At 33.3% G+C, this 144,179-nt stretch overlaps 1 protein-coding gene across 3 annotated transcripts; it reads right to left on the reverse strand.

The window, feature by feature from the left end:
* Positions 1–7,005: 7,005 nt before the first annotated feature.
* LOC128233943 (FMRFamide receptor-like) lies at positions 7,006–82,290 on the reverse strand. Of its 3 annotated transcripts, none has more exons than XM_052947843.1 (2): positions 82,086–82,290; positions 7,006–8,903 (listed from the first exon to the last, which is right to left on the reverse strand). In XM_052947843.1, the coding sequence occupies exon 2, from the start codon at positions 8,543–8,545 to the stop codon at positions 7,448–7,450; it is 1,098 nt and encodes a 365-aa protein (XP_052803803.1). In that variant the 5' UTR covers positions 8,546–8,903; positions 82,086–82,290; the 3' UTR covers positions 7,006–7,447. The 3 variants fall into 3 exon arrangements, with proteins under 3 accessions (XP_052803803.1, XP_052803802.1, XP_052803804.1); XM_052947842.1 differs by lacking the exon at positions 82,086–82,290 and adding an exon at positions 71,962–72,111; XM_052947844.1 differs by lacking the exon at positions 82,086–82,290 and adding an exon at positions 47,752–47,817.
* Between the last annotated feature and the right edge of the window lie 61,889 nt (positions 82,291–144,179).

The following is a 144,179-nucleotide window of genomic DNA, read 5'->3' on the forward strand; positions in this document are numbered from 1 at the left end:
AAGTGTCAAGCATCCAAATTATTTTAACTCATTTGTAGAGAACAATGGGGAAGTGTAGCGCTTGTTAAATGTGTATTCTTTCTTCAAAGGGCAATGTCAAACTCAGTTGTATTGCCGTCCGAACGGGAATTTTTAGTAATTACTAATGTCTAAGCTGTAATCATATCATTTTTTAATTGTCATTACACAATTCGGTTAATCGTTGTGCTGTGCGCTGTGCATAACATTTGAGCTCTAATGACAAAGTCCAATGTTTTTCACAGATTATTACTCAATTTATTACTGTGACCTAGGTTTATTATGGTATGCAACCATGGGCACAAGATGACTTACCATGGTACCAAGTTTAATAAGTCATAGTTCCTGAGTAATGGAGCGTTTTGCACATAAAAACTGTAAACAAGAAATTTGCTTCGAGGGTAATTAAATGGGCGTAGATTTGCATATGTTACTTGGTCAAGAATAGTATGAATGGTCTGCATCATAACTAGAGAACAAACTTGATAAATGACAATGAATTTCAGATATAGTGTTTGATATCGATAGGTCAAGGTCTATACTTTTGTACAAATTCGTCCTCAGAATAACTTGAAAACGGTTAGACCTTTGACTGCAATTCAAAAGTGTGCATTCTCTTTCTTAAACGCTTACTACAACCGTTAATAAACAATGCAGTTTAAAAAAAAACATCTTTATTTAACATTGCAAATGTTTCTGACAAAGCGGCGCTCGATGGCATACTTTTTGACATTACCTATATTGATATATGGAATTGAGTCTGAAATGTTACAAGGATATAAGGTTTAATATCTAGAAATTGGCACAGACAATAAAATTGTGTTACTTTTTTTCTATTTAATTCCACGTCAGCTTTGAAATTATGACTCTATGACCACGCAATCGGTAATTAAATACAAAAGTGTCATGAAATGAGGCTTAAACTAAATTCATTGTTTGCACTAGCATCTAAAAAAAGGTGGTAGGCAGTTTGTTTTTCTAATCGGATTGTTTTTAGAAAACGGGTTCTGTACTAACTCGACCTATTTCAGTTTAAATCACTATTGTAGAAAATGTAAAACATAAAATTGTCATACCTTACATGTTTCTCAAAAGTATATATTTTTTAGTAAATTAGCAACAAAAATCCACTCTGCGTTAAATTGAGTGTAGGGGCGGGAGAAAAAAAGATCTTTGAGTTAGTAAAACAAACATTTGTTTTACACCCTAGAGTTCAATGGAGTTTAATAACTGTGAAAACAACTAGATCACTGACCAAAATTCCATCAGCTTGTGATTAAAATGTGGCTTCAGATGTTGTGCGTAAAGTGATACCAGCCAGAAGGCAGATGTGTGATACCTTTTCCAAAATATGCAATACTCTTCAATTCCATTACTTCGGGTCGAACTTGAATTAATATTGTTCTTTGAAAAATGTCCTGGAATATATTAAAAAATAAAACGGTTCAGAAAATCTTGCTTCTGACGAGTTTCGCAACTTAAATAGCATTTCCTTATCTACAACTTAATAATGTTGTTTGTAAATTATATGAGTTTGCACTATGTCTCAATAAATTTAAACACCGCTTGTACATGTAATTTGAAAGATGTAAGTCAAAATTCATTTGGTCAAGGTATTAGTCTATATCCAATATACATCATCTTGAAACGTCACCGCACGTAGGAAGCATATTTTCTTCATGACATCTAGCTTAAATCTTAGTCTGCCTATGTAATTTAAAGTCCGCAAGGTACACTGAATTTTGAACATTCAGACAGATTTACAGAATTACATAATATCAGCATTGTCAACAAATAAGGTGTATGTGTTTTAAATATGCACCAGTATTCACTTCACCTTTATACCTTTCTGTCTAAATCGCAGTTTATGTAGCCCTGTATCATGTTGAGCGAATTTGAAGATGAATACAAACATTATCGTAGGGAGTATTTTTTCGGTCTGCATGATTTGGTAAGTTGATAAAAGTTTCCAAGATAGCTGTCCCCTCTGCATATGCGCGAAGTAACAATGACCGACAGCTGAAGTTGCCGTCTTGAACAAGAATTTAAAATAGATGTGTAATCAGCTATCAAATCGTATTGACAACTATTCAGTCCACATTCAAAATATTTATGTGACAATATTCAAATGGAGATAAGCATTTACGTAGGTTCGTCTACTTCTTTAAATAAATTTTTTTCTAATACACAACAAAGCAAAGACTATGCAGTGCCAAAATAAGCTTTTATGTTGATATTCTCATGCGGACAGAGATCAGCGTAATTCCGTGAATAGCGTGATTGAAAAGAACTTATTATTCTTTTAAAGTCATCACAATCACTGGTCTATGCAAACGAACTGAGGTACCTAAAGTAATCGAGAGATCTTCAAATTGTTTATTTTTAACGATACGTTTTTGAAACTTTATCTTTCGGTGCTTTTCCCTTTTTGTGAAACCAATGATTGGCATTACTTGCTTAAATGAAATATTATACCGTATACCGTGTATTAATGTGTCACATCTTATATATACTTCGATTGAGAGCTATAAGGTACTAATTTACACGGTTGCAACTTGTACCTGTACCATTTTGGTTGTATCGCTGACTGCCAACAATTACTGGCGCGTGTTGTTTGTCAGCACATTGTGTGTATTTAATTAACAGGTTGTGGATTGTTGACCATGAAATGGATAACTGGAGGCTTAATATGAAGCAAATACTTTTGCCGAATGTATTAAAGCTTTTACTTTGTTATATTTTATCGTGGTGTTGTAATAAACAAGATCATTCCTTAAACGTAAAATGTCAATGAAGGAAGATAAGTTGTCGAAGAGTAGGCGAGCGAACGGTTCCGTATTGGGGTTGGTTTGGTTTTCATTGCTTACCGTAGAAGTATTTTTGTTAGCAACTTTTGACCTGGATACTAGTATGTGAACGACTAGTGTTGAACACCAACAATCAATTATCAGGTATGTATTAATCCATTATAAAACTATCGAAACTACAATAAAAATTCCGATGACCCAACTATTTTAACTTTTATCAACTAGTGATTGACAGATGTTCAGCGTTATCATGTTGAGATTTAGCATCTTGAATAATATGACATTTCTTATGACAAGTTACATAACCATAATCTGCTTTGACATGATTCTACTATGTTTGTGCATGTTTAACATGGTTCCTAAATAACCATCGGGAGTTACGTTAATCGTCTAAACACGGTGAAAAAAAGACCAACAACGTAAAATTTAGTACCGGGTTCATACGAGTGATTAAATGGAAACTACAAGAAATAGCCCAGGAAGCAAACACTTTCTTATAAAATTATTTAAAGGCTTTAGGATAAACCTAAAAACAAAGCCCTGTAGGTGTGGATGTGGTCATTGTAAAACTGTGTATATGCCTAACTTAGGTATTCCGATAACCCACAATTCGACAATGTTTCAAGTTGCATACATACTTTCACACTGGTATCATATACACTGTGCAAAGGTCAAATTAATACGAGCATTGGTGAATAGCATTCATCTGTTAAGCCTGATCTGTGAAAGAATGTAGTTTTCATATATAGCACAATGCATATTTGCATATGATAAGTCTGCCTATTACCTTCTTGCAATGACTGCAAAGTCTTCCAATACATTTATTAAATTCACTTTGTTAATTTATTACTATATTATTTCGTTGATTTAATGATTTTCTTTAATTTTGAAACAGCACAATATATAAACATGTAGGGCAATTATTTTCACTGGGGCAATTTTCAACCAATCGCCATGGTCAACCATGTATTATCCTATATAATATATGTGTTTTGGCATTTGTCAATCATTTCAAATTGATTTAAAAACATGATTTTGTGGAATAATGAAGGAAATGTCATATAATGAGCATGTTGCCTGAAAGTCTTAAAAATGAGATATAACAAAATTGTCTTCAATGGCATTAGCTGCGAAAAAAAACGAGAGACTGGAAATCAAAATAGCAAAACTTTTCGTATGTGTTTTCAGAAAAAGCCTGCCTTTTTTTCCATTCTTCAAATATTTCATGTTTTACATTGGCTGATTGTGATGTTCATTTCAATAGGTGAGCACAGCTAGGGTCGATCAAGCCTAGGAGCAGTTTCATAAGAATCTCGGCTTGAATGACCCTAGCCATTTCGCTGGAATAATTAACATTTCTCAGCGAATAAAGTAAAACAAAACGTTTCAACAAAACTTTTCCTTGTCTCACTGCTTTATGACCTTTACCGAATGTAAACATCCTGTACGGTTTCGGTTAGTACTCGTTACTGAAACACGGAATGTGTCATTATTGGTAAAACTAATTTCACTATTATTGCACCGATAGTTCCATTTTAATCCCTTTAAAGGTTTTGATAATGTGTAAATGTTTGCCTACCAATACGGCGGCCGTTTCTATTTTCGTTATCGTTTTCGTCAGGCAAATATGCCATAATCGCCCTGACGTGCCGTGATAATATCACGGGTGGAGAAGATAATCATTATTGCGGGAACGAATTTCTATAGTAAAATGTTACTTTTTATAGTAACATGTGTATTATGGAACTATTTTTTTAATAATATACTTAGCAAAGCGTATTTGTTAATAAACCATGTCATAAGTTTTCTACAATGTAGCCTAACTAATGTATCATGTGAATGTGTGTTTGGTCAGCTATAAGCCTATTTTACTCGGCTTCCTTTAAAAATATGCTTAAATCAACTTGGGTTTGCTAAAAATGTGCACAAACTATAACAATACAAATGTTTACAGCTAAATTGACCAAAACGAAACTTTAAACAGATCATCCTACATATGAATATTTTCTTCACTTTTAATTGATTCTTCATTATCAAAGTCGTCCACACGTTCTTATGTATCCTATCTCGTTAGCTTAATCTGCAGCAATACAGTGCTGCCAATATAATAAATTGTCAGGTATTGTTAATGGTGTTTTCATTCTTACAGAAAATATGAAAGAAAATCTTTGAAAGTTTTACATTTTGAATTTTGATATTTTGCGATGGCAAATTGAAAGTTAGACAGATAGATCCGTATGCATCGTTTACTTGCAAAACAACAATAAACAATTTATACGCGCGATGTAACTTTTGACATCGAACATAAAGGGTGTGAAATTTGGAGTTTGAAAACGTTGCAATAGCCACATGAATCAATCGAAAATCAACAAATGGCACGAAAGCGCTCTTAAACAGACATACACTATATAAATATTAAAAGCAATCCTTTTTGTCTGACGTTTCTGCCTCATTTTTAAAAGACTGCTCGCTATTGTTCGATTCAATCGAATCGTTTTTACATCTGGAACAATATAATACAGCATGTTTGATAACTGTAAATTAATGTAATATTACTGATGAGGGCTTAACCTAAATGTTTGAATTCGGGGTTGTCCCTGTACTTTTCATTCTGTTATATGTCTTTGAAATATATGATAATGCGAGCCATGTCTTAAAGTTCTCTTTAAATGATTATCGTACCTCTTAAGAGCTAGCACTGTTTCCCTTGGCTTGATTCCTTCGTTTACAGATGCTGCTGGTATCCGGTTGCTGAGTTTATATTAATAATCAGTTCATTGTTATATTCTTTTAGTTTATTCTTTTTTGTTTCAATATAATAAATGCTCTGATGAGGCTTATATTTTTTACTCAATTATTTAGTGAAAACTAATGAGACAAGTGTAAGGAAATTTCCATGCTAACTAGTTGAAGCCCCAAGTAGACACTAGTCCCTGTGAAATCTTGTTTCACTGACTGTTCCTAGGCGGTATTCCCATCATTTTACGGTAAAGTGATTTTAATGAGTGGTTGGTTTGTTTTTGGTGTTTGCGGTTGGATTACCAAGTACGAGTCTTAAAATCTAAAAATCTTAAATAAAATCCTTTCTGTTTATGATACTTCGGACCAAATATTTCTAAGCGGTATCATTTTGGTTGCCAAATTTTAACAGGTAATAATGTTATATGAATGATTGATATTGTGAATGAAACTGAAAATTGTTAAATTAAAAAATAAGCATGCCTCCTCCTTTGTCAGTGCAATCGCTGTGGCTTTAACAGGTTGGATGATTACAAAACAAGACATCTGCATCGTAAATCAAATGTCATCTAATACTTTAGGTCACATAATAAAAAAGAGAATGTGTGATAACTCGTAAGAAAATAATCATTTTTGTTTTATTACATTTTTTCGGAAAAATTGCATTTTTCGATTTTTAATAAAGTTGACGTATCAAAAGTCGTTCGGACTAATAGTAAGACAACATATCGCTTTCTATACTATTATAATGTATCTTTGATACATGAAAATTATCTGAAAAAAAATCCTTTAAATGTGGCTTCATTATGACAATTATACGTGTCCGTGATTTTTTTACTGAAAGCTTATGAGAATATATCATCTTAGTTATTATTTTTGTTCAAGGCATCGTTATTTCTATTTCTCTGTTATTTAGTGCATGAAGTCTGCAAATTCACATCATTAAAAATAATAAGAAATAAAAAATAGGTTCGGTTTATTAAAACCGTCCAGCATATTATAGTTATTATTTTAGGTATATTCTTAGCAATAAAGTTCGTTTTATTAATGTATGGACTGGTTTGTTCGATGCAGGTATTTTACAGAACTAAACTAAAAACTAAACTAGTTTACACAACTTAAATTATAAAGGTTTTGAAACAAAATATTATCTTCATATTTTAAAATTATTCAACAGCCATATTTTATGCACTGATGCTTGCCTGTGTCAGAAAGAGATAGAGATGTGGTAAATCTTTTGTGATCATATTCAACTTTACACGGGCTACCCAGACTTCAATCTCTGCAGCTCGTTCCAAACATAAAACATTACTGCTGCTTCAACGTGTTTGTGTGCGTTTCTTTTCATATTTGTATTCAACCTCTTTAAATACATGGTACAAAAACACAGTTTATTTTAAAATTCAAATTTATTTCATGAATATAAAACATTTTAATGCAAGGAAATGATTTTCATAGGCCTCGAAAAGTTCGAAAAGTAAAACGTTAAATTTGCTAATAAATGAAGTGCAATTTACTACCATGGGTACGAAAAAGTGCAGTGTGTGCACAAAAGACTTAGTGCTTAAACTACATTCATGTATGTAACCAATAACACCGGGATATCATGCAGTATAAGTGCTTTTGATTTAGCTTTTTAACTATATTTAAATATGCCATCCACTTCGTAAAAAATTAAAGTGGATATGATGTAAGTAGTAATATTTCGTTAGACTTGACATTCCTGTTTACAACCATGAACTAAAATTGTCATCGTCGCATTATGTATATGCCCGCTTCATTGGTGGTCGCATTGGAATCAGCGTCTGTCGTAAGGTATTGACCTACTTATTTGTCACTCACTCTTAGTCTATATCACAAATATACATAATGCCTTTGTTCGCTTACACAAATGTTTCTTGTAGCTTCATATGCGCTTGTTCGAACAATGAAGACCTTAAACTCACTCTTCCATATGGGACAGTCACGTTCAATAACCTGTCTCGTTCTGGCTGATGCGCGGGCTTTGATTGAAATTTAATTCCAAATATTTTGCAGAAAGTGTGCCGAAACTGCATGCTCATTGTACAATATAAAACGAAATTGAAGGCAGAGTTCATCGCAAGAAGCGAGTCAGTTATTTCTCTAATACCTTTTACGAAACTGTCTTCTTCCACATAGCCAAATCCAAAGAACATAGACATCACCGCATCAGGAGTTATGCAGACCAGAAACACAATGATGATAATAATCATAATGAGAGTTATCCGGTTTCTTCCTGATAAACTCTTACCTTTGATTCTCTCACGTTTTAATTCATGAATGATTCTTGCGTTTAAAAATATAAGCACCACAAGAGGAACGATAGAACGAAACAAGTTTTGTATCCATGTATATGGTTTCATGAATGACTGATTATTTCCTAAGTCAGTCGGTTCTACAATAAAACATGTAGTATTTAATGTTGTGTCGACGACTTCGATGGCATGGTACCTAAGAGCAGAGGGGATGCTTAATATTAGCATTATGATGAACACAGAAATGCTTGTATTCCTTGCCCGAGAAAGTGTGCAAATCGACTTGGCTTTCGTCGGATGACACACGGAAATATATCTCTCAATCGCGATCGATACTGTAAGCCAAGCGGTCACACAAACAGCAAAATTAAAAATGTAGTGTGCGTATGGATACAACTGTGACATCACCTGCCCTGCATTTTCCGCCTTAATTTGCTTCATTAGAATGACGACGAAGTAGAGAACATCGTTAATCAACTTCACTGTGTCTGAGATTGCCAATGCGGATAAGTAGACGTTTGTTGATGTAGCCATATCTTTGTGGAAAAGCACAATTAGTGATAGAATATTGCCAAGAATTCCAGGGAAGCAGAGGACTGGGTAAATAATTAGTCCTGTTACAAACTGGGCAGTGTCGTAGAAGACTTCTCCTGGATCTGTGGTATTATGCACGAGACAAGGACTTCCACTCATATTTGTATACATTTTATGTCCGGGGATTTTCCACGACAACGTTACATTGACACCGAGGAAAATAAGTTTTCCGTTGAATGTTTCATATTTACATTATGGTATATGACCTATCCTGTTTCGAATAATCCATTCAGTTATATTAACATTATGTGCCACATAGTGTGACCTTATCGATGTTGACATATCCTTTTATTGTGACCACTTCGTTGACAGTCAAAAGCCAGCCCGGAATTCTGAATATCATACACAGTGCAAAATGCTGGTGATATGCTGGAGATATGTGTACGCAGGAGTAGTCTTGGTTAAGCCCAATATGATCATATGGTCATAACGTATTGTACGTTATTGCACTGTGTCAATAGGCTTCCATCTGAAATTAGAAGGATATGCATATGAATATAAAACTATTTGACAAATTAACAGTTGATTTGCAACATACAATGCATATTCCTTAAACCATTATCAAATTAGACCGAACCATTTGTACTGTTTATAATTTTTCTATTATACACATGATAAAAAAGTATTCATTTTAGCAATCATTTTTTATTTGCAACGATATAGCATTGTCGTCAAAAAATGGCATCGAATGTATTTCTTGTACTCTAAATTGTATTTTCTTCTAATATTCTATAAAGAGAGCATCGAATTGATATGTATCGATTTCTATTTTGTAAACGATTAACATTTGAAACGCAGCTATGAATTTCCGCTTATTACTCGACTCAAATTTCCTGATGTACTTCGCTCAAATGACGATGGTTAAGTATGAACATTATCGGAAATCCAAAATTAATTATACGTTTCCGTACTACAACATGTACGAGTTCATTACGTATGTGATTAAAATATTGAAATAGGTATTGAGGAAGCTTTTTTCTTTCGCGTTTTAACTATCATTGAGATATTCTGGAATAATAGCGGTTATTAGAATCAATTCATATTGAAAAAAAACAGCACAATGTAACTTGCTGACAGAAAAATCTGACACCACTGACTTATAAACTGTATGTTCTGAATTTCTAAACAAGTTGGATGAGAAGTTATGTACAACTGATAATCGTTGAAATTTTAAAGTTAACATACTTTTAAATGTGAAATAGGCGGCATGAACGTTAAACATTTTGTAGATACTGCACACATTTATTGATTCAAGTAATGCTCTTTCTGACCTATTCCGCCATTTGAGCAAAGAAGAGTATAAATTTTGATATGAAAAAGGTAGATAGGCTTCCAGTGCAAAGAATTCACGGGAGACTTTTTAAACATTTATTTTTCCAACAGTTATTTTCAAAGGCATAAACAGCTATTTATTAAGCATCCTAACCCAACCCAAATAAAAATGGCAGTATTTCCAACACTAATATATCGGATACAAATTGTGCCAAAGATGGTATTAAAAGTAGAACTGCTGTGGACATTTCACCAGTCACATAATACGTGATCATTTTGGGTTTAACTGTTTAAAAATATGTACTGATAATATGGAGAAGGGGAAGCATCATAGTTAGTTGTGTATGGATCGGAACAGTGTTTCCTTAGTGTCTAGAACGAGCGAATAACAGGACGATATGTTGATGAAAGCTGAAATGTATATAATTCCTACTTTTTTCGCACGGCTTAGGTGTATAGTGCGTAGTTTATATAACGTTAGTTCTCAAATTGTGTTTGTTGAATGTTGATATAGTCAGGACAGGATATGAGTGTTTTGTATAGTGCACCTAATCATGCCCGTATCTTGCATTTCTTATACATGACAACTGTTTGACATAATATTCACACCTCAAGAGCTTTATTGCTTTTTGTTCATATACCTACTAAAGATATGGTCAAGTACTCAACTGAAAGAAACTCACAGCAGAAGGAAAAATTAGCATTGGGAACTTGTTATCAACTAAAGTTAACCCTTTAGAGTATGTTATAACAAAGAAAAGACACAGGTGATACATATTTAAAGTTAGAAACAGAACTTCTTGAAGATCCTTTAATTTTGACAAATATTCACTATTTCTTATGTATTGTTTTCACCATTAACCATTTCAGAACATGTACGAGACAAACGAAACTATGGTTTCCTTTCTAGTAGATTATTATCTTCTGTGATAAGGTCAATTTGTTACCAAAATGAAAGTATAATGTTAAACTATATTAAAAATGAAGTAGCTTTCGAAAGACTTTGCGAAAAATGGATGGAAGTTGGATTTTGAAAAAGGAAACCAAAATTGACGTAAAGCGTTTTCTGCTTATCATATGAAGAAGCTTTTGAATAAAGCTCTCCTTCGATATGCAGTGTTTCTCAATTAATAATGTTTAAATGCAGAAAAAAACTTGACAACACTAATACGATAGGGACATCTGAAGGTTACTTTCTATGATATTCAAATAAATAGAAAAAAATCTAGTACTCGACCCTGATTTCGCCATGACTTGATGGTCTAATCTGTCATCATGGTAAATGGTATTTTATTTCCTCAAAGGCAGTATTAGATACACTGTCAGTAGCTTAAGGATGTATGAAATATATATCATACCAGATATCCTCAGTCATGAACAGCTAAACGATTAAATCTCACTGACTTACCTACATATATTTGAGCAAAGAAAAAATGCCTATGCCATCGAACAGTGTTAATGTTTAAACAAGAGGATACTGGGCTAGTTGCTATAGTTATTCATGTAAATATTAGTTTTACCGTACGTGTTTAATGTAACTTTAACTATTACTTCAAGTTCAAGAACGCAGCATGATTCATTCGATTCGTTGGTGAAATGTTTGTGAATGATTTGATTTTCATGAACCTACTGACATTGTTTCGTGTAGACCTGTCATGTTTGATAAAGCGGTTAATTTACTCTCACTAGATTCATGTCTAAATTATATTATATCTATGTAAATGCTAACATATATGCTTAAACTAGCTATTTTCTTTTTTAAATACGTATGATTCATGAAAGACCATGATATCCAACGTTCAAAGAAACAAAAAGCAGAAAGAAATATATTTTTGTATTATTTGACATTTTGGTACGTCCTTTAAGAGAAAGACATTCTTTATTTCCTCTATTATGAAGAGACATAAATAAATTATAATAATCATGCAAATATAATCAGACAAACATTCATGTTACACAACTCCAAAACGTCATAGGGAATAATAGTTTGTCTAATATAGTTATACAATAAATCCTATTAACTTTAATTAAACCACATGAATACATGATATAACATATATAACCACACTCAAATCATATCACTATGTTTAGAAAAACAGGATCATTTACATACATAAATAAATGAATACATTTGTAGATTTTTTTCTCTTTTTTCTTAGATTAAGTCATTTTAATAATTCTTAGTTAACCCTAAAGCTTAGCGAAAGCTTAGGATAAAGCCATTGCTGTTCTATTTACAAATAAGACTTTTATGTATTGTGGTGTCACCTTTAATCCCTTAACCCTGACGGCGTTCTCCTGGTGTAATGAAGGGACTCCTGGCAGTAGTTCTAACCATTGTTCATCTTGCTATAAACGTCATCAATATCAATACGTCGTTCATAACTAATCCTGGAACTATTACAGACGTACAAACTAACTCTCTATAGGGTTAAGAGAACGTAGCCTAACACTTAATTCAACATTTGTTTATTTCTGTCTTTAATGGAGTCAACATTAATGGGAGACAATTACGCACACATTAAAGCAGAGCTTTTTTAACAAAAATACACAAAGATAAGTTTCTACATCAGTGGCTTGTGATTCAATAGGTTGATCGTGCAGTAATTTGAGCTTCATCGTATATTGAAAGTCTAATTTGAATGATCGGAGAAGAGGGACAAATATAACTTCCGTTTTACTTCTCATTTAAACCGAATAACCCGGAGACATAGGGTTTAATCTATTATAGATGTCACCAATCACGATGCTAAGTGAAAGCTCCATTTTCTCATATTAAAGGATCTGTAACAAACTGTTTTTGGCATTACTTCAAATATATTTAAAAAAATTAAAACAGGTTGCTTTAAACGGAATTCATCTAAGTAAATGGTACAAGTGTTAACGTTCTGAAGAGAGTTGGTTGTTCACTTTTTCGTCGTTCTAATCAAGAGAAGCGCCTCCATTTACTCTTTATTTCAAACAAATAGGCAGTGGGCTATCTACATGTGAATATAACTGTTGTCATCGCTCAGTTTTTCTGCTACAGGAATCAGAACTCCAACGATATTGTTTACAGCAGTGTCACTTTGACAAGACAAATTGTTGATCATTTTTGATGAATTATTTCGATCATTAAATCTAAAAGTGGCCCGGGAATAGAAAAGTTAGAAAAAGAAGTTAGAGAAATAGTGTGAGATAGTTCCGATATCACAACACATTTATTTTTGTAATAAGGTTTGTTGACATCACTCATAATAGGTGACACTCACATAGAACGTATTGGATTAAAAAAACCCAGCATTTTTAGAATCGGATTCAAATTATTATTATGCCAACATAGATGAGATACGGTGAGATGAGAATGATAAGAACTTCATCGTAAAATAAATACAATTTTGAGCAGGTGCGAGTAAATGCTTAAATCCTGATGTATAAAACAACCATTAATCCATGAAACATTTGTGTATGCTAATCAGCTTATTAATATTCATAACCGGACTTCTTTTTTTTGACAACCATTGACGTCACGTCAGAGTAGGAAATTGTTTACATTAGTTACCGCATTTAATATGTGTATTTTCCTTTCTAGAACATATTTGGGTGTTCAAATAAAGCAACAACTGAACAATTAACCTTCCAAAAAAATATGGACATGTTTTATTATTTATGACAATAAATTCATTGCAAAGAACTGGGAAGGCTACATACTTCTTATAATTATGGAGTGATGACTTGCAGTTCTTGGATAATAGCAAAATAAAACGATCTTTTATTTTTTTGTAGTAATTTTAAGTATTGAATATTATTTTTCCGCGTTGCATTGATGTATGAAGTGTCGGAAAAATAAGCCTTAAATTATACATAAACAATTATATGACTCTCTTAACGCATTTCATGCCCATCGATCGCAAATTAATAGAAATAAATATAAGAAAAAATGCCACTGGGTGTGTACCTGCCACGTCTTTGTTCTGTACGCTCACGTTTTAACAGTGTTTTTAGACAGCCACCAATTGTCATATATAAAAATCAGTAAAACAGAAAAGTTTTTAAGAGATAAAGCCACAAAGTTTATAAGTGCGTATTTTGTTTCATAACAAAAACCAAGGAGACATCTGATTTTCAAAAGAAGTCAGCAATAACAAATGTTTCGAATTAGGACGTAAAGACATCGCAGCGGGTAAACATCTCCCCAAACATTTTGCCATTTGACATATTGTTTGTGTAATTTAGAAGTGAATAATAAACGTTAATTTATAAATATTGAGAAAACAAATTTCCAGCAGCTTTTAGGAGTAGGATGATAATCAATAGCACAAAAACATCTATGTAAAGGCTAAATTAAGGCAAGCGTGATGGCCTTGCCCCATCTGATTTGTGACAAAATAAAATTACCATAGGCTAAATGATAGAGAGTCACTTTAATGATGTGAAATGCATCGGTGAGCAAAACAGACGATTGTGTTATTTTATTGACATTTGTACTTTTATGCTTCATTAATACAGTGGAAACGTCAGTCCAAAAGCATAACATGTTTATTTGTAAACTTTTCTTTAAACCCAAGGAACAAATACAAGAACAGCTAATCATCGTGAGCCACACCACGTCACAAGTCGTTTGATATTATAGATGTCATAATAGTGTTATGAATTAAAATGCTTGATACAGCCGAAAAGAGTTTTTAAATTGTTAGCAGTATTATATATTGTGACTACTTATTTGTATTTAAAAAGCTCAAACATGTGCATGTATGCTTACATAAATAGGTTAGGAGTATTGTAGGAGTATTAGTACAATCATGCTTTTTATTATGAAACTCTATGATCACACAGTTTTAAACCTTTTATTTTATAAGGCAGACTGTGTGTGATGCTCATAGTTTCAAACAATGACTGCATCGTATCTTTGAAATGTTTTTGCATTAGTTGCTCTGAATTGTATTCCTCCGTCTACAGAAAGAGTTGGGATCACTAATCATAGAAGTACTTTAGGGGTTTACCTATAAGTTTAGTATTATTTATTTTATTATTAAAATTCCTCAACTTAATGCATACTTTGATAAGGTTTACCTTTTACGTTTTTTCTTTATTTAGGTTTGTTGGGATAAGAGTGAGGTCTGTGCACTAAAACCCCCAGTAAATTTACATTTTACTGACCGTTCTAAGGCGGTACCTAACAATCCTTGATAAACATATCTAGTTTTTTATATATAGTATGTGTGCACTGTGATGTTTGTGGAGTTTTGTGCTGTTGTTCCATGTTTCTTGTTTGTGATTTGTTTTTGTTTTTTGTGTTCTATGTCTTTGACGTTTACCCAGTGCCATTAACCTGGGTTTATGTTTAAACTTTTTGCTACTGAGCTTGTTTCTGTATTTTTGCATAATTATTTTAAAATGATTTTCCAGAAGAAGGTAGTTCGAACTAAACAGGGACAACAGTTGTATTTGCGAAATACATTTATATATTAAGTATTTATGAAACCTATATGTTTTTATTTAATTTATTTACTTGTACACAATACGGCGATGATTGGAATAAGGAAAGAATAACTTTCTAAGAATGAATGATGTTCCAAATTTATGTCGAAGCTGGTTGTTGGATAATCAACGGTAAACATGTTAGTCTTAATACAGGGAGATCATATATATTAATTCTTAGAAGATATAATTTATATGTAAACCTAACATTGTTTATGTATGATTTATTCAATTATTTATTCACTGTAACTATTTCTTTTCTTTATTCATGTATCTTGTGCATACTTGAACAGAATGTATGTATTTATCACTGTGGTTAAGATATTTATGTTCAGTGATAATACTACTGTGTGCCCTTTAGTTGAAACAATTAACGGATTCGTTGTTCTGTAGCATAAATAAAACTTAACATTTCAAAATGGTTTGGGTCAATAGTTTATATATGTTTTGATGTCCCCTTTGTACCATTTAATTTAACACAGTGATTCTAAGAATAAAGCTATTACATCAGCCCGTTGTAAGAACACATAGTTGACAAAAGTCTCAATCAAAACGTATATGAAAACTACAAAAATAAGCTCGGTAGCAAACTATTTTATCATTAACCCGGTTTAATGGCACTGGGTAAACGTCATAGACATAGAAAACAAAAACAAAAAAATCACAAATAAGAAACATGGAAGAACAGCACTAATCTACACAAACAGCACCGTGTATACGTTCTATATATAAAAAAATAGGTATGTTTATCAATGATTGTTAGGCACCGCCTTGGAACGGTCAAATAAAATATAAATTTACTGGGGGCTTAAACCAGTTTGTTTGCACAACCTCACTCCTATACCAACAATCCCGAATCAAGTAATAACGAAAATGCCTGATCGTAATCAAATTTTCAGGTGTATCTTAAACATTTTCTTTTCTAGTTCTGGTCATAATCTCGTTTTAAATTGGACATTTTTATTTTCAATCCATGTATAACAACTAGTTTTGTTTATTGAGGATAGTTAGGTACCGCCTTGGAACGGTCTGTAAAATGTTAAAAAAAGTCCTGATAACATGTATGATGAAACTTTCCATACGCTAAGCGCGTGATTGAAAATGAGCTGCATTTGTTGGTGCTATATTTTTGTCTTTGCTTGTATCCCTGATTTATCTTAAATTAATTCACAACGGATAGGTTCCACGGCTTAAATCTCAATCTAGGGTTTTGAAGTTATTATGCTTTTAAGGGATACTTCAATTTTAATAGATATTCGTAAAGTCGTAAGTATAATCATCTAATTCATATATTACTATATGATGGTTATCGCATAAGTATTTGACAAAGACGATCGTATGTAAAACACTGATGTCGTGTTAATGAAAATGAATTTGGCCGATGTAAAGGCAAAAAATAACACAAGCAACCCTTTTTGTAGGGCTTTTAAAAGGAATAATAGAACTGAGAAAAATAAAATTACTTTTATTGTAAGTGAAACTCTCCGGCTTGCACTAATAAGTGCTAATAGGAACTTATCGGAAGTTTACATCCGGTGAAAGTCACACGTGAAATCACCCAAGGATGTGAATTTGCTTTAGAACAGTCTATGAATTTCTTAATAAATTATGTTCAGAAAATAAACACGTAAATTATTCCAGCGAAATGGCTGGGGTCACACAATCATAGATACTAATGAAACTTATTCTAGGCTAAATCGACCTTAGCCGTGCTATACATATGGAAATGAATGTGGAAATCATTCGAAGTGAACAAGCAATATTTAAATTGTTCAAGAATGCAAATTTCGAGAACTAAATGCAAAAGATCGAAAAAGAAAGTTATGTCTAAACTGGATCTCAAGCAGGCTTTAAAACAACTATTGGCACAAGTTGAACGAGACATTAGCATGCTCGATATGGATACGTTAAGGTGATTGCTTGTGCCCTTCCATTTTAAATGTATGTAATTTATCTGGAGTAAGTATTCATACTTGTTGGATTAAAAGGAATGAATATTTGCTAATTTCAACTTTTTTGCATATGATACTGTTGCATTTTCAGATTCTTAACCCAGGGTTTGGAAACAGAAACTATTTCATAACTATTTCTAAAAGAAAAACAAGTAAACCATGTAATACCCCCGAAGAAGAATTTTGTTTACTCCTAGAATCATGAATTATTCTTATAATATAATTAGCAATGCTACTGGCACAATCCAAACATCCCAGTATAGTTCGAACTTATACCGAATGAACAGGCAAATATATTTCGAAAACTATATATTTCAGTTTACATGTTTATTTGAAAGGTATAAATGTGGGTCACTTCATCAATTAAAAAAGTTGCAATTTAAGAATTATTTAACTAAATGTCGAAATGGTATAGCCATGTCCGATAATCAATATATAAATATATATAATAAAACCATTCATTGTAGCATTGCATTTACAACTTGAATATGTTTTATGTGAATACGATTGGTCAAACACACGCTATAAAACCACTATTTAAAAATGTGATTTGTTTCAAAATGGTGTGTTTAAATTTTGCTTCACACGCAAACAAATATTATTATCATATAAATATTTGCTTTACTTTCAATAGCTTAAGTGTTTTATCACTATTAACATTTGTAGATGCGTATAAAGCTATAAATGCTAGCACCCGAAACTGTTCACTGTTACCGATCTGGTATGATAAGAAAGGAAAAACAGAGCGTTTTTGTTCCCCGTGACGTAGTAGAATAATTCCGTTCGGAATATTTCAAGAAACTACGTTTTCTTAATTAACAGTCCAATTTCGGGACGGTAACCTTTTACGTAAAATTAAGAACGGAGCCATTCACCAACGCGGCGCATTTGCCTAGATTAGACTAATTTGCTGCCTAGATCACATGATTTGGTATCGGATCAAAACCACCCTGTGACCAGGAAAACCCTGTTCACAAAAGGCCTGATCAAGATATTGTTTTGTACGCAAAAACCTTGCAGCTTCTTTAAATATCTTTACTGATTGCAATGGAATACTTAAATGCAGATAATTCCTAAAGAATGATCAGACAGTCTGGAAAATGAAGCTTCTTAAGCTCAAAATAACTGGTATCATATGCTCAATTAACAATGGCTATTAGATAACACATGTTTAGTAATGCTATGGTACATTGAAGAATACCAAGATCGATACACCGCAGCCTCCCTTGCCCGGCAAATTTCCTGCAAAAGAAGGGAGAAGTAATCCGGATTAGGAAAAAGCGACTGATTCCAGATGCATGTTAGTAGCTCTTTAACATATCTAAATGGTTGTACTGTGACACTCCGTTGTATATATAGCATTATAGTTCATAAAGCAAATGGAGAAAACCAACACAACCTTTATATCTATAACGGTCTGTAAGGCTTATTAATTTCGATGCATTTGTTTTCTCTTGGTGTTGTTTATTCGTTGTGTTTCTCTCATGCCTAAAAGCTGCACTCTCATCGATTGACCGCTGCAATAGTGTTTTTGTCTTGGAATCATCCATTCTATACGTAAATATCTGGAAATTGAGATAGCACGTTTTATATGAAGGTTCTTGGTTTAATGTTTTTATGGCGCTTTAAGAAAATTGAGTTGTTTGACATAAAAATTCAATTTTGGAGCGTATGTAGAAAACAATCCTGTGATATGATATTTTATCAGCTTCCTACTGGTTAAATATAGTTGATTACAAAGACCTAAACAAATTGTTGAAACGGTCGATTTGTGAGAGTGGAGCTGTTTTACTTTTCAGCTCAATGTTTCAATACGGGGCTGTTTTTGTAATTTGTATTGCATCATAATAATTTAAAGCTTATCTAGTAATAGTAAGCAATACGAATTTTGATACATTTTTTATTTATTTATATCCCTTTATATTGAAAAGGCTGTTGTGCGTGATGCCGTTGTTATTATCGAAAGTACTTGTTCAGTGTAGGCGCGTAATATATTGCACCCACGAGCACCAAAATGCATAGTTCACGATTGGCGTAGCCACTAGCGAAAATACAACCATAACGCAATACTACGTTAGTTTATTTGTGTCGTATTAAGAGATATCTTTCGTAACTTTGCATTCATTGGAATAATCCAAGGAAGGGAAAGACGTTCATCAAAGGACACACAATGGGAATGTACCTATTCCGGATGATATTTTCTGTTCTTATATGGCGTCAACTTTTATTTGTGCCACGTATCCTAATATAGTTCGATTTTTTTAAAAGAAACCCTTCGGAACAAGTATTACAATTGCAATATGGGTTCTATTAAAAGCATTAGCACTTGTTCATTTCCAAAGATCTAAGAAAAACAAACATTGCATTTATATGAGTTTTAAGTACCTTTTACTGTGTTTATTAATTTGATTATTTTATCACTTTCGGAAAATAATTTGGTGAACATACATATGCAAAGTGAGTTTATTTGGCAAGGGATTACCCCAAAAGAAAGTTGCTATAAATTCGATAGCAATATCCACTGCATGGTGAACCTTGTTTTAGTTTACATTGAATCCGAATCTTCATGTAAATAGATCGCCTCGCCTTGGACATTATAGTTTTATTTATGACATAGTTAGTGTGTCATTATAGATTTATTTCTCCCACCTCAGATAAGTAGATCCAATAATTTAACCATGCTAGATATTCTTATCGTGCCCACGGGCGAAAATAAAATGCCCGTATGGAACTCCTTTTTAACGGTCACCACATTATAATAACCTCCCTTGTTGAAGACTGTCGTCAGTAGAATCAAGGAAATCTTGTCGTATGGTAATTAATTAATTATTTCTCGCTTCAAATGTCACCATAAAACAGTTTTCAAGCACTTTTCAATAAATAATGCTTCATTTTCCTTAGAACTATTTAAAAAAAAAACTTTTGACTATTAACATTAACTGGATCACTGCGCGCGTATCCATGACAACCACGTGCTATCGCATATCCATACGCAATTATTTTCACTAAGTACAAAAGAGTTCCAGCAAAAAATACATTTTTAATTAATTTTGTTTAACTGAGGTGGGAGAAAAATCTACCATAGCCGCTCCTGTAAGATAGTTTCATCCCGACCCTAGAGCAGGGTGTTTTGCGGAAACTCGGTATTCCTCGTTTCCGCAAAACACCGTACGCTCGGGTCGGAATGAACCTATCTTACACTCTCGGCCATGGAAGATACTTATAATCTTTCAACACTAATTATTTACTTTTTGTTAGTTTAAAACTCGCATTGTTGATAGAAGTAAAAAAGCGTTTAATATTTTTCGTCGAATTTACAGTTGTTAGGAACCGGCCAGCAGGCCTTCGGCGTGTATGTTCGCGAGATAAAATCAGCAAGGCTTCGGGGTAATAGTCGTTATAAGAGGAGACTGCGTCAACAGGGATAATGAATACATTTAATTTATGTAGATTTTGTTTTGCTCGTAACTATCTCAACTTCCGTTCAAGTTTAGATTTGTGGCCAATAACCGTGATTATGCGTGTAAAAACAGCATATCACATGCATAAGCCTTACGGTTTAAATCAAACGATTCACTGTGATTTCAGTTTAGCTGGATCTTTATGTAACACATATCATTGTCAATAAAAACGATTTATATTCACGTTGTGGTAGTAATTCATTCCGTCAGAAAATACAGAAATATTCTGAAGAATAGTGTATTAATTTGTTGATGTGCCCAAAACACGAAAATATTTGATTAATTTAAATTTAACTGATTTAAAAAATGAATTTTCAAAGCTTAACTCACACAATTCAAAACAAGCAAACATAAGTGCTCAATAAGAAAATAATTGACTAAATTCAAATTTACCCGGTTTAAAATGAAAGTTTAAAAGCTTAATTCACACGGTATAAAACAAACATCAATGCTAAACACGTATGCCAACAAGAACTATGCCGGTGTGGTAACTAGGCCGAATCGACTAAGCACCACTGATTTAGATCGGTGATAACCAAGGTACAAATATAGATATTAAGTGTCCGTGGTAATGCACCACTCAATTGTAACCACGCCCCCCCCCCCCCTACCCCATTACAAATCGAATCACGAGCCGCCGAACAAAACATTATGTCCAGCTTACATCACACGGATTTAAAAACCAGGTAAGAAAACATAATTGAATGTCGAGTGTCTCGATTCGTGAAAAATTACCAAAAGAAAAGATAATGTACAAGTCATTTTACCTCGATGTCACTGTGCCCAATAGCATTTGTAATGTTTTGGTAAATTGGTATGTTTCATTTAAACTGTGATATTACTTTTCATTACACCAGTTGCTTTTAACAATAATATCCTGCTTTGGATATGCATGTAATTAAATGAATGTTTTCTTCCTGTATGTTGAGCATATGAGAAACATAAAATATAAAAACAGTGGTTGTTTTTCCCGCTTAAGTTTAAAGCATTCAAATTATTTTGACGCATTTGTAGAGAACAATGGGAAAGTGAAGCAAATCATTTTCAATTGGTTTTCTAACACACTTCGCTAAATGGTTTTGCTGTGTGTTGTGCATTACATGTGAGCTCTAATTGCATACTCCATACGTTTTACAGTTGATCATAACGATGACCAAGGTTTATTATGGTATATCAAGCATGAGCACTGCATAGCATGACTTTCAATGGTACCAAATTTAATAAGTTATAAGGCCTGAAAAATGGGGCTTTCTACACATACAAACTGTAAACAAGAACATTGCTTCAAGGGTATTAAAAAAGGGCATATATTTGCATATGTTAATTGGCCAAGTATACCAAGAATTGTCTGCATCATAACTAAAGAACAAACTTGATAAATGACACTGAAATTGCAGGGGTAGTGTTAAATATCGGTACCTTTGTTAAAATACGTACTCATAATAATTTGAAAACGTTTAGACATATTACCGCAATTCAAAAGTGGGCATTCTCTTTCCAATGCAGTTTTTGAAACCTATTTATTAAGCATTGCACATTTTTCTGACAAAGCGGCGCTCGATGGCATACTTTTTGACATTTTCTCTTGATATATGGTATGGAGTCTGAAGGATATATGGTTTTATATCTTGATATTGGCACAGACGCCAAAATTGAGTTACTTTCTATTCTATTCAGTTCCACGTCTGTTATGAAATAATGATTACACGACAATGGAATCTGTAATTAAATACAAGAGTGTCAAGGAATAAAGCCAAAAAGGTCTTGGTTTCTACTAGCTTCTCGAAACAGGTAGGTAGGTAGAAATAACTTTGTATTTCTTTTCGTATTAATTTGAGAAGTGGGATTTGGTATAAAAAGCGACCTATATCAGGGTTAACTTTTGTAGAAAACGGCAAACATAAGATTTTCATAGCTTACATGTTTCTCAAAAATACACTTTTTTTCGAAAATTACATTATTATATGATAATCCACTCTGCAGCTAAAGGAGTGTTGGGTCGGGAGAAAAAATAAGGTCGTCGAGTTAGTGAAAGCATCATTGGTTTTACGCCCTAGAGTTCAATGGAGTTTTATAACTGTAAAAACAACTAGATTTCTGACTAAATTTCCATTAGCCTGTGATCAAAATGTGGCTTCATATGATTTGCGTTATGGGATACCAGTCAGAAGCAAGATGTGCGATTTCTTTTCAAAATTAAGCAAATAACCTTCAACTTAATTACTTCGTGTCGAACTTGAATTATTATAGTCCTTTGAAAAATGTTCTGGAACATGTTAGGAAGTAAAACCGTTGAGAAAAATCTCGTTCAAGACGAGTTTCGCAATTTAAATTGAATTTCCTCATTTTCAATTGAATAATGGTGTATGTTAATTATGTGTGCACTGTGTCTTATAAAATTTACACAACCCTTGTACATGGTTTGTGAAAGAAATAAGTCATAATTCATTTGGTCAAGGTATTTTTCGATGTCCTATATAAAACTTGAAATCATCAACGCACGTAGAAGGCATACGTTTTTCATTACATCTAGCTTAAATCTTAGTCTTTCTATGTAATTTAAAGTCTACAAGGGACATTGCATATGAAATATTCAGCTTAATTTACAGAATATCAGCCTTGCAGTAAGATTTATGTGATTAACAATTTGCACCATTTTTCACTCCGTCTTCATACCTTTCTGCTTACACGATACAGGACTCACTGCATTCAGTTAATGCTCACTTACGTAAGCCCAATACGTTGTTTTATATACCTGTTATATCGAAGCACATTCCTTGAAAGGGACAACCGAATAGCTATCATTTGCGACAGGTAGCCTTCATTAGAACATATATACATTTATGTTGACCAATGACAATCGCGAATTCATCTCAGTTTCTGTAGCCCTATATCATGTAAAGCAAACTTGACGGTGATTACAAACAATTATTTTGTAAGGATTATGTTGTCGTTCTCAATGATTTGTCTAGTTATATTTCTAGTTTGCTGTTCCCTCTGCATATGCACGAAGTAACTATGATTGACAGCTAAGGGTGGCGTCTTGAAAAATAATTTAGAATAGATGTGTAATTAGCTATCGAATCGTATTGGCAACTATTCTGTCCACTTTAAAAATATTTATGTGACAATATTCAAATGAAATAAGAATTTACGTTAGATCGTCTACTTCTTTTAATATTTTCTTTCTAACATGCAACAAAGCAAACGCAATACATTACCAAAATGTGATTTAAATTTTATATTCATTCTCATACTTTTTTAGCGTAATTGCGTGCATAGCGTTATTGAATAGAGCTATACATCTTTATGAAAGTCATCCCAGTTACTGTATACATACATTTGTGCCTTCTTTGTATATATATATGTTTAAAGTCGTTCTCTCCGTATGTCGCTGTATTTTGATACCTATCAAGTTTAATGATATCAGTGGTCCATATCTTATGTTTGCCAGTTCGGACCTCGCCAAAAATGTAGTAAGGACCGTTTACGTCATTCAAATGGTGAGTGCAGTTTGCTACATTCAAAACGGCAAAAAATTGTCGCAAGTAAACATTATTAGCCTTATTCAATCAAACAAATCTTAAGCGCTTCAAAACATAGAATGGTAATATAAAATGTTCGGTATAGTAAGAAGGTAAGAAATCTGTACACACCACATCGAGCTATATGGCATTATGAGGACCGGGCAGGCAGCCCTGAACGTAAATGGCTTTCGGTGGCTGATTTGCCGGTCCGTATAATTCCATATGACCATAAGGAGTGTTTTATCGTTCTTAATTATTAACAAAGCCATTGAAAGCTCATTTAATTTATGCGATTTAACTTTCGCACCAAAATAACACGTGACAGCATAAAGGACGGAGCTAGTGTGTCAAATAAGAGCAAATACCAAATGATTAGAGAGTTCATTTTGGCGTTCTTAAGAAAATTGTACGAGCTTTCTCGGCCTGTGGCCTCGCTGCACTCGCTACTCTTTCTTCCTTTTGCCAAAATGAACTCTAACATATACTTAAACGCAAGGCTGGTCTATACTTAAAGGTTAATAGACATAAACCTATTACAGCCGTAAGAACTTCGCGGCTTGATGCAGACAAAACTAGTCTAAGTGTTAAACTAATTACGTAGCAGAAGAAACCTAATTATAGTTACTGATTGGATGCATACGACACATAGACTACAGCGGTGGATCGAAAACAACCATACACTATTGAAACATTCTTTTTTACAAGTACACAAATTCATATTAAACTGAAAACACAATGAAAAATCAATTTGTGTACATGATGGTCAATGCTATAATGCGGTTTAAATTTTCTAAAAAATACTTCGATCGCAGTTCAAAATATGTCGACTTTGTAAAAATTCATTGTTTTAGTAATAACTGCTTATAAAACGTTGAGCTATGATAAAAAGAAAGTGTATTCCACTACCGTTGCAGGTTATTTAATGAGATTTTATTGACAAATGAGTAACTGAAAACAAAACTGGCGAGATGAGCGAAGTGGAAATGGTTTTCTGTTCTTGTTATTGGTGTTTTCTGTTTGGTAACTTAAACAAGAAGGTAACTATATAGAGATCGTGTTTCCAACAAACCAATCAAGTATCTACATTCAGTTTTGGATTCAACAATTGACCTCGAAGTGTGTCATTTCATACATTGGCAATACATACTGAAGATGCTATAGATGATGCACTAAGAGTGAATCTTCCAGTTCAACCTGTTCCCCCAATCTACCGCCATTCAGAAGTCAAAAACATGCCCGGCGACAGTGACCATGGTACTCCCACCATATTATGGGTTCGATCTTTGCGATAACCTCGCAAACAAAGACACCAAAAAACAAGCTCGAACATGAATTGTATGTCTCACCAATCGCACTAAAAATATATAAGTAAACCACATAATAAGGGTAAAACCGCCGTTAGTTTAATGACAGTATGCATGTTTTGTAACAAACAGCTTTTAAGGTAACATAGCATTTATAAATGATATCATTTTATATCTGCTGTGTATATTCTTCACTTCCCCATATACGTTTTTCAACCAATAAATTGATTAATGTATGTGAAAAAATATGTCTTGTTCTAAAGTACAAATACGATATACGCCTTCAAGAGCCTTCATCGCCTTTAAAGCTCAGAACATCTCATACGTGTGTTGCCAATACATTTGATACAATACACCTACATTGAAACGAACTAACACATCCACAATAAAACAAACCAACACACCCATAGAATGTTGCCGTATTGGTAACAAAAGTTTTATAACGCAATTTATAACAAAAAAACTGAAAACGAGTCGTCTCCAATGCCGTACTATTTAAGTGCGAATTTAATAAATAGTACGCGAATATGACTGGCGATGTCAAGTAGCATCCATCTAATCTGCAAAATAAGTCTGGCGTCAAATTCTTATTAAAAAAACTGTTCTGCAGGCATGTCTTGTCGATCAAATCTGCATTGTAAAGAATACAAATCACTCAGAAGGTGCATTATGCTAACAATAAAGACTAATGCCTTGCACAGAAAGAGGTTGAAGAACAAATTAAAGGCCATTTCAAGATTTAATTTATGGAGAAAAAATAGTCGCTTGTTCGGTGAAAGGAACAGATCTACGAAAAAAGCCTTCTTTGCTGATACTATTGCATGAATTACACATTTGAAAAGCAATGACCAAAACAAAAGAATAAAACAAAATAAAAACTAGTTAAGCAATTTTGGTCAATACATCTGTAAGCTTCTTTTTATAACCATGTAATGCAATTATCCAAAGTCATTAATACTATAACGTTGAAAACATTTTTCAAAAGTGTTATCATGTTGCATTTATACAAAAGAAAGTACAGGGAAAGCTCATCTCATTTAACAGATAAAACCGCGTGTTGATTTTCAGAAGGTCGTACAAACCTGTAAAGGCTGTGGGTTGTAATCAATTTTGTTGGGTGAAGGATTTTAATGCTGCATTAAAACGTAATTCCATATGGAGGTTTAACCTGTCTTTAACCTTTGTCATTATGCTTAACAATATCATAACAATGATAGCGTGACTGCTAGGCTTGTCCCAATAGTTTAATTACATTATATAGTTAACGGCGTTTATGGTTACTTAAACTAAGTCACTCTTGTTTGCACGATGTTGCACAGAAGTATGGTCTTCTGTTGTGTAAGAAAGCGGAGTTCCAGAATAACACACTTGTTGGGCTTTGATACCACTTATCAAACTCACATTAGCCTATGCCAGGAACCAAACTCGAGTCGCTATGGTGAGAAGTTTACCACTGAGCTAACCAAGCAACCCAGAAGTTAGTTAATATTGTATTAAGATCGATTATGCGGAAGCGGGCGGTGCCTGATGCTTTCCACATCTAGATATATCGTAGATCAACGTCTTTAAGACATTTTTCATTCCAATTGATAAATAACAAGGTCGTCATCTGGTTTCACATGTGATATATATAATTATGTACGCGCTTAGTAGTAAAAATCTTTAAGAAATACCAAGTGTTACGGTATCCCTTTTAGAACACGTTTACAGCCATCATGATCATAACACTTATAAGTTCATTATTATCCGTTTAGACTTGGGAATGTATAACGTATATTGTCTTTCCTCCACCGAAAACGAAGTTCTGGGTTTGGTTTAACCCATATTTAACCCCAAAAGCTATGCTGAGTATCTTCTCTAGTTGGATGCCCATATTAACTAAAGTCATGGGTCAGGGTAATTTTTGTTTGCATTTATTATTATAAGAGTAGTTATTTTTTACCAAGAATGAGTAACTAATTGCTAAAAATGATCTGTATAAAAGGTATGGGAACTTTAACAAGTGTTTATCTTATTATAACAAAAGTACAATAAATCTGCAATTTTCAGTCCAAAGTCTCACACTCGAGACATTGGTGAAAACGTAGATATAAAATAAACTGCTGCTCAACGAAAAGCTCATCGCCAATAAAATACATAATCATATTATATTAGTGTAAACACTCTTATAACGTTGTATTTGTGTTGCCCAAACAACCTGATAAATGCTAGAAATATACAACTGAGGCTTCTTTAACTGATAATGAAAAAAACAATGATGTATACAAATATCAGAGAATATTCAAAAAATGTTGTTCAGTGGATTGTCTGTTGTTGTAATAAAAATTGATAATTGTGCATTCATAATCATAGTCATTGCACACAAGGGTCCGTAAACGTGGCACTTGTAATCAGAACAACGATGTTGTTCCTGTATTGATGTTAATTAAATTTGACCTCACTGGCCTTGTTAATAATAACTACAAGGAAATGCTCTCATCCCTTGTCAGTCTATAAGTGTTTTCTATGTCTGACAACTACGCGCCGAACCAATGCACATTATAGATCAGCAATAGCAGGCATAAGAAGATCCATGAAACATGTCTAATATATAACAAAAGTTTGATAATGCAATGAAAGAGACAAACTTCGCGTTCTCCGTGATCTCTCTCGCCCTTTCAATTTCCTGTACGTGATAATTTGATTTGCACGAATGTTACTGAGCTTTGGTATCTGGTGGGTTTTATGTTGATTTCAAATTTTATCTGCGTTACCAACGTACATTGCAGTAGTGTTAAATATACATATACGCGCTGTTTATTAACTATGACTTTACGTAATGTTTTTGGAAGTGTTTAGATAATTTTATGATATACTTTGTTATGTATACTGTTTTAATCCATAATTCGTTAGAACGTGACGAAATTACAAGCATTCGGACTTTTAGAGAACAAGGAACAAATTTTGAAATTTTAACATACATATGCCTTAAATGTGCATTGTTGTTTATGGACTTACTTTTTCTTTGCCATTTAATTTATGTTAATAATTTTAAACAATTTTAATGTGAATGTTGATGTTCTTTCTTCACCTGAAAAATATAAATAGTGAAATTGTGGTGGCTTTAACAGACGAGGGAATTACAATAGACCTTTAATCTAATCAAAAATAGAAAAAAGTAGATTATTCGCAGGAAATAAGTCAATAGAGTGTTCTCTGATATAGCTATTTTTGAAATACAACAATGCTCGCTGTTTCATAGAAACAGATATTTAACAACCCGTATGGCCTGAAATGGCAACTTAACGCTTGTTATAGTTTTAATAGAATAACTTCGACATCGAGTTATTTCTTAAATGGTGTATCCGACGTCATAACTTAGCGAACGCGTTTTCAAGTTGTTCACTGAAACGCTGGTGTTGTGTATCAATATTACTCTACAGGTATTAACTTTTATCCCAGGAAAATAAACTGCTAGTGCTCTCTTCATATTTACATGAGTTAGGCTAATTATATCTAGCAGTATCGCTACTAGACGAGGTCAAGTCTATTGAGATACACGTTTATAATTTCCAATAGACAAGAGTATATTGATATTTTTAGAGTGTACTTATAAGTAAAACATTTGTTTCATCTTTCAATAATCTATGTTGTATACGGACTGTTTACATGTTTGTGAAAAGTTAAACGAAACGTAACACGTGTTCTTAGCCAGTGTTAGCCAGACGACCACAACGATAGTTTACAAAATTTATTTATTCACTGCTTTCGATTCAACCTGGTCGCTTGTCAGGCGTTTTGGTTATCCCCCTTTGTCACGTGAAAGCTATGCGCTACAATTATCTGTATGTAAGAATCACAGCACAAGATTACAAGTATGTGGTTTATTACTGAAATAGCCGTTTTATTCAAGGCGATTACGCCCATTAAGCCATAATGCAGCCATTTTAGTGCGAGGAAACATGCCTCCTTAAACCTTCCCGCAGACATTTTATGCAAATTGACTTACTAGTATTACCTTCCATTCAAGAGGTAAAGGACACATGTTTTATTCAATCTTTAACATCATCCCTGCTTAGTTCAATCACTTAAAATAATATTACCACTTATGTTTACCCTCATTGGAAATACGATAAAACAAATATTTAAGGTTTGATCGCTTTTTTCTTGCATTTATGCTAAATGAACGAATAAGGGCACGCAAAGAAATTCCATGAAGCGCACTTAACGAAATGAAAAATTTAATACTTATATTTACATTTAAATAATTATTCGTTATGATTAAAAATTACCACTCTCTCTTCCATTGAGTATGTTTTAAAGAATTGTAACTGATACCTTTGTATAAAAGAATAGCTGAAACTTGTAACGTCGTTTATCATAGGTTAATTGACGTCGCGTTAATCAAATCGGAGCGCAACATTGAAATAAACAATAATGTTATAATCCATTAAGGACTATACAATATAAACGTCATAATTGTATTCATTGCATTAGACGAATGTAAATATTCACACTTCAGCCGCGCCTTTGACGTCTTGCATCAAAATTCGTCTTGTAACTTTTAGGAAGAACACATTATGGGTTATTCAAAACCAAAACACAAGCGCAACCAATCTAAGCATGGAAATGAAAATACTCGTTAAGAAAATAGAAATTTGAGTCCAACTTGCTAAGTTGAAGATTGCCGGCCACAGTGGTGTTTTATTAGGTAATTGTGTGTTTTGCTATTTGGGCAATATATAAAAAAATTGTACTTAAATTATAAACATGGTCTGTTTTAATATTTGTTTCATTGTATCGATGTAGCATTTTATATGATTCATATAATACAATTAACTATGGCTTGATATCCGTTTTAAAACGTACCTAACTGATTTACGAATCTCCTTTTGTGTATCAATCTGTCAATCCATGACATTTAGTCGATGGGAACCTTACAAATTCGTTCTTCGTTTGCATACATAGCACTAATATAATCAAAACATGCAGCCAAGACCCCATTGTGGTCTTGTGTAACGGCAAAAAGATCGTATTCTTATGCAAAAAAGACAGTAGTATTCAATATTTAAACTTATTGATTTGTCTTCTTAATTCTAGAACTACAGATAAACATTTTTCACTTGTCCAACCAAATTATGGATCTTTTAGCAAATAGTATGATAAATACCATTATATCGAGTAACGTTAATTGCTAAATTCATCGTATTCAATTAAGTATTGAAGAAAGGGAAACAGAACCCTATATAAGTATCTTTTTCGCCAATGACGCCAGTCTACGACATTGAATGAATGCAAATAAATTAAAGGGGAAAGCTATGGGCATTCATTCCCTCGTTCTCATACGTTAAGAGCACAGAAAGTGCAGACCGATTTAGGCACAACATTTTAGGGAGCGAAAAAAGTACAAATACATAAAACATAGTTTAAGACATTCCTGAAAAATTTAGATCAATACTTTGACTTAATGACATTTGCAACTGCCAGCCCTTTTGACAAATGATCGGGAGATTGCAGTATTATCATTTCATAAGTAGGCCATTCCTTCGGCTTGCTGGAAATCATCTTTGATTTGATCTTTAAAATTCATTTCTGAGCCATTATGGTTCAAATCAAATATATATAAACTGATATGGAGACCTATTCTTCTTCCATTGAGCTAATTTTAGTTGATTACTTTTTATGAATTTGACAAGCAAACCATTTTCGGAAAGATAGGTCTAATACAATTTCAAGTAAGGAATTGCAAAGATTTGCAAGCCAAGCACATACGGCGGTTTGGCTTAATTACACTAAAATCCTAAGTATGTCTGAACAAACAGAATGTGTGCATTCTGTTAAATGTTTAAATCTACCATTCAGTCGGTTACACCACATGTTTAATATTTAGGTTTTGACGGTTAATGTCGGGGAGTTGCAAACATCTGTGTAGTGTGTATGTATTACGACTTGATCTGTCTTGAACAATCATAACCATGTTTTGATACTTTTGCTTTATGAAGTGCTTATGAAAGATCATTCTTCATGAATGTATAAGCATGACTTGAAGATTTATGAATACGATATATGAATGTTAGTTTACGCTTTCTATTCGCTCAGTGATTACCAGGCCGCAATTTCTCGAAACGTTCCCAGTAACATCATTATGCTAAGGTCACTATTTATTTTTAATACTTGATGCAATATATTAACCTTTTTAAGGTTGTTATATTTAAAATAGGAATCATCGTTATGATAATTACTATAAACCATTTTGCATTTATCAAAAATCAATTTAAGTATATATTTTGGCTAATTAAACTAAGCTTATTAAGTCTGTTTGGCTTTATTGATTTTCAAGAAATTAGGGCCAGAGCCGTATATAAATATGTCAGAGTTGGAATATTTTGCTAATTGATTTATCTTAGTTTTTTTTACATGGAATTGAGATCTAACTTTTACCTGCCTGTTTTTATATTCTATTTCAGACAAACTGGTGAAACAGCTATGCATTTGCGATTTGTTTCATCAATACTCCGATTCTGTGCCTGGGAAAGACTCATCAATGTAACATAGCTGTAGAAAACTTCTACTAGATACGGGTATGATATTACAGTTACAAGCAATTAAATCCCATTAGTGCAAATGCACTCCAAGTTAATGTCAAACATAAAACATATCTACTATTATGTCTTACAATCATGAAAAACAGTGCTGTTTCCTATCGATCACAGATGCCCTGAAAGGTTCTAAAGAGGAACGTACCTTACCGTAAAGTCTAACTAGCGGAGCATGGTAAACACGACTAATATCCCACAGAACGTCTTGTGATATGAGCATTATCGTTTACCAGTTCATTACAAAACAGTTATGCTGATTAATAAAACTGTATGTAACACCTATATTTTGTTTTTTCGAAAAGTCACACCCAATTATCAATTTTGTAAATAAGATATCACAGTTAAATATAAACCGAAACGGTTTTAACGAAAACTCCTATAAAAGGTTAAGAATTTGACATTGACAAAAATTTAACTCTTAAAAAATAAAAGAATGTTTGCAAGTATTTAGAGCTTTTAAGATAACACACATATTTGCTCACATTCGACGCACCATCGATGATACGTTTAGCGCAAGACTGTCGTTGCACCCTCTATTTGATATAATGCATCAATGGTTTTGCGCGCAACCCTCGTAATACATCGTAGTCTTCTATAGCTTTTTATGTTTTCTCCTATCTCAAATGGAAAACTCGTCCTTAACGTCTGATGATATTATGCTCTCAACTTGGAAGCTTTCATGTAATTATTGGACTTCTCCCTAGACAATTTCTACATTCTTCGGAAGCAATACTGAATAAAATAATAACCCCAAAAGGAATAATTCAATTTCCAAGCCATTAAACTGATACTTATATTGTTTTTTCCATCTTTGCATTACTTAATTGAAAAGGCATATGACATTGATTTGTCTATAGAGGGCGAATAATAAGAATGCCTTTTTAAACTTCGTTAATAGGTTTACTTTGATTTATATAAAAAGATGAAATTCAAAACGTTCCATTTTGTTATAAAAAGAGAAAAAGTACATTGCGTTATAGACACGAGTCAGCTTCTGGATGAGTCGGTTAATATCGAGTGAGTTAGCCACTCATGTATTTAACATGTCATAACAGTTGCATAAATATTACAACGTGAGGAAACAAATACTGATATAGAACTACAATCAGATATCGAATATTTTTTGTCCCTGCTTTAAAGCCGCCACCATAGTGTGTTAGATCTGAAATACCAGTAAACTGCAAGTTACCCGTCCCACGATATGCCAGTTTCATGTTCCTTTAGTAGCTGATATGGTTTATTACTTTATTAATTAGTATTTGTTAGTAGTGGGTCGATAATGTTCTGAACGCAAAGAAATGGTACTTATAGTACAAATCTTGAATGTTTTTTTTTTATTTTAAGTTGTATACTTCGTGTTTATACATACTTCGCATTGCTGGTCTATTTCAGGTTTTTCTTAAATGACAGTAAATTTCAAATCAAGAACGCATTGTAGGTATACCAATAAGTATTGTATGATTGTGATCTGAAATGTTGACTATTCCTGTGTGCCTACCTCGTTTCCTCCACATAAGAATGCCTTTGGCATTGCTCTATCGTATTACTGGTGATTTCTAGCATATGGTGAATCTGTTACGCGGTCAAACGTGAGAGTCAAGGGTCATTGTGATCTCGAAATGCAATATCGAGTATATAATTAATCCTGAACGGAGCTTCAATCATGGCCGGATAGGAACTTAAATGTCAATTGCCATTCACCGTGTATGTTATGGTACAGTGTGTACTGATAACGGCCTAATACTGCATAGGAATTATAATTGAGTTGAATTCACATATTATTATTTATGTACGTCTATATAACTTATCGAATATTAGCAACAATTCCCTTTGTCGAATCAAGCGAATAAAGATAACAGGTTTGAGTAAATATAAATAGTTTATCTTATTTATTGATAGCCTTCACTTTATTACCATCACACTAATGTTAAGTGAATGTCATTTTTGTCAAGAAAGCCTTAAAAAGATAAACAGCATGATTTTCTTTATAATTGTGATGAAATGATATATTCTCCGTGTCTTCTTCATATGTCACACTCAACGCTTTGGTTGCATGCGTGATTGCCACCAATCATGGTCTTTACATAGTTTTGTCTGCATAAAAACTAGCGTTCGCATACAGATGTGAATGAAAATATCTGCGTGACGTGTTTTTTTTTATGAGCGGGAAGGTATGTGTTCATTACGTCTATATTCGGTAAGAATTTTTTTTGTCTAAAAACAGAATCTTTGATTGATGACGATGTTACTATTGCTAAGATAGTTTTGTTTTTCTGGCTGACTTAAGGTTGATAAATGTATTCTTAGGTCGCAATAGTTTAGTTATGACGTCAAACGGAAGCTATCTGGCAGTTAATATTAGGGTTTATTAATCAACTATTACGTATTTGACGAGATACAGACACAATTGATGTACCAATACCAGACAATTGACGACAATATATGCCAGAACTCGCTCAATATCGACCAAACTCGGCCAATATCAGCAAAACTCGCCTAATATGAGTTTCCTCCGATATGATTGGCTACAAAACTCGCCTAATATAGGATTTGAAAAATGGGCCATTTTCATTGGCTGTCGAAACTCGCCTAATATGAAAAATACATGTATGCTGTAAATTATTTTTAATGGTAGCCATTTTGTTTTCCGTTTTCCGACTGTTTTGAAAAGTGTGTGCCTCGTATAACTCTATTTGGAATACTTGGACCTAGTAAATACTTGAACCACGTTGTATGGCTAGATATTACAGTTGTATTTAACCCGTTGGTGGATTTTACGACTATTATGATTTTGTACACCGACAAAATGGACGCCGAAGGTGAAACATTTGACGTTTTAGCAAACGATTTACGAAATTAAGACGAAAAGACATGCTTCCTTACATTGTACAGTGCTTTATTCATAAGTATGTGCAATGTCACTGTAAGGATACATATCAAAATCAGCAAAGTCAAGTCTAGAATAGCAGACTGACACTATGAATGGATAAAGGGTATTAAAATACGTCTTCAATGTGAACTAAAGGTAAGTGATAAGAATGTTTTTAACCAAAATGGTAATAGTTAATTAATAAAATACTTATTAATTAGGTGATTTCATATTGGCCTAGTTATTTGTCCGAGGTTAGCTGTATTTGCCTGAGCCCGAAATTATATTAAGACATAGATTATGGCCATTTTAAGAAGAAGATGATGAATGTAGGAATACTTCTATATACTAGCCATTTTGTAGATTTAGACTAAGACTTCCTACCTTTCGTATGATATCATACAGAAATATGAAGTTGAACAATGAAATTTACAATGCATACTATAGATAAACAACTTGGTATCAATTAAAAAGAAGTTTAAATAAGACAAGATTTTAATACATATCATTGTTTAATCCCTTCAAGTTTGTAAGTTTGATGAAGTTGTACAGCTATAGTTGGCAATATGCCAACAATGTCGATGCTGACCCTGAGCAATTGTAATTGTACATATAGTAATGGAAATAACATAATTTACAATGGTCTTGCTAATTAGTTGAGATATATAACCGAAACTGCTGCTAATGCTACTGCAATTAATGTAGGTTATTCCAAGATTATCAGGAACTAAATAAGAGTAGTTCATTATCGGATACTTATGCCAGTCAATTATGTTACGGACTTGACCTATCGCTGGGTCATTCGAAAGAACAAACACAATGTTTATGTATAATATAAAATGAACTCTGCCGTAAAATGATGTACGATAGATGATGAATTTTTACAAAGCTTTTTTCATTGTATAACCTCATAAAACTGCTATTATAAGATTATAAATCTAAACATAATGCACAAAATTTACATTGATTTTAATCATTTCGATTCTTGAATTAAGTGCTTATTTTTCAAGCATATAAGCCAACATCATCTTAGAGCATTTACATCTGTCTTAATATTTAGAAATCATTAGCCAAACGTTTTGTTTCATTTTCAACTTCAATTTAAAAAAAAAAAAAAAAAAATCTTAAAACATCAAACTGTATAAGAAGAAGCTCGTATGTAATGATAGGACATACGTAATTATATTGGAGCAAAATCTAAATAAAATACAAAGTCCATGCAAAATATTTAAATTTACATCGCATTTAAACAATTTATACATAATTGTGCCATCTTTTCTTTATAATAAGGACAACTGGCATTTACTTTTCTGCTAAATTCCAGAAATGAGAAAGTATGAGGTTTGTTTAATTGTTTACCTAATTTTAAGAATAAAGCTACGTCATTGAAGACTGCAAGGAAGTCGAGCGGCTTTTATTCAGACAAATTATTAACTAACAGAGTTTTATATATTACATGCCAGTTACCGAATAGAGGGCTAGGCCGCCATTTACAAAATTGTCGTTTGTATCGGGAAATCTTGTACCATTAAGTTAAATGTCAAAGTGTAGCACCGTCTGAGTGTGTACTGTTTGATAAGCTTTCAATAATGACGTCATGAAAAAAATTAGCAGCGGATAATTCAGAAATATAGGTATGATATGACAGTTTTTGTAGAAGGCTATAAAATACGTAATATAAAGGGGGAACGATTAGTTTCATCGGTACGTAGTAAAACGCCTATATCTTTAATTAGTATGTGATAATTAGTATTTGATTATTTTCATTCAAGACTGATAATGGCAAGCGGCACTTGCAAATTATGAATTGTCTAAATTCAAGATGCAAGATGTAGAGCGATAAAAACAACTTGTGGTCATGTTTGTGTTTTTTCTCGTTAATTTACGACAACTACGTTTCTACATTGCATGCATTGACAGGTTTTGTCTGCATTAAAAGTAGTTTCGAAAATCGTTTTGAATTCTTTATATAACTGCTTTACTTATGTATGCTATGGTATCTACACTTTACGAAATTAAAATCTTAATCAAAACAATGGATCGAAATTATCCCGGGTAGCGTTTTTTTTCTAAAATGGTAACCATCTATTCATTTAGCACTAGAACTAAAGATTAAATCTAATTCTGAAGTAAAAATAACTATCAACATGTTCAACTTAAATAATTGTTTTAATAGACATTGGGCGTAGGTTGACGATTCGGTTACATATCGTTTAAATGAACACAATGTAATTCGGTTTTATTTCTGTGAGATAAGATATGAATGTTAATTTTGTGTTTTGTTAAGATAACGATGTTTTAAAATACAAATTGAATTTTAAGTTAATATCAAGTGAGGTCTTAATTAGTTCTTCACAACAGTAATACGATCATCACCAACCAATTACTAGTCAACATGCTATGTAGACCATTTCGTTCAAAAGTTTGAAACTACTTTAATTGCAGACAAATCCTGTCAATTAAACATTGGAACAACAAACACATGCCGAGGCTTTTAATCGTATTTAACAAAAACATAAAAACCACGTGTTGATATGCTGCTTACTAACAAATAGCTTTCAACCAAGTGTCGACCATGTTACTAACAAATAACTTTCATCCACGTGTCAATCATAATGCTTACTAAATAATAGCTTTTAACCACGTGTCGACCATGATGCTAACTAACAAATAACTTTCATCCACGTGTCAATCATAATGCTTACTAAATAATAGCTTTCAACCACGTGTCGACCATGATACTAACTAACAAATAGGTTTCAACCACGTGTCGACCATGATATTTACTAACAAATAGCCTTCAACCACTTGTCGATCATGAAACTGACTAACAAATAGCTTTCAACCACGTTTCGGCCATGATATTTACTAACAAATAGCCTTCAACCACTTGTCGATCATGAAACTGACTAATAAATAGCTTTCAACCACGTTTCGATCATGATGCTTACTAGCAAATAGCTTTCAACAACGTGTCGATCATGATACTAACGTAACAAAAAGCTCTAAACCACGTGTCGATTATGAAACTATCGTAACAAAAAGCTTTCAGCCAAGAGTCGATCATAATGTTCAACCCACTTTCAACCATATGTCGATAATGTTGCTAATTAACAAAATGCTTTCAACCACGTGTCGATCATTACACTTACTAGCAAATAGCTTTCAACAACGTGTCGATCATGATGCTTACTAGCAAATAGCTTTTAACAACGTGTCGATCATGATACTAACGTAACAAAAAGCTCTAAACCACGTGTCGATTATGAAACTATCGTAACAAAAAGCTTTCAGCCAAAAGTCGATCATAATGTTCAACCCACTTTCAACCATATGTCGATAATGTTGCTAATTAACAAAATGCTTTCAAACACGTGTCGATCATGATACTTACGTAACGGAAGGATTTCAACCACGTGTCGATCATAATGCTTACTTTACAAATCGCTTTTAACCACGAGTCGATAATGATGCTTACAACCACGTGCCGATCATTATTCACCTTGTATTGCAATCTTATATTTGGAACAACATCTGGCTGCCTTATATTCGATGCAATGATTTTATGACATTTTATGCTTAAGGAAATAAGTCCGAATGGATATGTCTACATAACATAGTGGTATAACAGGTCCACAATTGTATCATAAACTATACTTGATTTGTACTTGGCATTTCATCTAAAAAAAGGTCATTGTTGCAGCAGCAGTCCGTTTGTATCCTGCTGTCATCTTTTGCGACGACCGGATAAAGGCCTGCCAAATAAACTTGTTGGTATCTCCGGCAGTAGTGCACATTTGGCTGCATTTGAGTTACATTTGGTCTGATTGTTATGAAACGAAAAAGTGTTCATAACAATGGATGTGTTTCCGCACCATTTAATGATTCTTTTACCAGCCAGTATACACAACTCATCTATAAGATCATTTGATGATTTTAACAGAGCTCGATACATGAGCATAAGTTCTATAAAAGTGACGTCATTTCGAGACAAAAGAAAACAAGTTGAAACTTGGTTGCCGCAATGACCTTTCCGCAATCTGAAACATTTGCTTGTAATTTTCTTGTTTGTATGAGTTAAAGAGAGTAATTATTCTCATATAAGAGAGCTACACACAAAATAACTGAACATATAATGCAACGTTCGAAATATTTGCCTTTTAGCAACCGATGCTGGAAATAGAATGATACCGTCTTTGATGTCTCTAGTGATCAGTCTGCAGTATTTAATAATCGTATAGTTATTGAATGAGTTCGGTTGATGCCTCACAATGACTGCTGTCTGTTAACGATTACAGTTTAAAAAAACTTCAGTGAAATATAGAAATAAACATGAATATATAACAGGATAAATGGAACACAAGGTTTTGAATACATGCATAGTGGGTAACACTTTTTAATCGCATATGGCGAAAGCAACTGCTAAAAATAAGCATATATACGCTTTCTCGCTCGCCGGTTACACGACCACCATATCAGTTACAACGAGTAAAATTGAGCGAGTGCAGCGCAGCGAGGCCACAGGCCGACATTGTTAGCACAATGTTGTGTATATTTTTTCCATTATGTGGTCACATGGTATTTTGCTGCGAAAGTTAGATTCCTAGGGCGTTGTGGTTATTAGATGATATGAGGTAAAATCTGAATGATTAAATATGTGCAGAGTGACGAGCCCTTTCGAATACAACCTTATTGGCGGACACATTGTCAACACAAAATCTTACACAGAGAGTGTGTTTCGGAGACCTGACAGTAAGCGGACCTTAAAATGCCTGCTAAAGATGAAATTCTTAATAATTAAGCCTAATACTTAATGATTGCATGTTTGCAATTTCATTGGCTAAAAATGAAAGTTGTATACTGTAGCCCTGTTTAATCAATGAATGAGTGTCGTGTAATGGTAAATATTTGCAGCTTTATGAATATTTCATAACAGGAAATCAAATCGATTGTCAGTAAAACAAAAAGGGGAATCCGCCAAAATAACAACTGTTAGGGTACTCGTTAAAATCAACAAATTGTACATATTTGGACTTTCATAATTACCTCATTAAGTTTGCACGGTACAGATACTCGGATTACATTCATAACAATGGTACGCTCTTTTCAAATACGCTGTTCTAATATATTTTTGCATGAAAATTAATATCAACAAATAACTCACATTTTGGTACCAAATTAAGCTTGCATGGTTGTATATTAGAAAGAACATAATAAATAGTAGAATGCTTATATTGTGATTGTATATTGCAACAAAAATATTTTATATGTGATATGAAAAGTTGTCAGCATGATTCGATAGCAGATTACACATCATTTTTTAAAATCCGTATTCATGGCGTTATCTTCAACTGCATCCAGACGTCACTCTAAGCTGTCATTCCTTGTTACTTTGCACATTTGCAGAGAAAATAGATCACGTAGACCAGATATCAAATTCTGTTTTCTAATACCAGACTCTGAACTAAAGTGAATGAGATTCAATGCGTTTTCAATCATCTAATGATCAGTGTCTGCAATTGTTAAGGAAATCAGAGCTACATTGAAGACAAAGATAAATACCCGAGTCAGAAGCTTTTAAACAATTATTCTGTAATTGTCTTCGTCCATTTGCAATGGTTAATATCTCTTTGAAAAGTTTCAATTGCCATAAACGCCGCTCAAAAAAGTTCATGCATAATGGTTCTCAACAACACATGCCATTTTTTCCACGCAAAACAAGCGGTAATCCAGAACTATCATTCCAGCAGTCTAATCTACCACATTTATTACTATTGTTAGTTTTGAGTGACCTCAATACGGGGAAATAAGAACAAATTACCCTTTTAATTGGTTCAATGGTCAGACATGTCAGTCAACATTTATTAACTTAATGAGTACCCAAGATGCATACACTTTAAAGGAAGTAGCAAAATTATGTTTCAAAAATAATGATTGCTATTGAAAACCGATAGATAATCAAGATAGCAAGGGGGCACTGTTTAAATTATATACTATATACAATGTTATGTTGTATTCTGTGCCAGAGGCCTTTATTTACAATAAAGTATAGTTGAGTTGAGTTGAGTAGCGAAAGGTTGGTGGAGTACAAACATTGAACATTGCTACAAGTCTTAAACAAGAGGAGCATCGTAATTATACCTGTTGAGATTTATTATCTCGTCTGCTTTACGAACAGGTTTTCCCATATGCCTTAACGTTTTACATGGAACTTAAATTCAAACCAGTTCAAAAAATTTCAATTAAACTTGTTATCATGTTGCCAGACTCTGTGTCTAATAATACTGAGGTAAACGCCTGATGCAACTACAATGCGCTCTAGTCACTATCCGCACTTTGACCACTTATTTAAATTCAGTTGGCTCTGAAATGAATCGATGTCCAAAGACCTAATAGTATTGTTGTTTTATCTACTTGATGAAATTGCCAGAACGTAGGTCATGGGTTAAAAACAAGAAACCGTACATACTAGAACAAACACAATACTAATTGTTTTAATATTTACTAATTATATAATATTACATGTCTCGTCTATACATATATAGTATACTTTTAATTACATTGCTTGACACAAATATATTTCAAGATAGTGGTTAACATTTTTTTAAGAACATAAATGCAATCTATTTATTTCTTCCACATTTCTTTGTAGATGCCCACTATATTTTAAATATATCGATTTAAATTAAACCATACAGTATGTTGTTTTTGTATTTGATATTTATTTCCATATTCGATTTGATTTTAAAGGAAATGCACAATTGCAATTCGTGTCTTCAATCCTTCGACAGCTTCTACATTTCCAATATGTATGTTAAGTGGAAAATGTTATACAAGAGTTTGCAATGCACAATGTGTACGTGTAATTGCTAGTGTCTGGTCGTGTGCGCGTTTTCACAGACCGTTCCACGACGGCAACTCAACGTTTCATAATAAATCTATTTTAGCCTGTGTGTGTATTCGTTAAGTGCGTTTCGTTTTGTGTCTGTTTTACGGAATTCCGTTAGGGTCATCGCCTGTGAACTTGTTTATCTGAAACGCGATACTCCATATAACAATGATTAAAAAAAGAAACCACGAAAACGAAAACGCAACCGTACGATGGTGATAAAGCGTCAGTACAATAACGAAAACGCGATAGGACCACGATGAAAATGCGATAAACTATCGTGTTTTCAACTTCGTACTGTCGTATTTTAACCGTCATTTTATCCTGATATCGCGATTTGTTATCGTAGTATCATACTGTCGCGATTTCACAACGTACTGTCGCGCTATAACCGTCGTTATATCGTGATATCGCGTTTCGTTATCGTAGTATCATACTGTCGTGTTTTCACCATCGTAGTGTCGCATTTTCACCGTCGTAATATCGTTATATCTCGTTTCGTTATCGTAGTATCATACTGTCGCATTATCATCATCGTACTGAGCGTTTTCATCAAACATTCAGAAGCGATTACCTTTAAGGAATTTCGTACTTTTGTGCACTTTCCTTGTGCCCCTCTTAAATTAATAACTACTGTGGCCAACAGTGTAGTTTCCATTGTATTCTATGGCATTCAATACTACGGTATCCGTTGACTCTAAACAGACAGGAGTTATTATTGCATGAGCCTTTTGCGGAGAAGATAAAGCTATATATGTTTATTAGTTTAAATCAAATTGATTTTTATTTTTTAAGAATTTGCTTACAACAAAATGAAGATTCAAGCTACGTGCGTACACGTTTTATCTAAAACATCATATACGCTCTCTACAACGCAATATTATGCACTAAATTAAGACAGAAGTCACCCATCAAGGGTTAGCTGAATCAAATTATATTTATGCGTCAATCACAGATTGTGCATCGCAATTTTAAATTACGGTATAACCTGAATCCATCTGCAACAGATGAATTTGATTATCATGATGGCACGTTATTGAATCTCAATTTGGCTTCGAGCGTTGATCTGGTTACTTGTAAATCCTGGCTGGTAGTTCCAATGCAGCCTCCGTCGTTTAAGTGGTATATCTGCTAGAGGCTTAACAAAGGCTTAGTCAATTGACAGACCACTACTTTCTCGCGCCGTTCTAAGATTCAAAGCAGGAACAACGACATCCTCGCTAAAAGCATAGAACACTACAGTTTTGGCTAGGAGACGTTTTTGATATTAAAATAATACATCATGTATCAACTTCATATCACGAATATTACTGAAGACTTTTCACAGAAATTGTTATATTTAGTATGAAAATTGCCACACATCCTTACCACGAAATAACCCTGGCCGTTAATTCCTTTCTAGCGAAGCTGAATAAATATATTTAATAATAGATCAAGGAAGCCGTTCACGCGACGATGATAAAGCCTCGTAAGAGATTTTTAATCAATGAAATATATGTGTTTTGTTAGTAGAACATAAGGAAATGGTGTCTACATTAGTTTCCATCACTTGAACTGAAACTGCTGAGGTAATACACTCGATGCATTGTTTGCTTCAACAGTATGTCATCATAAATACATTTACATTTCATTTTAACTAATGTTAAGTGTAGCGAGAATGTTTCCAAGTTATCGCCATTCAAATGATTGTCCTTTTAGATTACAATGTACCACTTTAATCAAAGATAGGGGACGGTGCTAAGGTTGATGAGGATGCAAAATCAAAGACTGCTTTTTATATTAATTGAAATGTTTTGTTCGGTTAAAACGTATTTTATTTCATAAAAAGGTTCAAATGACCTATATTTAATGTCAAATAAATAGGAATTTGATCGGAAGCTAAAATATCATTTCTAAGGGTGTATTGTTTGCTTGTGTTACAGAATGTGTTTAGCATTAATTGCACCTGGCGGTAAGTGTTGTTTGGTTTTGTCCATATGGTAATTATTTGTTGGCTTCTCAATAATTGACTTGTGATTGTTGAAAACAGAATATCATTCAATTGGGCACAAGAGGTGCCCATAGGTTGTTCTTATCCTTTCAGTGTGTTATTCCGAATAAACCTTGCCGGATTTATTAAACACGTTCAGGACGAGATTTTGAAAATTGAAGAAATTCTTCTGGTATAAATTATAGAACGAACTCTGACCTTTGGTATGTCCGGGTTAGTTTCTTTTTCCACCTGGACCGGAAATGATTGATCTTTTTGCACACATTGAATTGTCCATTTGTGCAAATATGACATATTACCATATGTTTGTATTTTTCAACAAGAGCCTGAGATAGTGTTTTCGAGCGTCATGGCGCTTATCAATTTTATATTCATGTTGACATTCAAGAGATCCTCTAAAGATCCCATTTCATACAATTATTGAATGACATATTGATTTAGAAATTGTGTACAATTATATATTCAATTTCACTTTTATTGGATATCAAAATGTCACTGTCATAAACATACAGAAAAATAATAAGAAGTTGTGAGATGTTGGATGAAGCATAAGGTGTGTCAGACGGAATTTTCATGCACGGCTAAACTCACCGGAAATGCATTTCCCTTGTGCATGAATATTGTTTCCTAATTACCTGGTTCAGACATAAAACGCATCGTTTCTACATGGTTAAGACTAGGCAGAGTGAGCGTAGATTTTACTTAAGATCATCAAACTGTTTTGAATGAAATTTCAATTGCTTCGCCGTTGTCAACGCAAATTCTGACACAGGGTGTGTGTATCGGATGAATGGCAGTATGCGGACCTTTAATCACCCGCGAAAATTGAAATCCTGAATGATAAAGTCAAGATCTTAATGACTGCTTATCAGCAATTTTATTGATTAAAAATGTAGGTTGTATTCTAGATACCTCAAATCAGATATTAAAGATGCTAAATCCAAACCGGCAAGTCGTGCATCAAATAGTGAATAGCAAATTCTAGTTAAAGATGCACTATTACTCCCAAGTAAGATCTACCACAATTAATGCATTTGTTTAAATATACCAAAAAAGGATGAATAAATGTCGAAAACGATGGTTCTTATGAAGGATTTCGTGTTTAGTTTAATAGAATATTGCTGAAAACACGGTATTTTAACTTAACAGACTATAGTAGATCACTGTAAATTAGAATTCACCTATCATTTAATATTTGTTGGTTTTCATCTATCTAAAAACACTGTTACAATCTTGTTATCAGTTATTAATTTTTTCCATAAATGCAGTATTTAGTAAGTTGTTCGAGATTTGTCACTCAAAATTTATGTTTTTGTATACATGCATATGTATTGATTTTGAATAAAAATTGTCACTAAAAAGATGTAATTGATGCGACCTATTGGTAATATCAGTCTATATTGTGCAATAAAACACATCTTTGAGGCACGTGGCCTTTAAATAATAACCTGCAATGGTTGAGGTGTCGTTCAGTATGTAATACATTCTTAATTATACATGCGGAGATCACAATGACCCTTGATTGTATCTTTGACCGAATAATAGATTTTACATAGTGCGTATGTAGGCACTAAGACATTTAGTTAACCGTGTCTCACCGTAAACTGGGAAATAGTGGTGTTGCCAATTTCGAAAAGTGTGCTTTTTAACGCGGCAACGTTAGGTTGTTTTTATAAACTTGTTCTTTTAACGAGGGTGTGTTCAGATACAATTTCTATAATATCCTTTCTAGTGATTTATCAAGATTTTTCAATGAAATGAAAAAATATATTTTTCTGTTTAAACAGTAAAATAGCATTATGATTATCACTGGTTTAAAAGTATAGGCAGCTTTTAATTTTTGGTCAAACGGCAGTGCGCACGGGGCTGGTGCACAATTTTAATGATGTCTTTTTTCCGAAATGACAATACGTGCGCATACATTTTGGCGCGTTTTTCAATTTTTTAATTACTTCAATTTAGACATGTAATTTAATAAGATTCGTTTGCACCCGTGAAAGATTGCAATATAGTTTACCTCGTGAATACCATACACATCTTTTACGCCACTCGTAAAAATATCTTTGGTGCTAACTCCGTGAAATGTATAACAATCTTTCACTGAAACAAATAATTATCATCTGTGTTTTCATAGTTTAATTTGCAATGAATGTCTCGGCGAACATTCGTATCAATATCAACCAAAATAGTGCCTGCATAACGTCATATAGTTTATAAAAAAATGTAAGATAGCGTGATAATAGTTTTGATATGATTTTCTCCGAAAAACAAGACGGTCACGTTCGTGACGGAAAAAAGTTACGCAAGTCTTGCCCTTATATAACAGCTTAAATAGAATGAATTCATCACCGATTGCATGTCAATGAAAAGGAATATTAGATTCATCCATTGGATATCGTTAAATACATCTTTTTCAGCTGTAAAACAGTAATTTATCGCCAACGACAATATAAAAGAAATAAGTCAAATAAAGGACAATTAATGCATCCATTATTCATAGTAGATTGTATTAAGGAAACAAAAAATGTATAAAATTAAAATGATGATAAAAATTTAACTGTATGCAAAACGACGTGTCGAACTACTCCTTTTAAACTAGAAGATAACATCAAGCTCTAATATCACGAAAGATCTAACGTAAAACATAAATCCCAATCTGAACTCTTTTCCCCACATTTCATTGAAAATCATTAAAAGACGAATATGCGTTTTAACTTTTTGAAAGCCATTATATCATCGGATTCGTTGATTAAAACTGTTAGGGATTCAAAGGAACATATCTCAGCATAAAATGTAATTGATTACAGCTCATTGTTTTAAACGCTTACTTAAGTAATTTTTCACAGTTATTATTTTCTTAAAAATATTTATAAAAGGTTTTTATCGAAACGTTTTGTTGGAAAAAAATGGAAAAAGGAGTTAAAACATTCAAGAGCTCGATTTGTTACTTTATATAAATACAAGTGTAAAATGATACCAGAGTAAAGTGCTTTTAGATTCAATAATATCTTCAAATTAAAATATATTTCACAATTATGCTTGCTATATAAGTAGCTATTATCACCTTGACACAAATTTAATAATTTGGTTTGATTCATATAGTGTTTTTCATGGTTTTATTTTAGGTTGTTCGGTTTTCTATGGCCTTTTGAAGACTTTCTTTTTTTTGAAAATCTTGATAAGTGCATCAAGCATTTGCACAGTGTACCAGGGTGAGATTGGATATTCGTATTTTAAAATTAAAATCCAGTGAACATCTTTTTCGCTGAACTTTTCGGGGCAGTTACCAACCGTTAATTGCGAATATTTCAAGTAAATGATAGTTTTTGTTTTATTGTGGCGTTGTTTTTCTATCGTTCAGCCTATGTAAGGCCTAAAACAACTTGCCTCTAAACTTGATTTTAAAAGGACTTGACCCTTTATATTTCAGTATATAATTAAACTAACAAATATTGCACGTTTGCTTTGTTTTAAGTTTTGTTTTTCTGTTGTTTAAAAAAAGATTCTTCGTTTTAACAAAATGGAGCAGTGTTTCGAATATTCAACAGAAATCCCCAAAAGACCACCTCTTTAATACTAACGTTGATATCACATATAAAGTTTTTTAATGTGCAATATCTTTGTCATTTTACAAATTATACCACAGTAATGTACTTTGTAAAAATATTGTTATAAATATTTGCATTGCCGTTTTGCAAGTAAGCGAAGAAGGGTAATTCCAAAATAAAAATAAAATAAAAATAAGCATATATCTTTTGATATAAAGATTGGCATGCTTTTAAAAGAATTAAATTTAGGTAATCTATTTTTTTGTAAAGGAAACAAATGAACATACCATTTTTGTACCAACCTGTTTTATTCAGTGAATTACATATGTCCGTAGACGAAACAGCTATAAATAATCCTGTGAATGTATACTTAAGTAAATAAGCAAGTGTTTTTTATTAAGAATTACAAAGCAAAATTAAATTGAACATCCATTCAGTCCCAGCTTTATCATTCAAATATTCCATACCTAATACTTCGTGCGTTCATAGTGGATACGGTTGCTTGTTAAACTCAGTTGTGGTACCTTCCAACGCAAGCTCCAACGTTTAAATGATATATCTGCCAGAGGCTTTACAACGGTCTAGCCGACAAAGTTATTGGGAAAAATTGACAGATCACTACTATTTTACGCCTTTTCGAGCTGAAAACCGATATTTTTTTATCACTGAACAAACGAATTTCTATGTCTAGTGTCGTTTTTTGATGACAACTGCCACACCTGAGTTTGATTCCTGTAGACATTTTTAGATCCTAAAAGTCGTTAAATTGGTACTCGTATTGCCATACGCCGATAAAAAAACACACCTCTACTGGTGCTGTCCGCCTGCACCATATACAAACAAGGACTTCTCTCAGAAAAAGGAGCGGGTGTGAATTTAATTTCTGGTTAAGCAGAAGTATGTAAAAATAAATAAAATATTCTTGGAAACCTTGGAAGGCGACGATTACAAAAACACTCTCGAAATGATCCAAGGCGCGCTTATGTTAATGATGCAAGGGAAACTACTGGTATAAGTCCAGCAGCGAAATCATGTGCCTGCATTGTTCAGCAGAACAAATAGGGACTTATGTACTCAACATCACACTGACCCTAACATTCATCATTATTGCAACATTCTTGCAATTATATTTAACTCATAGGGAGCAATTATAACACTTTTCTTGAGTAATTATTGAACAAAACTATTATTATAAAAGAAACGACTCTATTCCCAAGCCATTTCAATGATTTAAATGCAATTATTATTTTCCGTTTTGAAGCTAACAAGTATTGCAATATATATTCAACAGACTTTTATTCATATATAACACTATTGCAGACACAAATATATACCGCCCAGGATAAGATGCAAAAAAGAGTCTGTACCCGAAATACACACTATGATATATAAACTCGTCAAAGAAAAACAAAACTCATTAGAATATAGTATAAAAACGGTACTGGTTTTAAAAGCATTTTGACAGAACTTATGTACTTAAAATACAAATAGGTTAATCAGTTGACAAAAATCTTAGATGGATGTTCATCTGTACTTTGAAATGAAATTAAGATTTTAAAAATAGGTTTAAACCCTAGAAGGTTACACGTACTCGTTCCAATAGAACCATAAAAACTACAGGGACAAACACAGTAGCCAATCATTCAGGACCTTGTTTAGTGGCACAACACACATTTAAATAGATACACGTAACGTTATTGAAACAAAACAGACAGGCTTCACAAACGTCAGTCAAACTTTAACAAAACAGACCGAAAGTACGCGGAACGTGAGCATTCGCTTACTAGGACCGTTTACTCACATTGATGTGAAAATATATTTGCTAATACCTTTTTGCCATGTTCATTTCTTTTAAACATAGGGTAAAGCTATTGATATAAAGGACACTAATAATCAACATCAATTGTGACAGGGTTGAGTCAAGGGTATTTAATTTGACAATTTGGACGTTCATGGCCTTGGAAGTGTACTTGTTTGTTCTACGGTCGCCAAAACCTTTTCACTAATTATTAGGTCTGTGTCTCGAGACTGGACAATAGGTCTTTTCTCCAAATTGTCCAGTTTCTACCACAACACAAGAGCCTATTCTCACACAACATAGCACCAACGAAAAGTACTTAACATGTGAAAATATAAATTTCTTTAACATAGTTGTAAAATAAATTAAGCCTTCACTTATATATAATAATAAATATTATAGTTAGGCCATTTAAATGGCACCAATCTCAGTTTGTTGCCGCTCATTTCAAATTTTAATTTAATTCTTGCTTATTCTTGTAAATTTATAAAATAAGATACACATTTCCGACTAAAATAATGATTCCAAATATGTTTCTCCAAACTATTGTTTATTTGTCAAGTAAGTTAATTGTGTATGATGACTCTGTTTTTGATAATGCCTGTTTGTTTTACTGTGTCCAACGTCTTTAAGAAATGTATGATTGCCCGCTCAAAAACGGATGTTACATTCGAAGCTGTGTTTTGTTAAGATTACGATTGTTTTACTAAACACATTTGGGTCAAAGCTTTAATCCCAGGAGTAAACCACACTGATTAAAAGCTTTTGCATGAAATGTTAACTTGACTCCCAATCAATCATCGCTTGAACTAAACTACATCTAATGTCATATTAAACATACGGCAATTTAAGATGGAATGGCTCATTTTTGTATTTCATAGGACTACAAAATAGTTTGGCTTGTGATAGGGTCATCAATCACAGACACAATAATTCTCACTGGATCGCAAGAAAATTAAAATCCGAAAAAGACGTATTTATCTAGGTTGAAAGCAAGTGGGCCTGGAACAACAATTGTCATTTAGACATAAAACAAACCACATGGCATAAACTATTAAGTTCTTGTTGTTACTAAATTTAACTTTAAAGTGAAAAGGAAATGTTATAAAGAAAATATTAGTTTCTTTTTATTTAAAATAAACATGCATTCGAATAATTTGCGAAACATATACTTTTTATTTCAACAGTATAATTGGAATAAGTTCTGGTTTGCTAACATTTCATGTAGTATATGACCTTAATGACATTTTATGGCGTAGGAAATACGACCCAATGGAAATGTCTGGGTAACATAATGGTTTAACGAGTCCGCCTTGTATAATAAAGAAATACTACACTGAGTGTCATATGACATTATAAGGACCGGTCAGTCAGCCACCAAAGGTGTATATGGACCGAGACGTTAGCCGAGGTCCACTCACCAATGGGACTGACTGACCGGTCCTTATAATGCCATATGGCCCGAAGTGGTGTGCTATATAATTTCTTATATTATACCGAACACTTTTCATCACAAGACAATATTTTAAAGCGATTTAATTGTGTTTTATTTAACAAACCGTATTATGTTTACTTGGAACAAGTTTTCGCCGTTGTGAAAATAGCAGAGCCGCACTAACCAATTGTATGAAGTCAGCGGTCCATATTACATTTTTGGCGAGGTCCGGACCGGCCAATAATATAATATGGACCGCTGACGTCATAAAACTGGATTTTCATCAAAATACAGTGATATACGGACAGATCGAGATAATATATATATAAAGAAGGGACTTTATGTCAGGTATAATGTTTAACTATATGTTGATTGTCCCAAGGTATTTTGTCACAAATCCGACCGCTGAAGCAGCATGCTGTTTTAATCCTGCTATTATCTTTTGTGAGGACCAGACATGGGCCTGCCGGTACACTGTTTTGGTATCCAAGGCAGTAAAGCATGTGCAACGTATGATAAGAAGTGAAATTCGCTATGGCTATTATAAAACAACAACTTTTACAGAAATTTTAAGAATTTGCCTTTCCTTTTATGCATGACTTTTCACATCAATTATTGATTTGTTTACCAGCCAGTACACAACATTTTTCGATGAGATCATTTGATTGTTATAGCAGTGCTAAGCACCTAAGGAAGAGTGCTACAATTGTGACGTCATTCCGTGACAAAGGAAAACAAGTTAAAATATATTGGCTGCTAACACAAAAGTAAACATAGCTTTTGTTGCTAATTATGTGCAATTTATTGCCATTTTAATCTGAAACGAACGATTAGTTTCTCTATTACAATATCAAAGGTCATTCTTATACACATGATCTGTGACTGAAAGGTCGACCAGTGTATTTGGATAGCCAATCACTGAAGTTAAAACATTAAAATAAAACAACCAAATCCATATTAACGTATATGAACGCACTTGACTATCCACCATTTGAGATTTGAACAATGTTACACCTAGTTGTTTGCAGTATGAATTCACGTTTAAAATTGAGCTTTAATTATGCCGCTTTTTTCTATAACTATGTCTGTTAGCCAGTTCCGGGCGTTTAATGAGCTAAGGCGTTGTGATGAATATTTTTAAAGCATCTGGTGATCATTGTTTGCAATTATAAGGACACAGAGCAAAATCTTAGATCAAGATAATGATCAGAGTCAGAAGTTTTTAATCACTTACTTTCCAATTGCCTTAGTCCATTTTCAATGATTAATATTTCTTTGAAAGGTTGCGTCTAACATAAACGCCATTCAAACTAGTCTAATGATTCTCAACAACACATGTCATTTTTCCATGCCTAATAGTGATTATCCAGAACTGTTCTTTTAGCGGTATAATCAGCCGGATATTTTACTAGTGTTAGAAACGAAAGGTTTGTTGAGTAAATAATGCAGCCGAAATTGAACAGGGCTTTGGGGGATCAACAAAAGGATCGTAATTCTAAGGGTCGCGACACGATATATCTTCTGCTTTATGAACAAGTTTGAACATTTTATCCTTGACCATACTTCAAGAACATATTCCAATCAAACTGTGTAACCATGTTGCCACAAACAAAATGCATATGTACACCTAGACCAAGACTCTGTCTTTATAGCTATTGAAGTAAACGCGTGGTGTACCTACACGGCGCTGTATCCACTATCCGCGCTCTGATCACTAAATTAAGTACAGGTTTCTGTGGAATTAAGCTATGCCCGAAGACCTAAGAAGTGTTTGTACATTTATATGATCGGTTCGAAAACTGACAGAAATAAGGTTATAGGTGACCTACCAAACATGCTAGGTTAAACCCAAAACTAAGCATTGTAAAACTTATGTGAAAAACTACAGAAAAAAGCTCGGTAGCTAATTGTACTAATTGTACTAAAAGTATGTTTATATTATATACATGTACGATATAAGTTTGTTTCCATTTGTTGACACATATATAATCAATATATTGATACACAATTTAAGAACACACACAACAAAAGCGCATCTATAGGAAACATCCATGCGATCTTGATAAATGCTCCTCATTTCGTTGCAATGCAAGCTGGGTTTATTTTTCATAGAGATTGTTTAACATATTTTATCAAACTACAAATAAATGTGACCATAAAATAAATAGTAAAAGCCTTTTCGAATTGATTTTTATTTCCGTCAAAATGTTTTTAAATGGATTGCAAAAATGGACATACGCAGCATTTCGTGTTTAAGTAGTTTAAACATATTTTATTCATGGACAGATACATGCATGACGAATAAAAACATTCATACGTACACTTGAGAGAAATTAATCAGAACGGAAGGTAAATGATTGTTTAAAGGTTCTTCTCCCAATTGTGGAGACAGTGCATGGTATGGTATGTTAGAACACACAATACAGACGACATAATAGAGCGGGTTTTGTCAAAGTACAAATATTCAAGTCGACTGTTCTTAAGTATTATGAAATATTTTAGAAAAGAAAATTTACAAAAGACCATTCTTTGATTGTTTCTACATTTATGTATATAATGCGGAAAATGTTATTAGAGAGGTTGCCATGCAATGTGTACGTGAAGCGGTTACGGTTTCTTGTAATTTGTATTTAATTATATTATGTCCTCGAAAAGTTATGTTAGTGTGTGTTTGAATTTTCTTTATGCATCTTTATTTATCAAGATTCTTGACCAAAAATCAACATATTTCTTAAAATGTTTAACCAAATGCAAACATGATACCAGTAACCAGCCCTCTTTGCCTGACGTACGTCATTTAGATGGTAGTATTGGTATTCATATTTGGGCAAGTCAGGTTGTTCGCGCATCAACTAGGTATACACCCAATATAACGCAGCTTTCATAGACCTTCCAGGGCGGTAGCACCCCCCCCCCCCCCCCAAATATTTATTGATATCACGTTTTTGATCTGTCTGTGTTGTGAAAACGTTTTGTGTTTCTTGTTTAATCTCTGTAAGGCCCTATCCCTGTGGCTTCTATAACAGTTTATAAAGCATCAATTACATATTTGGTGCGACCTTTATAACAGAGCTGAACCTACATGCTTCTGAAACAGATTAATTTGATAACCACGATGGCACGTTATTGAATCTCAATTTGACATCAAATGTAGATCTGGCTACTTGAGTGCTAAATGTCTTTGAGATTGAATGCATGTATATGAATTTTTCAAACAAACTCAACAGTTTCATTTGGAGCTCTTAGACAGGAACGCTAATCGGAGAATGAAGATTTCCAATTTTTGGTAAGAAACATATCAAAAGCTTGTTGAAAATCAATTAGGTGTTTGTGATATATTTCATGGCAACATTTTAAGAATCTACCCGATAACTCATATTGTGAAACTAGAATAAGACAAAATTGTTCCGTTTGTGTATACTGATTTTGAAGGCATTTAAACAACATGTATAATAATATTTAAGATGACAGAGAAAAGCTAATAAGCAAGCACATCAGATATCTCAGCAAATGAGAAATGCATCTTTAAGCGTCAGCAAAATGTGTCCGATATCTACCCTCCTACTGGTTCAGAAGTGCATTTTTGTTTGCTAAATATCGATGTAATAAAACATTTATAATTCTTTGCCTTAGCCAATATCACTTGTACTTAGGTCAGCACAAATGCACATTGACATAAATAAAAGTCTATGCTCTTTTATGTAGTTATTTATGCGAAGGTCAATCTACATATTGGGAAGAATCAATTTTGACTTAAGAAATCACAGATGTTATGATTTTTTTGCAATTAAGATATTTATATGATCTACACAATTCAAAACATGCATTATTTTCTTGCATTCAGCTAGCTGGAAGACGAACTTTAAAAGAATGATATACATACCATAACATAATTGCTTACTTATAATCTATAATAGATTATGCAACTTCCGGTATAAATATCTTAAGAAAATTTTGGCCATAATAAAATTTTGTTTAAATATTAACTCGCCAATTATACAGTCTGCGGTTTCTGTAATATAAAAATCGAGTATATTAACCATCTTTAATGGATTGGTTCCCCAGTACAACATTTCTGGACAAAATTAATATCTTTCCTTGAAAGGAACAATATTCGAACTGAAATGAAATACAAAGAAACAAACTCCGACAGTGATGCTTATCAATTTTATTTTATTTTCAAAGTTTGATATACAAAAATGTAAACTGACACACGATGTTCCAGTTTTTCACATACGTATTTACAAGCATTGTTAAGTATCTAAAAAAAACAACAACAAATATTGAGATGTTTGGCAGAGACAAAGGGCAATATACAGCTACTTGACCTAAAATGGAACCACATCGGTAAAAAGTATGCATGCATGCTACTAAAATAAAACAATATCACACAAAAGAGCGTGAGAAAGTCTGTGTGAGATTTTTCTCTGCGGTGACATTCTTTATAATAACAAGAACATGAAAGGATAACACGAAGCAAAAACGGGTAAAAGTCATGCAAGCAATTACAACTACAATATATATATGGCAGAACAATCAAATGAAATATTCGATGCAACCATTGGATATCATTGAAATCATCTTCCGCGCTATACACAGTAATTTATCAGATTTATCGTAATTTAAGTAAATAGACAAATTAGGGACAATATATACAATCATAAATAATGGTACTTTACACGTTATTGTAGACGTAGAAGAAAGAAAAACACTGGCAGTTTTCAGCCTTTTAAGGTGAAGAACAAAATAAAAATGTTGCAAACGACGTGACAAACTATTGCTATTGAACATCAAGATAACACGTGGGCCAAATATTACGAAAATACATTAGTCAAACCTCAATCTCAACTACATAGCATTAAAAGTTCTAAATGAAATTGTATATGTGTTTTCACTTGTTAAAAAATATTTTAGTGAAGTATATGTTGATTAAAATCGTCAAGATTTTAAAGAAGATATATACAGCCGAAAATATTAGTTAGTAAAGCTCTTTGTTGTAACATTTACGGAAGCATATGCTTAAATAATATTTTGATCTAGAACTGGTCTTCTTACATATTTGATCACAGCTTTTTACAGCATATTCAGAGGAATTCGGTTCTAAAAAAACATGTAAGGGATTGAGATTTGAATTAAGTCATAGTTGGGACTCATAATATACATGCAAGTGCAAACGGTTGCCATAATACAGAGCTTTTGGATTGAAACAAATTTGAATCTTATTCAAAATATTTCGCAAATATGCTGGCCCTATAGGTAGCTCCTACCATCTTGAAACACGTTTATATTTTGCTTTCATCTTCTTCAGTTTTATGCAAAAAGCTACAGAAACATGCTCAGTATCAAAAAGTTTAAACATAAACCCGGTTTAGTGACAATGGGCAAACGCCAAAGACATATATATATATATATATATATATATATATATATATATATATATATATATATATATATATATATATATATATATATAGTTTTAAAACCTCTAAAATATTGGGGCCCTGTTTATATTTACACCCGAATTATTGGGTCCACGGTGTATTTATTGGGGCATACCTCAATATTGGGTCAAAGACCCAACATATAAGGACCCAACATAATTGTTTGTTTTAAATGTATCTGCAGGGTCAAATACGTGATTGCAACCTGTATTCCTAAACACATTTATTGGGTCGCAATTTCACTGTTGGGTCGCCAAATATACACGCACCGTGTTTCGTGTATATTTGTATATTATATTATATATTTTGACCCAATATTGCAATATATTGGGACATCACAATAAAGTGGAAAAGCTATCGTTATTGGTATATGTTATACTTATTTTTTTCCATACACAGTAACAACAAACCTTAACGTAGCAATATAACACCTTAACCGTTTAGTTGATGTACTATTATATAGATGATGACATCATTTTCTATAAATAATTCAATTTTTTTTTTTGCTTGTGAATAGCTTTGAAAATATGATGTAAAATGGAGAATTTGCTCCTTAGGAGCAAAGTTTCCATGTTTCATCGTGTTTTTAAATATCACATTCTACATTCTCTAGATGCGTTAGAATGTGTCTCTATCAGTTATTGGGTAGATGTGAACATTAACATGTAACTCAAAATAATTTAATTCATAGAATAACTCCTATGTCAGCCAGTATAGATCCCAGGAAAAAAAATCAGGCATTCTAGTGCAAGAAAACTTTCTAAATATTACTTTCTATGAAGTTTAATGCTCCTTCCCTAAAAATCTGTTTCTTAAATGCTAAATAATGGTTTATTTTTTTATTTCTTTCCTGTACATCATCGTATCACTTCATAAGCATACAACTTGAATCCAAATGAGACGCCGAGTAATTGGACGTCCCATTCGGATCCAAGCTGGTTGACATTCTGATATGAGTTAACAATCAACATACAATAGGGGAGTGGGTACACTGACGAGCAATGAAAATGCAACAAGTATTTTTGAGTGTAACTACAAAACGTGCATTTTCGTAGACAACAGACCAAGACATATTTCATATTAGTTACCTATGCTACTCCCTGAAATGGGTTTTGTTTTCTGAAATCAACCATGACTGACTACGGCCGGACTTCTGGCGTATTCAACGTCCGCGACGCGCACGCTTTCTTAGCGACGTTTTTAAAATTCGTTTTTACTTTTATTGCACGTGTGCGTTGATTTACTTTATGAAAATCACCTGAAATAGCAAATCTCTAAGAAATAGGCAATGACACGATAAAACAATCGAAAAGTCAGTCTTCAAATTGAACGGTATAACGTCACGGGCTCCGTTTCAGACTGTCCATGACAAGGTACACAGCGTGCAACGCCGTCAAGACAGAATGTCTACCAACGTTAACGTAATCGATTCCTTGCAGCCCAATCGACGACAGAAGACTTGGTCAGGACACGGTGGTAAACCAAAACATTGGAAACTGTGTCAAGAAGACTTAGGGACTACGGTGGAAGTTGTCATCGGCTTTGCAAATTGTCGTGTTGCGCCGTAGCCATCGTATTGAAGTTACAGTCAGCTTGACACAGGCGTGGTAACTGTGTTGCTCTGGGTACCACATCTTGCACACCCGTCTCTCAGGCAATGCCTTGTTTAAATTTTCTTTTTCTGCAGGCATTAAATCTTAACACTTTGCTAGATGAAATGACGACCTTAAGAGATGTGTATATGTTTGCATTCAAAAGATATTGAAGCATATATTCTTTGTTGCGTTTTCATTGCTCGTCAGTGTATAATCCGAAAGCAGACGAAGACAACCAAAAATAACACATAGGCAAAGCAAGTTTGTCGTCACTAAGTATTATCTAACAACTGTCAACAAGTGTGTATGTGTTTAAATTTTCCAAACACTGCTGTCTGGTTGTGAAAGATGTTTGTAAAGCACTGACAAATCCTGACGAGTCCTGACTAGCAATTGTGTATAATTAATCAGAGCTTAAGATAAGGTGTGTATTGCATGTTCTAAAATATCCATTTCTCAATCTATTCCTATGTTTGACCACTTATTAGAATCGCAACCGGATGTTTGGATTCCTAGAACAGGGGGAATGTCTAATATATGGGCATCGCAGATACGGCCACAGTACCACTTCCGGGTTTAATCAGCGTGTTTCCTGGTAGTATCGTGTCAGTGTTACGAAAGCTTTCCATTTTATTAAATCATATTTTAAAGTATTTCAAAACTGGATAAAAATATCTCGAGAACATTTCAAGGATACACCCACTCTTATCCAGAAGCAGTTTTAGCCACTTGTGCCTATTTTATAACAACATGCTGTCGCATTTATAAATCCACAAAGATGTAACGCCCTCGCATTTTTGAAGGAGTAACATTTTTGTGGACTTAAGGTGACGATGTGACATCATGTGAAAATTTCATTAGCACCTTTCTCAACCATTTACCTGTTTATCACGTGTTTTCACGCCCTTGCAAACAGAGTAGACCCAGATCAGGCAGCTCCTAAAGATCTGGGTCTGCTCTGCTTGTTTCACTCAGGGGTGACAAAATTCCAGAATTCCGGATTTTGGGCAAGTGTCCAAAAAAAATAAAAAAAATGTTTTGGACACTTGCCCACTCATTCTCAATATGTTTCTAAAACACATTAAGAATTAGTGGGCAAGTGTCAAAAACAAATTATGTTTTTTTCTCAGCTCAAATACAGTTTTCACATAAGCTTGAGTCGGATATTGTTTATGAAATTTGGACCAGGTCTCTTATTCTTGCATGCTCAGACTTCACCCTTCCTCCACACAAGCACAGTGCACCTATTGAAACCTTTGAAACTAAAGTGGTTGAAAATTTAAATGAAATTAGAGTATGTGCTCCTATAGAGCAAAATGCTCCATTTCCCATGATATTTTTAAAGGTATTCAGACCATCATTTTTTTCAAGTTCATTTTGTGCTCTTTTTTTTTAACTTCATTTTCTATAAATTTGTAAACAATACAAATTTATAGAAAATGAAGTGATGATCTAAAATTAATGTATGAAGTAAATAGGACTGCAACGGTTCACCGAAGTTCGGTTATTTTCGATTCTTTTTTCTCGGTTCGATTTTCGGTTTGGCGCCGCAAAATTTCGGTTCGGTGCGTCAATTTACGGCCATGACGGCCCATTAGACTATACCGCTTATTTGGACCAATCAGCTTGCCGATAATATTCTGCCTACCGTTGTTAGGTAAAAATGTCTGAATTGTGCGATCCACTGGCTGCTTTAAAATCGGCACTTTGGAAGCATTTCGGCTTCTTCAAGAAGGCTTGCAGCATAACTTGATAGTTGATACAGTTGACAGATGTATATATTAGTCTTATTAGATGAATATTGGCAAGTAAATGAGTTGTTTTAAAGTGTTTCTATAATTATCTTGTGTTCCCTATTTCCGAACCGAATAATCGATAACCGAGAGGGTAATAATCGAAACTGAACCGAACCGAGAAGTACCTGTATTGTTGCAGGCCTAGGAGTAAAGTGTTAAGACTTTGGAATAGTCTTGTGTGAATGGAGAAAACGTTCGAACAGAAGCTGATAATCATTATCAGCTTCTACCAAAATGGTTATTTCATTCATTTGATTGAAAAGTCCCAACTGTGAACTGAATACATAACACTTGACAGTTCAAAAGGTAGCAGGAGATTGCATTTTGAGTCTTGATTTCCATTTAAACCCAGGAGCTTTCGGGGGCTTTGCCCCCTGGCACCCCTGTTCACTAAACAATGTAGTTTGAACTTCAGACCAAGGCTTGTAAGACAATTAACTCTCAAACCAGGACTGGTGGGACATTTTAATCTTAGACCTGGACTAATGAGGCAGCAGGCAGTGCAGTGCTGACCAGATGGAAACAGTTGACCCAACAATGTTATATATATTACTTGCAAAACCCTTAGAATTGTTGGGTCATAAATTTTCTCGCAAAACCTGGTGAAAGTGATGATATATAGTAGACAAAATTGGCTAGGGGCCCAAAAAGAGTCCCTTTAAGCCAAAACAAAAGTGACAGTTAATATGGTTCCGAATTAACCAACAATGTTGCCTAGATGCCCCTTAAGGTTACCTTTAGAGCTAAGAAAGCTACAAGCTGTAATGGAGATCAGTGATCCAACAACATATTATACATGAATACCTGTTGGGTCATAAATTGTTTTCATACAAGTCCTGTTCCCATAGAGACCATGACCATTGAGACAGTTTACTCACAGGCCAAGACTAGTGAGACAGTTTAATCTCAGACCAAGACTAGTGAAGTATCAGGCAGTGCTAACCAAATGGAATTGACACAACAATGTAATATATACTACTTACAAAACCCTAAGAACTGTTGGGTCATTATTTTTTTTGCAAAACCTGATGAAAATGATCATATATAGTAGACAAAATTGGATAGGAACTCTTTTGAATCCCTTTAAGCCAAAACAAAAGTGACAGTTTTGGTCAGACCTCGGGCCAAAAACTTGCTCAGGATGTTTTTCTTGATGATGTCTTGATCGAGTTCAGTCATGGATGGGGCAAGGTCAAAAAATAGGTCAGTAGGTCAAATCTTCGAAAAATCCTGTTTACCCTGTAGGAGCCCCATTTTTTGCCCAATCTTCCTGAAATTCAGTCAGAATATTTGTTTGATGATATCTCAATCGAGTTTGACCATGGGTTGGGCCAGGTCAAAAAGTAGGTCAGTAGGTCAAATCTTTGAAAAATCCTATTTAGGCTTTAAGGGCCACATTTTTTACCCAATCTTCCTGAAACTAGCTCAGGATTATTTCTTGATAATATCTTGATCAAGTTCAATCAAGGGTGGGGCCAGGTCATAAAGTAGGTCAGTAAGTTAAATCTTAAAAAATCACAAACCTTCACCTTTGACATTAGTGCGTAAATGGGCACTCCCAACCCCTATTGCATGCACAATTGTGAAAAAGTGCCTTCATGCTAGACCCAGTCCTTTTGGGGCATGTGTCATGTGACTGTGACAGCTCTTGTTAATCATTTCTTTTTATATGCCCAAAGAAACTTTGGTTGTATTTTGTTATGGCGCATCTTCCGCTTGTCCATCCCTCTGTCTGTTTGTCTGTCAGCCATTCTTGTCCGCTCAATAACTTTAATACTATTCAGCTTAGGGCAACCATGGATTAAAAATTTATGACCCAACAATTCTTAGGGTTTTGCAAGTTATATATATATTACATTGTTGGGTTAATTTTTTTATGACCCAACAATTATTCAGAGTTCTCATGGAATATATAAAAAAATGTATAATACATTGTCTTTTTGTCTGTTAGCCATTCTTGTCCGCTCAATAACTTTAATACTATTCAGCTTAGGGCAACCATGGATTAAAAAATTATGACCCAACAATTCTTGGAGTTTTGCAAGTTATATATATATTACATTGTTGGGTCAATTGTTTTATGACCCAACAATTATTCAGAGTTCTCATGGAATATATAAAAAAAATGTATAATACATTGTTGGGTCACCAATCTCAAATACTACCAGTAGCTATCTTTAATTTGAAGGTTATGTTATCGGGCACCAAGGCAACACTTAATTAGGGACCAAATCAATGTCAATGTCACAGTTATCTGATATATAGAATGCCTGTGCACTCAAACATTTCTGCTCAATACCGTAACTTGAATAACTCGATCAATAGGTCATCGCCACCGTGATCTTTAATCTAGTCAGTACCATTAATTGAAACGCATTCAGCTAAGGACTACCTTATGTGGTGTTATAGATGATCATGGTCTGTAGTTGATGCTTATTTTTATACCCCCAGAAACCAAGTTCGAGAAGGGGTATATAGGAGTTGGCATTGTCGTTGTTGTCGTCATTGTCATGGTTGGTGTAGGCATGAAAAACTTTAACCTTGGCTATAACTTCTTTGTTCTTGAAGCTACTGCAATGAAACTTCACACAGCTGTTTACAATCACAAGGGCTTTAATCTGACCAAGAGCCATAACTCTGTGATGCTTTGTTGTCAGAATTATGTTTATGGTCTTGGGAAATAATAGACGAGAGTTGACCTCCATGCACGGGACTTATAGTTTTGAATTGTCTCTTCAAGACGATTATTGAGTAATAGCCCATAATAACAAAACCTTGTTGTGTCAGGAGCTGGGGCAGAAGTACTGATGGTTCTAGGGTTTTTGTGTCACCTGCTGTAGGCAGAAGGTGACACTAAACGATCACTTCTCTGGCGTCTGTCTTAGTCCGTCTGTCCAGCCGTCTGTCCGTCCATCTGTCTGTCCGTCACACTTTTCATGTCACGCGTTTTAGCTCACCTGAGCAAAGCTCAGGATGAGCTACTGTGATCGCTCGAGGCATCCAATAAATCGACTATTATTCTTTTGATATAATTAGAAATAATATAAATGATAATATAAATATAAGAAATGAACGCCTACTCGCTACATTTCAACGGGTATATGAATACAACAGGTCGCATGCATAGTTAATGTAAACCCCTTCGGGGTTTACGAACTCTGCACGCGACCTCTTGTATTCATATACCCGAGAACAGACGCGAGAAGGCGTTCATTTCTTAATTGAAATTAAGTTTTAAATTTTATTCATAATTACACCTGTAATAGCCTATAGGACTTATTCTTTTTGGCTGAAATCTGTTAAGGTTTTGGGGTTAGTGTTGTAATGCACTGTTGCTCCATGAAATAATATTTGCCCTAGGAAGCTTATATGTGACGTCGTTTGAAAAAATGGGACCAATTGCGGGACAAAAAATGCAAACTTAGATCAGACGCCGCTCATTCTGCGCGACGTCTGATCAAAGTCTGCACTTTTTGTCACCCATAGACGTGTAGAGAAAACATTTTCTCTCTCTGTGTGTGAAGATTAAACTAAAAAATAACGACACATGTGTGAAAACAGCTGATATATAATGTCACCATGTTTTCCGCAATTGGTCCCATTTTCTCAAACGACGTCACATATTTGAAATGGAAGTGCCCTGTATGCTGAACATAGATTCTGTATAGATACTGTTTCAAACAATTGATAATTTTAGTCAAATTTCACAGGATTTGAACTGAGTCATTTTTAGTTTAAATCTGATTGATAGTTGAAATATTTGCTGTAGGGAGCTTATATTTGAAATGGAGATGCAATGGAAGGCTGAATATAGATACTTCATAATTAAAGATGATGAAAATATGTTTTATCCAAATTTTAACCCTTTACCTGTTTAATGTTCATGTAAAAAAACTCTGCCTACTATGCATATATTATTAGATCATTTTCATAGTTTGTGAATTATACTTGTAATTTGTAGAACAATATCCAGACTACAATATTTTATGTTGCAAACAGAGCAGTGTAGTGGACATGATATTTATTATCATATGTTAATATAATAAACACCATGTCCACTACAGACCATAGTTATCTCCCCTTGATGTGTTAAAGTAGGCAAAATAAGCCCTGTCCGGGATTCTTCTTTGTTATTATTCAACAAATCTTTATCAAACTTTCAGAAATTAATGGCCATGTTGTAAACTTTCGCCTCTGTGAATTTGGTACGGGTCACATGACCCTGACCAGAGTTATCTCCCCTTGATGTGTTAAAGTAGGCAAAATTAGCTTTGTCCGGCCTAACTCCAGGGCAAAAAACCTAGACATGGAGGGGATGTACTTATTTCAAACAGTTAGCTCTAGGCGAGCTTTGCTCTTTGTTACTTTTTGTTGTATAAATGGTACAACATGTATTTTTATGCCCCCTCTCTTAAAAAAGGGGGGGGGGCATATAGATTTGCCTTTGTCCGTCCGTCTGTCTGTCTGTCTGTCTGTCATTCCGTCTGTCTGTACGTTCCGAAAAGTTTGTGTCGCGTGTATCTCAAAAACCGTTAGTAGTTCAGACTTGAAACTTCATGGATGTAATACTCTGGGTGGGAACTTGCGCACCTGGGTATTTTCATCCGGCCAAAATTGATATTTACGGAGTTATGGGCCTTGATTTTGTAAAAAAAATGGCATTTTTAGTTTGTGTCATCTGTAACTCTAAAAGCCTTTGTAGTGCAGACTTGAACTTCATGGATGTATTACTCAGGGTGTTAACTTGTGCACCTGGGTATTTTCATCCGGCCAAAATTTATATTTACGGAGTTTTGGGCCTTGATTTAGTGAAAAAACGGCATTTTTAGTTTGTGTCATCCGTAACTCTAAAAGTATTTGTAGTACAGACTTGAAATTTCATGGATGTATTATTCAGGGTATGAACTTGTGCACCTGGGTATTTATCCGGCCAAAATTTATATTTACGGAGTTATGGGCCTTGATTTAGTGAAAAAGCGGCATTTTTAGTTTGTGTCGTCCATAACTCTAAAAGCGTTTGTAGTAGTGACTTAAAATTGCATGGATGTATTATTTAGGGTGTCAATTTGTGCACCTGAGTATTTTTAGCCAGCTAAAATGTATTTTTACGGAGTTATGGGCCTTGATTAAGTGAAAAATCTGCATTTTTGACAAAGCACTAGTGGGGGCATCTGTGTCCTATGGACACGTTTTCTAGTTCATAAAAGAGTTCTTTAAGAATAAAAGTTAAAATGAAATTTTAGCTTTGTCTGATTTATTCCCAAATCATTTGAATTTTATGTATTATTAACTTGGAGGTGTGTTTCTTGAGGCTAGGAAATCCAGTCCCTACCTAGGTTTACAGACCGCTTAAAACTAGCACCTAGGTTTGGAAAGGTTGGGGAATAATCTTTCGTAGGCAAGCAAGGTCATTTTGCTAAAAGCTAGATCGTTTCTTTTTAAGCAAGATTAAAATCTACCTCTGACTTCCTCTTACTTTGAGAGTCTAGCTGAAGGAAACGCACATCTGATGACTTTAAAAAGTAGGACCCATGCAAACATTTTTGGACTGATTTTTCAACGAAAAAAATCGTCTATTAAAATAGTGATGTCCGGGCGGGCGGGCGTCCGCACAGGACCACCTTTTGGTAAAAGTGCTATAATTATTTTATCCTTCAATGGATTGCTTCCATATTTGGACAGTTGCTTCATTGGATAGTCCCTTTCATGTGACATTGACCTTGACCTACTTTTTGCCCCGGAAAATCCGTCCATAATGCGTTTCTCGATTTTATTTTTTTAGCTCACCTGAGCACAGCTCGGGGTGAGCTTTTGTGAACGAGCGTGGTCAACAATTTGCTAATAACCTAATAACCACTTTATAGGCCAGAATTTAGAACCTTGTGTCGCCAAACTTGCTCATAATGTTTTCTATTGATAATATCTCGACCGGAAGCTTTTTTTTCTTCACTATTAGATCTATTTAGACAAATAATTGATATTTTGTTCCATGTTTAGGTCAATTATTTCAGGGTGACATGGCTTACGAGCATGTGCAAATAAACAAACTAGCTATAGCTTAGGTGGCCGAACTTACGTACTTCAAGGGGCTAGCTCACGTAAGAAGACTTTAAAAATTCCAATCATAGTCACACGGCCTGTAAACGTGGGCGCCACCTCTTTTTATGCCCCCAGAATCTGTGATTCGGGGGCATATAGGTTTTGCCCTGTCTGTCTGTTTGTCTGTCTGTGTCACGAAAACTTAACCTTGGCTATAACTTTTCAACCATTGGTCATAGAGCTTTCATACGTGGCATGTGTCTTCCTTGTGACAAGAGCTTTCCAGCTGTGCAAGATTTGTAACTCTGTCTGCAATATTTAAGGAGTTATGCCCCTTTAACCGAAAACTTAACCTTGGCTATAACTTTTCAACCATTGATCATAGAGCTTTAATACTTGGCATGTGTCTTCCTTGTGACGAGCTTTCCAGCTGTGCAAGGTTTGTAACTCTGTTTGCAATTTTGATGGAGTTATGCTCCTTTGAAATTTTGAGTTTTTTTACAAAAGTGCCGCCTGGGGGGCATTCGTGTTTCACAAACACATTTTTCTTGTTTTTAGATGCATTGAAAATGCCCCTATGCAACTTCACAGATACCAAGACATATTTCCACAATTTCCTAGATTGAAGCAGTTTGGATTAAGCAGACGATAATTTTATCGGCGGGTTCAGGGTTTAAACTATCGTAAGCAAAATTATGTGTGGCCGCAGCCTCTTAATATAGCGACAAAAACATTTGACGTCATCTGCGAAAAGGACCTTATTGCGGAACAAACCATGACGTACGTCATAAAGCAGCTGCTTTCACACGTTTATGTTGATATTTATAGTTTATACTGCACACAGAGTGATAAAATGTTTTTCTACTAGACTATACAGTCCTATGTGACAAAAAGTGCAGGCTTTGATCAGCCGCCGGGCAGAACGAGGCGTCTGGTCAAATCTTGCACATTGTGTCCCTCCATAAGGTCCTTTTCCCACACAACGTCATTTTTCAGCCGTTTTAGATCTGCAGTCCTGTGCTTTTCAGCTTATTGTAGAGCTAAGCCATTAAAATGTTTAGTGTCCTGAAAAAAAATGAAACTGCGTAGACGGTCAGTGTGACACGTGCTCGCTTAGCCCATTCAGCCCTAGCGACGAGTTTCAGCGTCCTTTGCAAAAACGTGTAAACCAGATCAGAGGGCTCCTGATGGAGCCCTCTGATCATGGTTTCACTTTTTGTAAAAAAATTAGATTTATTCATATTTTTTTCTCAAAAAAATCCCCCAAAATCTCAGACTGAATTTGTCTTTATAGATCGCATGGAAAAGTCCATTTTAAGGCTAATGCTCAAGGAACTATCTGCACTTTTGTTTTAACGCACTTATGCCTAAAGTCGACAAAAGTAGACATAGGCAAATGGTGTAGACCCAGATAAGCGGACTATGTTTGCTCAACCTGAAATTTCCAAAAAAATCAAAATCTTAACACTTTGGAAAGTTTGTCCTTATTGTATCAAAATAGACTGTTCCGTGGAATAAATTGGAAAATCCCACTATTAATTCAGGCATGAATAGTAGTGATGTACTGATTAATCAGAAAGTCAACGAATCGTTGACGAGTAGCCCTCTGACTTGACGATGACGGCCGCAAATATTCGTTGACGAAATTTGCCCAAACCCGAAAATGCTTCATTAGTACTGTAGAAGGCATGCGTCTTTGCCTTCGAAAAAATACTGCACTTTTATCACTAGTTTTTAATTGAAAGAAAGTATTTTTCTATAAGTTCTCTATATCCTCCTATATACCCCCAACTTTTGTGTCGGGGGATAACAATACTGTATCAAGCATCAAAGAGTATTATAGTAGTCATTTAACCTTTACAACATTAGTTCTAATGAAGTTTTGCAACTTTTCTCACAAACATTAATACTGTCCCTTTTAGTTGACTTTAGTCGATTAATCGTCAACTTTGACCACTGATTAATCGACGAACTTTTTGGGGGCTGATTACAATCACTAATGAATAGGTTAAGTGATTACCGAATTATTTTTTTAAAATGGTTCTTTCATATTTTACCTCATTCTAACTGCAAGTTCACGATTATACTAGCAAATGTTACTACCGCTGTTATGATATACCACTATACCGGTATATCGAGGGGTTGCTGCCAGAAGCACATAGCTCCTTCTGGCAGTAATCCCTCGATATCATTCGATGTAATTTACACAGGTTCTTAAGACCTCCAAACTGTGTGCAAGAATAGCGGTCCATTCAAGACCTAGGGACTGTTACAGAGGGACTTCGAAATTTCCTTAACATTGAGTTAATGTTTCGTTAATGTTTGCTGGTAAATAATGGTTACAGTAGTGAACTTGATTAAATTGACAACTCTTCCGGTTCCGGTTTGGTATTACTGATTGAATTATGGGATGTGTCAATTCTTATGCAAAATAGTTTGGATGCTGGGACTCTCACAGCTGGCGGTGTCTCACAAAGTTTCCATCTGTAGGTATTTGCAACGCTCAAATACATGTATAATGGCCACAAAATGTTTGAAAACGCTGGATTTTCTTAGTTTGTTAAAGCTTTTAATGGCATCATTGATTAAAAGGTTAAATACTGTGGTGCACGTATTAAGGTTAGGTGTTGATAATAATGACAAAAAGTTATGTTTATTGTTTAGCGATTTATTAACACAACGAGCTTCATTAATACTAACCCTATCCAATACAGTAACAATTATTAACGTATAAAACATGATAAAAAGTATACATAATTCGAATTATCTGCACTGATTAACCCAATCATCCAAATTGGTAGAGCTGTTACGAGTATCCGAGTACTCGGATATCCGTGAATCAGGCCTAAAAATCGTGTACGGATATTCGTCATTGCCGAGATCGGTGGATCGCAATCTTTTGCACATTATATAAGTTATACAAAGTATAACGTTTTTGTTCATTATCTTGCCATTTTAAACTGTTCATTTCTGAACAGAAAGTAAAGAATCAATCTATAGGTAGCAACGAACCTTTGTCATTATATAAGATTCGATGATATTCTTGTATGAATTTTCAAAACACAAAAACATGTTTTGAAATTAAATCTTAAATCAGAATGACAATGAACAAGAAATTAATTATAATTTTATGGATATAAAATAATAAATAAATAAATCGGGCTTATTGGTTGACAGGACTGATACACACACGCTTTGTAAAATAAATAATTTGCCAGCATTAACGTTTGACTTAAATGATTCGTATGTGAGCTATTCACTAGGAGAAAGAAACTACTGAGTAAGAACAGTCATAAGGGTATTGCTAGTATTTGCTATCTTTCCATTGCTGTGTTGTTATTATTATGTCTCCCCTTCTCTGAAAGGGGGAGACATATTGTATTTGTAGTTATTCTTATTCTTATTCTTATTATTCTTAGTCTTCTGGGAATTTTTTTGTCCGAGGCAGAACTCGGAAACTACTTGAAGGAATTGATTGAAACTTGGAACATAGCTAGATGGCGATGTGAAGTTGTGCCCCTTGCAAGAGTTATAACTCTAGACCATTTTTTTGCAGAGTTATCTCCCCTTTTTCAATTTTTTAATGGTGTACTTTGTCCAGAGCAGAACTCAGAAGCTACTTGAAGGAATTGATGGAAACTTGGAATATAAATAGATGGCGATCTGCAGTTGTGCATCCTGCAAGAGTTATAACTCTAGGCCACTTTGTTGCAAAGTTATCTCCCCTTGTTCAATAGTTAAATAGTGTAAACTTTGTCCAGAGCATACTATGACAACTACTGGATGGAATTTTATAAAACTTCATACAATTGTAAAGCTCAATGAGAGGAAATGCATTATTCAGGGGCCATAACTCTTAATTACATAATCACAGAGTTATGTCCCTTTGTTACTTTTTCTTATCTAGTTCTTCTTCTTATTCTTCTGGGAATTTTTTGTCCGGAGCAGAACTCGGAAACTACTTGAAGGAATTGATTGAAACTTGGAACATAGATAGATGGCGATGTGAAGTTGTGCACCTTGCAAGAGTTATAACTCTAGGCCATTTTGTTGCAGAGTTATCTCCCCTTTTTCAATATTTTTATAGTGTACTTTGTCCAGAGCATAACTGAGAAACTACTTTAAGGAATTGATTGAAACTTGCAACATAGATGACGATGTAAAGTTGTGCATCCTGCAAGAGTTATAACTCTAAGCCAATTTGTTGCAGAGTTATCTCCCCTTGTTCAATAGTTAAATAGTGTAAACTTTGTCCAGAGCATACTATGACAATTACTGGATGGAATTTTATAAAACTTCATAGAATGGTAAAGCTCAATGAGAGGAAATGCATTATGCAGGGGCCATAACTCTACTTTACCTAATTACACAGTTATTTCCCTTTGCTACTTTTTCTTATTTGGAGCATACCATGAAAAGTATTGGATGTAATTTGATAAAACTTCATAGAATGATAAAGTTCAATGAGAGGGATTGCTTTGTACAGGAACCATTACTCTAATTTACTTCATGACAAAGTTGTCTCCCATTCTTTAGGTCAAACATATGCTAGGGGAGACATCTGTTTTCGACGCTATGCTCGAAAACAACACCCATCTAGTTTTCAAACTGAATTTAGATGAACAGATGATGAAAGCTATAACACAAATATCAAAATAGATATTATTTTACAACACAAATTTAAAGAAAATGATTTTCGTAAGGTGTTTATGTGGTCGTTAATTAATGCTGATGATTCGTGGTTCGATCTGTGAATCGTCATCTCTGACTCGTGGATCGAATCGGATCGCCACTTGACCGGCGATCCACAGCCCTACAAATTGGACAATCATTATGTAATAATTAAAATTGATAATAGAACTATCACTAAAATATTTTGATGCTCTTTTCTGACAATATTGTCAATATTGTCAAACATTCTATTTTATCTAGAAGTCGGAGGCAAAATTACCTATTTATATTTCAAAGTGATATAAACCTTCAAAGCAAATAAATAGGATCCTGATGAAACAACTACAGATGCTGTCTCGACGGGGTCCAAACTATTTACATATCAAATTGGTTACAGGGTTGATTGTTCATACTTCTTTATATCCAGAAGTTCTTTTTACAATATTCAGTTAAAAAAAACTAATGTCTTGCTGTCAGTTTTTGATTGCCTCCAACTGTCCCCACTTTCAGGAAACGACTTAAGCCTCTTGGTGGGCCAATTTGGAAATTGGTTCCTGATCCAATTTTGTTAACAGATCTGATCATCATGTCTACTAGAAGTAAGACATGTTATATCTAAATCCATACATTTTGAAATTTTAAATTCATTCAGCCCTAGTGTCAAAGATAAGCGTGGAATCATACCGATTCGACCCAATAGCTTAATGCATTTTATATATTATATATAACATATTGGGTCTAAAGCCCCAGTAAAATGATGGGTCTGACCCAAGAAGTTGGTGACACTAAAAAGGTACCTATGTCTCAAGATTTTCTGATGTATATTGATATACATAGCATTCCAACAGTCAATCTATACTGTATATAGGACAGTGACGCCTGTATCACTATTATATCTAGTAGGTCCCAATAAATATGGATAGGATTAGTCCCAATAAGTTGGCGAGTTTAAGTATATATATATATATATATATATATATATATATATATATATATATATATATATAAATAATTGGTATGTTTATCAAGAATTGTTAGGTACCGCCTTGGAACGGTCAGTAAAATACAAATTTACTGGGGGTTTAAACCAGTTTATGTGCACAAACCTCACTCTTATCCAAATAACCCTTAATAAAGATAAAAAGCATAAGGTAAATCTTATCAATGTATGCTTTAATCTTATTTTTAAGGGATCTGTATTGCCCTTGTATCTAGCTTGAATTTGTTTAAAAAAACAATAGGTGCATGTCATTTTTGTTGATAACTCGTGTGAGTGTAAATGTGTAAATGAGTGAATACTCGTGTACTAAAGTCTAAAACCCATTTAAACTTTTCCCGCTGATGCTACTGACGCGGTAATCCAAGGATTGATTTTTACATATATTTTAAGAATATTTCATGTATCTTTGCTACATTTGTAATACTTTATGTGAAAAACTACAGAAACAAGCTCAGTAGCAAAAAGTTAAAACATAAACTGCTGTCTGTATTTCGTTTGACAAATGCTAGGAATTAAGCTTGCATCTTAACAGGGTTATTGTTTAAAAGGTATAAAACAACTGGCGCCTGTATTTTAAGTGAATAGTTAAATTAACAAATAGTGATGCTCTTCTGTCATTTAGAGCGAAATAGCCATGTAACAGAGTATCGAAAGTTCAACGGAATTCCAAAAGAAAAACCACTTATCTGAAATTAACGTCGATGATAATACAGCTTAATTCCCTAAATGTTTAATGTCTTTGTCCCATCACAAATGCATTTTAATGTTTAATTTTTTATGGTGTTTTTGTACGTTTCGCCAATTAACGGCAAATGCTTTAACCCAGATTGAAATAAATTTCATTTTAAATATATATATTTTAAAGCAAACAAATGGAATGACGATTCAAATAATGTACCTACCTGTTTGATCCTCTGTATAACATACGTACGTAGAGGAAATAGCTTTTGAAAATCCTTTGAATGTAAACAATAGTACAAAAATCAACCGATCTAAGATTTACATAGTACCATTCGAGTTAAGATTCACATATTTTCTCCATAACATCAAAAGATTTTCACGTCACTTTATTTAAATTTTTGTGCGGTCAGCGTTGATCCAGTTACTTGTAAAACCCAGCTTTAGCGCCTTTCATTGTCAGCTCCACTGTTAAAATGATATATCTGCCAGAGGCCTTACAAGAGCCGAGCCGACAAAGTTATTGGGAAAGATTGACAGACCAATACTATTTTGCGCCTTTTGGAGCGTCAAAACCTGGCTGAAAACCAATATCCTTTGATCACTGTACAAACTACGGCTTTCCATGTCTAGTGACGTTTCTTTGATGGCAATTGCCGCATCTGAGTTTGATTCCTGCAGTTATTTGAAATCATGAACAGTCTTTACACATTTAACTGTATTGCGATTTTTCCGATAAAAATACTACACGTCCATTAGCGCTGTCTGCTTGTGTCATAATTAAATCATGGATATTTTGTGAAATGGGAATTGGCGTTACATTAATTTCTGGCTAAGCAGAAGTAAGTAAATTTAATAAAATATTCTTGGAAGCCTTTCAGGGGAAGATTCGAAAACCTCTTTAGATGCTTCAATACTGATGGGAAAAAAAACAACAGAAATAAGCTCAGTTGCCAACCATAGTTTAAACATAAAACCCGTTTAATTGGTAAACGCCAAAGACATAGAAAACGAAAACAAAAAAAATCACAAACAAATAACTTGGAACAACTCCATAAACAGCGAAGTGCATAAAATTATACAATATAAAAAATAGGTATGTTTATCAAGGATTGTTGGAACAAGTCGTGTTTAAGTTATTAATGCAAGGGAAGCAACTTGGAAAAGCATAGCAGCGAAGAAATATGTTCTCAACATCACACTTACCCAAGCATTCACCGAAGTGTAGGCTTACATGCAATTATTGTAAATTCTCCGAGAGCAGTAGTTATATTTTTATTGTGAAATAACTGAACAAGAAAACAATTATAAATGTAACCTTTTTATTCCGATGCCATTAAAATGATTTAAATACAACTACTGGATTCCGTTTTGAAATTAACAAGTATATAACTCGTGTAGACTCGTATTTCAGTGAACTATTGTTTCACTGACCATTTAAAGGCGGTAATCCCATTATTTATTTTTATTATTAGTATTTTAAACTATTATAAGCTACACTGTTTTATTCTTATCTTACATAGATATATGCACAAATATATGCCGACCAGTGTAATATCCAAAACGGCAAATAACAAACACGCGCGTTTTAAATATAAACGTGTCACAAACAACAAACCTCATGATGAATTATTAGCATTATGGTAATAATTTCAAAAGCTTTCTTGACAGAAATCATGCAGTTTTAGTACAAATTGTAAATTAGCTGACAATACCATCGTTTGTTCATTAATTGTACTTTGTGATTAATTGGAATGTTTTAAATAGGTTTACGCAAAAGGTTACACGTACCTGTCCTAAAAATAGCATGGCAATTACAGGGACAATCACTGAAACCAATCATTTACGAAAAACACTGTTTAGAATATAGCAGAAAAAAACGAGAAACACACAACGTTATGAACACAACACAGATAGGCTACGCAAACACCGAACAAACTTAATTTACGAGACAGACCGATGATTCGCGAAAAGTAAGCATTTATTATCCTGGATCGCTTACTCACATTGATTTGCAAATACATTTGCAAATATTCGTTTGATATGTTAAAGTTTTTGTGATTATGGGCATACTGCATGTTTGGGTACTTGTTACGTATCTTGCTGCTCGTATTTGATTTTAATAAACAACTACTGTTTTTGATCTTTCTTAATGTATATTGCACAATCAATTGATTCATAACTTCCTACGAGGCTAAGTCAAAGTTTTTATGAGACAATGTGGACTTTCAATATGTATATGAAAGCATACACAAACAAGCTCAGTAGCCCAAGGTTTAATCATACGTCAAAGACATAGAGCACAAAACAAACAAAAAACTAGGTCTGTTTATCAAGGATTGTTAGGTACTGCATTTGAACGGTCAGTAAAATGTAAATTAATTGGGGGTTTAAACCAGTTTGTGTGCACATCCTAACTCTTATCCCAACAATCCTAAATAAAGTAAAAATCCCTTTATTTCTTATTTCATTCCGTTTAACTCGCAAATATTCCATGTTAAAGGCATAGTACGAGTAGTTGTTTCGTCTACCGTCGCCTTAACCTTTTTCTGTAATATTTGCTCAGTGCCTCCATTTACAGGTAGTGCAAATGCAAAACATTAAATTTGTAATATGTCCGGTACTTCACTTCTTACTACTTGATAATGATAATAATAGAACAGAATCTGTAGATTCACCTGGCTCTTTTGGAGGTTACATGAACTCACGACTTCAATGCTAGAAGATATCTTGAGACACAGACAAAGTGGATATTTGCTCATTTAAATCACTGACTTCAGGGCTTAATAGTGCTTATTTAAGTGCATTTGCAAATTGAGAAATCTCAGAAGTTTACAGATTGTGCAATTCGATGGACGTCTAAGTCAGACAGTACAGACATTTGTTGTTGGACCGTGAGCGACATTTTTTGTAAATTTTGTTTGCATAAAAAACAGATTGATAATAATTCTAACCTGTCAAGTCACAGTGTTCCATTTTTAAAGTTTATTCATTAACTATTGATAGTTACCCGTGGTCCTCGCGCTTATATTGTTACGGTTTACTTTTTACCAAATATTGTGGCCAAACATTTACAGATATTTGTTTTGCTGTATGAAGTTTTTTTATATTGGTTTTCTTTCATGAATAAATCATCTTCTTTGTCGATTATATAATCTGATTTGTGCGCTACTGTTCCAAAGTATAACAATAAATTCTCACTCTATAATAATTACGCAACTACTCCTGACAATAACGCAAATCATGGAAGCAGAAGAATCTGATTTATTTTCTTCAATTCGTATCCACATAGATATGTAAACCATTCGGTATTATATCGACTATATGAATAAAATATACTGCAACCGTTGAAAAATATATCTGTTTAATTTTAACCGAACGGTATATCTGAAGCGCAATGTTTAGGTCAACCCAATCAGTACCTATCGTATGAAGACGCTGTAAATCAATAAAGCCCGATGTTTTTCGACTGTCATAAAGGATTAAAAGTAACTGCTCGTTAAAAAAGGATGTATTTTACATTCGGAGCTATGCTTTGTTAACAGAACGATTTTTTAACATAACAAATAGAGTTAACGCAAATTTCAACTGATAACTTAATATTGTATAAAATTTTAACCTTTATATCGAATAAGATAGTGTTGCTTTAACTATACTGCATTTTATGTCATAATTAAAACATTGAGAAGGCATTCCTCATATTTGTGTTAGTAAGGACAACAATAGTATTTTCTTTAAATTGTAAAACGGTCATCAACCACAGACACAATAATTCCGTATGTATCGTCAGACAATACAATGATGATAAAGACATATTTAACAAACAGCTTGTCAAAAGGCAATGCAGACCCTCCGTTCATAACGATTTATGAAACTTCGTTTTTTTAATATAGTCTAAATTACATTAATACCGAGATTGAGATATTGATAATCTGCCTAAAAAAAACGGATTTAAAACATGGGAACAGAAAATATGCCATGTGACCCGATGTTGAGATAATAGTTTTTACTAAATTGAACGCTTTAATAATAAGAAATGTTATCAAGAAAACAATAAGCATGTGTCCGAAATAAGATATTACCTTTTACCAAATTCGTTTTACATTTACCTTTTATTAAAACCGTACATTTAGAACATGTGCTAGTACCTGCTATTACTTTATTTAATATATGGTCTATAAATTGTAAAGTGTTTCAGATGTCTCAAACTTATGCATACTATGAAACCTTTAACGAGTAACAAAATGTGCAATTTGACGTCATTTTATATCCTCGTTAGTGCTATATTGATAGTGTAAACATTGCGGTTTTAATATGTAGCAAACAACGATAGTCTACATCACAATGCGAAGAGCCATTGAATGTAAGACTGAGAGTGCGAGTTTGACCAGCGGATTAAGAGTGGATAAAGAGTGGAGGTCCTTATACAGACATTATACTAAAAGAGCGAATTCAATTTAAACATATGCTAAACATACAAGATTATGCATAAGTATGCGGTTCTAACATCGCTTTTCAGGGTAGACTTCATAATCCATTTCTGCATGCTAGTACTAGACTTGTAATAATCGAAAGTGTTTGTGATTTTTAAGCATCGCATGCTGAGGGTTAGCACGTATTCAATAAATCAGAACTACTTCTAAGATAATGATCTGAGTCAGAAGCTTTTAAACAAAAATATTGAAATTAAGTCCATTTGCAATGATAAATGTCTCTCTGAAATGTTCCATTTGCCATAAATGCCACTCAACATAGTTCATTAACAACAGCTCTCAATGGCGTATGCCATTTTTACAATGTAAAACACGAGGTCATCCAGATCTTCGTTTCAAACTGTCTAATCCGCCGCATTTCTTACTTTTGTAAGTAACGACAGATTGGTGAAGTAAAGACTGCGCCTGTCATTGAACAAGGCTACACGAGTTCAACAACAGGGGTATCGTCAATTCAAGTGTCGCAAATCATGTATACATGTATAATATTGCTACCATTGGTTGACACATATTTAGCTCAACTATATTGGTAAAAAAAATATGAGCATAAAACACAACAACACATGTTCACACAGTTTCATGCAATCTATATATTTTTCATCATTTCTTAGCAATGCACACGATATATTCTTATAGATTGATTTAAATATTATCACAATATATGACAATAACGCAAGCAGTTTTATTACATAAATAGCATATTATTTGGACTCAATTTTCATCTCAGTGTTCAATCTATTTTTAAAAGGAACTTCAAAAAGGTCAAAAAAATTGTGTTTTCAAGTCTTAACCAGTTACTTCATGTATGTATGTTTCGCCGAAATTGTTATTAGACATGTTGGCACCACGCACTATGTGTGCGTATACTAGCACGTGACGCGGTTAAGATTTTTGGTATATGTGTGTCTTACTAGGTGATGTCCTCAAAGATTTATTGTTAGTGTTTGTTTCATGGTTTGTTTACACCTTTTTTATAAGGATTATTAACTAAAAACAAACAAAACATATTTGATATGGTAAATAGGCTTCACAAAATACGTTAAAATACGAAACAAGAAGTTCCCTGGCGTTTGGCATTAAGAGGGTAGTTTTGGGATAAATGTTGGGGCAAAAGCGGCATAACGCATGTACCTTTTCAAGGCAGTGGCCCAATTATTTACTGATACAACAAACTTGCTCTCTCTGTTGTGTATACGTTTTGTGTTTCTCGTTTAGTGACTTTCTTGGCCTTATCCGTGTGCGATTTATACCAGATCTTTCTTTTTAAGCGTCGATCACAGATTTCGTACCAGATTCATTACATTATTACCTATATTCCTCTGAGACAGATTAATTTGATAACCAAGATGGTTCGTTATTGAATCTACTTTTGGCGTCGGGCGTTGAACTAGTTACATTTGGAAGTGCCAGTTCAAGCGCCGCCGTTTAAGTGGTATATCTGCTAAATGATTTATAGAGGCTTAATTGAGAAGGTAATTTGGAAGAATTGGCAGACCACTACCGTTCAAAGATTCAAAACTTGCAATCCGATATCCTCCCTTAAACCACGGAATTAATTTCAGTGTCGGCTGTTAGACTGTTCTCTACAATTTTACAGATTACTATAATACTTTCTGTAGCAACTTGAAATCACGGAAATCATTTTAAGATTTTGCACGGACATTGCGACAATTACTTTGAGAATCACTACACGTCCATTAGTGTCGCCTGCCTTATTCAATTGGTATGGTTTTTGAGGAAATAAGCTTGACCGTTAAGACTTTTCTTGTAATGTAGAGTAATTATATTTCATAACAATTCAAGAAAGTTGGTCACGCGACGGTGCTTCGATTTCTAACCAATAACATTTATCTGTATTTTGTTAGTAGAATACAAAATAGTGTCTACATCAGTTTATATTAATCACACCGACATTGCCCACTTTAAACCTTGGAAGTATTGCTTGATTCAACATTATCACAACTGGCGTTAAGTATTGTTTGGCTCGTACATAGTATCATCATTCTCTTGTCTTTCGGAATTGTTTGAAACAGTATACCAGTTATGCCGGTGAAAGAGGGTGGTGTCTTAGTTGATAATGCTGCATAATCTAAATTCAATTTAATGTTTGTTTAAACATATTTTATTTCATGTGAAGGTCCAAATTACAACATATATTTCGATACCAATATTTGATCGTAAGCTAAATGTATATAGTGATCATTTTCCTAATGTGTACGGTTTGCTTTTGTTGCAAAATGTATTAAGCATTTGTTACATCAGGTGGTATTGTTTGATATCGTTCAAATATGATTATTTGATGATAAGGTTATTTTAACTGTAAACATAGTACGTCTTTTTCAAGGACCTTTTATCAGGATCTGAGGTATAACGCATTCCGTACATTTTGGTAGTTCCTACAGTCTTGTAACCCACAAATTTTACCTTCATACACGCGCCACTTCTGGACTAGTAATATTTATCATGTGTGTTCAGTCAGATAAAAACTCCGACCCGAAGGCACGTACGACGAGTACGGTAACGAGCCTGCATATATACTATCAACGCAGGGTTCCTAAGGCTCGGATTTTTTTTATTCCGTCGGAACCACTTGATTGATTTGTTGTCTTGCATTCATTCAGTTGCAAATTCTTATGGAAATTGCTTTATAAAACACATATTTTTAATATATCACATGAAAGCGCTTTCGGCCTTGTTTAATGGCGTCATGACGGATGCGAATTTTTAAATCTATGTTCATTTCCTAAATATCGTCTAAGAATCGCGATTATTACGGTTATTTGTGTCGTGTATAATTAATTCATCGGGATTTCATTATATCATTTTCATAATACAGTAAAATCAAATTTATTTTCATCTTCCTTGAAAGAAACGCCGTTTGGCAATTGCGAATATTTGCCAATGAATGCAATAGTTTCAGATATGTTTGGATCGCGAAACATCGCAAAACAATATGCATGATTGAAATGTGTTTATCTTGTAATTGTTTTTTTCGTGTCAGTAGGCCCTAAACATCATGAACCTACATGTAAGAATGAGCTAACTTCGAATATGTTAAATTTATTGTTGTCGCTAGTGTTTAATGTTACGTTTGAAAGTGGTTTGAAGTGATTTATTTTTTCCCACTTTAATTTGATAAATCGCTTCCGGTTATGGACTCCTACACACTTTATCCAGTCCAACTGCGTGTATACATCTATAATGACATAAACCCGCAATTCTTTCTTGAAATGAAGTGGGGCAATGTTGCGGGTGACGCAAATTTTTTTAAGCACGGCTGAATAAGCTGCAAATAATGTATGCTGTGCAAAAATATTTATCTGATACAGACATGAGATTCATCGTTGCTAAATGCTACATACACAGACGTACCAGAACGACACACATACATATTGAAGTTGTTAACAGGTCTGTATTTAATGTTAGAATCGCTAAATCCAGACCCCGCAAGTCATGCATGAAATATGGATTGATTGGTTGATTGATTAATTAATTTGAAGAATAGGTTTGCTTGTCTGTTATCTTATTTGCTGTTATAATGGACATGACCCATATTTCTCGAACACACTATTTTCGCTTTGGTATATTGTGTGTAATATTCATATCTGATAATAATGATAATAATGAAATGTTATTAGGTTAACTTAAAGAATGAAACATTAGCTTGTTTCACTAAAGATGTTGTGAGGAGTTGGTGCTATGCTCTCACTTTAACTATTTAAGAGAACCAACAATCATGATGAATAAATGGAAAAAGCTCCATCAAATAATATGAATGCTTAATATAACTTTTTTTTAATTTGTAAAATAACGTGAACTTTTTCTGTTGTGAGTCACTTTTAAATTATGTTTAAAATGTCTTTAAGATTGAATCAAATGTAATTAAACAATCAAACACATGTTGATGTTGGTTTGGCATTTAAATTAATTAACAGCCATTATTGAGTGGCGTTCATTATGTAGTTCACATTCTTTATTATACATGCCGAGATCAGAATCACTTTTGCTGAATAATATATATATAAAATACTTCGTAACTATGTAGATGCAAGGGAATTCATCGTTTTACCGAATATCGGATGAAGAGGTGTGATTAATTTTGAAAAGGGTTTTAAAGGCGGGGACGTTCTCTAGTCAACGAAACGGTGTTGTTTGTTTTATGGTAATTGATGTTAAGACAGACATATATTCTAATCTAGCAATGCCAAATATCTTTAATGTTACGATAAATTTGCAGATAAGGAATAAGGCGTTCCCTTGGGGCTTTGAAAACTGATAATTGATATCAACATGTTTTAACAAACGAGAAATTGCACTAGTTAAAATAAAAAATACAATTTAAATTCACAGCAAGTTTCAGAACAGAATTTATAAATTGTTGATTCTTTTATTTCAAATGATATTATTTTATCAACTGCAAAAGTTCTCCGACATTAATATGAAATGATGGACTGGCATTAATGTGTAATGTTTAGTTTATTATATGGTGATTATATATAGCAACTTGTATAAGCGAGAGCAGAGTTTCGTTTTAATTGATGATGCTGTTTCAGTTAGAAGATTGTAGATACGTTCTATAAATATGGCTTTAATAGCTTCAATTGCAATAAAAATCTTGCCTTTAATACTAATACAAATAGTTCATGTAAGGTATGCATCAACGTCATATGATAATCTTTTTTTAAAAATACAAAGCCAATCAAAACACATATATGATAACAAATACCAGGATAGCGTGATCATAGTCTTTAATATGATTTTCTCTGAGGTGACATTCTTTATAACAAAAACAACATGAAAGGGAAACACGAAGTGAAAACGGGAAAAAGATATGCAAGCAATTACAACTGCAGTAGATTGAAGTTAATATCAGTGACAGGACAATCAAAAGGAAAAATCATTTTTTTCTATTTGATATCTTTAAAATACGTATGTCAAAGCTCAAACTAAACACATTTTACCACACAGCATCACAAGTTATAAATATAACCATGTATGTATTTTTCTCTTTTTAAAAGTGTACTTTCTTATAGTAAATACTGATTACAACTAAACAGATTTTAACGAAAAACATATGCTGCAAAAATGAAATTTTGTACAAGTCATTGGTTTAACGAATATTCAAGCATATTCTTTGATAATCTTTTGTTCAACAATAGTTTTCTTAAAGATTTAACCGAACATTTTCAACAATACTTTTCTGGGAAATAATGTTCAAAAGTTAATTATTCAAAAGATTGAGATTTAAGTTAAGCAATTCCGTGATAGCTGAGTGAATGACTTGTGATTGAAAAATATCTTGAAATTCAAATATATTTCGCAAATATGCTAGCTATATAATCAGCTCCAATCAATTTGACACCTGTTTATAATCTTTATATTCTTCTAATTTTATATTTCAAAGTTTAAATGGGTCTTCATTGGCATTGTATCTTCTTTGAAATTGTTTAAAATATAAGTAAGTGCAGACAAACATTTTACATATAAATGTTGTTAAGTAGTCGTTCATTAAAGTTAAAAGCCATGTGAACCCCATCTGCGCTGAAAATCATGAAGCGGGAACCAAAGCATTTGATATTGAATATATTTTAAGAGTATTTGATTCATCTTTGCAGTATTGTGACGTTTATTGTCTTCCCTTAAGCATCTGTTATGCCCTGTAAATCCTAACAAAGTTATATACATTGTAAAACGTGAATGGTTTATATGTACGTTTCGCCAATTAACGGGAAAGGCTATAACCCAGATTTAAATATAAATATTATAAATAAAGTCGTTTTGATAAATTCATATTCTTGAAATTATATATTTTGGAAAGCAAACAAATGAATTTAAGATTCAAATAATGTACCAACCTTTTTTTCCCTGTGAATTACATACGACCTTAGACCAAAAAGCTGTTGATAATCCTGTCGATGTAAACAGTAGTAAAACATCAAGGTTTTTTTAAAATGTACAAAAGAAAATCCGAGTAAAGATTCATTCACAGATTTTATATCACATTTACATTATCCAATTACTTAAATATTAAGACGGATTGATCGTGTTATCATGACGGTACGTTATTTAATATTTCGTGTGTTCAGCGTTGTTCTGTTACTTGAAAAACCAAGCTGCTGCTGTACCTCTAGTAAGCTCCAACGTTTGAATGATATATCTTCCAGAAGCTTTGCAACGGTCTAGCCGAAAGAGTTATCTGGAGCGATTGACAGACCAATACTATTTCGCGCCTTTTCGAGCGTCAAAACCTGGCTGAAATCCGATATCCTTTTATCACTGAACAAACTACGGCTTGCTATTTCTAGTGATGTTTCTTCGATGCGAATTGTTGCATCTGAAATATATTCCTACAGTCATTTGAAATCAGGAACAGTCTTTATATTGGGTCTTGTACTGCAGTATTTCCGATAAAAAATACCACACGTCTATTAGTGCTGTCTGCCTGTGTCATAATCAAATTATTGATTTTTGGCAAATATGAATGAGCGTAAATTCAATTTATGGTTAAGAAGAAGTAAGTAAATTTAATAAAATATTCTCGGGAGCCTTTCAGGCGACGATTCTTGAATTGATGCAACTGGCACTTAAGTTAATAGTGCAAGGGAAACTACTCGGTCAAGTCCAGCAGCGAAATCATGTGTCCGCATTTAAACGTTCAGTAAAATAAGAAGTTTACTGTGGGACTAAAGTACTCAACATCAAAATTGCGAGAGCAAATATACAATTCGTTTCGAGCAATTACTGAGCAAAACCCATTTATAAAAGTAATAAATCTATCCCGAAGCCGTACAATTGATAACTATTGCAGTCGAAAATGGCATGTATGTTAAAAGAAAACATACACTTTAGTTAAACCCTTTAAGAAGTCTTTTAGGTTGTTTTTAGATTAAAAGGTATAATAAAATCAGTTTTATCCATTACATTGGAACGTTGTTTTCTTTTAATAGACACCACTAACTTTTTTCCATCCTACCATTGCATAACAGTTGTTTATTTTGTTCTAAGCATGTCATTTTATCAATTGCATCATGTGGTGTAGTACTATTAATAATAGGAACCTATTCTGTCAAAATAAAACGTATTGGTTCATGCACATTCCACCTTGATTATTGCGTGTGTATCCATTCGGTGTTAACATACCGCATACGGGGTGTTTGAAGGCAGGATGTTACTTTGATTACATATAACGTCAATAAATATTAAACAATAAGAGTCTATCTTAGTAATCTTAAGTGCATAAGACATAGTATATATTCAATGAAGCCAATCTAGTGCCAAAACAATTAATAACTATCCTTCTACAGCTTAATAAGTGAAATAGTAAACATTGTTACTGTAATTAAGCTCATTTTATGTTATACAAGCACTTATCAATGACAATGCACACTTCAAAGTTTTCGCTTGTGGCGCACAACATGCGTTTTGAGACATGAAGCAAATATAACGACAATTTGTGCCTACTGTATAAGGAAATTCATTCCGTTTTAATTCAACTATATTGTTGAAATGAATATTGTTCATCATTACAAGCACAGACTTTCTTAAATGTCAATGCCTCCATTAATATGAAATATTCAAAGGCAAACCGCATAATCACGCATTTGATATACGAAAGGTATTACTTGTGTTATATATATTTGCTGAGAGCATGCAATTACGACGCACGGTGAAAGGGAAGGGTTGAATCAGTCCTTTGCGTTTGTCCTTACAAGGCTTAATTTAGTTGTAATGCTATCAACACTTAAAAACTATAAAATGCCTCTTTCGACAGTGGCGAGGAGTTGATCATAACGCGCCTACAATTGGTGTTAAATTTACAGTTTTAATGGAACCGAGACTACTCATTAATAAAAATATACTCACACTGATTTGTGTTTTCAACCTAATTATATGCTTTGCAATGTTCCCTATAACCTTTGTACATTTCTCATGTATGTGCATTTTAATAAAGGTCTGTTTTGTAGTTAATTTGGGTATGCAAACTTTTGCTAAAATTTCCAAAAAAAAACACTCTTCCATGACTTGCTTTACTATATTCTATATTGTCTTTAACTCCGATAAGGCTAATACTTGTAATTGAAACAATTGGGACAAGTGTGAGGTTTATATTCCTTAACCTGTTTAATCCCCGGAGAATTTTTTTTTGCTCGCCATTTGAAGACGATGACCCCACACACTAACGGTCAAGAAAGGTCGATGCATGTGTGGTATCTCTGTCTCATTCAGTGTCTGTTAGGCCTTACCTTTCAGCCGTTTAATAGTGTCGTTAGTAAATATGTGACTATGAGATTCGATTTAATTGTTTATGGTGTTCCAATAAATAAATGTTTCACATAAGTGTACGCTTAGAGACAATTTGTCTCAGATGTGAATTCCTACTCGAATGAAAATTACATGAACACTTAAATTCCACATTTAACATGAACAATTCCTATATTGGCTTATCTTTGTATATGGTGCAACGCATTTTTCCAAACAGTAACAGCGAACCTCAACGAACCTGTAATCAGTGCTGGTTTGGCAAGTGCACACTTGATGATATCAGGTACAATTTATTGATAAAGCATAAACAAATGCATGACATAACAATCCTCTACAGGATGAAGAAATAAAAATATGGAAATAATTTATTCAATTGAAAAAAATGTATCAACCAACAACCGTTTATGATAAAACCACTTGTAATTCAGGACATTTCGAATATATAATATATAGTGCTTTACAAAATTTCCTTTATAAACATCGTTTAAATTATGTACATATTGAGTTTAAATGGAATTCCAAATGTTTAATCAGACTTGCCATGAATTTGATTTAGAATGTAAAAATATCACATTTAAATTAAACAAAAGACAATATCATATACTGAGTAGCGTAAATATATTATTTACAAATCATTACATAAAACATGTGCCTGGTCATGTAAGATTCAATTCTAGAGCCCAACACATTTCTGAGTATGATTGAGTCGTTTTAAATTTGTATGTGCTGGTGTCTGAGCAGTTGAACGATTACTTTCATTTTAATTTGAACATGGGTGAAATTTCCTAACATAAACACCATATGCAGCATAAATAATTAAGTTCTATTTCCGCTTTTTGGCATTATAATGTTATAACTTGGATGTCATATAGTTCGTATGACGTCCTACTGTGAAATTTTTGACTTTGTGGGTAGAAATCACATTGTGCGCCAAAGTTTGAAGTAGTACATTTTTGTGTTTTATGTAACGCCTCACCACGCAGAATAAACATGAAGTATCAACTAATCACCACAACTATAGATACCTAATGGATTTAAGTGTTATTTGTTTCTTTAAATTCGAGCTTATAGCAAAGCTAGTGTCACCAAACCCTAAGGCTTTGAAATACGGCATGCAGGAGTTTTAAGGTTAGGCTTGGCGTTGATTATTTACGATTTCTCGCAGAGCGATCCTTGAATACATAGCTATTATTGCCGCGCAGTTAAAGTGTGATATCTGTAATTTCTGCCTAATGAAGTGAGGAGACATTTATGTTATGCCTTTTGCTGGAATTGTCCTTTTATGCCCGTATAGCATATTCTGAGAATTGCCTTAACGGTAAACGTCTGTAGACTGCATAAAACCAGATAGACTGCATAAAACCAGATATCGAAATACGTTTTACAAGATGTTTCATCATTCAATATGTTTTATCGCGCAAGTGCGTGTTTTCAAATCCTGTCTATTTAGAAAGCGAATGGTGGTTAGTATAGCAATCACATATGTAGCATATTAATGATATAAATACTGATTTAAATACAAATAGATTTAAAACTCTGATCGTAACGAGTGCATGTGAATTACTTAATAAGAAGGAACATTACCTGATTTGTTATACAATTACGATATTATTTATTTCTTGCTGATTTACATGAAAGCTATCTATTTTGTCGCGGATTGAATTATGAGCCGGTCAACAGTATGAAACTGTTTTCGACAGATCCAATAGATGTATCATATATCATACATATATGAATAGAATACAATGCTAGAATTCAAGGTCTTATATGGCACAATATGATATGAGGTGCCGATTAAAGTGAATGGTGTGCAAACACGATCTAAAGAGTGACTTGTGTCAATAGAGATGTTTAAAAATAACGTGCTATATTGTAATTCAATCATTCTAACTTTGTTAGAATGGTTATGACGCAAAAACTTCTAAAACAGGGTTCCAGATATTATAAATTAAGGAAAACTTTCTCAAAATTGTTAATGGTCATTATTATCTCATATCAAAGTACAATAGTAGTGTTAAATTGCTAATTGCTAATAGTATTGCTCATCCCGATTTTTATGGTGATGTTTTAAAGAAAATTCGTAAAATTAAAATGTTTCCAGCAGATAGTTGGGCAGAAAGACTTAATGAATTACTTGGATTTTATTTAAACCGTATATATAAAGGCAATATTTTGAAGAGCACTTGCCTACTAGTTTTTGAAGATGAATACCTTAAACAAAATAAAGGGTTAAAAATAGCATCCTTTCATAACAAAGCTTTCAGTCCTTTGATTTTTATGAAGATTTTGCTAATTCATGTTATCTTTAAAACCGTATTTGGCGAACAGGTTTTGGCTGACTCGGAGTGTTTTGGCATGTGACTCCATTTTCTTCCAAAATTTTACATTTTCAAATCATTTGGAGGGAAAGATTGGCTTATACATGTCGCTTTTATTTTTAATAATGTTCTTCTTATTTGTTCCCAGTTTTAGTACAATGATGCTTTTTATTATGAAACTCTATTATCACACAGTTTTAAACCTTTTATTTTGTAAGGCAGACTGTGTGGGATGTTTAAAGTTTCAAACAATGACTACATCGTACCTTTGGAAGGTGCGGTTCTTTATGTTTCTTGTTTGTGATTTTATGTTCTATGTCTTTGGCGTTTACCCAGTGCCACTAAACCGGGTTTATGTTTAGACGTTTTGCTACTGAGATTGTTTCTGTAGCTTTTTGCATAAGTATTGGGACCACAACCTCTATTATGTGCGGCTACCATTTGTTATTTTATAGCCAGCTAAATGAGGGAAAAGATTATTTTGACACCGATAATTCCGTGCAATTCTTCTGCCTTAATGTACGGCAGTTTCACGTACGCTACTTCATACTGGTTAAATCTCGAACTCATTCATTCATGCGATCATGTTAGTATTGTCAATGATAACATATTTACAATGGTACTATGTCTTAGAGTGTCCTGAGGCAAGATCGTTGTATAAGAATACCTCATATGTATCAACCTTACCAAAAATGATGATAATAGATTATCTATGTTCGAGTACAAATTAGCCATCAAGCTTATGGCTACGCGTTTACGTAGAATATATGAAAAACATTCGAAGCCTCAAATTTGAACGTTTACCAAAACAGTTAGTCCCATGCTATGACAATGCCATGACTGTTTGAGAAAAAACATCAGCCACAGATAAGTGAAACACAGTGCAGCGTCGATCGTGAACTGATTCGGGGCATAGCAGCAAAATAATATTCCATACACAAACATATTAATGATAGTGAGCATTAGCAGTATATGAATTGTTTGTCAATAAAATGTGTATCTTGCATTAATCATACGTTAAAAGCGTATTTTAGCAAATAATTTTTCTGTTTTTTTTATAATGAGTAAAACATCATATAAAATAATCAACGATCTTACACTGAAAGCAACAAATACCTTTAATATACGAACAGGCTAGACACGGACCAAATCACTGACATTTTATAACAAAACATTAAGGGTGCAGTTTCCTTTAAATAAGTATCTAGTGCAAGCATACTAAGAAACAACCTTTATATCTGGGCCAAGAAATAAAAGCAATATACTGCATAAGATTTAAATTTGCACAAACTGCTGATCTTTCGAAGTATCTGCATATGTTACGTTTGAAAACGTTAAATGTTAATCAGAGCATTTCTAGCCAACTGTTAATTGAAAGTAACGCCGATTTTATTATCCCATACCCTTTATTCACACCATAGTGCTGCGCATTCTTCTCATTATGTACCCATCCTGTAATGAGTTGGAAAGCATCTCACGTTTTAATGCTTTTTTATTTATAATTATTGAATGTGGTATTGTAACCATATATATAATATAATTGTACTCAACGTGCTACCGAATCATTTTTAAAGAGTTCTTAGTGTTTAATGTTGAAATCATACAAACCTTTACTTTAATTAAAGGGATTCCTTGACAATTACATGTCATTTTGATTTCACCGTACCAAACATCACGAATCTTCTTTGATACTGCTGTGTGTGAGGAACATTTTTTAATGTAACATGTTATTTCTTTTTGAACTTTAATCAAATTACAGACGTTTACATTCTGAACTGAAAACAAAGATGATAAAAATGACCTGACCAATATCGTACATTTTTTTTATCATTTAAGCGTGTACCCTTTCGCTCATGTTTACGAACAGTCTCAAATCTTAGTCAAAACCTCAAATATTTAAATCATTGCAACTTCCCTCATAGTGATATATGATGCGTTATATTAGAGCAGAATTTAAGACATTAAGTAAGCATAACCCTTCATTACAAATGAGGTCCACATAATCGAGTGCTTACAGGACACTTAATACTCCCTTTATAAAGTGTCGGATACTCAGACATAGGGATTAAAGAAGCCATTTGTTTCTATCTGAGTCATTGGAAGTGCAGAAACAGTTGAAACGAAAATTATATCTAAAATTAAAAATAGACAAGCGTCTTTGCTCTAAAATATTGCAAAATAGGTCAATTCACGTCAAATTTCAGTTAAGATAAAGGATAAATATAGATACTTTAATAACTGTGTGTACAATTAAGTTTTGGTTACTTCATTTTCGTATGTGAAAGGCTTACCAAAAATGTTTGTTTCGGTTAACAAGATCCGACCTACTTAATGTCGCCGTCCTTAGTGAGTCAATTTGATTTCTTGGGTAATACTTTAAATTGTAAGCGAGTTAAGAGATTGGAATCGGAATTAACACGAAAAGTATCCAATCAACGCACAGCAAGCAGAACGAGCATTTGTATTGCTGTGGAAATACTTGTCGCGTTTTTAGAATCGATCGAACGACCAGTTACATTACAAAGTATGGCTGAAATAAAAAGAAAGAAAATACATCTCACTATGTTGTCGGTGAACAGTTATGTCCGGGAACATACTACTTATGGCAGGTGGACCTTTTTAGCAGGTGATTTTAATTTTATCGAGCGCAATATATCAAATATCAAATAATCTATTTCCTTGAAAAACGCTAAAAACTGTTGTTAAAAAAACAACGTTCGACACCTACGGGATCCAAAACATTAAGTAGGGAATTCTACATGCTAAACTTCTGGTGATAAAAATGCGTATAATAAAAATTAAAATATGAACTTTTCGAAGGACGTTTTAAGTCATCGAACGCATAAACATTGGTATGTGGTGAAGCACACTAAATAACTAGCAAACTATTTACATGTTTCGGATTTCATTATGGCAGTAACGATACATCAGTTAATATTGTGCTATTGCATAATACAATTACGTGAGATCTATGTGTACGAATTAGGAACTGGAAGAAGCACTTGAGTATTATCTTTAAATCGTTGAAAAAATCAATGAAGCTCTACTTTCTTTCAGGAATCTGTTCAGTGCTCCTCTAAAATGCAATGGAAATAATTAATGGTGTCTGAACAATCTGTATCAATCTACATTCGCGTGGTGTTATTGCATTGTCTTCTTGTTTGATATTAATTGATTGGATTTTCTTTGCAATAAGTCTTCTTTTGCAGAAGAAAAAACACCTCAGGAATGGAATGTGTTAATCTATAGCTGCACAGATGGTTAAGGTTTGCTGCTTTACACAAAGAGCGGATACGAGGGATCAGGGCTTGTTTCTGGAGTTGCCACTGTATCGTTGTTGTATTTGGGCCTGCTAAGCCGGTACTCTATTTTGATGAAATATACCGAACACATTATTCCAAATACGCCGTACATTTTCGTTAAAGATCAACGACGTTTTAAAAAAATATTATATATTTTTCATTGCCATCTGAAACTTAGCTACAGCAACAAGGATATTATAAGAGAGCTGCTTTTTAATATCAATTATGTTGACTGCAAACGAATTAATATGAAACACTACAGAAACAAGCTCAATAGCCAAAAGCTTTTACGTAAACCCCGTTTAATGTCACAGGGTAAACGCCAAAGACAAATAACACAAAAAAAAAAAAAATCACAAACAAGAAACATTAAACAAAAGGACAAAGACACGAAAAGGTTAATTACAAGAAATAAAACTTTTCATAGATGTAATGCCTTCATTAGAGTATACACTTTGAAAGTCATAATAATTTAAAAACGAAGGTAAGATTTGCATTAAAGACACATGCAATTATATAGTTTCGACTTACGTTAAAGCGATGTTGAATTATGACGTTCGTTATTACGGGATACCTAAACAAAATTGGGACTAAGTTGGTCTTAACCCGGCAAATAAAGTTTAGAAATTAAATAATTTGTCGCGTAGTCGATGCATGTTTATCCACTGTGATGTAAAATCAATATGTTTTTACTTTATTGCAAACTTCCTCATAAACGGTATTTAATACGCAAAATCTAACCCAATCGTTGATTCTTCACATAGAAGTTATTTGAGGTAAGATGGAAAGCGAATATATTTCATGCAATGTATTTAATAATTATTTAGAATTTAGGTGATAGTTCATTTAATATAAAAAAAAACATTCGTTCAAAGGAGCAGCAACGGCTGTTGGAAAAGTAATGTTCGCACGATTTTAATGCTCAACTTAAACTCGATTCCCATCCGGTTTATAATCTTAAGCCATGAAAGTTATTGGCAGAGTTTAGCAACAGCACCTATACCTTGAATAATTGACATCTTGAATCAATCTGTATGCTTGCAAATGTAAATAATTTAGCAACTTAAAGCAAATGAAAGAAAAAAGCAAATATAATTATGCACAGTGCTGTTTGTGGAGTTTTGTGCTGTTCTTCCATGTTTCTTGTTTGTATTTTTTTGTTTTTGTGTTAAATGCCTTTGGCGTTTACCTAGTGCCATTAAACATGGTTTATGTTTAAACTTTGCTACAAAGCTTGTTTCTGTAGTTTTTTTATATACGTATTATTTATTAAGAATTTCAACTTTCGCGGGTGTTTAAATGTCTACCTACTCCCAATCATCCGGTTCACACTTCCTTTGTCGAAATTTACATTGACAATGTGTTAGCCTTTAACATTGAATTCTAAATCAGTTGGATGTCTTGAAGTAAAATCAAAATGACTAAGAAGAACTCGTTGGCAACACTCACTCTGCTATATTACTCCATGAACTTCATGTTGCGTGCGAAATAGCACTGATCTAGGTATTCGGCTCATCGAAAGCGCTGGTGAAACAGTCTAATTTTGTGTTATTTTCACCGTGAAAAGCATAATTATGATCAGAAGAAACTGACACTCGTCTGCATACAATACACAATTATATTCTAGTCGTGCAGGAAGTAATGTAAGTAATTTCGACAAAGGCTAGCTTTTTATGCCCCCGAAGGAGGTCATATTAAAATCGCACCGTCCGTCCGACCGTTTGTCCGGCTCAATAACTCGTGTCCGGGCTGTAACTTTCCCTTGTATGGACAGATTTTAAAATAACTCGCCACATGTGTTCCACATACCAAGACGACGTTTCGTGTGCAAGACCCGTGCCCCTACCTCAAAGGTCAAGGTCACACTTAGTCTGTATTCACAATGGAGTGCTGCATATAGAACATAGAGTATAGGTTGTCGTGTCCGGGCTGTAATTTTCCCTTGTATAGACAGATTTAAAAAAACAAACTTGCCACATGTGTTCCACATACCAATACAACGTGTCGCGTGCAAGACCCGTGTCCCTACCTCTAAGGTCAAGGTCACACTTAGGTGTTTATTCACAACAGAGTGCTGCATATAAGGACATAGAGTATAAGTTGTCGTGTCCGGGCTGTAACTTCCCCTTGTATGGACAGATTTTAAAATTACTTGCCACATGTGTTCCACATACCAAGACGACGTGTCGCATGACAGACCCGTGTCCCTATCTCAAAGGTCAAGGTCACACTTGGGTGTTTATTCACAATGGAATGCTGCATATATAAGGACATAACAGTGTCAGTTGTCAACTATGGGTGGTATTTTTTATGTTTAGAGGCAATTTAAAATAACTTGCCATATGTATTTGACATGTAAAGGCAAGATCAACTTTTCATGTACTGACCTTGTTCATAGGTCAATGTCACAATCGGGGGCATTCGTCACATACTGTGACAGCTCTTGTTCAAACATATTTCTTGAACTCGGTGAATAAAAAATGGCTATTTTATTACGACTCATATTGTATTATATCCGTGCTACATAAGGTATGTATACCTAAAGTCATACCAGTTTGGAAACAAAGGACTAGTGGAGACGTTCATTTGATAGATTGATCTAATAGACAGCACAGGGCAATAAAGATTAAGATCAGTACGTACAACTTGTGTACTATACACGGATATGGGTTGGAGGTCAATTAAAGGAAGTCTAAAAATAAGCCTTAAACATACCATACCGTATCAGACCAGACATTGCAACTATTTTTTTGCAAAATTGCACCTGATTTTTTTTTTAATTTTTTCTCCAATAAGGCATATGTTATTTAAAAGTTTTCACGAAAGTGGCCGGTTTCCACAGCCTCAAATACAATTGTAAAACATCGTAATATTTATTTGCATATAAATGACCTTCTGGCTGATACTATTTATAAAAAAAGTATATTTCATCGGACAGACCAAACAATGCAACTGTTTTTCTGAAAATTACGACTGTTTTGTTCCACAAAATTGCTTCTCCATTAAGCAATTTGTAATTAAGAAATTTTCACGGAAGCGGCAGGTTTTGCACAGCCCTGAATACTATTGTTAAACACCGTCATATTCTTTTTTGCATATAGATGACCTTCTGGCTGATAATATTTTCAAATATTTGCATTTTGATCGGACGGACGCGAATCTCGTTCGTTCTGTTGTATATCGTTTCCCTCAGGCATAACTCTTATCCTGCAGAACATCTGTGTTGGTCTACTAGAACCGGTCATAATATCCTTCAAATGGAAGAAATTCGATTAACAAATGATAAGCCAGTATCCATATAGATTCATAAACAAATATGTAACATATTTTAGCCTTGTTCTGCAATATTTTATTTATCAAATTAACCTCTTGTGCAATAGATCAAGGCCAACCAAGCTTGTTTGTATTCTTATATCGAGTTTTGTTGTATATGTTTTCTACACTTAAAACCCGTACAAAGACTTTCAAATGATACCAAAACAATATGGAGTCAGCAGGCATCATCGATTAACGTATTTGATTACCGAATACCTTAAACAATATAAAATGCATTTAGTAATTGAATAGTCAGACAGACAGACACACAGACGGACACACAGACAGACACACAGACAGAAAGATACATGCCTCGAGTCCTCTCATAACCTTGCAATATATCTTTTAATGGCATTGTAACTGGTAACGCGTTCTGATATTATATCTGTTACTTTTTTGTAAACTCCATATACCTCGCAGCCAAGCCTTTATGTTAAACTTACAAGGAACCGTGAATCGTCATATGCGCAATCCATCGGAGCAATTGCATTTGCTTTATTAGTCAATGAGAACACGTTTCTATTTCAAGTAAATTGAATTTTGACAAAATATTAGTTTTCATTCCATTTTTTCCCAAATACATATTGTGTAATTCATAGGTCTGAAAAGGAATTTAACGCTACTCCAGTAACATATTGATACGGCTTTTATAACTATTTTAGGAACATTATTTTTGGAAAATTCATCTCAATAAATCCAGGCGAAATAAGATTTACATTCCCAAACATAATATCACTAACAATAGTTAGCATCAAACCTAGAAACTGAAAGAATGAATATGTTCCGTTTGATAACCTATCAGAAAAATAAAATGTAAATTGTCAGGAATCATCAGCCCTTGAATGGTCTATTCGTCACTCTAACACATTCTTCAGTAAATTGAACCAGACATATGTCCGCCGTATACAATGCAATTTAGATAAATGATAATTAATACATATGCCCGAGACAGTTTGATACGATTACAAATTTGTCATTATAATGAAAAAGAAAAACAGTGTCTTGATGCATTCGTGTGTGTGTGTGTGTGTGTGGGGGGGGGGGATTTTAGTCTAACACACTGCTCATAAGCATGTATATAACTACTTTGTCGCGTTAACCTTGTAATTAAATAAATGCTATGTGGGTTTTTATACTGTTTTCTACAATTAAACTCAGTACTTGCTGTTAAGCCTATTACAGTAAAACATTAATAGTACAATTTATACATGCAGAACTAAAAGTTTTACTAATATTGTTCATCACTTTGAGGCTATTTATGATTAGTTTAATGAATACATATGTTTTTACATAAAATGTATGTATATGTGTTTTGATGAATACTGATAATACTATATTCATGATGCATGAAGTACATCAACGATTATAAAACAAGCAGCAGTTCATTATAATTAATTAAAATAAAAGGTAGTTCGTTGATGCAGGAAATTACAAAAAAGGCAAGGTCGTTGCATGACCAGTGAATCTTAACAATCATATAAATATATACATATATAACCTTTATTGGTTTAAAATAAACCTTAAATCATTGGCATCTGTCTATGAGGACACCATATATACTCTCTGTGGACGATCGCATCATTTTCAGAAGGTCGCCTTTCTGACCATTTAATCAGCAGCTATCATTAAAAGAGATACAAACATATCAATGGGAATTTTTATCATTATCTTTGTTTTTAACATTGTACTTCACTAATGCAGCAAAAGACTTTCCCATGGCACTAGCTAATTTTTAATATCCAAATGGATTAATGTTACGCAAAACTATTGCATTTCAATCCTTTTTATCGTTTCACGTAAATGCAATCACACATTACCTTAAACTTAAGGTCAACACCAGTTCATTTAAACAACAGAAAAGTTTTGTCGCGTTTATCTTAAAAAAGTTCACTCATTTTGAAAATAATTACGCTCATTTTTTTCACGGAATCCATGGAAGAACAGGTAGGAAGTAAGCAAAGCTTTGTTGATCAGAACATGAAATGAAAGGCAATGCAAATGTTGCTTATGCAACACAAATGATTTAACCTCGAAAGGTTTAAACGTCTAATCATCGGTTTTCACTCATTTCATTCAAATTCAAATATACATTGACAAATAGATTTCAGGGCGCTTGTAGCTGATATTATATTATATTTTTTTCTCTGTCAGGAATGTAGGACTCAGCATTTCAATCCATTTCGTAACGTATAATTGCTTAGCAGCATGAATCCGTATACGTGTAATCCACAAGAACATTAATAATGTAATGTTAGTCTACGAGAATACATAACAGAATATTATTATTAAAATATTTGTCTCGTCTCATTTTCATGTTTGGCTTATGCTGAATGACCTAAATGCACCATCTGTTTTTCATTTATTTGACCTAAACGTTTTAATTGAAAAGTACAATGACAAATCACTCAAACACATATTAAATCAGACACACTTGTACAACTGCTTGCCACGGGTATAATGTTAATAGCTCTAGCTTTTTATGCCCTTATGATGCAAAATATTCAATGTCAGATTCGATTGACGTGATGGGAGCTTTTCTGATGTTTTTTTGTCAGGAGTGTAGGACCCAATAATATTTATATATATTAATATTTGTCCATTTCATTATTTATAGTTGTCCAACAGCATAATTCCTTTTCCGTAAAATCCAGACTTTTCGATATACGACTACGAAAACAAGTTTTATTCCCGTGGAAAGGTTTGTGTTTTGACAAAACGTTTGCATGTGTTCGTTATTTAAGTGCGTCCCTTGAAAATAAGTTGCACTAAACAATTATACGCACTGTGTTACCGATTTATTTATACGCTGTTTGTGGTATGTATCGTCATTTTTAACGTTTTATCGCAACAGAAAGCAGCAAATGGTAGTCATCCGTCTTTTTAATACACAGGCACGAATTTGTTCTTTTCTAAACTTATTTTTTCTTTAATATCTCGCACACTTTACACCGGGGTATGTTTACACGGCAAAGAAAGAAAATCCGCGTCAGAATTGGAACAAGAACAAAAACATATTTGCTTACAACAGTATTACAAAGAGTAATTCTGGAATAATTGATAATGTCAAAGGAATGTTCTAAATGAAAAAGACGACTTTTAAAATGTTGTTTCATTCACAAGCCAATGCATGCTCAGAATAAGACTAAACCGGAGGCGACTTTTCTGGTGTTATTGCGACTACACCGTCTGTGTAGGGAAAAAACAGCAATGAAAGAGTTAAATATCAGTTCCTGATATGCCTTAACCTTTTTCTGATTCACTGAAGGTGTACTTCTGATCCTTGCTCAATTTCTGAAAGTTTTATGAATAGTTGTTTTTCAAAAGTGTTAAACGAGGCTTATACTTCACACATTTCTGAAAACAAATGTTCCTAAATATCAGTCTTCAAAAGCTAAATGCTACTGTTTACTTGTTTTAATTGATCCTTGATTATCATAATTCTATTGCAAATGTGAGGATGAAATATATGTTATTGCACCAACCCTAATTGATTTTAGATTAAATAATTTCTTTGGCTTTTTCTTGTGAAATAATCAATACTGTATTAAATGGTGTTGTAAATATTTATGTGTTTTTAACCAATACCTAAGAGATAGTGGAAAATAGACGTATTGTTTTTATTGCCTGCGTGATATAATGGGTTATTTGCGATAGATAGGCTTCGCTGCCTGCAAAACACCATAAGAATGTTTTCAGATGTGGAGTTTTCATTCGCGTATTTCAAAGAAACTGCATCATTGCCCATAAATTACATGAATTTGTTACTGTTCACGATCGCGGAACCGAAGCTGGTGACAAGCTGGTTAATTGGTTTATTCGATTGTGTGTGTGTTTAAACTGTAATAATGTTGCAGCCAGTATGACTGTTATAAAGAGTATTGTAACCACACGGAAGTTATAGAATCATTAAAGCGTTTAATTATATTGGACTGCCTTTGTGTTAAGTCTATCCAAAAGAAGGAACTGACCGGTTGACACATACACTAATGCATTTTCCATTGTTGTCTATCATTGATAGAACAGAATATGTGGTACGAAAACACACAGTATTTAGTATATCTTGACCATGTTAGCGCTAAGTTAAGCTTTACAATTACTGCCACACAAAAAAACTACTCCGGTGCTGACTTAATAGGGTGGTGCAGTATGCAACTCTTTAAAAATCAGCAATTCTGCGTGAAGATCCATAACTTGTTTTATTTTTTTTAAAGTTATAAGAACACTATAAGGGTAACAAAACAAATGCGTTTTCCTTTTTCGTGTGACTAATTTTAGGTTACTTTTCGCATTATTCTCGATTTATTTCATCTTAGATTTGGATGTAACTGTTTCCTGATAGTTTCCCGTTTAAGAGTTGACGTCATTTCCCGACCATTCTCTAAGAACCATGAAACCTTTCTTAGAGTTATTAACCAGATTAATTGTTCTACAAAAAAGATATTTCCCCCAAGGGATATGTATTTCTATATCTATTTAGAGACGTCGTTTTCCAAATATGCATTTTCACAGTTTTATAGCAAACACTTTTAAGATACATATGTAGCCTGGTATAATAAAAACGTATTTTAATTTAAGATCAATTCATTTATTTTGAAAATAACGGATGCCCGCTTTTACAAAGAAGACCATTTCAATTTCTGATTAACGTTTTAATAATTTATTTTTTCTCAACTCGAAATGCAATTTATTACTAAATCTATCCCTTTCGTAAGCTCAAGTTTGGTCCTATGAGGCTCCAAAAGTAATCATATCCCAAAATGTGTCAATAAATCGAAGGGACATTGTTGATTATGGGCACATGATACCATGCATATTGTTTGCGTAAATGTGCTGTGTTCTTGACTAGTTTTATATCTTGGGAATCATTTTAAAATAATGAATTATAACTTTAGTAGTTAATTTGTAATCGAAATTATAACCAAGAGTGTAAAAATGAATAACAAGAGCTCGTAACCCTCGGGTCCGGGATAATAAGCTAAGCCCATCAATACGTCATGGTGATAATTTGTACCATATAGATTATGATTATAGATTTTGTTCAAAACCGTGTAGCTTTTAAGAACTGTAATTAATTCTGCTTTTAGGCAAGTCAGGTATGGAACAGGCTCCCAAAGGAAATAAGGTGCTTTCAACACTACCTTGAATGTTGATGGCTGATCCGCACATGGACAGGTCTGTCTTGTAAATGCTAAATGTGCATGTTATCTGTTATAACTTAAATAATTGAGGAAATTGAGAATTATGTTTCACTGAATATCTTTTATTCTTTGTCCAAATGAAATGTTTTATTTTCAGTGGGATAGCCTACACCCAACGGACACGATGTGGCTTTCAAATACTTGAAAAAGATTTCAACGGGTATTGTGATTATGAATATAAATGATTAAACTAAATAACAAGGACTTATATATATTCACGATAGTTTTAAATTTATATATCATTTAACTCTGTCAAACTCATACAACTAAGTGTGTGTTTTACGGCAAGTGTTGTTAAAGGTGTTACGATTTGGCATTTTCAACTAAAATGTTTACACGGTGGTAGGTGCTGATAGTGTTAAGACGGTGACCGGGCAGAGGTTTGGTTTGTTGCCTTTAGTTAGAAAAAAACAACAAATTATAACAGCAGTTATGCATTTTTATGCTACTGTATTTGATATTATTAGCAAAATCTAGTAATATTTCGATTTTATGATGAATTGAAAACCTCGTTTTAGCCAAACATTCTGCAGATTATTGCCATCAAGCTGAATTAACTAAAACATTTTACCCACCACGCTTCACTGAACAATGCCTAACTTCATGTACATCTACTACCTACTTCAATTGTGCTGCTTAAATGTTTACGATCATCCATAATTCATATTCTTGCAAGAAATTTTATGCATGCATAAATAATGAAACTACTTTGTAAGTATTTATTCCAATATTGTATCTATATTAAATTATATGTTTTTATTTCCAGGTCATAAACTCATTGTTATGTTTTGATGTTTCGGGAAATAGCTTATCGAGCTAATGTTTCTTGTTAGCATATATACCCGACTTTAAATACAGACTCTTGTATCTTCTATCTTGATATCGGCGGTCAGACTAGGAAGGCAAACTGTTTTATTACTGCGTCAATGTTCACTCTGATTAGTTATTATCGTTCAATAATATAGTCTAAGGCATTTATTAGAAATATGTCAAAATATCATCAATATACATTCAACTACTAATAGAAGGTAATACAGATGCAATATTCTCAACTGCACGAAATAAAATGTTGCAAATGCAACAGGTACACTTCGTGTTGTTTATCTATTGCATTATTTAGAACTCGTTTAACACGTGCAATCACGGTGTTTCTATCTTATTAAATTACAGTAGACCACAGTAAATATTTTAGTATTCACCAATCATTTAATATGTTTGCGCTTTGCTTAAATATACGGCTAAAATCTTGTTATCAGTAATTAATGTTTTCCATAAATGCAGTATTTAGTAAATAGTTAAAGGTTTATCAGTTAAAATGTACATTTGTTTTACATGTGTATATATTGATTTCGAATTAAAAGCTTTTTAAGACATCTCTTTTTAAAAAGTCACCTGTTCTGAATAAGTGGTTCAGTGAAAAGTAGTGAGTTAAGAAAAAACAAACATATTTGCGACTAAGATGTGTGTTTTAATTAAACAATTAAGTTGTATTGAAGAATAAAAGTTGAAGAATATTTTATATGGGTATGACGCGGTGTAATTGTCCATAGTGATGGTATAAATGTAAACAAAGTCTCCTTTAAGCGCCTAATAGAGGCTAGTGATATGCGGTGCTTCACACAAATATTCAGAAAACGTATTAAGCAATCATTGTTTTCCTTACATCTATCAGCACATCATAAAAGTTAACAACGACGCCGTTAACAACATTGGTAAACAATCGATTCAGTATCTATTAAATTGTATTAAAGCTGGTTGCTAGGCTGGGTTGGTGGGCGCTTTTGAAAATATTGGAAGTAGAATACCACTTAAGCCCCCGCAGTCAATGAGTTGTATCAATCAAACCTAATCTGCCTTTTTAAAAACGTTGTGATCGTTTTATGCATTCAGATAATCAACCTCCCAGGGGTAACTTAATACTTTAAAAGGAATCTGCGTTTTTCGACAGCATTACTGTTTTGTGGCATAAAACGAAATATTATATTGTGTTTATATTATGACAGTTACTGTCAACGGACAGCACAAATTAAACAGAAACTGCTATTTAAATGTATTGGCTTGAGACGCGGCTTTTGAAAAATCCCTATCCAACAATTCCTTTAATCTTCCACAGTATGATACACATTTACAAATTCAAGAAATTTTTACATTTGAAGAATTTATCATTCAGGCGATAATTATTTATGTCGAATCACTAAGATGTTTGTAGAACACAGGGTTTATTTATCAGTTTTTCTTCTTTTACTGAAAATAAATTTAGTATGATAAAAATGTAGCTGATCAATCAATTGTAACATTTGTTCAGTTTAATATTATAAGTAGTAGATGAAATAGGGTAATTTGCAATCAATAGTGACAATACAAAACACACGATTAGAAATGGCTGACCTCATTTCAAATGTGTTGTTTAGTGATTTTGACAACTTTATTATAATATAACCGTTTGGGAATAATCATACTTTAATTGAACAATTTTTCAAATGCATCTAATAGCCTGAAAAAAATAAAGAATTAGTCACCCAGATAGCTCTGATCAGCTGTTACCGACAAGGATGGTCTTGTGTTTAATTGACAGTTTGATGGAACACTGTACTACGCGTTAACCGCAGAGCATTTCCTGTAAACGTGTGTATTGTTTCCCGATTACTATCACAACTACGGACCAAACAGACTTATGTAAGATTTTGGAGTAACAATGTCTCAAACAGTTTAAGTAACTTTAGATTTAACCAAATTTATACCCTTTTTGATAGATTTACATGATGTTTATATTTCACAGGGATACAGACTGTATATATTGTATGATTAAGAATTTTCAAGTTCGTTAAATGAATACGTAGATTGATAGATAAACGCTCTTGCGTTGGTTTCTCGATACTTCGTTCAAAAAGCTTTAAAATTCCATAGCTGTTGTAAGACATAGTGATGAAAAACATTATATAACGAAATAATTAAGAATGACGGTAATAATCAATAAAGAAAGAACAAAATGTATTAAAAAGGATAATAACCACATTCATTTCGACAGTTACATACACACGCAATTAAAAAGAACCGTTAAATAAATTGTTTTCCAGAAAATTACCATTTGTCGTATACAGGCTGTTCAATTAATGTTCGTCCAATCTTAACTTTATTTTTATTTCTGTAATAGTTCATTGTCCACCCTGTCCACACATATCCTATTTATATGAACAGGCTAGACACGGACTAAATCAATGACCTTTTGATAACAAAACATTAACGGTGCTAATTTCTTATGAGTTAATAACTTAAGTACAGTTTTCTTAAGTATCTATTGTAAGCATACTAAAAAACAACCTTTATAGCTGGGCCAAGAAATATAAAAAAAATATACTGCATAAGATTTAATTTATATGTTGGGTTTGAAAACGTTAAATGTTAATCAGAGCATTTCTAGCCAACTGTTAATTGAAAGTAACGCCGATGTTATTATCCCATACCCTTTATTCACACCATAGTGCTGCACATTCTTTTAATTATGTACGCATCCTGTAATAAGATGGAAAGTATCTCACATTTTAATACTTTTTTATCTTTAAAGAATTGAATGTGGTATTGTAACCAAGCAATATAATTGTACTCAACGTGCTACCGATATTTTTTTAAAGAGTTCTTAGAGTTTAATGTTGAAATCATACCAACCTTTACTCTAATTGAAGGGCTTTTTTGACAATTAAATTTCATTTCGATTTCACAGCACCAAACATCACGGACCTTCTTTGAAAGTGCTGGGTGTGAGGAACATACTTATGTAACATGTAATTTCTTTTTGAACTTTGATCAAATTACAGACGTTTATATTTTGAACTGAAAACAAAGATGATAAAAATGACCTGACCAATATCGTACATTCTTTTTAACGTTAAAGCGTGCACTCCTTCGCTCATGTTTACAAACAGTCTCAAGTCTTAGTCGATATTTATGCGAAAACTACAGACACAATCTCAGTAGCAAAAGTTTAAACATAAAACCGGTTTAATGGCACTGGGTAAACGCCAAAGACATAGAACATAAAAACAAACAATATTCAACAAGAAACATGGAAGAACAGCACAAAACTCCACAAACAGCACAGTGCATAACTACTTTATATAATAAAACTAGGTATGTTTATCAAGCATTGTTAGGTAGCCTCTTCGAACGGTCAGTAAAATGTAAATTTACTGGGGGTTTAAACAAGATAAAGTGCACAAACCTCACTCTTATCCTAACAATCCTAAGTGAAGAAAAAACGCAAAACCTCAAAATATTTAAATCATTGCAACTTCTCTCATAGAAAGATTAGTGATATGTGTTGAGTTATATTTCTAACCGAATATTTCTTTCAAGATCTTTTTACAAGATGTTATTCAAAGGAATGGATTACATATGATTATTCTTATTCAATAAAAAAAATGCTTATTCTGAGATTTGACCTGAATTTGAGACATTTAGTAACCATAACCCTTTATTACAAATGAGGGACACAAAATCAAGTGGTTCAAGGACACTTTATTCGCACTTTATAAAGAGATACTATTTGCAGAAACAGAAAAGATGAAAATTATACCTAAAATTAAAAAATGGACAAGCGGTTTTGGTCTGGAAATAATGCAAAATTGGTCAATTCATGTCAAATATCAGTTAGAATAATGACTAAATATGGATACTAATAACTGTGTGTACACTTACGTTTTGGTTACTTCATTTTCGTATGTGTAAGACTTACCAAAATATGCTTGTTGCGGTTAACAAGATCCGACCTACTAAATATCGCCGACCTTAGTGAGTCAATTTGATTTCTGAGGTAATGCATTTAATTGTCAGTGTATTAAAAGCCTCAAATCGGAATTAACACGAGAAGAACCCAATCGACACACAACGAGCAGAATGATCGTTTGTACTGCTGTGGAAATACTTGTCACGTTTTTATGATCGAACACACGGCATGTTCAATTAAAATTAAGGTTGAAATAAAAAGAAAGAAAATACATCTAGCAAACGTTGTCGGTGTACATTTATGCCCAGGAGCATACTAGTTATGATCGTTTTGCGATCTATTTTAAGGGGAAATGAAAGGCAGGTATCAAGTCTGATCTTTTTCGCAGGTGATTTTAAGTTTATCGAGCGCAATAAATCAAATATCAAACAATCTATTTCGCAATTAAAAAACGCTATGAAACTGTTGTTTGTTTACAGCGTTCGACACGTACGGGAACCCAAACTTCAAGGAGAGAATTCGACATTCTAACTTTTTAGTAATGTAAATGCGTGTAATAAAAATTTAAACATGAACTTATGGAAGACCTATTTCAAAACGACTTAATGAACCAAAGTGACTGTTTCTTCAATTTAGACTTGTGGTTGATTAATAAGAAAATTATTTAGCCATTTAAAAAAGCTCTGCAGAACTGTGTGATAAATATGGTCTGTATAGACCTGCAAACGACATCGAACGCAGAAACATGGGTATGTGGTAAAGCACATTAATTAACCAGCAGCTATTTACATGTTTCTGATTTTATAATGGCAGTAACGATACCTCATTAATTATAGTACTATTGCGTAATACATTTACGTGAAAACACTGCGTACGAATAACAAACAGGAAGAAGCACTTGAAGAATTATCTTTAAATCGTTGAAATAATCAATGAAGCTCTACTTTCTTTCAGATCTATTAGGAATCTGTTCAATGCTCATCTAAAATGCAATGGAAATGATTGATGGTGTCTGAACAATCTGTATCAATCTACATTCGCGTGTTGTTATTGCATTGTCTTCTTGTTTGATATTAATTGATTGGATTTTCTTTGCAATAAGTCTTCTTTTGCAGAAGAAAAAAAAAAAAAAAAAAAAAACTCAGAAAGAAATGGAATGTGTAAATCTATAGCAGCACAGGCGGCTGCTGAGGTTTGCTGCTTGGCAAAAAGAGAGAGGACGAGAGATATGGGCTTTTTTTCTGGATTTATCATTGTATTATTGTTATATTTTGCTAAGCCGGTACTATATTTTGATTTATTATACCGCAAACATCATTCCACGTACGTCGTACATTCTCGTTAAAGATATGTTTTAGTCAAATATTATATAATTTTCATTGACATCTGCAACCTGCTACATCAACCAGGATATTATAAGAGAGCTGCTTTTTGATTATCAATTATGTTGACAGCAAACGAATTTCTATGAAATACTACAGAAACAAGCTCAGTAGCCAAAGGCTTATACATAAACCCCGTTTAATGTCACAGGGTAAACGCCAAAGACATAGAATAAAAAAATAATAATCACAAAAGGGAAAAATTGAACAACAGCACAAGGTCACGAAAAGGTATTACAAGAAATAAAACTCTTCATATATGTAATGCCTTCATAAGAGTTTAGCCTTTGAAAGTCATATCAATTTAATTATGAATGTAAGATTTGCATTTTAGACACATGAAATTATATAGTTTCGACTTGCGTTTAAGCGTTGTTGAATTATGACATTCGTTATTACGTTATACCCAAATAAAATTGGGACTAAGTTGGTCTTAACCCGGCAAATAAAGTTTAGAAATTAAATAATTTGTCGCGTAGTCTATGCATCGTTATCCACTGTGATGTAAAATCAATATGTTTTTACTTTAAAACAAATTTCCTCATACACGGTAATTAATACGCTGCATTGATTAGCAAAATCTTACCCAATCGTTGATACTTCAAATAGAAGTTATTTGAGATCATATGGAAAGCGAATAAATTTCATGCCATGCATTTAATAGTTATTTAGAATCTAAGTAATAGTTCATTAAATACAAAAACAAAATTCGTTCAAAGGCTGTTGGAAAAGTAATGTTCGCACGATCAGTAATACTCAAACATAAACTTGCTTATTCTTATCTACATCCGGCTTATAATCTATCTTAAGCAATGAAAGTTATTGGCAGAGTTATAGTAACAGCACCTATCCCCTGAATAATTAAGATCGTGAATCACTCCGTATGCTTGCAAATGTAAATAATTTAGCAAATGAAAGGGCAAATAGGCAATCGTAAGTACTAGGCGTACTTGGGGTTACCTATAAATTTCCTCAACTTAATGCATACTTTGATAAGATTTACCTTTTACGTTTTTTCTTTATTTAGGATTGTTGGGATCAGAGTGAGGTTTGTGCACGTTAACTGGTTTAAACCCCCAGTAAATTAACATTTTACTGACCGTTCCAAGGCGGTACTTAACAATCCTTGATAAGCACACCTACTATCATTCCAGACGCCCCGACGAGTGCATCTTATAGGGTTTTGCGTACCCTAAATTGAAAAATTGGTCCAGTTTCTTATATATGAATATAAAAATTAAAGAGATCCTATGTTTAACTAGATGTTGGCAAAAACTAGGAAATCAAATGTGAAAGAAACACCTAGAAAATTAACGTTAAACCATTTACGTTATTACTTTATTACGGATTGCTGGGATAAGACTGAGGTTGTGCACGCAAACTGGTTTAAGCCCCCTTAGTAAATTTACATTTTACATGACCGTTCTAAGGCGGTACCTAACAATCCTTGATAAACGAACCTAGTTGTTTATATAAATAGTATATATGCACTGTGCTGTTTTTGGAGTTTTGTGCTGTTCTTCCATGTTTCTTGTTTGTACTTTTTTGTTTTTGTGTTATATGCCTTTGGCGTTTACCTAGTGCCATTAATCCGGGTTTATGTTTAAACTTTTTTCTACTGAGCTTGTTTCTGTAGTTTTTCTTATAAGTATTATTTGTTAAGAATTTCAACTTTCGCGGGTGTTTAAATGTATACCTACTGCCACTCATCCGGTTCACACTCCCTTTGTCGAAATTAACATTGACAATGTGTTAGCCTTTAACATGTAATTCTAAATCAGTTGGATGCCCTGAAGTAAAATCAAAATTAACAAGAAAATCTCGTTTGCAACACTCACTCTGATTAATTACTACATAAGCTTCATGTTATTTTCACCGGGAAAAGCATAATTATGATCAGAAGAATCTGACACTCGTCACCATACAATACACAATGATGTTCCAGCCGTGCAGGAAGTAATGTAAGTAAGCTCAACAAAGGCTAGCTTTCAAACATATTTCTTGAACTCGGTGAATAAAAAATGGCTATTTTATTACGACTCGTATTGTATTCTATCCGTGCTACAAAAGGTATGTAGCTCTGACTTAAACAACCTAAAGTCATACCAGTTTGGAAACAAAGGACTAGTGGAGACGTTTATTGGATGGATTGATCTAATAGACAGCACAGGGCAATAAAGATTAAGATCAATACGTACAACTTGTGTACTATACACGGATTTGGGGTGGAGGTCAATAAAAGGAAATCTTAAAATAAGCATTAAACATACCATACCATATCAGACCAGACATTGCAACTATTTTTCTGCAAAATTGCACCTGTTTTTTTATTATTTTTTTTTCCAGTAGGCTATATATGTAATTTAAAAGTTTTCACACTAGTGGCAGGTTTCAACAGCCCCAAATACAATTGTAAAATATTGTCATAATTTTTTTGCATATAGATGACCTTCTGGCTGATACTATTTTCAAATAATTTTAATTTCATCGGACAGACCAAACAATGCAACTGTTTTTCTGAAAATTGCGACTGTTTTTTTTTCACAAAATTGCTTCTCCATTAAGCAATTTGTAAATAAGAAATTTTCACGGAAGTGGTAGGTTTCCACAGCCATGAATACTATTGTTAAACACCGTCATATTCTTTTTGCATATAGATGACCTTCTGGCTGATAATATTTTCAAATATTTTCATTTTGATCGTACGGAGGCAAATCACCTCTCGTCAGTTCTGTTATGTATCGTTGCCTTCAGGCATAACTTTTAATCCACGTTATTCTGCAGAACATCTGTGATTGAATTGTTGGTCTACTAGAACCGGTCGTAATATCCTTAAATTGGAAGTAATTCGATTAGCAAATGATATACCAGTCATCACATAGATTCATAAACAAATATGTAACGTATTTTAGCCTTGTTCCGCAATATTCATTTTTATCAATTCAACCTCTTGTGCAATAGTTCAAGGCTAACCAAGCTTTTTTGTGTTCTTATATCGAGTTTTGTTGTATATGTTTTCTACACTCAAAACCCGTACCAAGACTTTCCAATGATACCAAATAAATATGGAGTCACCGGGCATCATCGATTAACATATGTGTTTACCGAATACCTTAAACAATATTAATTGCACTTAGTAATTGAATAGTCAGACAGACAGATCGATAGACACACAGACAGACACAGCGACAGATAGGTAGATGCCTCGAGTCCTCTCATAACCTTGCAATATATGTTTTGTTTAATTAAAATGGCGTTGTAACTGGTGCCGCGTTCTGATATTTTATCTGTTACTTTTATGTAATCCCTATACACCTCGCAGCCAGGCCTTTATGTTTAACTTGCATGGAACCATGAATCTTCATGCGCGCAATCCATCGGAGCAATTGCAATTACTTTTTAGTCAATGAGAACACGTTTCTTTTACAAGTAAATTGAATTTTGACAAAATAGTAGTTTTCAGTCCATTTTTCCCCTGAAAAATACATCTTGAGGAATTCATAGGTCTGAAAAGTAATTTAACGCTACTCCAGTAACATATTGAATCGGCTTTTATAACTATTTTTAGGAAAATAATTTTTGGAAAATTCATGTCAATAAATCCAGGCGAAATAAGATTTAAATTTCCAAATATAATATCACCAACAACAGTTAGCATCAAACATCGTAACTAAAAGAATGAATATGTTCTGTTTGATAACCTATCAGAGAAATAACTATAAATTTTCAGGATTCATTAGCCCTTCCTCAGTAAAATGAATCAGACATATGTCCGCCGTATAATTTAGCTATTCAGATAAATGATAATTAATACATATGTCCGAGACAGTTTGATACGATTACAAATTTGTCAATTATCATGAAAAAAAGAAAAACAGTTTGTTGATGCATTCGTGTGTGTGTGTGTGTGTGTGTGGGGGGGGGGGGTAATCAAGTCTAACACATTGCTCATAATTATGTACAAAACTACTTTGTTGCGTAAACCTCATAATTAATCAAATGCTATGTGGGACTTAATACTGTTTACTACAATTAAAATCAGTATATAATGTTAAGCCTGTTACAGTAGAACATTAAAAGTACAATTTATATCGTTCATGCAGAACAAATATAATTACTAATTTTGTTCTTCACTTTGAGGATATTAACATTTTATGTAATGTTTATTTTTTACATAAAATGTATGTATATGTGTTTTGATGATATGTCTTCAAAACAGTACCGATGATGCATGATGTACATCAACGGTTATAAAACAAGCAGCAGTTAATTATAATTAATTAAAATTATAGGTGGTTCGTCGATGCATGAAATTACAAAAAAGACAAAGTCGTTGCATGAGCATTAACAAAGTGAATATTAACAATCATATCAATATACACACATATAATCTTTATTGGTTTAAAACAAACCTTAAATCATTGGCAATTACATATGGATACATATTTCAATGATCTTGAACAATAGCATGTTGGTGATAGGCATCTTTCTATGTAAAACTAGTCATTAGGGAGTTCAATCTCGTACCTTTAATCCTATTTCGATATTTAAACACTTGGTTTCTTTAATTTGGCGCAAAATATTAAGATGTTTCTTGGAAAATTGCTAGAATCGGAGAACATGGAGCCCAGAAAGCACAGAAGTTGATCGTCTGCTTCTAGTGTGGGCTTCTTGTGTGTTTATGGATTGCTTATCAGAACAAGACGAACATAATTTTTCAAATATAAATTGTACGTCTTTTAACCAGTCCAGAAAAGTGCTTTAATTCATATTGCTTAAGTGGTATGCAAATCCTCACTTTCCCAGCAGAACAGTTATTTTCTTTAGAAAACCTGACATTAAATTTTGACTACCACTAAACAGCCTTCTGAAATGATTGACATTCCAGTTATAATTCTCTTCTAATAAATTTCTGTTAAAAAACATGGCTCGTTTAGTTTTTGGCTATTGTTGAATGTACTTTAAACCCTCAGTATCTTACATGTTCTTCTGATCATAACATAAAATGAAAGGCAATGCTAATACAACCTATGTAACACAAATGATTAAGCCTCAAAGGGTTTAAACGTATGATCATCCGTTTTTTATTCATTTCATTTAAATTCAAATATGCATCGACAATTAGATTTCAGTATGCTTGTCGCAGATACTAATTTATTTGTTTTCTCTGTCAGGAATATAGGAATCAATATTTCCGTCCATTTCGTAACGTATAATTGCTTAGCAGTATGAATCCGTATACGTGAATCCACAAGAACACTACTAATGTAATGTTAGTTTACGAGAATACATAACAGACAAAGGGATTTATAATCATATTATTATTAAAATATTTGTCTCGTCTCATTTTCATTTTTGGCTTATGCTGAATGACCTTAATGCACCATCTGTTTTTCATTTATTTGACCTAAACGTTTTAATTGAAAAGTACAATGACAAATAACTCATAAATATTTCAAATCAGACATACTTACACAACTACTTGCCCCGGGTATACTGTTAATAGGTCTAGCTTTTTATTCCCTTATGACGCAAAATATTCAATGTCAGATTCGAGTGACGTGAAAGTAGGTTTAGGACCCAATGTATTTGCCCATTTCTTTATTTATTATTGTCAACCAGCATAATTCCTTTTCCGTAAAATCCAGACTTTGCGATATACGACTACGAAAACAAGTTAATTCCCTTGGGAAGTTTTGTGTTTTGAGAAAATGTGTTATTTAAGTGCATCCCATGAAAATTAGTTGCACTCATCAATTATACGCACTGTATTACCGATTTATATATGCGTTGTGCATGGTCATTTTAAACGTTTTATCGCAACAGAAAGCGGCAAATGGTAGTCATCCGTCTTTCTGGTACACAGGGATGAAACAGTTTTTTTCTTAGCTCGTTTTTTCTTTAATGACTTGCACATTTTACACCGGGGTATGGATACACTGCAGAGAAAGAAAATCCGCGACAGAATTGAGATAAGAACAAAATATAATCGCTAACAACAGTATTACAAAGAGTAATTCCAAAACAATGGATAACGTCAAAGGACTGTACTTAAGGAAAAAGACGACTTTAAAGTGCAGTTTCATTCACTGGCCAATGCATGCCCAGAGTAATTATAAGCCGGAGGCGACTTATCTGGTGTTATTGCTACACCATCTGTACACAAGTGAAGGGAAAAACAGCAATGGAAGAGTTAAATATTAACTCTTAATCAAAATGCCAGTTCTTGATATAACTTAACCTTATTCTTATTCAATGAAGGTACACTTCTGATCCTTGCTCATTATCTTAAAGTTTTACCAATAGTTGTTTTTTCAACAGTGATAAAAGAGGCTTATACAAGAACTTTACACTTTTCCGAAATTAAATGTTCCTCAACATCAGTCTTCAGCAGCTAAATCTACTGTGTTACTTGTTTTAATTGATCCTTGATAATCATAATTCTATTGCAAAGGTGAGCATAACAATTGTGTGATTACACCAATCTTAATTCCTTTTAGTTTTAAGAATTTCTTTGGCTTTTTGTTGTGAAATAATCAATACTGTTTTAAATAGCCTTTTAATTATTTATGTGTTTTTAACCAATACCTAACAGATAGTGGAAAATGGACGTACTGTTTTCATTGCCTGCGTGAGATAATGGGTTATTGGCGATAGATAGGCTTCGGTGCCTGCAAAACACCATACGTTTGTTTTTAGATGTGGAGTTTACATATGCGTATTTCAAAGAAACTGCATCATTGTCCATACGTTACATAAATTTGTTTTTGTTTACGATCGCGGAATCGAAGCTGGTTACAAGCTGGTTAATTGGCTAATTCGATTGTGTGTGTAAGTGTAAACTGTTACAATGTTGCATCCAGTATGACTGTTATAAAGAGTCTTCCATCCACACGAAAGTTATAGAATCATTAAAGCGTTTAATTATATTGGACTGCCTTTGTGTTAAGTCTATCCAAAAAAAGGAACTGACCGGTTCCGCGTGATGACTCATATAGTAATGCATTTTCCATTGTTGCCTATCAATGATAATACAGAATATGTACGAAAACACACTCCTTAAAAATCAGCAAATCTGCGTAAAGATTCATAACTTGTTTAGGATTACTTTATATATATTGTACCATGACTTAAAAGAACGTTTACTTCCACTGATTCAAAATTGCTTAAATAAAGTACAGATATTCGTTGAGCTGTATCAACGTATATAAATGAGTACGAGGGAGCTTCAAGAAATGCCAAAGTGTAAAAGGAATAGAATAAATAAATAAATATTCATAGATAATGATAAATGAAACATTTTCAACGCCCCCAACCATCTCCGTAACTATGTGTAAAAAAAATAATGAAGGCTAATGGATCCAAAACTACTGCAATAGAAATTATAGGATTTTATTTTAATTTATTACCGAACAAAACACCGAGTGGTCATAGACACATAGTCTTATGATAGTGCAGCCGTTGGCGTGAACACTATTTTTTATGATCTCTAAAACAAACCTATTAAGATTTCGCATAGATATCAACACCTTTTCGCTTTTTATGCTTTCTCGTGCTTTTGTAATTATATTTCACCGCTTGTAAAAGTTTCTTTTATCACCTATTACCTCTGTATTGATTTTGAACACACGCGAGCAATATGACCAGTAAAACAAAACAGACACACGCTTATACAAAAGTCCTTCTTCCAAATATATTTCATTTCAAATGTTATTTAACAGAATACAGAAGATTATCGGAAAAATATTTTCTGACAGTGAACAATATTTTCTTTGCAGTTTTTAACACAAGTTCGGTAGAACTGACGGCGTAAAGACATTGTTTCATATTTTGCGCTGTTCATATTTATTGAACTCAACTATGGTTTGCAGTTTCAATCAGTTCATTAATCTCATTCTTTAAAAGTTATATGCATACTTTAAGGGTAACAAAGCAAATGCGTTTTCCTTTTTCTGGTGTCTATTTTTAGATTACTTTTCGCATTATTCTCGATTTATTTCATATTAGATTAGACTTAAAGATTGGTCAGGAAATGACGTCAACTCTTAAATGAGAAACTGTCAGGAAACAGTTTCTCATTTAAGAGTTGACGTCATTTCCTGACCAATCTTTAAGTACCATGAAGCCTTTCTCAGAGTAATTAAATAGAATAATAGATCTACAAATAACATATTTGCCCTAAGGGATATGTATTTCTCTATATATATATCTATAGACGTCGGTTTCTAAGTGTGCATTTTCACCGATTCATAGCAAACACTTTCAAGATACATATGTAGCCTGGCATAATAATAAATACGTATTTTAATTTAATTCAAGATCAAATTCATTTAATTTGAAATTGAATCGTGGAAATAACGGATACCCGCAATTACAAAGAAGAACAGTTCATTTTCTAATTAACGTTTTAATGAATTTATTTTTTATCAACCCGTACGAAATGCAATTTATTACTAAATGAAATCATCAGTTTCGTAAGCTCATGTTTGATCCTATTAGGCCCCAAAAGTAATCATATCCAAAACTGTGTCAATAAATCTAAGGGACATAGTTGATTATGGGCACATGATTTCATGCATATCGGGTGTGTAAATGTGCTGTTTTCTTGACTATTTGTATTTCTTCGGAATCATTTTCAAATAATGAATAATACTTTTAGTACTTAGAGTGTAATCGAGACAATTGTTATAGCAAAAAGTGTATAAATGAATAGCAAGGGCACGTAACACAACGATCAACCCGGGTTCGGGACAATTAGCTAAGCCCATCAATACGTCACGGTCATAATGTTTACCATAAAGATCATGATTATTGATTTTGTTCAAAACCATGTTGCTTTTAAGAAATGTAATTAATTCTGCTTTTAGGCAAGTCAGGTATGGAACAGGCTTCCAAAGGAAATAAGGTGCTTTCCACACTACCTGGAATTTTGATGGCTGATCCGCATATGGACAGGCCTGTCATGTAAATGCTAAATGTGCAAGTTATCTTTTATAACTTAAAAAAATTGAGAAAATTTAGAATTATGTTTCACTGAATATCTTTTATCCTTTGTCCCTACGCAATGTTTTATTTTCAGTGGGATCGCCTACATCCAACGGACACGATGTGGCTTTCAAATTCTTGAAAGGATTTCAGCGGGCATTGTGAATATGAATATAAATGATTAAACTAAATAACAAGGACTTATATCTATTCACGATAGTTTCAAATTTATATATCATTTAACTCTGTCAAACTCATACAACTAATTGTGTGTTTTACGGCAAGTGTTGTTGAACGTGTTACGATTTGGCATTTTCAATTAATATGTTTACACAGTGGTAGGTGTTGATAGTGTTAGGACGGTGACCGGGCAGAGGTTTGGATGGTTGCCTTTTTTTAGAAATTGACCAAATTATAACAGCATTTGAATGCTACTGTTTTTGATATTATTAGCAAAATCTAGTAATATTTCGATTTTATGATGAATTAAAAAACCTCGTTTTAGCCAAACATTCTGCAGATTATTGCAATCAAGCTGACTTAACTATAACATTTTACCCACAATGCATCACTGAACAATGCCTTACTTCATGCATACACTACATCCTATTTCAATTGTGCGTCTTATATGTTTACGATTATCCATATTTCATACTCTTGCAAGAACCTAACATTTTACTGTGATATGTCAACTGGAGGATGTGTGTGGATTGCCCGAACAGCCATCTTGCTTTTCGTATTTTTATGCATAGATATATAATGAAACTACTTTGTAAATATTTGTTCCAATATTGTATCTATATAAAACTATATGTTTTTATTTCCTGGTCATAAACTCATTGTTATGTTTTGATATTTCGGGAAATAGCTCATCAAGCTAATGTTTCTTGATAGCATATATACCCGACTTTAATACCGGTGGTCAGACTAGGAAGTCAAACTGTTTTATGACTGCGTAAATGTTCACTCTGTTCACTAGTTATTATCGTTCAATAATATAGTCTAAGATATTTATCAGAAATATGTCAAAATAAGTACAATTATTTATAAGAATGAATTTTTCAAAAATACGTTTATTTTCATGCAAACGGTGATAAAAGTGTGATCCTACTTGGAGTGATTAAATGTTTTACATTTCGTAGTGTTTGTATACATTGGGTTCCAAATGAATAAATACTACATCATCAATAAATATTCAGCTACATACAGAAAGTAATACAAATGCTATTAATACAATGAAATGCAGCAGGTACACTTTGTGTTGTTTATCTTTTGCATTATTTGTGATTGGTTAAACTCGTTAAACCCGCGCAAACACAGTATTTCTTTTATTAAACTGTTTAAATATACGGTCACCATTCTGTTATCAGTAGTCAATATTTTCCATAAATGCATTATTTAGTAAGTAGTTAAATGTTTAGTAGTCAAAATGTATGTTTGTTTTACATGTGTATGTATTGATTTTGAAATAAAAGCTTTTTGAGACCTTTATCTTTGTCACCTGTTGTGAATAAGTGTTTCAGTGAAAAGTAGTGATATTAGAAAAAGAGATTTTCCACTAAGATAAGTTTATTTTTCATTAAACAATTAAGTTGTTTTGTAGAATAAGAGTTGGATAATATTTTACATTGGTATGACTCGGTGTAATTGTGCCGTTAAGGGGAACATAATGAAGGTAAACATGTAAACAAAGCTCTCTTTATGCGCTTTACTGAAGCTAGTGATATGCGCTGCTTTATACAAATATTCAGAAACCTTATTCATTGTTTTTCTTACATCTACCAGCACATCATAAAAGTTAACAACGACGCCGTTAAGAACATTGTTAACTTTAACAAAGTTAAAATGTTTCTAAAGCTGAATGCTAGGCTGGGTTGGTGTGCGTATTCGTACATATTTGAAGTAGAATACTAAGTAAGCCCCCGCAATCAATGAGTTGTCCCAATCAACCTAAACAGCCCTTTTTAAACTTTGTGATCGTTTTATGCATCCAGATAATCAACCTTCCAGAGGTAACTTAATGCTTTAAAAGGAATCTTCATTTTTCGACAGCATCACGGTTTTGTGTCGTAAAACGAAGTGTAATACTGTGTATATATCATGACAGTAACTGTCAAAGTACAGTACGAATCAAACAGAAACTGCTATTGAAATGTATTGCCTAGAGACTTGGCTTTTTAAAAATCCCTAACCAACAATTTCCTTAATCTTCCGCAGTTTGATACACATTTACAAACGAATTATCTCAATGAATTTCTACAATTAAAGAATTTATCGTTCAGGTGATAATTATTTATGTGGAATCACTAAGATAAAAAGGGTCTTGTTTGTGTAATAGAGGCTTTACTTATCAGTTATTTTGATTTCTTTATAGTGGGAATAAATACAGTATGTTCAAAATGTAGCTCATCAATCAATTGTAGCATTTGTTCTGTTTAATCTTAAAGTAGTAAATGAAATAGGGTTATTTGCAATCAATAGTGACTTGTTGATATACAAAACATACGAGTGAAATAGTGCTGACCTCATTTTAAATGTGTTATTTAGTGAATTTGACAATTTCATTATATTATAACCGTTTGGGAATAATCAGACTTTATTTGAACAAATTTTCAAATGCATCTAATAGCCTGAAAATTAAATAATTGCAATAACCAGTCACCCAGATAGCTCTGATCATCTGTTACCGACGTGGATGGTCCTGTGCTTAATTGACAGTTTGATAGAAACACTTTACCACGCGCTAGACCACAGAACATTTCCTGTAAACGTGTGTCCGGATTACTATCAAAACTACGGACCAAACAGTCTTATGTAGGATTTTGGAGTAAAAATGTCTCAGACAGTTTAAGTAACTTTAGAGTTTACCAAATTCATACCCTTTTTGATAGATTTATATGATGTTTATATGTCACAGGGATAGAACTGTAGCTATTGTATAATAAAGAAATTCCAAGTTCGTTAAATGGATGCGTAGATTGAAAGATAAACGTTCGTGCGTTGTTTTATCGATACTTCGTTCAAAAAGCTTTAAAATTCCATAGTTATTGTAAGACATAGTGATGTAAAACATTACACAACGAAATAATTAAGGATGACGGTAATTATCAATAAAGAAAGAGCACAATTTACTAAAAAGGAAAATAACCACATTCATTTCAACAGTATCATACACACGCAATTAAAAAGAACTTGAAATGCTAACGGCTGAATAAAATGTTTTTCAGAACATTACCATTTGTCGTATATAGGGCTGTTTAATTAATGTTGGTCCAATCTTAACTATATTTCCTTATCTGTTCTAGTTCTTTGTCCACCATGTTGAGATTTTACGCGTGTCATACCGACAGAATTATCGCTGTAATATCTGTTTTAATGCGAAAACAACTGTTGTACTTTCATCCAATATCTGTCACATCGTGCAAAAGTAGAATGACCGGGCGTCAGACTCATATGCGTTCAGTCATAATATCGTAGGAGGTAGTGATCAAATTACATATTTCCGTTTTGCTTTGATGAATGAGCCATTACATTCAGTTATTCATTAATATCGCCAGTCAAGAACAACATTACAATGAGAGTTATAAAAGAAATGATTGTAACACCTGAACGCCGCCTTTACACATTTTTATTTGATATTAAATTCAAATCATAATAAAATACGATTTCAGATTATTTCAATGAAATCACCACAAGTCCATTCCAAAACATATCTTAATTCAATATGCGGATCACTTGTAATAAGTATTAAAACTTCGTAGGCGTTGTGAACACATGCTACCAGTCCAGGTAATGCTAACGAACAAATCAAACGACAATGACATAAAGACCAAAAGGGCATTATTCAGACCAAACGGATGTCAGACACGCGTACAATTAATGGTGATAGTCAATAAAATGGATCGAAGAAATCTCCATTACACTATACAAATGTTTATTCAATGAAGGCAAATATAAAACGCTTAAAGTTAACCAAGCATGGCAAACGGTACATAACTCTTCATAAATGTATGGCATGGTATTACAAAAAACGTTTGCCGTCAAGTATCACAGTGATACCTCTTAATATGTGGACGTTATTTGCTCCACAAATAGATAAAACTAGGTTAGTGCCGTAGATGGAGGAAGTTGATCTGGAAAGTCGGTAAGCTTTCTCTATTCACGGCCCTCACTAAGTATTTTATTTATCCTATAACTTTGTTAATTGAACACGATAAATACCTTTAAATTGTAAAGTACTAAAGAATGGGAATAACTGTTTAATCCCATGTCGACCTCTGCACGCAAGGTACCCGTATTTAAATGTGCCGCAAAACTAGTTCTCCGAAGTGTTCTTTTTCATTCAATACATGTTTATCCAAAGTAATTCGATTTTAATACTTCAATATAAATTCAAAAGTTAAACGTTTTTGAACGCAAATAAACGTGGATCAGTTACCAAACATTATCTTATCATGTTACAATTATTCCGCAAGTCACATACTACATCTGAAGGTCAATGTTTCAAGATCAAGATTTTTTATAAACAATTGCCATTTGTTAAATGATTTGATTTTATGTTGATATAAAAGGATGTGCTAGTGCTGGATGTTCAGATATGCACCGGCAAAGAGAAAATGCATTCCTGCTGTAAGTGAGATTTTGTCATTCACCACAGAAATGGAATTAAATATCGTTGAATGCTGCACTGTTTTCAGCATTGGCGGATGGGGTAAGTGAACATGTACATTTTCTGACCAATTTTCGTTGCCATTGTCATTATCATGCATAGTGACCTTCAGGGATAGTTGATGCTGAGGTTGTTGTTGGCGGACTATTAATAAGATTCTGAAGCATTATATAAACTAAAATTTACACGGCACCTTGTTATTGGACCAAAGTGTATGCGACAGACATGATAAAGTGTATTATATATGTTAAAGATGCACTCTTACTTCCAAATAAGATTAACCACAATTAATGCAATTGTTAAAATAAACCAAGACGGGTGAATAAATGATAAAAACAATGGTTCTATGAAGGATTTCGTGTTGTTTTTGAAAGAAGGGTGCAGAAAACACAGTTTTTTTTACTTTATGGGACGATAGTAGATCACAGTAATTACTTTAGAACTAACCAACCATTTAATATTTTTTCCATTTTCAGCTATTGAAGACACGGTTACATAATTGTTTTCAGTAATGAAAATTTTTCATAAATGCATTATGAAGTAAGTAGTTAAAGTGCATTATTTAGTAAGTAGTTAAAGCTTTTTAACTCAACATTTATGTTCGTTATACATGTGTTTGTATTGATTTTGAATAAGAGTGTCACTTTTAAACCTTATTTATTTGCAAATGTCGTTAATACGAGATGGTGTTTTGTCACTAAAAAAGCATTAATGGGATGTTGTAAACTTAATCGAGAAATTGTTTCATACACTAAAATGTAATCAAAGTGTAAGAATGTCCAACAGCACGTACCGGCAAATTTGCTATGCTCTTCTGCCCATCATGGTGGTATTGAGTGTCTAGCAACGGAGTGACATGTGTAAGACTTTACGAGTACCTCGCTCAATATAACCAGAAGTCCGGGTTTTCGGAAAAAATAGCCGAGAACTACAACATACCATGATTGTCATATGTACAAACAATCAGACAAGATATTTGCTCCACAATCTCCAATATTGGCAAAATTCAATTCATCATATTAAATGGCACGAATGACTGAGACATATCGCCTTGAGACATGAAAAAATTGTCAGGCATTACTAATAAATTAAAAAAGTTTATTGTTTTAAATAATTAGATTTTTGTTTACTTTTTTTTAAGAGTGAACTTAACTGGATCTCGATATGTTGAACAGCTTCGATGTTTGAATAAAATAAGGACAAATGAGTATAATGGTTATCATCAATATAGCCTCTAGATGGTACATTGAATATGAATCCCAGACAGAATAGTGGTTCTTTGATTCAGTTTTTACCATTCATAAGTTAGGGCGACAATCAACATATCTTATTGTAAGACGTATTCTTTTCCATGAGACATTCTCCACAATGTGTTTTGGTTATACGATGTTGTAGTGAATGAAAAGCTAGAAGGGTATTGTTTCGTAGTACCTGTATTGAGCCGAAGCAATATATCTACTTATGGAAACTACTTTCAGTTAAATTACTTTTAAATACTTTATTATAATTGTTAAACTTTTAATTATATCAGTCCTACAAGTCTTAATTCTCAATATATTTCATAGCTGATGATAGTTTATGTGAGTAAAAGTCAGGAAGTGACAAAAGCAACATTACGCTTGTGTTATAATCTTAGACACTGATATTCCACTCTGAATTGCTATGTTTAGCATGTAATTATCTCAGATACTTGCATTCAATTGAGGATTTTGCTAAGAGCTAAGAGCTATCAGTAATAAATGAAAACTATATATTTTGCAACAACATGGTAAATTATCATTTTTAGAGATATTTTCGTTATACTATTAACATCAAATACACTAGAGAATAGTTCGACGTCGAGGAAATAGTTGACCCTGGACATTCAGCAAACATACCTGCTGTTATTTATATTGAAATAAAAATGGCACAGTGACCTAATTTGCAAAAAGGCAATAATCAACTCAAAGGCTAATAGCATCTAAATTCGAGAACAAGTCAAATAATAAATTACGCAATAACTGTCAGGCACAAGGGATACTGTACTGTTTATTGTATAAGAGGTCGATATCAGAATAATGCTCATGCGTTTTCACTGTACAAAACATGTGCATTTTCTTATCTCCTTTAAGTTGGTGTTCCAATATTGAATACTTCTGCAACCAGATGTTTGTGATATTTAACCATTCAGAATATAATTGTCAAAGAAAAACATATATTCTTTGACAAAAATATAAATAAGGGTAATTCGGTTTGCATTTCTACCGGGTTGGTTGCATTTCACTCCAGTTGACTTTGACAGATTGGGATTTCACAAGGTTAATCCATGAGCATTTAATGATCGCGCAATGTTACTCGTTATGACGTAACATAACCAAGGTGGAGGAAGCCGAATATATTTGGCAAAATTAATTTTTTGCAATTTCAATTAAATTATATAGTTAGAAAATTGCCTAGCGCTTTAGCATGCCGAACAAGTCTTTCCTAGAATAGCACCAACCATGTATTCGATCATTCTTTTACACCGGACATAGTTTACGTCCATAAAAACATTAAGCATCATGACGTCAGTTAACATTGTCGCATGGGCGTTTTCGTTTCATGTAAACAGTAACGTTTTCTCCTTTTTTCGTTCACAGGTATGCAATACAAAACTCGAACATGTGATTCTGGTCCTGTTAGAAAAATGCGGCTGAATGACACTCGTGTAAGATGGTGACGATGCATTATATGGCTTTTTTCAATTTTGCCCCATTCAATGGTCGATTACTAATATCCCTATACCTGACTCTGATTCGCTAAAGGTGCACTTCTTATCCCTGGCCCTTATCTTAAAGCTTCATCAATTATTTTTCACCTGTGATAAACATGGATTATGCAAAAACTATACACTTTCCCAGAATCAAATGTTCCTAAATATCTTAGGCGGTCTTCAGCAGTTGAATGCAACTGTGTTACTTGTTTTAATTAATCCTGTATATACATCAAAGTAAATGGTCCCCAGATTTCAAAAATACTTTTGCTTTCTGTTTCAAAATAATCAATATAGAATTAAATAATAGTTTTGAACATCCACCTTACATATAGTGAAAGATAGCATTGTTTTGATTTCCTGCGTTCGATATTGGATTATTGCCGAAAGATTAGCATCGCTGCCTGCACAACTGTATTACTTTCGTTTTCCGATTATGAGTTTATTTACATTCCTGTTCCTCAAAGAATTCCACCATTGCCCATTTATTACCTGAAAATGCTATTGTTTATTATCGATGAACTGCGGCAGGTGACATCAATGGGCTAATCCGCTAGAATGCCTGCATTGTGCTACTATATCAGTAAGTATGACCGTACTTAAGGGTTTTGCAAGCCCCCGGATGCTAAAGATTCATTGAACCCTTTGTTTATTTGACTGGCTTTGCATCTTTTATAATTCTATAAAAGCTTCAATTACACGAAATACATCAGGTATATCCTTATCCTCAAAAACCAGCTTTTGTCACACAATCTTTTGTACAATTAGATGAAAGCATACTTATCTTGGTATCAATTCGTCATCGGAAATATTCTATTGCGTTAAAATGAACATGACACATATCATTCAGAAAAGAAATCTTTAATGTTTGCGACACTAGGAAACAACTCCGACGCGGGCTTTTCAGAGCTACGCAGTATGCGACTCTGCAAAAATTAACAATTCTGTGTGAAGATAATAACTTGTAAACGATGACTTTATATATTGTGCCATGACTTCATTAATCATTCATTTCGAACTGCTTAATTGAGAATCCGTTCCAACAGATATTCGCTGTTCTGTAGCTCAGTGCAAAAAGAATAGGTAGGAGAGAAAATAATTATAGATAATAATGTTAAGTTAAACACTTTCAACGCACCCATCCATCTCCTTAAGCAGAACTCCATATTAAAAATATTAAGGCTGATGGAATCATTCAAAACCATCGGAGTACAAATTATTGAACAACGGATAAGTATTCATAACAGTGCAAAAGCGTGGACATAGAAACATATTTTCACGATTGACGCAACCATGGATGTTAATGTTCATTTTTTATAATAACAGGAAAAATGGAATACGATCTCGCACTGATATCAACACACCTTCGCTTTATTTCATGCTTTCTCGTGCTTTCGTCATTTCTGTTACTTCTGGTTAATGTTTTTTGGCCAGTTACCACGCGCATCTAAACTTCAATTTTCCAAATATATTTTATTTCAATATTATTTTAATAAAATACAGAAAATTATCGGAATAAATATTTTCACGATTGGCGCAGCCATGGATGATATTTTTCATTATTTATAATAACAGGAAAATGGGATACGATCTCGCACTGATATCAACACACCTTCGCTTTAGTTCATGCTTTTTCGTGCTTTCGTAATTTCTGTTACTTCTGGTGAAAGTTTTTTTTGCCAGTTACCACGCGCATTTAAACTTCAATTTTCCAAATATATTTTATTTCAAATATTATTTTAATATAATACAGAAAATTATCGGAATATATATTATCTGGTAGTATGATAGCTCTTTGTTGCATTTTTTAACTATTTTTGCTACAGCTATACATGTATATATAACCGCGTAACGACGTTGTATCATATTTTGCGCTATGCACATTCATTGAATTCAACTATTGTATGCAGTTTTTATCAGTCATTCGTCCATAAATATCCTTTCTTAAAGATTAATGAAAACTATAAAAGATACAACACAAATGGGTTTTCTTTTTTTGACTAATTTAAGATTTCTTTCCGCATTATTCTCAGAATTCATTTCATTTTAGAATTGTATGAAACCGTTTCCAGACAGTTTCCCGTTAAAGAGTTGACATCATTTGCCGACCAATCTTTTAGTACCATGAATCTTTTGTCAGAGAAATTAACTAGAATAATTGTTCTTAAAAACACGTATTTCCCCAAAGTAATATATATTTCATGGCAAGCACTTTCGAGATATATAATTAAAACTTTTATTTAAATTAAATCGTGGAAATAAAGGGTGTCCGTTATTTCGGACAAATTGGACATTAACTTTCTAATTTACAGGTTATTGATTTTTTTTCTCAATTCTTACGAAACATAATTTATTTATATAATTTAGAGTTTCTTAAGCTCATGTTTAGTCCTTTGATACCCCAAAAGTAAGCCTTTTCCAAAATGTGTCTATTTATCTCATAGATTTAGCTGATTATAAACACATGATAATATCATGTAGGATGGGTAAATATGCTGTTCTGTGGACCATTTTTATTTCTTTGGTATCATTCATTAATGATTAATACGTTGTAGTAAACAGGACTTTCATATTTATGGTATTTTTGCTCTTAAGTATATTACACTTGTTTGGATGATACTAATCCATCTAAGATCGAGTTTGAAAATAGCTGAAAGCTGAATCAATCTCCAGAACGTTTTCTTGGCAGAAATCAGTTATTTATCCTATTTGAGAGGCCATGAAAATATATTTGATGGGAATCAATCCAAAAATATACTTGATTACAGAGGGACACCTTTACCCTTCCTTCACATATTATGGTCTGATTTGTATTCCTTTGTCGACTTAAAGGTTGTAAACTATAACCTTGTCCTGCTAACACTCATTATAATTCTTACAAAAACAAATTAGGGTTAGGGTTGTGCTCTCTTTGGAGTTTTATGTTTTTCTTCCATGTTTCTTGTTTGTGATTTTTTTGTTCTATATCTTTGGCGTTTACCCAGTGCCATTAAACCGGGTTTATGTTTAAACCTTTTGCTTCTGAGCTTGTATCTGTAGTTTTTCACATAACTATTCTATGGAAAATGTATTTTTATAATTTTGGACATTCTCAAATCATTTTAACGTTAGTTTTGTATCTATTACACCTAAAAAGGAACAAAGGTGCGATAATTACCCCTCAGTGGCGCGTGTGTACAGGCCAGACTGTTATTTGATATTCAGATACAAATGATAATAATAAAGTAATTCATAATTCTTTCAACTGATATAATTTTACCATGCGCCATGTTCATTGCAAAATATATCTCTATTTAGAATGCCAAACACTTGTTTCGAATCATCAAACTTCATAAGCGGTAATCACCTTTTCGACCATTCATGTATATCATAAATCGAATGCATAAGTCAAATGGTTTGTAATTGAATACAAGTAGGCCGAGGCTTATGACAATAAATAAAACACTTGTAAACTATCTGATTCAGAGAGGACCTGATTAAATTTTTCAAGGAATCCATTCCACGAAATCAAAGTCGTTAGGCATTAAGGAGCAGAGTGATACCTCTTAACTTAGTTTGTAAGTTACATACTGTTGTCATTTCGATTGGCTAGCTTAAATACATTAAGATTGTAAGGGATGAAGTGTTTTGATGTTGTTTTTAACCTTAAGGCCGATTAACAATGCGTGGTCCACAGTACGATTCAAATTGACAACCGAATTAGCTGAAGGAATTATTAAAATTAAAGAATTTATAATTCAGGTGATAATTTTTCATGTGGAATCACTGATATGAAAAGGGTCTTGTATAGTGAATAGAGGGGTTCTTAATTAATTACTTAATTTTGATTTCTTATTCTTAAGATAAATGCAATACTTCTCTTATGTAGGATTTAAGAGTAACAATGTGTTGATTTGTTCAAGTAACATTAAAATCTCGAAAACTTTAAATAAATCGTTTAAACAATTCCGTGCTCTTTTAAAAAGATTTCAATGATGTACAATCGTCACAGGGATACAATTGTAGAAGCAATTTGATTTATAATTTCCAAGTTCGTTATATGGATACGTTGATGGATAGATAAACGCTCTTCCATTTACATTAGACCTCCAAAGTTCCACTGTAAGACATTGTGATGTGAAACATAATATAACGAAGCCATCAAAGAAAAAGGTAATTATCAATAAAAAAAATGTTGAAAAAAGATAATAACCACATTCATTCGAACAAAAAAATACAAACTCATTTAAAAAGAACTGAACAAACTTCAGTTGAATAAAATGTTTTCCTGGAAATTACTTTCTGTCGTTAAGGTCAACAGGGCTGTTCAAGTAATGTTGGTCCTTTTCTGAACTATTTTTACTTTTGAATTCTTGTTCATTGTACACCATGTTAAGACTATACTCGTGTCATACTGCCCGAATTACTATAATATCTGTTTCGTATGCCAACAGAACGTGTTCTTGTGCTGTCCAATTTCTGTCACTTCGTGCAAAAGCAGTATGGCTTGTCGTCTGACATTAAGGCGTTCAGTCATTATACCGCAGGAACTGATATATATTTTATTTATACCACAAGTCAAGAGCTATATTACAATTTCGTATCAAAGGAATGATGAAAACACCTGAACGCCACCATAACGTATATTTTTATTTAAATTAAGTTTCAAATCATGATTAAATTTGATGCAAGATTTTTTCGAAGAACTCGCCAATTTCTCATTGCAAAAATATCTTGATTCATGCGGATCACTTGTATTAACTATTAAAACTTCGTAGGCGTTATGAACTCATGTTACCAGTCAAGTTAATCATCAAAGCTAAGAAACAAATCAAAGGACAAGAACATGAAGACCAGAAGGCCATTATTCAGGTATGAATGTAAGTCACTCGTTCAGTCAGTCGTAATAGTTGTAACATGGGTCAGAGAAATTTTCATAACACTATACGAAATGTTCATTTAATTAAGTCAAATATACACCTAAACGTTAACAAAGGATGATAAAGACCACATCACCTTTCATAAATGTATGACATTGTAAAACGAAAACAACGATAGCCGTCAAGAATAAGGCTGATACCTTTAAATCTGTGGACATTATTTGCTCATAAAGTATATTGTAAACATTGTTAAAATCTTATTTAGGTGAATGTTACTCTAATACGAGATAGTGTTTGAACACAAAAAATAGAGTCAATCACTCCTTCACATCATGTTTAATTTGCGTAAAGTATTACAGTGGTACTTGGAAATTTGTTTCACATACTCTCAAATGGTTTCAAACTGTAAGAAAAACTGTTCAACTTTACCTGTCAATTATTCATGTGATTCCGCCCATTATGGTGGTATATAGTACCAGACAACATAGTTATATGTGTAAGACTGTAAGAATAACTCGCTATATGCAAAATTATAAAACCAAAATGTTGTTTCTCAACAATGAGTTGTCCGCGTGTGGTATTCGGAAAGATAAGCAAAGCACTACGTCATTTCATGATGATAATATGTACCAACAATCAGACAACTATGGAAGAAAATCGCTCCACAATGTCCTATATTGACAAAAGTAATGCATCATATTAAATGGCACGAGCTACTAAGACATTTTGCCTTGAGTCATGACAATTACGTCAGGCACGTCTACACAAAGAATGTAAAAATGTCTAAAAACTATATGACACCTCCTGAAATGATAAAGAAGTTTGCTCAACCAAATAAAATATATATGCAAGCGTATTCACGTGTATTAAAGAGTATGTTACTCTCATACGAATTGCCAGTGAGTCACAGAAAATAAATCATAAGAATTATTACCAATGCTGCTAGTAATGTGTACCACGTATCATATGTATCTAATACTGATGGAGTAGTAGGCTTTGTAATATATATATTTTATTCCTAGAATTGTCATTGTCTTTCATATTGAGATATTTTACACAAAATAGAAACTTTTGGACAGGGACTAATTAATTTATTAACCAATTCGACAAACTAAATATAATTGATATATATTTGATGGCGTTTAATTTATTAATGCAATGAACACATTGCAGGTACAATATTTTAAACATAAACCATGTGTACAAGACAAGGGACAAAACTACAAAGAAAGACAGAGAAACAATCGAAGAGAGACCACATACACAACTACAAACACCACCAGCATGATGGGACTATTAGCCCTATTGCCAATAAACAACATATAAAAGGTTGTGCAAACAGAAAACATCATGCAGTAAGCAAAACCACCAAAAACGGCTGAGCAATTGTACAAAACAATACATGCCTATTGTTTTTAATAGTAAGATTTATGTTCTCTTCAGATGACGTTTTCAAAATGAACTCAACTGGATTTCCATATGTTGAACAGTTTCGTTGTTTGAATAAAACAAGGCCACATGTGTATTACGATAACATCATCAACAGAGCGTCTAGATGGTACATTGAATATAAATCAAAGACAGAATAATTATTTCTTTGATTCAGTGTTTACCATTTATAAGTTAGGGCGACAATCAACATATCATAATTGTAAGACGGATCCTTGTTCATGCAACATTCTTCATAATGTTTAGTTAATACGATGTCAGCTTTAAAAAAGACTAGCTAAAATGATATAAAAGACTAGCTAGAATGATATTGTTTCGTAGTACCAGTATTGAACCGATGCAATATATCCACTTAAGGAAACTACCTTCAGGGATTTATATTTAAAACACAAAGAATCCAGGTACTTAATTTCATAATGGACATATGTTATAATGGAATAGCGTAAAAGCGCACAAGTCAATCATCAGATATTGAATAAAAAGCTACGAAACATAATATTAATCTTAAACAATATATATAAGATGCACATATTTCACATTTTTTGTGTAATAACGCAAGTAGTTTTAATGCCAATATGATTATTTGTCTCCCATGACATAAGCTGATATTAAATTTCCAATGGATTTATGTTATGAATATTTACTGCATTTTTTATTCAATAATATCTTAATAGGCAACCATTCAGATGGGAACAATACAATATCTGCGATATTTATTATTGTTTTCGTTCTGATTTCAGGTATTGAACTGAATTCAATGAATAAAGAATATAAAGTATCTGCATATCGCAGACTTGAATAAAATATCAGTCGCGTTATTTATCTTAAATATAAAGAGTGCATTCCGGACCAGATACAGGAACTTGACATTTATTTATAACTTTCCGTAAATTAGAATGAATTTCAATCCAAAATGCGATCATATTACCAGCATTCCACTCACAAAGCTAAGTAGTTGAGTGTCTTTTTATGGTGTGGGTTTCATGAATGTAAACGTATTGCTCATCAGAACGAGGCGTACATAGTTTGCATGTCTTTTTAGAAAAGCAGAAAAGTGCTTTTAATCATATTAATTCGTATGCAAACCCATAATTCCTCAACAGCACTGTACATTTCCTACAGAACCTGTCACTTATTTTATGTGTTTTAATGCATCCTGGCTTTAAACATCCAATGAGTATCTTATATGTTTGGAATGGAAGGCAATGCATATATTGTAAATACAACACAATTGATTCATCCTCGAAGTGTTTGAACGTCAAATCATCCGTTTTCCATTCATTTTACCTACAAGTAATAATTAAAATGTACAGTGACAATTAGATTCCAGGGCGCTTGTAGCTGATATTATGTTTATACTTTTTCTCTCTCAGGAAGGTACGACACAATATTCTTGTCCATGTTCGTGCTGAATTGCGTAGTAAAATGAAACCGCGTAATCCAAAAGAACATTAATAATGCATTGTAAGTCTACAAGAACATATAGAATAATGGACAAATGGATTAATAATCATTTTAAATGCATTATATTCGTTCATTTCTATCTAAAAATGCAAAACAGACTAGCTTCTTATCCGTCAAATTCATTAGATTATTTATCATGCAAGAAAAACTACGAGACCAATGTTTTCCAGAAGAAAGTCTTTTTTCCTGTCCAATTGTTTTGTTGATAAAGTAATTAGGTGCGTACTGTCTGTTCAGAAAATAATTACTGACTTGTGTGTGCGGAATCGTTTATTATTTGTTTTATTTACACATCAATAATATAAATATTTTACACGAAATAAAACAAAGCATATTTCATGCAGTTTGTTACATATAAACATAGTACCGGTTGGGCGCCCCCATTATCACCAACTTTGAGACGAAGAACCACGAGTTTATTGACATGAACTACGTATGATAATGCCAACCTATATCAGATGTCAGGATATATCAACAAGCATTTCAAGAGGAAGACAGTCGGATATAAGAGCTATAACCATTATTGATGTACAAGCCTAAGTTTAAGCACTACTCTGGCAGAGCATGGATTGAAGCCAACATCATTACTCAAGCCAAACAATATTAAAAAGATAATAAACAAACTCATTCCAACAAAAATATAAAAACACATTAAAAAAGAACTGAAAATACTTTGAAATTGAATAAAATGTTTTCCATGTGATAACCATCTGTCTTCAAGGTATACAGGTCGGTTTAATTAATGGTGGTCCATTTCTAAACTATGTTTACTTTTGTATTCTTAACTATTGTACTTCATGTTAAGACTATACACGTGTCATACTGTCAGAAATACTGTTATATCTGTTTCTAATGAACACAACACAACGTGTGTGATACTTCTATTGTTCCAATTTGTGTAACATTATGCCAAAGTTTAATGGCTTGTCTTCTTACATTAATGCGTTCAATCATAATACCACTAGAAGTGATGTTCAAATTACATACTTCTGTTTGGTTTTGATGTAAGAACAAATGCATTTAATAACTTATCCATACCGCCAGTCAAGAGAAATATTACAATGTCGTATCAAAAAAGTGATAACACCTGAACACCGCCATAACGCACTTTTTCAAACTTAATTTCAAATCATAATAAAATATGATCCAAGATTATTTTAAAGAACTCGCCACAAGCTCATTGCAAAAATATATTGATTTACCTGGACCTCTAGTATTAAATATTAAAACTTTGTAGGCTTTGTGATCTCAAGTTACCAGTCAAGTTTATCATCAACGCTAAGGGCAAAATCAAAAGACATGAACATCAAGACCAGAAGTAGACTATTTATGTAAAAAATATTTCAGACACTCGTGAATTTAGTCGTGCTAGTTGTAACATGGGTAAGAGAAATCTCCATAACACTATACAAAATGTTCATTTAATAAAGTCAAGTATATCCCTAAATGTAAACAAAGCATGATAAAGGCCACATCACCTTTCTTAAATGTATGGCATTGTAAACCGAAAACAACGTTATCCGTCAAAAATAAGGCTGATACCTTTAAATCTGTGGACGTTATTTGCTCGATAAAGAATATTGTAACAGTGTTAAAATCTCATTTAGGTGCATGATTCTCTAATACGAGATAGTATTTGGACAGTTGATAAATAAGTTTTCTCAACCCCAAAAAATACAGTCAAACGTATATTCAAGAGTATGTTACTCTCATAACAGTTGCCAGTGAGTCTCAAAAAATAAACCATAAGAACCATTTCTAATGCTGCTAGTAATGTGTACCAAGTATCAGATATATCTAATACTGGTGGAGTATGCTTTGTTAAACATATATTTTATTCTTAGAACTGTCATTGTCTTTAAAATTAAGATGTTTTACACAAAATCGAAACTTTTAACAGGGACTTATCAATTTATGAACCAATTCGACAAACTAAATAATATTCAAATTTATTAAAAGCCGTTTAATTTATTAATACAATGAACACATTGCATGTATCATATTTTAAACATGAACCATGTGTACAAGACACGGGCCAAAACTACAACGAACTAGAGTAACAATCGAATAGAGACAACTACAAACACCTCCAGCATGATAGGAGTATAAGCCCTATTTCCATTAAACAACATCTAAAATGTTGTGCAGACAGAAAACAACATACAGTAAGCAAAAAAACCATCAAAAGCTGAGCAATTGTACAAAACAATACTTGCGTATTGTTTTTAAAGCTGCACTCTCCCAGATATACCATATTTACAATATTTTTATTTTTTTGTCATGGAAAGGGAAAAAATGCGTAAATATCTGCAAACCATTGATATAAGATTGCTTACAAAAATCAGATTGTATATTTTCATTTTTCCGTTCGGAAATTAATGTTTTATGGCTTAAACATCAATTTTTGAACTTTAGTATTAAAATCTGCGATCATGTTTTTGTCTGCAGTCTTATATAACTGGTTTGCCTGCTATTTTTTGCATATTTGCTTTTCTATTTTCTTCATGTAAAAGCTTTCTGGCATTTTAAGTGACTTTAGACATTTGTATTTTAATGCGTCAAACAAATTCATACTTCGACGGAGAATAGCGCTAGCTAATCGTTACAGATTTTAACAAATGTGTCAATTTTTTTGGTTTGACCGCTTAGATTTCACTTGCAAATAATGTCATATTTCTGTAGAATAAGTTGTGATATAGTTTTTGTATCAACAAGATATAGCAAGAATGTTTTAACGAATTCTTTAAATGTAGTTTTGTCCTAGTTATATGCTTATTAATCCTGTTAATTATAGCTGAGTGAAATTATTGAGCAATTTGCCAAGGTAATTAAAAGAGATTTACATAAGTAAGGCAATTATTCCTTGTGTACCATGAACGCAACCGCTGTCTCAACATTTATAACACATCACGATTTAGCTGTTTAAACACTTTTCAAACTTAACAAAAGCAGCAATTGTTTCCTGTTATAATGACGTCTGCTGGTATGACTGCCGTTTGATAGCCACTTCTGAATGTGATACTTCATAGCTTCATAATTAATTTGCCAATTGATTCCGCCATCGGAATTTCTTAAAATGTCAAGATGTTTGCTTCTTTGTTCCTGGAGTGAGTTTTAATAGTCTCTTAAATTAGGGCGTCAAACGGCTGGTATCAGTAAATCGCGTATTCATTATTGTTACTGTAATCCACTTACAGAGGTTTTACAATTACTGTGTTCTTCATAAATTAGACTGATGACTCCCGTAGGTAATTTTGTTAATGAGCCGCAACCACCATGCTCGTAATTATCAATGTGTTAGAATAACGACCGAACGACGCACTCACATAAAATGGACAGTTAAAATATCCCACCCCTTATTATTTCAACTGCTTTGGGTCTTATCTTACACATATCTACCTAAACAATCATTATGTTCGACACAATAATTTGAATTGAAGTTAATGATTTTACGTCATGTGTGTATTTTGAATAATTATACAAAACTCAAAAAAGTATATTTCTCATTTCAGAATGTATTTTAGACTTTTGTTGTTGTTAAAATGTAAGCACTAACATAAAAGGTGGATGGTTGGAGTCCTATACCGAACACACTTATTATGGATACGCTCAAGCAAATTATGTTACCATCAACGGACTGTCAAGTTCTAAGGCGACACATAAGCGGTACAGAATCAACGGTTTCGTATTTATAATTAGTTATAGCCTATATAAAGCCTTATTTAGCCCTTACAGCTACAGTAAAGCCGATTTATTCAGTCGAAGTAATTGATACCTTAAACCTTTCAAGTACACATAACTCTCTTATAATGCAGAATTCATTCTTTTGTTGCAGAAAATGATGGCATTACCATAATATTCAGAACAAACGAGAACTCATGAACCAGCAATAAAGCGCATTCAAATCAAATTCACCCAATATATGTATATAGTGGTTGATTCAGTGTCAAATATATCTTTATTATATCTTTTTTTTCAATATAAGACAAGCCTCACTAAAGTTTGTTTTAAGCACAACTAGCACAGAATAAAACATATTATTAGTCATATTAAGTGTTCAACAAAACCCAAAACAATCATGGCTAACAAGCCCAATTATTGATATATTTGCATTATTTCTCAGCATATTTTGTTTATGATTTATTTTGTCCCATCCGTTGACTTACTGAACTGTTGTACAATTTTGATGAAATACTGTCACCCTAAAAGAGTACCGGAAGATTTCGAAAAAGTAACTGTTTATTAAAAATGTATTCACATATTCGTATATTATTTGCATTTCGGAAACAAACCACCTCAAAAGAATTGGTATTCTGAAATAATTCTTGGAATTTTATTTCTTATTTTTGTTACTTACATTCGTGATCTACAATAAAATTTTAATAAAGTGCAAATGCTTTACATTTTTTTCGTATGGTCATGACCGATATTTTTGCGAAAAGCTACAGAAACAAGCTCAGTAGCAAAAAGTTTAAACATAAACCCGGTTTAATGGCACTGGGTGACGCCAAAGACATGGAATATAAAATCACAAACAAGAAACATGGAAGAAAAGCACAAAACTCCACAAACAGCACAGTGCATACATACTATATATATAAAGTACATATACAATTCAATCAAATCGAAAGCTTTATATAAATAATACTATGAGAACTAGAGGGACATGCCCTGTAGTCCAATGGTAAAAACACTGTTAAGAGACACAATGTATAAACAAAACATACACATACAAACTCCACAGACAGACAATATATTCATCAAAATAGATTAATCGTTAAATGATTGGATTAACACCTGTGAATTATCAGTGAAACGTAAAATATTAAGCCTATTCAGGGCAACCATCAAAAATCAATGAAGAATAAAGTAACAACTAATACAAATGATTTTACAAGTTCAAAAAATGTCCTTTTTAATAGTTTATTCAATGCATATAGTCACCTAGTGACTACAACATCTTGAGGGCATCCTGTAAAATTAATCTAAGGTTTACGTGAAGTTCTTGATTTGATAACATGACTTCTTTAGGTTAAAGTGATCATTTGATTTTCTTTTGGTTGGGTGTTCAATTTTTATAAGCAGAATTATGATTAAGTTTGACAGCTAATAGAATCACACTCGAATCATTTTCCTTGGAAGAAACCTGTGCTGGTGTCTATTATGACAGGCCTTAAGGAAGCATCGAAGCCAGAACCTCATTGGTGAGAGGCGGAAACCTTGACCACCACAACACTCTTAATCTGTTCTGAATAGATTTTAAGTAATGAACAATATCACACTTATGAATTCAAAAGAGCAAGCGTTGCAACCAAAATCCCAGCATGATTGAACAGCATGGCATTTACATTATATATATGGTAACAATTTGGTAACTGGATCTAAACTGCATTCGTGCGTGCGTGCGTGCGTGTTCACTTACCTGAGTGAATGCGTGTGTGTGGGTGTTTGTCTGTTTGTTTTAGTAAAACAATAATTGCTATTTTTTTCTCAATTTCTGTATGCTTTCGATAGTCCAGTGAGAGAGGAGATTTATTTTAACATATAAGGTTAAATACGTATGTTATATAAAATGTATTTATACTGATAACGTACACTACATTGAATAGTAATTTATTACATAATTATCTTTTACTTAACAAAATAAAACTTGCTGTTCTCGATTTTATTAAAATTGAAATAAAAACTGAAACGATGCGATAAAGGAAATGGAAATTACAAACTATTATTGCTTATCGAAAAAACCCACTAAAGTATGTATAAAATTATTAATGCTATGAAAAAATCCAATTTGACAACAATTGAATATAGGTGCTCAAAATAATCACTTACACACAGGTTATAAACAAAAATATTACGGCATACATTGTCTTGAAACTATAAAATTATGCTGTAATCATAAATTTAAGAACGTATTGTATTCCAAATAAAAAGGTATATTGTCTTTGAAACCTTCATACAGCCAGTATCTTATTTTTAATTTTTTACCAGTATTGGGCAACACTATCAAGTGTGTCATAAGGGGATTCCTCGCATAATATTAAGAAATATAAACCATTCTGACGAAGGTATTTTTGTTAAACTCGTAACTGACAGTTACAGTTAACCAATTGTCTCAAAATATTTGGCATTCGTCTTAGAATATAAATGTTAATTAAGTTTCAGAGAAAAAACACAACTTGATTACACGTACATCAACAAAATATACATTTTAAGACCAAACCAATAATTAACGCTGCATAAAAAAGCGATTTGATGTCATAATGAGAGTCATAGTCTTATGTAAATAATATGAAAAAACAGCACCCTGTCAGTGTAGTTACAACAACACTTAAAATTAACATTGAAGGTATGCGAGGGATTAAATAACAAATAGAAATTTTGAATAAGCTGCTTTGCACATAACATTACATCAACGAACAGTTTGTTTAAACCAAAGCTCCCGATAATTAATTCAGGCTGAATTTATGCTTCAAAAAATGTATTATGTATGTTTTGCATTGTTATGCGTAAAAATATGTGTTCCCCTCTGGAATGGGTCTAGAAATAATAATTGAAAATGACATTTTCAGTTTTGATATATTAACATGTTTCTGAAGTCTGTTTTTATCTGGTCTATGTCTGGAAATCATGATTGATTAAGGAGTGTTCTCTTTATAAGTCAAATCTCCCGTACTGCAAAACAAAATGCGCAAGTCAAATTGTCTATCCTTCTTTTTTAACGAACACTAAATTGAATTTTCAGAAGCATTTCCACCATAAACATTTGATGATATGGCTTTTCGTATATTGAGCGGTCGAATTCGCAAGAAACATCAGGGCCAAAATATCAAATATCACTCTACAAGCTTTTCATTGTATCGTTTAAAAAGCTATCAAAATAGCGTTTATTGAACATCGATGTTTTTATTTTTCATTTCAATTTCCAGGATAACTATGGCAGTATCGATGATTTAGTACAAATAATGTAAAGAGACAGACGGTTTATTTCCGACTCGTGCATTGTACATCGTCAACAACACATAAAATATATTTTATGATATATATCAACATGTATGTGCTTAGTAAGACTAATATGTAATATTGTTTTATGTTACCTGGGTTCTATATAGCAATTGTTAAACCATTAAAATATTGATCAAGAAAACTAGTACTTGTTTTAAAACATGTGATGTGTTAGTGGGTGGTAAACTGGTCTGTCCATATATTGTCCTGTCGGCTGTCCTCATGGATGATTGGTATGTGTGTGAAAGTTATTAATATATATTAACGTTTTGGCTAATTTACCGCTCTAAGTCTAACAAGTCGCTTACGAGTCCGGTTAAGAGGAGTAAACATCTCTTTTATTTAGAAAATATTCATATCCTTTTTACTACCCGTTCTTTGTTAGATTTTGAACAATATACAATGTATTGTGATTGCAGTATGAATTACTTTTTTGATTTATATATTGGATAATTATTAATTCTGAGTATTTGCTATTATATAACTTACTTTTCTGTTATTTAGGACATATAAGTTTAATTGTACTTAACAAGGATTTATTAGATAATCTGATGTCTTTGAATAAAGAACGAACCTTAATCAGAACCCGAGTTTAGTTAAATTTGTTATAGCGGAAGGGCCAGGGTCACGATAGCGAAAGATAGCGGCCCTAACAGGAGAACCATTCTGATTGTGACTTCTAGACAACCGAAGCATGTTGTGGGCGGGTCCCAGCAATCATTTTAAAGGCAATTGGCTTTGTTCTACTTGACTTTGTTCACACTGAACGTCGCTGTTAGAAACGATAAGAAAGTGCAGCTGTGAGATGAATTCTCAGGGAATTCATGAACTACGAGGAATTATTTTAGTGTGTTTGTAATACTTTGTTGCACAAACTATGGATATATCAATTGAGTATTCTGGAGAGTTTTTATGTGAGTTTTAAATCAATTTCCTTGTACCATGTTAATGAAGGTTTCTACTGTTGTTCTTATTAAATGAATTATTAGGTTTTGATTTAAATTTTATGCTGGTGAAAAAATAGAAAGACGCAAGTTATATAAGTAAAATACTTTTGCGTAGTAGTAAAACCAATCTAAAAATATCAGCTATTGATGTTTTTTTCTGATGTATACTTTTAGAATTAGAAATATGTAGGTCAATTCAACTTAAGTTTTGATATTTACTCCGGAAAAAAATCAGAGCACCTCGATCAAGTCAAATTTTTTATGTTTGATTATTTGATTTGTGGTTATTTGTTTGCGTTTGTTTAAATTAAAACCGCTTGTTCATTGAGTATTCATGCTTGCATGCCAACTCGTTTCATTTTGCGTTTGTGTGATCATACAAAGTAGACATAGTATTATTCTGTAGCAGAAAAAATGAGGGTAATACTGAAACATTTTTCTCAGTTAAATGCCAAGTCGTCCACTGAACATATATACCTGACACTTTTATTTACATGCATACTTTCATTTTATGATTGCGTGAGATTTCAAAACGGACACAGGATTATGATGTGGCAATGAACATTTAGGATAAAACAAAAACAAAAAAAACAGTAAAATATTTGTTGTTGAGGGCTCACGTATAGCTTACGATCTTATTGCCATCTGAGTGCATAAGCTCGGGTCGTTTCTGGTCTTGTTCAGTTTGACACGTCTCACGGTGATTTGCTTTGTATGCTGATACACTTGAAACCCGCTTCTCTTGTCGATTGGTAAACCATCATAAGAGAAGTCATATTGTTTATTGTTCTTATTCTATTTCAGAAACTATGTCTGCTAACGTAAACACTGGTTTGGGATTTCCGTTGGTATTTCTAGGTTAGTCAAATAGTTTTGTTTTAAAATGTTCGCGCACTAACTGTTTTCTTTTTAAATGGGAGTAAGAGTGCATCCCTAACGTTTTTATTTAAAAATAAAATGTATATATTGTACGGTGGAAACACCTTAAAAAAACACTGGACTAAAACAATTTTTTCGAAAAACATTATCAACATATTTAAACTGTTTACAACTCATATATCAAAGGTAAATGGTTTTAAATGGGATCGTTCTAGAAACTACTTTAAAAATTGTCTTATTTCTAAGTTATACTGTTTTTTTTTAAAATGCAGGAATGCTCAGACACAACAAACGTCTTCAGCCAAGTTTTTATGCTTTCTCCAATTTTCATTTCTACTTTATGAATGTCCCAAATGTAATATTTTAAACTGATAATTATACTCTTAATTTTTCAGAAATGTTTCTCTCAGACAAAACTTCATTCCATTTAATTTCTTAAATTTGGAAATTGTGCCATGTAAAAATTATAAATAATGAAGAAATATTTAATTTGCCAGATAACGACAAAAATAAATAATATTTATAATAATGCCATTTAGCTCAATTATATTTGTTTCTACATTTTCAAATATTTGCAATTATAGAAACGTATTTCTTTCAAGAAAGATTCATAAATATATAGTAATTACACTGTTTGATGTTCTTTTTATTAAAGGGACTAGAAACCTGATGACTCTTAAATTGGCAAATACAGTATTTTCTTAAAACAAGCCTTGTGATTACGCACTGGTATAAGGCAATTATAACCATTTTACATATGTAAGATAATATTTTGTCGCTATCACTGCTGAATTTATCCGTTTAAACTAGCGCTCAGTATAGATAAATATACCGACTGGGATTTGCGTGGTAGACAAACCCATACATTTCGAATTGGTGAAATACGCAAAAACTGCGGTACATGTCTCGAAAGCTATGTGATAATCAATGCGTTGTACACAACGATATCAATTTTGTGTAAGTTTTTTTTCCATAATCTTCCCTTTCTACATGCAGCTGTATCGTTTGGTGTCTTGTCCCTTTACCAATATCAAGGTAATATATCACCACAGGACTGAATACAAGAATATGTTACATGCAAATATCGACGCAATTACAATAACATAGATCAATGCGATTTTACCAATAAGCTGAATGCGGCATTGAACAATACTAGTTAAAGGCGTTTATAGCTTTTGTCGAATTATATCTTCGTTTATTGCGCATATTATAAATGATGTTTTTGTCATGAAATATAATTGGTTCTTTAGGCATTTATCTTTATCTCGCTAATGCAATTCACTTACGCAATGTAGCAAGTGTTTCTTAAAATACATATCACGGAGTATTGTGTGGTTGTTTTGATTACCCAGTGAGATAAAATGTTAATCAGCGCAAATTATTTGAAATCAGTAACATATATAAGTATGTGTTGAGTACCAGTATTCATCATATGAAATAAGCCACTGCCTTTGACGGGCTCTTGGTATGTTATCAACTGCAGAAACTGCTAATGCAGTACATTTTTTCTTAGGTAAACAAGAGTCAAAGCAAAATTCATTTTATATGACACTATGACTTTGACTACACCAATTAGATTATTAAGGTGCATAACAAGTAAGGTTAAGGCAATGAGAAGCAAATTTAATATTTTAATGTATGAAAAATCTCATATTTAACAAACGCAAGTATATTAATTCACTTAATACTGAAAATCATACAAGCATTTATAGTACAAATAAATGATTCCTACTTTAAACATAACAAGGTAAACGAAACAGATTGAGTTTACTTAAAACTAATTATTATCTGACAATTAACCTGTACTAAACTATTTTAATATGTAAAACAGCATTGTGTATATTTTAGATTTTAAAGGTTCTGCATAACCTGGAAAAATGGTTTGACCACCTCAGCAGTTTGAATTGAATATAAATTCCCTGTTGTTAATGTTGTTAGCACCATTCCATCATTGAATACAACAATGTATGCAGAAAGTATGAAACTATTTAATTATTTAAAGTATGAGTTTTCAAACTGAATTATACATTTATAACATTTAAAAAAACAAGAGGGTCCTGAAGGCCCTGTATCCCTCATCTGATCAAATACAGATCATCAAGAATAACAATCTGATCAAGTTCCATGAACATATGGTCATAAATGTTGCCTCTAGAGTGTTAACATGCTTTTCCTATTACTTGACCTGGTGACCTAGTTTTTGACTGCAAATTACCCAGATTCGAACTTGGCCTAGAGCTAATGAATATAAACATTCTGACTAAGTATAATGAACATACAGTCATAAATGTGACTTCTAGAGTGCTTATAAGCGTTTCCTAAGATTTGACCTAATGACCTAGTTTTTGACCGCAAATGATCAAGATCGAACTTGGCCTAGAGCTAATCAATATAAACATTCTGACCAACTTTCAGAAAGATACAGTTGTAAATGAGACCTTATATTAGTTAAATTAAACCATTTTTTCATTTATCAAAAGTATGTATTTTGAGTAACTGAAATAAGCTACTTAAGCCTGTTAAGCTTAAGAAGTTATTGAGAAATTGGGGCCAAGAGTATTAACAAGCTTTTCCTTCAATTTGACCAGGTGACCTAGTTTTTGACCACACTTGACCCAGATTCGAACTTGACCTAGAGATTATCAATATTAACATTTTGACCAAGTTTCCTGAAGATACAGTCATAAATGTGACTTCTATAGTGTTAACAAGCATTTCCCCTAATTTTACCTGATGACCTAGATGTTTCATATAGACACTAGCCTTGAGCTTACAATGTATATCTTCAAAACAGTATTTTCATATAATATTTTTGCAAAAACAGACTTCAAAACTCATATAGTTCAATTTCAGGCTGTATGCAACATATACTGAAAGTTTGGCAATGATATTTTAAACTCTTTTAGAATGAGTATAAGCACCTGTGGTGTTTTCATAAAAAGCAGAAATAGCCACTTCCATCAATTGGTAAGCCGCAAACTTTTAAAGAGCCATTATTTCCTCATGCATTGGAATAATCTGACCAAGTAAAAATTATGTATATATAAGACAGCACCATAAAAATGGCCTGCCTACTCTATTAAGTTTTTTTCAAAGCAAAATTAGATTTTTTCACTTTATCAGCTTAACGTTTATATAAAAAATGATATAGAGCCAAACTGAAATGCTTCCAGGGACTAATGGCGCAGCAAAGGGAATGGCAAAAAAAACCCCAAAACTGAAAGATTGATGACAACTGCTAGTGTTTTCATTTATGAGATGGCTACATGATGTAGAAAATGCAGTGATAGCATAATTATGCTAAGTTTAAAAAAATTGCTTTAAGTATCTGTTTTGAAGATTAGATTTGCCTTAAAATAAAGATTACAGCTCTTAACCAGTGTCTATAAGTTGCTTATTTTCACCTGATTAGTATAAATCTCACTCTTTGGAATCATTTACACACAAACAAGTACTACAAAGTTAACTTACATCTTCATTCTGAAATATTAGATTCAGAGCTGCAACTCCTGGATCTAGATTGCAGGACCACTGCCATGGGCGAAAAGCCGCAGCAAACTGGAGCTTATTGGCACATCATATTCTGCAAGCAAGACACAAAATCAATGTTTGACACAGAATAAGATCTTCTTCTACTGTAAAAGTGCCTGTAAACACTCATTTGAGACATACATAACCTTTTATGTAGGAATTACGCTCCAGTCAATTGTAAACACCCCCACCAGCCCCCCTCCCCCCAAGCCCGGGGAATAGCGGGGACTTTGACTTTCAGTCCAGCCAACCCAGAGTAAAATCCCCGCCCTGCAGGGAAGAAATGATGTTAAAATACCAGCAAAATGCCCCCGCACTGCTTTATTTTGCGCCAAGACAAAGCCACCGCATTCACCCGGCACTGCACCTAAATGGTAAAACACAGCCCTTTTCCCCGGCTATCCCCGGTTTACCACTGGACCTGGTGGGTCCAAGGTTACAATTGACTGGTGCATTAATGCAATAAATGTACAGAAAATTTCATTAATTCCAAAACAATTATGACAAATATTAAATATATAGTCTTTAGGACAATTTGCAATAACTTTTTTAACAACTCAAAGGTTAATCTTTACTAATTGAGTACCCAGATGCATTTAGAAAGCCTTTAAACCAGACCTTCTTAGAATTTTTTCTTACTTGCAGACAATATTCCTTTCTAAAAAATCCTTGCCAAGAACGGGTATGGAATTCCATCACTAGACCATGTTTTGATCAGCATTGGTTCTTGTCCTTGAAAATACCTCTGTGGCTTCAGCAACCAGGCTGACTTTATTAAATGAACAATAAATTAGTGTTTTTAATTTATTAAAGCTGCTCTCTCACAGATTGAACGTTTTGATCAAATGTTATTAAACAATTGTCCCGAGATTCGCTACAGAAAAAAAATCTTTTTGGTGCCAATCTGGTGTACCCTTTAAGGTATTTTGTGTGTATTTAGGTTTTTTCTTTAATGCATAAAGGGAAAATGTTCTTATCTCAATCCCCCTGCTCAATTTTTATTGCTTTTGCCATCAGAGATGTATTTTTTTTCAATGTATTAACTGCAAGTAAATGAATACATTCATGAATGATTGACAGTATGAATGAATGAAAAGTAGCAATATTTCTTTAGATAGGGATCTCATTGTGTTGCTGTGATTGTTTAAGTAGATGTTTTTCATGTTCATAAGCTTAAATTCTTATGCACACTAAATGAAACATAATTCTGCATCATGTGTAGTAAGTTGTGATACTTGTTTGCAATTAATGTAATGTTTGCTTAAAAGAGCAAACATAATGGGCGAATAGATGCACAATACAGTCCAAAGACCAATGAAGGTCACCAGCTTTATTAGAAAATGATATTATCTCACAGCCGCAACAAAAACGCATTGAAAGAAATTCAATTCGGAAAGAAACAGTTCATCAATGAGCTATTGAAATAAACACTGATCATGATGTCATAACAAGCGAATGTTAATATCAAAGAGCAAGAAACATACTGGCAATTTATTTCAGGGAAACTTTGACAAAAGTCTGGTTTATTTCCAAACTTATTGCCTCCAGTAACACATAACATGGGAACACCTGCATTGCTGAAAATCTGTCCACAGCAGTAATGTCAAAAACCAGGTGGCATGGATGCATTCTGAAATACAAAAAAAGTCTGTAATTTGTGTTAATCTTACATATCCCATTAACAAATGATTTACACTGAAATCTAATTGTTCTAAACTATATAGTAACACAACTTCTTTATGACCAAACATATTGCTATTGAGCATTAGTACACTGTATGTACATGACTTTTTTATTTTGTATGTCATGTTTCTTTGCTCCAATTTATGGAAATATTTTATAACAGGTTCAAGCTTTTTAAGTCCGTTACGCTTAAGATTTATCGAGCTGGGGTCTTATGCACAAGTCAATTATAACCACGCCCCCCCAAATCCGGGGTATACAGGGGATAGACGGGGAAAAGGGCCGTGTGTTTACCTTTCAGGTGGCCCGCATTGCTGGGTGAATGCAGTGGTTTTGTCTTCGCTTTCAATATAGTGGGGAATAGGCCTTACCTAGGATCCCTGGGGTGCAGGGAAATTTGGCGGGGATTTTACCATCTGCTCGTCCCCACAAGGCGGGGATTTTAGCCGGGGGTTGGCTGGACCAAATGTCAAAGTCCCCACTATTCCCCGGACCTGGGGGGGGGGCGTGGTTACAATTGACTGGTGCATTATCGCATGCAGATTTGAGTGATTCGCAGAGGGTGTTTACAGTATTTACTGTCAACAACACAAATTTCTTTAGGCATCTCATTTAGACTTTTTTACTAATTAACAGGCAGAAATGTTGACACGATGGCAATTTTATAACAAACTTGACCATGAGATTGAGTGTGTGAGTGTGAGCAAGCCAGTACAGTTTGACTTACTATTTGGGTGAAAAATTACTAAACGGCGAAGTAAATTGAAAAAAATGGAGTTGCACCTATTTTTTTAAGGTGCCGGTCTAAGAAAAGGCATGACGGTCTAGATATAGAGGTGCAGTTGTATATTAAAGATGTTCTCCTCCATCTTAAATATAGAGGTGCAGTTGTATTTATGTAAGAAGTGCACCTCCATTTTAAAGTTTTAAAATGTATATAGAATAGAACATATGAATAAAGAATTGCACAGCTTAATAACATACAGGTGCACCTGTAAAGAAGAGTATTTTAGTAACATTGATGATTCTCTCACAAAGCCATGTTGTTTCATGGAAAGGGCAACTCTCAATCAGTCATGGGGGTTGTTTGGCAGGATGGTTCGCCTTCTCCACACCCTGGACTGATTATTTCGTTACAATATTTCACACGATCTGTGGCCCACAGCAAAACCATCAACCCGCATTTGCTGATTTGTCTTTTAATTACAATCTTGCACTCTTATGGTGTCAGCCTTCCTCTCAACATA

The sequence above is a fragment of the Mya arenaria genome, chromosome 5 (assembly GCF_026914265.1).
Source record: "Mya arenaria isolate MELC-2E11 chromosome 5, ASM2691426v1".
In the NCBI taxonomy this organism is placed as follows: domain Eukaryota; kingdom Metazoa; phylum Mollusca; class Bivalvia; order Myida; family Myidae; genus Mya; species Mya arenaria.

Bases quoted from the DNA above. Each gene is read 5' to 3' on its own strand.
- LOC128233943 (XM_052947843.1), bottom strand. From the start codon at position 8,545: ATGTATACAAATATGAGTGGAAGTCCTTGTCTCGTGCATAATACCACA.